The sequence below is a fragment of the Rosa chinensis genome, chromosome 5 (assembly GCF_002994745.2).
Source record: "Rosa chinensis cultivar Old Blush chromosome 5, RchiOBHm-V2, whole genome shotgun sequence".
Classification (NCBI taxonomy): Eukaryota; Viridiplantae; Streptophyta; class Magnoliopsida; order Rosales; family Rosaceae; genus Rosa; species Rosa chinensis.
In genome coordinates, this window is record NC_037092.1 from 23,232,356 (window position 1) to 23,376,534 (window position 144,179).

Genomic DNA, 144,179 nt, shown 5'->3' on the forward strand with positions numbered 1-144,179 from the left:
CGTTCATCAGTCGTTGATAGGTTGCGCCTGCGTTCTTCAGACCGAAAGGCATAACATTGTAGCAATATAGGCCTTTGTCGGTGGTGAAGGTCACTCCTGGTCGCCGGGATGCATCTTGATCTGATTATAGCTGAAGAAAGCGTCCATCATACTGAGGAGCTCATGTCCAGCAGTTGCATCAAGCAGTTGATCAATGCGGGGTAGTGGGAAACTATCTTTTGGGCATGCACTACTAGAATAATGTCATTAGACATCGCCACTATTAAATCGGTCAGGATTGCACCTGATGTTAAAAATCGTTCTAACATCAGTTTGTGAAAAAACCGATTTCTATGATTATTATAGACATCGGTTACTTTCGTAACCGATGAGAAAAGTTTCGTTCGAAAAATTTTAAAAAACGCGGAGGGACTAACTTTTAAACTTTGAGAAACGCGGGGACCAATTATTTCATTCCCCCGACACTTACTATTTTTTATCTCTTTCTCTCAAACATTCGAACCCTAGCTAGCTAATGACTGTGAGACTCAGCAGCTCATTCACCTTGCCGACCTCATCGTTCTCCAAGCTGACTTGCCTTGAGTTCCCGACATCCTTCTCCAACTTGACGTGCTCCAAGTCCCCGACTTCATTCTCCGACCTAAGCTGACTGGAGCCACCTTCGATCTGACCCAGAGTCCCCGACCTCGCTCTCTGACCCTGAGTTCCCGGCCTCGCTCTCTGACCCAACCTCCCTCTCCAGACCTCGAGCTTGAGATCCGTGGCTACTGTCTCTCCCTCATTAACCTCCTCCGTCCCCTCACCGGCGCCATCGCCTCTGCCGGCAAGCTCTCTTCAGCCGCAAGCCGATGCTTCTTGTCCAACGACAGCACATCCTTGCTCTGAGATCCGAACCCCAACTAGTCCAAATGGCCTCCACACTTTGTTCTTTGTTTCTGGGTTTGCAGATTTCGGGTTCTTCCTGCTCTCTCTCTCTCTCTCTCTTGATTTTTATTTCTTTTTAGTCTCTGAAAGATTTTGTTCAAGATCTAAGAATTCACTTGTTTGTGATTGTTAGTGACACTGATATTGTTCTTTGTTTGATTTGACTGGGTTTACTTAGGTCTCTTTGCTTTGGAGAAATGAAGGCCACGATGCCCATTTGCAAGACTGATACTCCAACTCCGGTGAGTGCCTATATTTCCGAAGCTTATTTTGGTTTGGGTCTGGGTTTTGAATGTACGGTTGTGTTCAGATTCGTTGGAATTTGATGTGTATATAGAAGTTCACTATAGTTCTGTTAGCCTAACATTGGGAAAGCTTTCAACGGGTAGAGCAGTAACCCGTTGAAAAGTGAAACCCAGTTTGGCCCCCTCTGATAATTCTGCGCCGCTCGTCGTCTGTAGCTCTCTCTCTATCTCTCTCTATCTCTGTGTGAAGCTTCGGAATTTAGCTAAAGATGAAGAAGCGGGGGACTCTGGGGTTCGAAGATTCCAAGGCCGTGTTTGGACGGCTCAGAGCAGAGCAACGACCACTCGAAGAGATCGTCTCCGACTTCACCTCTATTTTCTCTCACGCCTTCCATTTCATTCCTTGCTTCTCCCTCTCCCTCCTCTTATAGGTACCTCTCTCTCTCTCTCTCTCTGATTCCTCTCTCTCTGCTTCATCTTTCTTGCTTATTCGAAGCATTGAAATTCGAGTCTATCTATTTCTTTACACAATTAAAGTAGAACCCTAGATCCCTTACTTGCAGAAAATTTGTGTAATTTACAAGGGAAAAGAACTAATTGATTTCCTTGATCTGTATCATCTATCAATACATAAGAGCAAAGACAGTCAATTTTGGATAGTAACTTTCTTGGTATTTGGATTATTTATTTATTTTTTGTATTTTTTTTTTGTATTAGCTGTTGGATTCTGACTAGAGCTTTTGAATTTTTGATTTGATGTGATGTTTTGGATATTGATCGTAGGTCGCTGGGTAGGAAAAAGAAGAGGATAGATCCAAGATTGTGGTCAACTTCCGGAGGAAGGTTTGGGTTTGTTTTATGAATTTGGATTTAGTTTCTTCTTTTCTGCTTATCATCTTCTCTGATTGTTTGTTTTCTCTGTAAACAATTTTCTGATGGGTGGGTTGTAGGTTGAAAAAGAGTGAGAGCGTTTCAGTTCGTGTATAGGTGAGGAAATCCAAATTCAAATCACAACCATTAACAAGGGTGAAAGTTTTGGTTGTGATTTTGGTTCTTAAACGTGAAATTTTTTCATTGAATTGTTCATAGATTGAATATGGTTTTATTTATTTATTATGTAGTGTGTGCTTAATCTAGAGGTTGTACATATTGAAGGGGCGGGGACTTGGACTGGAGACAAAGAAAAGAGTTTTGCTTCTGAAGAATAGTAAGCAGGTATTTCTTTGTTCATATCTAGATTCAGATGTTTGAAGGTAGGTTTGGGCCAATTGTTTTTATACCAATATGTTTGTAGTTAACTGTTATAATTGTCTATTGGATTATTGTATAGAATTGATCAAAGGCCTCTTGTTGTTATTGGTTGAGTTGATTGAATGAGTTGCCAGAAAAAGTTTGGTAGAATAGGATTAGTGTTTCTGTCTTATTTTGATGAGGCCAGGTTGGATATTCTCTGCTAAAAAGATAATTCCATTTGTTTTTCTCTGCTTTCGGTTATGCTTAGAGGTCCTAAGAATCTTTTTCTGCAAATATGGTTGGTTAAAGTTGCTACTGTGGGATTGGTATTGTGGGAAGTAGGTACACAGGGTCTTCCATGAACCCTGCTAATGCTTTTGGCTGGGCTTATGTTAATAACTAGCACAATTCTTGGGAGCTCTTCTTTATTTATTAGATTGGTCCTTTAATTCAAGTAGTTTGGCTGCTAGAGTCTTCAGTATTTTTTTTTGAAAGGAACTTCAATATTTTCTTACCTCAAGTGGAAACAAAGAACAAGAAAGTTTGAAAGGAGTTTGAATATGTGATTCAATAGTAGATAAGTGATGTTTAATTTCTGTATATGAGTGTTATCTTCCATCAAATCTGCAGTTTGGATGTTTAATTAATTGTGATTGAATGAATGCTTTGTCAATGTATTTGAAAATATATGTTAAAGTGTTAGGAATTAAAGAGAGTGAATGCTTAGTGCTTATTTTAAGTGTTGCTTTTGCAGCATTACATATTAGCATATAGAGAGAACTTGGACAATAACGTACTTCGACGTCAGCTGTTACTTGGTAAGTTTTATGAATCGTTTTCTTTTGTATTTTTTGTTTTGAGTTGGATGTTTGATAAGCTGTCCATATGTTGTTTTAATTGAAGTCAATTTTAACTGAATTTAGAACTATTTACTTTTAGGTCTGCCACTCAAAACCTACTGTAAACAACATTTTCACTAAGGTTGTTAGATGGTCTAAAGAAGCTTTCGGCTTCGTTTTGGTGAACAAGCAAATTGACATGTAATAAGACTATCTTTTGGATATTTTGGCTACTTGGGGAATTTGGATTCTTAATGGTTTATGTTAGATTCTTAATGGAATTCTGGAATGGAATTTGGAATTTGTATGCTTTATAGTTGGAGTTTGTATTATTGCTCTTGGCTCATGATTAGTTTCATCAGGATCATTTATTTAAACTTAGATAGTCATAGTGATACCAATTCTGCTAAAAGTAACATTGTGAAGGAAGCCTACCAACACGTATGATAGAAATTTTAATGACCTATAATAAAACCCAAATCTATTTTTTTTTTAATTCCGGAACATTTTGTTCTCTGTTTATCATGAACTTATGACAATCTTGCTTTTGTTGTTTATCATGAACAGTTGATACACTTAGTACCATTGGTAATGGATTATGTATGCCTCTACTAATCCTAGGCTTCGAAGGTCTAATTCATCCTTTTGGAAAAATTGGGAATAGCAAGAGGGTGGCTAACGCAGTTTGTAAGGTGAGTCTTCTAGGACAAACCAAATATATAGTCATCATTGATGTTGCAACATCTATATCATATGCGGTACCAAAAAATAGATTTTCACTTCATCATTTCTTTTGTGATGTCATTAAAAGTTGCCTCTTCATTTGTCTAGCTACACATATGTCAATCTACTTGCTAGAACAATGTAATTTCTGCAATAAGCGATTTCAATTTTCAATATCATCAAAGCTAATGCTTTATAGAATTTATAGGTGCCATTGCTAGTAAGAATTTATAGGTGATGTTCATGGGTTTTGGATTGAATAGCTGGTAATGCTTTATAGAATTAAGAAATTATGTAGATTGCTGAGAATTTTATTATTAACGTTAGTGAGCTTTTGAATCATTTGGAACCTGCTTGTGGTTGAGAAGTTGAGAATTTGAACTGGGGGTAGATTTGCTATGTGGGTTATTTTTGTTATCTGATCGTATTAGTTAGAAGTTTAGGTTGAAAGTGATAGAATGTATTTGTTATATGTATTTGTAGGTTGTTATCTGTTTAGGTTGAAAGTTTAGGTTGTTATCTGACATACATTGTTATATGTATTTGTAGTGGGCGGTAAAGGATCGGAAAGGGTATACCCAACAACAACTTGACGAGGTCCGCATTGAAGTGGCCGACTACTTACAGACTCTGCTGTAGGTTCTGACCAGTTTCTTGATTTTGAGTTAGAGTAGCTTTTAATTAACTTTTTTGTAGCAATTATGAACAAACAAGAATACTAATTGCTAGGCTAGCCTTGTAGTATATAGGTGCATGAATTGGGGTTTTATTTTGCCCATTTTGTAAACTGTTAAGGATGATGAATGTCGGATATAATACCCCAATTTGCAATTTATAATCACAGTTCTATTTTGTGGACAGAATCCTCTTTATAGAATGTGATGTTTAGATATAAAGTTGAAATCAGTTTTAGCCATAAAAACTGATGTCCAGTAATACAGATACATCAGTTCCAAAATGAAAATCGATGTTACTAATATATCCAGACATCGGTTCATTGTTAAAAACGATATACTATCGAGTGCCAGACATCAGTTCTGAAATGAAAACCGATGTTACTAAAATATCCAGACATCGGTTCATTATCAGAAACGATATACTACCGAGTGCCAGACATCAGTTCCGAAAGGAAAACCGATGTTACTAAACTATCCAGACATCGGTTCATTGTCAGAAACGATATACTACCGAGTGCTAGACATCAGTTCCGAAATGAACACCGATGTTACTAACATATCCACACATCGGTTCATTGTCGGAAACGATATACTACCGAGTGCCAGACATCAGTTTCAAAATGAAAACCGATGTCTGTAACAGTATTACTCATCGGTTCTTAAATCAATAACGATGTTAAAACTCAAACTTGTGTTATATAATCTATATTTCTTTAAGCTTTAAATACAATAAAATGTGGGTTTAACAATAGTAAAGCATGCAAGTTTGTTATCATTTAAACCTCTTTACATCGGTTTATTATAAGGAACCGATGTCTACCCAAATATTAGACATCGGCTAAAAACCGATGTCTGCATTTTCCGGATCTTTCTCATCACCCACAAAGACATCGGTTGGGTTTTTGTTTCTCATCGGTTTTTGACCGATGTCTGGGGCTATAATTCTAGTAGTGATGCCTTGTTAAGATTTTTGAAGTCGACACACGCCACTTGCCGCTAGGCTTCTTGACCATAACCAGGTTGGAAATCCACTGAGGATAGGTGACTTGGCGGATGAACCTAATACCCTGGAGCTTGGCAACTTCATCTCCTATTGCATGGTATTTCTCTTCGTCGAAAGCTCTCCGCTTCTGTTTGATAGGATAGAAGGATGGTTTGATGCTCAACTTGTGCGTGATGATTTCAGGGGAGATACCCGACATGTCTGCATATGACCAGGCGAAGACTGCAGCGTTGTCACGTAGGAATTGAATGAGTTCCGCCGCCACCTCTGGGTCTAATTGAGCGCTTATGCGGACTGTCCACTCAGGGTGCTCGTCAGAGATGCTGACAACCTGTAATGAAGTTTCTGGATTGACTGGCTCCTTCTTTACATACTTCTTCTTGTCATCCCTAGGATCCTCAAAGATATTTGGTGGCGGTGCCCGACTGCCCACCTCTAGGATCTCATGGTGGCGGGTTGATCGCGCTATAGTAGTTGAATAGCATTCTCGTGCCAACTGCTGACTTCCCCTGACACAGCCTGTGCCGTTAGGTGTGGGGAACTTCATGAGGAGCATGTACCCGGCGATGATGCATTTGAGCTTGTTGAGTGCTGGCCGGCCAATGATGGCGTTATATGAGCTGAAACAATCAACAATTATGAACTCTGTATGTACCTCCGCCATATATGGACTAGTGCCGATAACTAGCCACATATAGTCAGAACCCAGCGGTTGCGTGACGTCACCGGAGAAGCTAAGTAGTGGCTCATGATCTTGGAGTAGTTTTCTATTCCGCTTAAAGTTGTTGTAACAACCGCTGAATATGACATTGACAGCGGACCCGCTATCCACCAGGATTCTTCCCACTGACCATTTGTCGAGAATGGCGTCGATCAAGAACGGGTCGTCATGGGGCAGATGTACTCCACGTTCCTCCTCCTCTGAGAAGGTAATGGGCTTCCAACCAGACTTTGGGAGTTTTGCGGATCTTTCGTAGCGGATGTTGCAGACTTCCTTTGGGTGATTAGCTCGTGCATAACGCTTTCTTGCCCTGTGAGACATGTTGGTGATTAGAGCCCCGTCGTCGACGGTGTTGATGCGGCCCAAGGGCTCGATGTTGGAGATCACAGGTGGCGGTTGGCGAACCTTGAATTGCTCCATCTTGGCATCTCGGTACAAGGTCTCAATGGCCGTTTTGAGAGCATTGCAGCTGTTGGTATTGTGACCGCTGTCCTCGTGGTATTTGCACCACTTGCCGGTGTTTCTTGGTTTGCTCATTTTTGGGTATCTTCCTGGGGGTGGCTTTGAGATCTGATCCTTGCACTGATTGTATATTTCCTCATACGAGGCTGTGAGGACTGTAAATACTGCATACCGCTGAGATGACTCCATTTCTTTGTTGCGGTTGTCCCCATGGGATGGGCGGTTTCCCTTGTAGTGTTGGTCCTTCTGCCGCTTGTTCTGGTAATGGCCCTGTTGCCACTCCCTCTTCTTGTAAGTTGGCGGTGTGGCGGGAGTTTTGCTAGCGGTCTCCTGATGACTGGAGGAGGGTTGTGCTGATTTTGTTGGTGTTGCTGGTGGCGGTGAGGTTGCTCCATATGTGATGAATTCTGCTTAGGCATGAATGACGCTTCACTCATGAGGTGGTCGTACACCGCATTTGGATGATTGTAGTTGAGGTGATAAAGGAATGGCCCCTTGAGGAGTCCCTGCTTGAAAGCCGCCGAAGCCATTGTTTTATCAAGATCACGGCATTGAGATGCTGCCGCCCACCACCTTCTGACGAATGCTTTTAGTGTTTCTTCCGTACCCTGCTTGACGTTGAACAGCTGGCTTGTATTGTGGTGTCCGGCGGACAGTAGCATGAACCGAGAAAGGAAAGTGTGTGATAACGCCTAGAATGAGTCAATGGATCCCGGTGGGCACTCGAAGAACCAGTTCATTGCCTCATTGTCCAGCGTTTCGCTGAACAAGTGGCACAGGGTGGCGTCATCGAATCCTTTGTTGTTGGTGACCTTCTTGAAGGTGTCCATATGGACGAAGGGATCAGTCTTACCGCTATAATGTGACATTTTTGGAGTCTTTGCGTACGCCGGCCTGATAGCCTGCAGGATTGCAGCGGTGAATGGTCCTGGCCTGGACGAGAAAAGCGGATTTGAAATTGGCGCTGGGGCGCCTGATTCCGCCCGGATTAACCTTTGTTCGAACTGCTGCATCCTTTCTAGTATTTGAGCAGTTGCGTCGCCAGCAGGGCCTGGCCGGGCATTCCGCTGGACTGACCCTCGCCTGGGGGCAGGTGGGTTTCCCTCGGTTCTTGCCCTAGCCCTCGAGCGGTGGGTGTGCCGCGATGATTCTGCCTCCTGCTCCAACATTAGTTGGGGCACGGGGGCGGCCCCGTTCCCAATAGCTCTGGTGGGTTCAGCGGGACCTACATATGCATGACTGGTGCTGGTACCAATGCGCCGGTACTAGGCCGGCTGTGCCTGGTGCTCCGTGATTGTTCGCTCCGTGCCTAGTTGGCGGTTGCCGCCAGCGTTCTTTTTAGTTCATCAAAACGTGACACCAGCGTGGCCACCTGCTTTTGGGCCCCGGCCTTTTCTTTGAGCTCTTGTTCACGCTCTCTGTTTGCCTTGTGAAGATCCGCCAGTGCCAGCTCATATAGAGAGGTGAGGTCTTGGCCTGGTGGGCGGCTGCTACTTGAGTTTGTCTCACCGCCGGGGTATACCGTGGTGCTGAATAGTGCGCGGTTGATGCTTACCGCCGGGTTGGTGGGTTGGGGAATGACTGACTGGTCTGCCTGCTCATCAGTATTTCCCCCGCTATCGTTAGTCATGGTGATTGTGGTGGGATGACTTTTTGTTCAAGGTTTCCCACAGACGGCGCCAATGTTCATGCTCAAAGTCCGGCGGTAGCCGATCTTTCATTTAACGTGGGTCCGGTGGGCGGATAGCTACTCTGAGGACTTGATGGCCTTCGCTAGCTGTCACACGAGAGACAGGGCGTCAGAGGGAGACCGCGTTGGGCGGTCTTCACTTCTCCGATACCTAAGTCAGTCAATGCATATAGGCAGCATAACAATATATGAGTAGTAAAATGAGTAATTAATGAGGAGAGAGGAGAGAACCTTTTGTAGATGAGGAGAAGGTTGATCTTCTTCTTGTTTTTGATGTGGGACTGATGTGCTTCGACTCCCAACGTTTGGAGCTTCTGGTGCTATCTTGTCGTGGCGCGTGATGGCGCGTCAGAGGTGATCTGGGGGCGATCCGGGGCTCAGGCGGTGGCCCGCCTGGATGTGTTTCGGTAGGTCACTCCTTTGGTGGGAGTTGGTACCTCTGGCGGTACAATGAGCGTGACTCATTATAGCTAATTATGCTTGCAAATGCACATGTAGGTACATCTACTTTTCTAGACTCCAGCAGAGAATGTGAAAGAGATTGTACTTTTTTTTAAAATGAGTTTTGTTAACCCTCAGTGCTATAATTTTGCTTAGTTTTGCAATAAAAGTTTATTTTTGTTGCAGAAATTTACAGTAGAGTTTGACACTTCGATTGATATATATATATATATATATATATATATATATACATACATACACATATATTCTTTTTCAAGAAAGAAATTAAATTTTATTTAAGTGTAGCTATGTTAATCCTCAATACATTTTAGAAAAAGAGATGTTCATAGAACTTTGTTGCATTCTTGGCAAATTTAGAAACAATGATTTTTTGTAAAACTTGTTCGAGTTTATCGATAGAAAAATAGGGGGCCTAAGGATGATTCTTACCCAGGGCCTTGCAAGACTCAGGGCCGGCCCTGAATGAAAAAGAGAAAGTTGAAGAGTAAAGAAATGAGAGCAGTAGAAAAGACACTATTTGTCTCAAGAGTTTATTATTTATAGATTTCTTCATAACCCTTTTAAAAAACATGACTCTTGAATTTAAATAAAAAACCAACAATCTCTCACAAGATTCAAAACCTCATAAACTCAAAAAATATGGGAAGCTTTAGAGAGAAGGAAATTTAGACAACTTTTATACCATGCAATAGGTGTAGGTGTCTTCCAGACTTGAACCTACACCTAGTATAAACAATTTTTATTTGAAGGAGAGTTTTGATCGTACTAGTAAACAATTCATTTCACACTATAGCATTACTATGCTGTAGAAACTGATTATTCCAACTATATTTTCAAACAAACCAAAGAGAAAAACTTATAGAAGTAGCAACGGTTAATAGAAGTATAACGATAAAAGGACACTTTACTCAAATTCTCTAATTTCTATTCTCAAAATAATATGAATTAGGGCGGACCGGATAGAGGTCTTGAGCTGATGTAGATGAAGTAGTCCACGACCCTTCAATTGACATAGTTTGTCTCTGACTCTCAGGGTCACCATTGTTTTCTTCAATAGTGGATTGAAAATGTTTCCTCATCGCATTGATTTCATTAATTGAGGCATTTGGATCAAAGACCACCTCCTGAACAGAAGCTCTACCTTCAAGCATGCTCACCACTGAAGACATGGCGGGCCTAACTGCTGAAGAAGCATTAGCACAAAGGAGAGCAATATTGATAGTAGTAATCATCTCTTCTTTGTTAAACTCTGAGCCCAACCTTGGATCCACCAGGTCCAACAAACTTGCTCTCTCTTTTAGAAGAAGTGCCTAGAAACATCAAGTACAAAAGCCAATATGATTTGTTTATCTTCAAATTAATGTCAATGAGAGGCTCATATTGACTACCACCAAGAAAACCAGTGAAACTTTTTAGTGTTGTTCAGAAAAAGTCATGCAAAACTGATGTTATAAGAGAAAAGATAATGAGCCAGAGTATGCTTTAATAGAGATAAATGGTGTCAACAAAACTCAAGATTAAATAAGGAAGCCACTAGATTCAGGTTACCCAATCTAGAAGATAAAAACATTCTTCCTTTGAGCGGTAAGTTGTATTGCACCTTCCACTGACCATTTCCAATACAAGAATTCCGAAACTATAAACATCTGCTTTATCAGTCAGATAACCCCGCATTGCATATTCAGGTGCCATATAACCACTGCCAAATCATGAAATCAACCATCATCAGGGCTAACAACTAGTAAAGATACTATTATTCCAAAAATCATAGGGTTTTTCTTTTCTTAATTGAATGTTTAAAATGTGATAGGGATGACATAAAAAAGCTGCATTGGAAGACCAAATCTGCATCTTAAGATTTCTTGAATAGTAAAGAATTAGTAGTTAAAACTTCTATTAGAGTAGAGAAACCTTCCATTTGTCCATTTTTCTTTTTCCTTTCTCTTATATGGATTATGGACCCATCCGGGTGAAATGAAGATAGACAGAAAAGCGTAGGAAAATAAGGTAAAACATAGGGCTCACAAAGTTCCAGCAATCCGAGTGCTTATGTGGGTATTATCGTCTTCATCAAGCTTGGCCAATCCAAAGTCAGATATCTTTGGGAAAAGATTTTTATCAAGTAGCACATTAGTAGCTTTGATGTCTCTATGAACGATCTTCAACCTTGATTCCTCATGGAGGTAAGCCAAACCTCTGGCTATACCAACACAAATACTATGCCTTGTTGGCCAGTCCAACTTCACCTGACTTTCCTTTGGGCCTTACATTGATAAAAAGTAGTTTGAAGAAATGAATTCTCTGTTTCTTTCTTTTGAGTATAATTAATATCTTTGCATACCTTGTAGCATATACCAAAACAAGGTAAATTATATAAAAATTATGAGAGAGAAACACTTACCAAATAGAGCACGTGCGAGACTATTGTTCTCCATGTACTCATAGACAAGCAACAAGTTATTTCCTTCAATACAGCATCCATAAAGCTTGACAAGGTGAGGGTGTTGCAGAGCAGAAATCATGCCTATCTCATTCACAAATTCACGATTCCCTTGCTTCGATTTGGCTGAAAGCTTCTTAACAGCAATTGCAGTGTTGTCTGATAGAAGGCCCTGCATTCAACAAATATACTTAAACTCAACCTCTTCTGTAAACAGTAAAGAGGTTTAACAAGAAATATGATGCATTTAAATTAGCCCAAAAGCAGTAAATAAATATTATCGGAATGATTGGTTATGAAGAATACCCAGTAAACAGGACCAAAACCACCTTCTCCAATCTTGTTCGCTATGTCAAAGTTGTTCGTGGCAGTTTTGATTTGCCTCAAGGTAAATTTGCCAGTCTGCAGGTCCACACCCTTCAAATCTATGTATGAAGCAAACTTAGATAAGAAATTATATTATCGCCCATAACTTCAGAATGATTTATGGCATTCTTAATTTTTAATATCTTGACATTGGTTTAAGGCCTACGACTTAAACAAAGTCAATGAAGCCATAACTTTAACAGCATAATTAGATCATCTCATCTTACATGTGTGGCAGTGCATATGTTATGGAATGACAGTAATTTACATGAAACAGACGTAGAAAAACAACATAGATAGTCATCTTAGCAACGAAAGAAACAACTGGAAATACCTTGTTCCAAAGTATTTGGTGGTCCTATGAAGCCTTTCCACCAGAGAATACATAAAATCACTAATATTATGGACACTCCTCCAGCCACAATTCCAACGACTTCACCTGCCGATATACCACTTCCTAGCGAGGGTTTTTTCGGGGGTATAAAATCTGCCATAGGAAGAATATGTTTAGTATATTATTATTATTATTATTATTATTATTTTTAAACTCTTGTACATGCATATATTTTTCATGGTGAGAATGGACTTTTTCCGCTTGAAAGCATACTCCATGTAGTATTTCAAAGCAATTAAGAACACATACTCATTACAGACAATAGCATAAATCAGTTTTATGTGAGAGCCTACGAGGGTACTTTAATGAAGATGATATCTTAACTCTCAAGTCAAGAAATAAGTAGGTAGATGCAATTTTGTGGCAATTCAAAGTAAAAGAAACTGAAGAATCCAAGCAAAAGCTCAAGACATTGTTATACGAGAGAGCTGAAGTAGAGTAAATATCAGACTCCTAACAAGAACCTTTACATATGAGAAACTCCCCATTCTCTACAAATAATTACTAGAAGAAGCTCACAACAGTGCAAAACTTACCAAATGGGTCTACAAAAATGCCAGATATAAGAGGACCATAGACTCCTCTAGTAGGGATAACCTGTGTTCCTTTCCCGTTCCAAAAGAAACGAATCTCCAAGGTATGATTTGTTACAGAAGCGGTATAGTTTCTTATGACTAATTTACCATTCCCACCTGCTACATCCGCAATATTAAAATCCTTCTGCACTCGTTTCCCCTGCAATATACTACTTTAATTACTTACCGTTTCATTCTCACAATAAAAATTATATTTCAGTCTTGATTTCAATATATTACATGTCATTACTCGAAAATCGAAATTCATAAACAGAAAACTCATTTTTCAATTGGCCAAAACCTAATCATCATTTGTTGAATACTAGAACCGTGGAAATGTATGTAATTAGCTACCTGAATGTAGACATCAAATATACGTCTTCCCAAGCTACGATATGTTTTGCCATCTGTAAACATTATCTCTGCAAAATGGAGCTTTACTGTGTAGTTTCCATTCATCAGGCAGAACCCAACATAAGTAAGAGAGATGGGTGAAACGCGTGCGGTCATGTACAGCTGAGGATCGGTCATAGGATCGGGTATAGAGAGTGCAGATTCATTAGACACAATAAAGATATCTTGAGGACGGTTATCATCAGGGTAGTAACCAGTACTGCTAAACCCCCAATTGCTTCCGACTTTGTAAAATGATGAAGGACCACCTGAATTGTCATCTGCTTCATATGTTATGGACTCGGTGATATTTTCTGTAACAGTTATTTTTTTTCCACCACAATTTATACGGAGAGAGTACGACTCTGGAATGAAGGCAAAAAAAGATTTGTAACCATTAAACAGAACAACTAAAAGGAGTAAACCCCAAAACAAAAGAGTAAAATTAATTATAGCTCCCTAACATGTTTTTTTTTTTTTTAACAAAAGCATTTAGCCTAAATTTTTGTTTTTGTTACCGTAAAGTCCCTTTTAATTGAACTTCGTGGCAGTTACACAATTAAGCTTCTTTCGAACTAAATTAGTGACAATTACATGCTGAATAACAGAACACCAACGTACCCCTCACCCTAGATCCTAAATCTCCAATCCCATACTAAACCCTACCACAGTATAATATTGAATAACCCATTAATAAGACCCAAACAGCTCAAAGAAACCCAAAAACCTTAACATAACAAAATAACAATGTATGAATTGCATCATTGGAATATCTCTCTCACGTGCTTCAGACACAAAAAAGAAAAGAAAAGGGAGTTGGCCTCCGTGAAGGAAAGAAAAGGCAAGCACAATTTTTCCTTTCATAGAATGGTTCAGATGAGTTAATGAGTGACTACAAGTCAAGGTTGATGAAATTACTAATTTATCAAAAATGATTACCTCTAAACCTTCCATTTGTCCATTTTTCTTTTTCCTTTATAGGATGTACCTCTAAAGTTTTATGATCTTGCAAAAATGACTCTTTATAACTAACAGTAACTATTACTATCCTTTTATTTTCGTTAGTTGGGAACATGATAATGGCTTTTGTTTTTTCTTTTCAGAAATTTTTTTTTTTCATTATAATTTCAATTTATTTCGTGTCATTCAAACCTTTGAGAGATATCATCTTTCAAATATTTCGAAGGCTACAAAATTATGTGCTTTTAAATTGTACTTTCACCTAGCATGTCTGAAGTTAGAAACCTTTTGTTGCAAAACAATAATTTTTTGTCACCTAGAGGAACTTATGTATGCGGAAATCAAATTAAGTTACCTTCCGGACATGTTTCAATATTCAAACATGAAATAATTCTGCAAATAGAAGGCCGGAAAAATGTCAGAAAAATAACATCACAACTAAAAATTAACTATTAATTAAAATAAGAGATACACAGTTGGACACTTGGAGTGCCAACTAGATCTATAGTGCATGCTTTCAGAAAATTAATTTGAAACTTACGACTTATTTCCCTTTGACGAGCTTGCAAATAAGTTCCTGTAGACATTAGCAAAAAAGGAAAAGTTAAGATTGCTCTACAAAAGACAAAGAAATTAAGGGGGGTGTATTGTATATGGAATTAGTGGAACTTTCAAAGAAATCTATGGAATTTAAAAGTTTGGCTGTATTCAATATAGACTTTTAACAGTCCATGAAAGTCTTGAGGTATTCAATTAGGATTTTTAAAGACTTCATGAATTCCACCAAAATTTAGGGGTATTCAATTAGGATTTTTAAAAATGAATAAAAGTACAGAGGTATTCAAAATATCATTCATACTTATAGAATTAGAAAATCATGGATAATCATGGACTTTGTAGTGTTAACTATACATACCAAACTCCAATAATTTTCCAGCCTCCAGACCAAATATTTCAAAAAGTCTATCAAAGTTTCCTCTTCAAAAAAAAAAAAAAAAAAAAGTCTATCAAAGTTCTTCTCTTTACCCACGAAAAAGTTTGTCATTCATCATCTCTCTTTCTTAATTTTTTGTCTTTTCTCTAATCTTTTATAATATCAACCTTTTTTGATACCCAACATGTTCATTGTAGTTGTTGAATGCGATTTTTGTTTTGTTTTGTTTTTTTTTTTCAATTGTGATACTTCGAACCATAATAGCAATAAAAATGATTTATGAAACCCTAAAACTCAAATATTGTGGTCTAACCCTAAGACCTTGAACCATACTAAATTTTATCTTATTAATTAATTATTCTCATTAATTTGAATTTATATTATGGTTCAAAAAAAGGTTGAACAATTGAATTTCAATTGATTGATTATAGATCAAGACATTGACCAATATTGCTACAATATATGTTAATCGGCGAAAACAAAATTGATGAGAATAATTAACCATAAACATCAAGTGATCTATATTGTATATTTATGTTGTTGGGAGATTAGGAATGAGAACAAACTCACTAGACACACTAACAATCATTTATTTGAATCAATTTCTATTAGAAGATACTGGAGCATTGAAGATACAATAAGTTATTATTTTGTTTTGTGTTTGGGCTGCATTTGTTTTTTTTTTTTTTAAATATTTTGTACATCCTAGGAAATCTGTAGAAGTCATTCATAATAAAGTATATAGATTTTCATGAATCAATAAAAGTTTGTTGCTAAAATCAATGGTTTGAAAAAATCCATAACAGTCTATCAACTTTTTAAAGAATCTGTGCACTTTTAAAAAAGTCTGTCATTTAAAAAAAGTCTGCACAAATCCAAATACAATACACCCCCCTAAATTTGGGCTACTAAATACATTCTTACCTGCCGCCACCTCCACAACCGTCGGTCTCACTAGTGGTCATGTTGTTGTATGAAAGATCACTGCACATAAAGCATCTGACATGAATTTTTATTTTTAAAGTTTTATTAGAAAATGAATTGTGTTCATTCTCCATGTCGCCAAGTAGTTTGATTTGTGTTGAGGCCTGAGGGATGGAGCATGTTGAGGATATAAAATCCCACGGATGTTCAAAGTACTCGGCATATGATATCGTAAGTCTCTTCACTCATAAAAAATTGGTTTTGGGTATAAACATTAACAAATTAAGCAACAAAAGAGCTCTATCACAATACGTACTTGAGATTGGCTTCATAAACATTGATCTTTCATTAGCTCTATTAAAATGCCATATTTTCGTTTAAATTGGAATCATATGATCTTTCCTGATAACCTCGACCCATACCGGCCCTTTATTTTTATATATATGCATCGAGACTTCAGCATTTCTGATAACCATCTCATGAACATGCTATTTTCCAACTGCCCAGAATGCTGTCCTATATAGCATGGCTGGTCTAGCAATATATTTCAAAATATTTATAGGAAATCTTGAACTGTAGGAATCATAAAACTTTGGGAATTTTTTAGGATGCTCTCAAAACTAAGGAGCTAGTACTATCTAAGAATGCTATCATAGATTGAATACCAGTAATCACCAGCAAAATAAAGGTACACAGTTAATGCTATGTTGATGGTATAATTGCAAACCAAGCTCCAAAGTTCTACTTCACACCATAATGGATGTACCATGCTTCATGTAATAGATAACGTAGTTTTCCTTATCAATTAGCGAAATTTTAAAATTTGGGAGAAAGCCTTACATGCTGCTTCCTTTCAGCGATTCGGGCACTGGTCCATTCAGCAAGTTTCCAGTTAAGAATCTAAACATATTAAATCCAAAAACAAATGAGTGAAAAATGCAGTGTTCATTATATAAAATTGGCTTATGTGTGATCAGTTCTAAGTGCCTTGGATCATACTTTTATCTGCAAAAACACATACAAGAGATAATTTATATTTTTGGCCGAATTTCCAAGGGATATATATTCACAGAAATAAATTACTACAAATTGTACATAAACTAACAAAGTTCTGCAATAGATTTTAAACTATTCCAGTGCTTTTGATTAAAATGAACAAATTCCAAAATGATCATAGAAAGATTAATAGGTTAGTAATTTAGCCTGAGCTTCCACAATAAAATGCCCTGGCCAGGCCTGGTTTGTAAAGTTTCTTGGAGATCGATTCGATAGTTACCTTAATAAGCTATTGCTTTTTGTTATGACCGTGTTCTAACAGTTATTGCAGTTTAAGAATACACCAGCTGTGAGTCATTAATCATTATAGTCCCCAAGAAAATTGATAATTTGATCTTGTTGAACTACTGAAGAATATTTGTCTGAATGTTAAGAGAGTCAAAATCTGTTATTTGAATTGCTTACATGTAATCCGAATCATCTTTATAAACAAAGGGGCTAGGAATTTTCCCAGTAAGCTTGTTAAAGCTGAGGTCTCTGCAAACAAAACAATATCAAAAGCATGTCACAGTAGGATCAAAATCCCAGAAATGATTAAGAATCATATATATTGTACTAATCGGCCATTGTAAAGAATAATTTGAAGCATCTGACCTGAAATTGTTGCAGTAAAAGTACAGAGTACAGACAATATAAAACAGTTTTATATTTGTTAGTCAGATATGAATTAAGCACTTCATTAATTGATAATTGATATGCGTTATGGAATGAGATACACAACAAACATGTGCATAATAGCAGGATCATATGTTGTTTATAAATGATCATCAGTCAGAAATTAAGTAAAAGAGTGCAAAATTGGCAGCATACCAGCACTCGGTGGATAAGGATGGAATACAAAGATACTAAAGTTGCAGACCGCTTGAAGGAAAATGGTAGCAGTGAAGGTAATTAAATATAAAGTACAGGAGACTTGATCAAAATGTTCTTAACTTGTAGATTTAGGGTGTTCAGAGGAACTGAAGGTGGCACTTCAAGTAGGTTTTGCTCTAGCTCTTCCCCTCACTTTTTCCCTCTTACATTTCTATTTCTTGGAACAGTTTAAATTGTTTTCTTATGATCCTATCTAATTGAATCCTCTGAACGATGATAAAATATGGACAGAGTAAGGCAAGTGTCCAATAAAAGTCTGAGTCTGCTAAAATATAAGCTCTGTGTATGCCTGAACGCGCATGATTACATTGATTAAAGATTAAGAAACGGACATGTGATTTGATCACTACATAAAACACTCAAAATGTAATTCACCGGAAGAGACTCATAGTTCTCTATGTTTCTACCACCTAGACTACATACTTTGTATAATTGGACTTCATTAGATATTATCAAATCAATACTTACAGCACACAGGCATCTACGAACCACCTCTAACATTTTCTAAAAGTCATGCAATTATGCCAGAATGATTCGTTAATATAATAACATCTAGAAAAAAAAAATTATTTATCTGAATACAGGAGACACAAGAAGAAAAACATTTATACTAACAAGTTGTCCAACTTTTCCAGTTTCACAAGCGTAGGTAGCTCTCCAATAAGATTGCAATTCCTCAACATCCTGTAACATAAAAGCTAAAACTTTGATTTTGCAAAGACTTTTGGTACAGCAAGATATACATATGTGTAATTTGAGCATTAACTCACAGTGTTTTCAGTTTTGTCATATTATCAAGTCGAGGAAAAGGTGCTTCAGGTCCATCCAAGTTAGTAATTCTCCTGCAAGTTAAAATCGATCATGAATAGCAGTTAGATAATTCCAAATCTGTTCTGAATTTATAAATAGCTATTAACTCAAATGCTATACTAACAGGTCACTTAATTCCTTCAAAAGAGAGATGCTGGATGGAATTGGCCCTGTCAAACCACTAGCCTGAATTACTCTGTTTCAACAAGTTATAATTTAAGTCAGTGTTATAAAATGTCCAGAATCAGCTATCAGTAAAAATAACACACGTATAAGACACTAACAGTTTTGTAAGATTTGTCCAGTTCTGAATGAAATCAGGTATCTTCCCAGAAAAGCGATTGTCATCAACCCGACTGCAATGATGGTAGGAAAAAGAAAATTGTTACAAATTAATCTCAGACTGCAATTTATACGGACTAAGTTGGATGCTAAGGAAACATAATAAGGAAAAAAAAATGATAAAAAAGCTTACAAGTCTGTTAATGTGGTAAGCCTTGCAAATGTTTCGGGCAACTTCCCAGTAAAATTGTTTGAGGAAAGAAGCCTAAAAGAGAAAATAAAGGGGAGATAATAATTCTAAACAAAGATCAAACAGATAGCTGATTTACTGGCGATAATAACCTCCGTTTACAACTCAGAGAATCAAATAAACCATTTATTTATTATCTGCGGAAATTTCCAGTAGGCCAGATGTCATACATTCTGTCTATGCTGGTTAAATACCCAAGCTCCAGAGGAAGTCCTGAAAAATTATTGGAAGTGATGTCCCTGCACACAAAACAAAATAGATATCAATTCTGTTCAGCAACTTCATATATTAAGCAAGGGAAAAAGGAAAGAAAGGGGAATCACTCACAAACTTTGCAGGGTGCTAATGTTTCCTATCTCAATGGGGATAGAACCTGTCAAACGGTTTCCAACAAGGGAACTGCAACAATACTCATAGTTGGAATCATTTTTATAAGGAGAATGGTTCCATAACACTAATTGGCCGTACATATGAAATGAAACAAAACCATATGTAAGATTCAATATTTATGATTCAAATGATTCGTCAACACCAAAGGGCCATCAATCAATAAAGCTGTCTCAGATTCTTCATTTGTGAAAGAAATTTGATGTGATAATATGAACATGAGATGAATATTAATTGCATTGCACACTCGCGCGAGCGCACACACATATGTATACAGAGAGAGAAGTTAATTTAGTACATGTTAACTAGCGGCAGCGAGCCCCATTCTCGAGGGATGGTGCCATTCAAATAATTGCGGGTGAGATCACTAAAGAAGAAAAGAAGAAAGAAAAATGAGTCGTGGTTATAGATACTAGAAATTTGGAACAAAACATTCAATATGACCAAAAGTGCTCTTTTGCTTGCTTTGCACGACTCAAACATGGAGTGGTGAGATTGTGCTTACATATTTTGGAGATAGGGAAGCCTCGCCAACTCTGGTGGGAGTGTTCCTACCAAATCCTGAGCTTTCAGAGATCTGCGCTTCATCAGAAAATAACAAACACCTGTTATATATCCTGCCTAAATTGCAAAAAGCAGCCACACAGTACTGAGACTATGAAAGCAGGTCAAATGTTATCGAGTTAAAGAAATTGCTTTCTTTTTCTTCTTTTATTGAAGGCCAAGGAACAAAACCCAACTCGAACAGGCAGTGGCCAGTTCTTATAGGCATACTGACAAGCAGGTGGAGTGCATGTTTCACAAGTACATTGTTCTAATGGAATGATCATTGCCTATCAACCCAATACAGCTATCATGTAGAAAATATGCAGCTAAACTATTTTTGGCTTTCTCCTTTTCTCTGGTTTGAACTCTGAATCCACGTTACACCTAAACCCAACCTACAACTGTCTTAGGCCTTCCCGCGATCCCGCTATCCGTGCCGCTGGTATTTTTTTTTTTAATATCTTTTTGGAAAGATGTTTCATTTATCAATAAAGATATTTTCTTTTCTATCACATAACTTTTTTTTTTTTCTTTTTGTTTTTGAATGAAGGCATCGCGATTATATTAATCTCAAACCAGAATGACCATTACATATCCGCCACTGCCAATGACTTGATAGACAAGAGGTTGTAGAGGTATTGCGGTAATATATAGGTATAGACCACTCATTATACATTCATTGCTCACTCAATAAAAGCCAACCTATGAGTTATTAAAACAAAACAATACTCATTAGCGCTCATTAAGAATTAACAAGCATAGGTCCCTAGAAAAGTAGGAAATTATTAGAAGAAAAACAATAAAAACTAAAATAAAGCCCACAGCCCAATAGCCCAAAGTTTGCCTAAGCCCGAAGCCAACAGCAAACTGCCTAACCGACAACAAGTTTTGTTGCACTGTGCAAAGCCACCGACAACAAGAACGACAACCCCGCTACCACCACGAGGAACACCACCTCCACCACTCGAAGCCATTACCTGAGCCCTCGCGAAATTGGTGCAGGAGAGGACCCTACTCAAAAATGGACACATATCCCTAGTGCACCAAGCCACCACCTGAAACTCACGCTGCCGACACCACCGCCACTGTCATTACTCTAATTGCTGCTTCCATCGCCGCCACATCGTGTGAGATCCCGAATTTTGAAGTTAGTCAAATTTTATTTTTGAGGTTGGAAATGGAAAGTAGACATCGCCACGAGTTCGCAGCATTTTTCGGTGAATTTTCAGGGTTCCCGAGCTATTTTTAACGAATTTTTGATTTTGAAGTTTAGTTGGAAATCAAATTAAGTGGCGACGTGGCGTGTCACTATTGGTCGATAGGATGCCTTGGAGACCCAGTAGCAGCAGCCAAACGTGTCTTGCATGTGCAAGATCAGTCTGACACATGTCAAGTGGTGGCACTTATGTTCATAAGCATGATGATGGATGGTTTTGGTTTGGACAAGTGACCTATTCCTATTGGTGTTCTTTCCCTATATATAGGACTCAGCCCATTTCTTCTTCTGTTCCCATTTTTTCGGCTTCTCTCTCTGACTTCTCTCTCCTCATTTCCTCTCTCTAACTCTCTCTCTAGCTTCTCTCTATAGAACTTGTTTTTGTCATATCTTTTAAACCGTAAGTCCAATTTAGGATCCATTTTCGCCTACGGATTCGTCTTGACGAGCTCTTTCTATTAGTGTAAAGAAAAGTCTGATTTGAAGAAATTATTTTTGTCGATCTAGGAGGTTTGATTTTATTTCATATCATCCACGATTGTCGGAAATAAGGTAGGGGGATCTCGGGGAAACTTTTTATGATTGGATATTGATTTTACGTGCTTCGTGTTTATATTATTCTGGTTAATATTATTTTGAATGATTTCTTTGATGATATTTGAATTATATGTACTAAATGTACGTTGATCGATGTAAGTGCATGTTTTCATGGAGGTGATTATTCATCAACTGTAAAGGAGTTGGGGGAAAATTATGGTTATTTGGTGATTGTGGGAATTATCTTTTGTGTAGTTGAGTCTGAACATTGTAGGGATCAAGCTCAGGTGAGCCCATGTGCACAATTAGGTTTAGAATATCGGCAGTATAATTGTAGATATATTTGGGTGATTTGGGCTTGGAGATCAATGTTTCGGACAAGATGACTAGCAAAAGGGGTTTTGGAGGGATTTGATTGAGTCAAGGGATTAATTTATATGTTTGGATATTCAAGTCACAGTTGCAAAACTGTAAAGTACACGGTATGGGACATGTAGGCTTGCATATTCTGGTATATGAATTAACAGGTATATAAATGGAGTTGGATTGCATCATTGTTTGATATGCATGTTATAATTGAAATACATGATGGTATTATCTTTGGTCAATTATCCATGAGGAAGTTTTATGTCCCTACTGAGCCGCTGGTTGGGCTCACCCCTTAACAGATTTTGCAAGTATGAAATCAAGATACTAGAGCAAGAAGTTCTTATATGTATATATATATAATATCAAATGGGTTGTGAAATTTGTGTTTTCTTTATGTTTGTTTGGAATAAAGAATGAGTACTAGTGTACTGTGTGATAAAGACTACGTAATATATGCTTCCGTTGGAATTGTGAGATCTTGTTATCTAGTTGTTAGTCCACAATTTATTTAATTTTTTTTTTGTCACATTTTGATTATAGAGATTTTAGTTCTATAATTAAGATGTGATTCACACCTTAACTCGAGATTATAAGATTAGCTCCAGTCAGGGCGTGACACACCGCCACCAATCTCACATGCCTCAATGCAGCATTGAGCCAAAATCTAGAGCTGATGTTGTCAACCTCCAAGCCAAAAAACAAACTGAACAACCACAATTGTTAGGCCTTAGAAACCCGTTCGGCAGCAGCACCAACATCAAGTGACCAAGGACGGCATAAATGTTGGGCCACCACCGGACAAGCGCCGCTCGCCGGAAGACTCGCTAAGGTCCTTGGGAGAAAAAAGTACGGTAGGGAAGACGCATAATTTTTTTTTATCACATATAACTACTTTAAAAAAATTATTTTTATGAGTCGAACTTGAGATCTTCCATTTACAAAATGAAGACTAAAGTTTGTTTGTTTGTTGTTTGTTTTTTTTTTTTTTTTTCATATAACACGTAAAAATATACAATAACTAGTTCATGAATCAAGCTTAGGACCTCCTACTCTTACGATCACCATAAACAAGGCCAATACTATATTTGCACCCTCCTTTTAAATGGCTCTCGGTTTTTTAGAACCCAAGCGGCACCTTCATTAGCATTGAGCACTATGGGCATAGTCTAAGCTGTTCTCAATCCTTCTTTACCCAAAACGATTGAGCAAGTCACCCTTTTTTATGGCGTATCATAGAAGGCCTTGTAGAGTCTTCGTCATCTTCGGATTTCTTAGTTTGTCAGTTGAAGCATGCAGATCTAGTCATAGGGATCCAAGGTACTAATTCTGGCATCACAGACGCAACTAGGTTTTGTCTGATATGGTAGCATGGGCTTTGGCTAGGTATGTGGTATTGGTGCTGTTTGGTAGCTTCCTTCATGCTTTGGTCCTGGGCTGTAGATTGGCCTAGCCTTCTGTAGAGGTGTTGCTTAGAGGCTTTGGGTGCAATGGCGATTCGCTTAATGGCCTAGTGAATGATGTCATTAATTTTTGGGCTTTAATTCCGGTTTGGCCTTTGATCAGGCGTCACAATCATGGGTTGTAGTTTCGAGTCAAATTTGTGCTCGAGGTGGTGGGGTGTCTACAGGTTCGTTGCTTGTAGTGTTGGGTGATGGTGGCAGTGGCGGATTGGATGCCAGAAGATGTCTCTCTTGGGTTAGGTTTCATCCGTTTTAGGTTATGGTGATTTAGTGTGTGCTGTGCACTTTGGGCCGGGACATTTTCAATTCCGTATATGGGATCCATGGGGTATTGAGATTTAGGATTCTGAACCTGTAGGCACAAAAACGATTACTCCTTGAATTTATTTTCTTTAACCATATTATTGATAATAAAGTCAGGTTATGAGATGCTTGGAGCTTATTTTTAATACTAACATTCTCTTAGACTATTTTAGAATAGCTTAGGCGATGGCTCAATATTGACGTAGCTTACTGAAGTTGAGTCATTATGTAATGTTGCTTACATCTTCATTTTAATGGATTAACACCCAATCCCTTCAAAAAAAAAAAAAAAAGGACCTTCCACTTCTACTACTTACAAAAAGAGACCAAAATTACTAGACCAAATAACAGTGAGCACAAATGAGGTAGGAAGGACATGGATGTGGAGAGTAATTTTTTAATTAATTAGTCCGTCTTTCTTTAATTGTTCCCATTTGGTAATTTTAAGGGGAAATGATCATTTACCCAATTTTGGAGTTAATTAACCCCACCCCAAACACTCTAAAAGATTGCCCACTTACCCAAACATTCTAAGAGATTATTTCTCTAATACCCAATTTATTCTTTTTTATTTATTTTGGGGACTTTTTTGCCCTCTCCTTCTTTCTCACTTAGAGGGAGAAGTCATCGGAGACCTTGCCGTACTCCAATGACTAGTGGCTGGCCGCCAACTCAGGTGACTGGAATCCGGTGACCGGAATCTGGCGGCCGTTCACCGGAATCTAGAATTCGGTGACCGGACTAATGACTGTATTCCGGCGTCTGAATTTATTGCCCCCTAATAATACCCAGTATCCATATTATTGTCTCCCAATAACCATATTATTGCCCCCTAATAATCATATTATTGCCTCACAGTAATCATATTATTGCTTCCCAGTAATTATATTATTGCCTCCCAGTAATCATATTATTGCCTCACAGTAATCATATTATTGCTTCCCAGTAATCATATTATTGCCTCCCAGTAATCATATTATTGCCTCCAATAATCATATTATTGCCCCCAATAATCATATTATTACCCTCCAATAATCATATTATTGTCCTCAAGTGAATTGCGTAAACACCCAAAACCAAAATGAACACACTACAGATACAATTGATCAATTTATATGTTCAATTGTACACGTTCACTTTTTTTTCTTTCTCTTTTTTCCTTCCCCATGCATTCTCAGAGCTCATAGTATACAAAAAAAAAAGGTACTCTGGGCACCCAGAAATTGCTCTGGGCACTCACCTCCATCTCTACCGCCAGACCTCAACACCTTACTCTCTCCCACACTCGAACATTCCTCAAACTCCCGGCCAATCACAGCGATCGTTCCGCCATCGCGGTTAACCCATCATCATTGACACCATTCTCAGATCCACCACTGGAGAGCTGAAAGATGAGGAGCCATTCTTGAAACCACAAGTCGGAGTGTTCTTCGCCGCCCTGACGATTCGCGCCAATTGTTTCCCGGAGGCGGCGCAATGGAGCGAAGGTGAGACCCGAGCGATGGACAAGTATTGGCCTCTTTTGGTCCAGGCGCTGCAGCTGGACGTGGTTTTCATCGCCGATCTGGAGGGGTCGTTGATGGGGATAGGAAGCTCGATCGGGCTGCCATTCGTTGGGAACGGGACGAGTGATATGAGATTGGTCAGTGCTCTCCGGGAGATTTTGGCCGGCGACCACCGGGGGTATGAGGAAGTGCAAGGTGTTTTGAAAGACGTTTTGCCGTTGAAATGGGTGGAGGATGGGACGTCCGAGAGAGAGAGAGAGAGAGAGAGAGAGAGAGAGAGAGAGAGAGAGAGAGAGAGAGAGAGAGAGAGAGAGAGAGAGAGAGTATGAGGGCTATTCTATCAATAGAAGTTAGATTGGGTAAATGTGGTTAAAAAACTCTTAGTGGAGCAAGTGGACAATTTTTAGACTAAAATTGGGTAAGTGGTCACGGGGTCAGATGAAAGAAATGACCACAATAAGTTCTTTTCTTTAATTACTGACTCATAAAAAGTTTTCCCAACCTGTAATAAATTCGTGTTATTAACTAAATGGTAGGGGAGGGGGTTGGAAATTGGATTAGGACTATATTAAAGAGTTAAAGACAAATGTTCGTCTTATTAAAGACAGTTTGGGCCGGCACATATTACTTTGTACTTACTAGGTCTAGCCAGTTTCTGGGCCACATCTGTCGATTTGTCCAAAAACCAACCAAAACCCAAAAATTGCTAGGTTAATTGGGCCAACTATGTTGATTGACCTGTGAAAATTGAACCATATATAGCAAGAAGTTCCAAACCCGCAAATAAATAGAAGACGATGAGACGCAGAAAGGAGGATCACCATCCTTTCCAAGCAGAGAGGCTGAAGATACCGAGATAAAATTTAATTAGCGCCTACACCACCCTCAAGATGCTCGACATCACACGGAGGTGACGTTGCAGTCGAAAATGTAAATGCCACCCTAGCTAGATTGAAAACTTAAAGATGGCCACGAAATGAGACTCAAGAAAAGAGTGCTATGTAGCTCTCTCTTCTCTCTCCAGGTTTATTCGACCGTGGGAAAGTGAGATCCAAAGCTCTCAACCATTCTCATGAGAATATGGAATGGAGACAAAGTGCCCATAGGCATTAATTTCCCAACGTGCTTGTACGACCTTCAACTAATTAATATGGACTCCCGTGCATGTACCAAGCTGGAAAATACTTAAAACCAAACGACCACGCCAGTTTGAACCCGTGTATTAAAACTCTGTATATTGTACGCAGTCTAAATTTATGTTTTAACCGTTCAATAGTTAAATCAACATTTAAAAATCATCTCTGAATGTTGATCTTTAAATGTTGATTTAATTTTTGAACAGTTAAATATTAAATTTAGACTGTCCAATGTATATAAATAAAAGAAATTTTGGATACATAGGGTGCATGTCAATTTAGATGTAAGTATTTTCTTTATTCAAAATTTTAAAAGATGCAAGGCCACAAGAGAGAGAAAAATACATCGGCAACTTGCATGTCACGACACAGTGACACTAATTAGTTCCTATATATGTTGTCATCACAACCCTACATAATTAAGCCAATGCGTGCCCGTACATATATACAGCCCTCACTCATGTAAATATCATGTATGCATTAATGGTAACGGGACCCTCGCTAATAATCGAACACAATGAAGACGACTCGGAAACTAAGGCTGTGTTTGTTTCACAGATTTTGGGCATTGAGAAAGGAATGACATTCCTTTCCTGTGTTTGGGAGTGACAATAGAAGGGAAAATGCTTCCCAGTGGAAAGGAAAAAGAGGTGGAAAATGATTCCCCCCAATCCACCCAGGATCCACTTTCCCAATGGAAAAGAAAATGATTCATTTCCTTTCCACAAACCAAACAAAGCCTAAAAGTCTTCAAGCATGAGTCTTAGGCTCTTAGCCTTCCAGCGTTCATGATTCAATATATAAATGCCGGGGCGGATTCAAATTTGCTCACTACTTTTATTTCATGGTGATATCACAATCCTATTAAAATTTAACACATCATGTATAATTAATTTAACACTTAAATTTTTTTTTTTTAATAAAACATCATGATTAACTATATTAAGCCCGGGGAAGGTAGACAATCCAAATAGTCTAAAGTCTAAACAATTTGCTAAAGAGAACCCAGTCGAAAAAAACAATTTGCTAAAGAGAATAGTCAAGTACTCAACAGTAACTGAGAGAGAGAGAGAGAGAGAGTTTTACATACATGCTTGTAACATGGCAGATCTGATCATCGCCAGCAGTAATACAATTGCCGCAGGTGACGTTATTCTTAGCTTCGGGGTCTGTTGAGGTAGTATCAATCCATCCAGATGCTTCGCTGCTACAAGGATCTGCAATGAAATTCCGGTCCTTCCCCAATGTCTTTCCAATGATCTTTAAAGCTTGTACTGCGTACATAAACATTGTTAAAATGGCACAAGTTAATTATTAATAAACACCATCGTCACAAATAATATATACATATATCACAGATATATGACTTAAGAGTACAGAAACCTAAACAAGATCAAACTATATATCATATGAATCTCTGCCATCGAAAAAAAATATCATATGAATCTCTGTCTCTGTCTCTCTCGCTCGCTCTCATATATACTTACCTTCATGTTCTGATAATCGAGTAGCTCCGAGAGCAAAGCTTGCAAAGATAACCAGCAAGATAGAATAAACAAGAAGCCTAGGGAAGAAGAATCTGTAACTCATATTTTGGCCGGTGGCCAAAACGTTTAACATTTGAAGGGAATTTCTAGTGCCCGGCCAGGACGAGATAAAATGCTGAGTTATATAAGTTGAACTGATCGATAAGTCTAGATGAAAGAAGTAATGGGTTAAAAAAGAAATTGGTTACAGAGATTCAGAGAATGAGGTCGCTCACCAAAGTCAATTCTAGTGTTTCTGTGTATCCCGTGGGTAACCTACAGCGACTTTGCTACTTGTGAAGCTAGATTGAATAAACAATGAACACGTATCTGACTATCACTCATGTCTTTCTCATCAAGTCTATGCATGCCGGTTGCTCATTTGCTTTTAATACAATTAATTACCTTGGTTATTTTTTTGTTTGTTTGATGAAATCACACTTTTTTGAAACATATATGTAAAAATATAAATACAAAAGAACCTTTTTTTTTTTTTAATCAAATCAACGACTCATATGTTACAACTAGTATTCCGTGAATCAAACTCGCGATGTCTTACTTGCGAAGAGGAGACTTATGTCAGTGGACCAAATGATATTGAACAAATATAAAAGAATTTTAAATGAGTAAAACAGAACATTAATTTGCATAGTGACATGAGGAAAAGCCGAAAAGGTATCCAAATGAATCGATGAGTGACATGCATGGGAGTTTCCACACACGCAATTTTGATTAATTTGCAGTCTAAAATTACTCCGCTACTTTGAAAAGATGGAATCCAAGTCAATTATGAATATCAATTCCAGAAACTGTACTATAAACGGGCCTCTATGTGGGGCCTCTGTACTTTTAGGCAATTATTCATTTCTAGACACATTTGATTATCATTATTTGGAGTATGCTTTTGAGAAGCAAACTTCTTAGTCTCAACTCTCAACCAACCAAATTTCTGCTTACGTTTCTGCATGCACAAGTGGGAATCAATTAAATATGGATGGTAGACCGTAGACCACATAGAATTTCATATTGTCTTTAATTTTTTGTAAGTAAAGTTAAAGTGTATGGCATGGTGGATGAATATTTCATAAGAAAATAACGGGTTTTAACTCTCTCCAAACATGCATACACGTAACTTAAAGAGTTCATTTCAAAAAGAATACTTTGGTATTCAGTATTCTACGTGAAATATAGACTTCTTTTTTTTTTTTTTTAAGTCAGAAAGGTCAATCATTATATAAAATTCAGCAAGCAGTACAATAACACCACATTTCTGAGAGTTGATAATAAGAATTGTTACTTAGAGCAAAATCCACCCCTAATATAAAAGCAAACTACCTAGCACATTATTAGCACACCTACATTTTAAGATTAAGCTTAAAATAAGGAAAACTAGACCTCCGAAGAGGATTAAAAGAGACAATGAAGCTTCTAATTTCCTTGTGGATCTCTTCACTCAAATAAGAAGGAAAAATAAACATATTAGTTTAATTAGTAAATAAATTATAAAATAGAAAGTTATAATTGTAGATAGTAATATTAGTTTAATTAATACACTAGGAGCCACATAGCACCTATTTTTATCTATTTAAGTAATTTAACGATCAGTTTGCTAGTTTCCCTGATCCCACTCAGTGTTCCCTTTCATTTGGTTCGTGCACTTCAACCTATCTAGACTCTCTCTCCTTATATTTTAGAAGTGGGCGAGACATAGGGTGGTAATAATGGCTCTATATAATTTGCTTTGTTCACCCTTACTCTCCAATTAATGAGAAAAAGAAGAACAAGATATATTATAAAACCAAAGAAAGAATAAAAAGGAAAACAAGAAAACAAAATATTAAGATGCATTTATTTGATAAAAAAAGAAGAAGAAGAAGAAGATGCAGACGTTGTAGAGAACTCTCATATCACCACCGCACCACCATTCTAAACTCTTATGCCTCCAATGATCAAGTTCCTTGTCTCTGTAGGTACAATTCTTGTACAAGTCGTATTGGCATTCCCATACAAAGCTCCCAGACTCTTTACTGATCTCAGGAAAACAGGTAAATGCATTTGCATAAGCATGGGATTGCAACATGTGCATTTGCATAAGCATGGGATTGCAACATGTGTTGCAATCCCCGAGTCTGCAGTCAGTTTCTTGTGGAGTTCGTTTTTGGAAAGTAGTTTTTTGATTCTTTGTATTTACGTTTTTAAAAAGTCTTCTGATGGTTAAAATCATAGTATTGATGTCCTAGGGGTTTTTTTAGGACGTGCCTATTCCTAATTGATTTCCCTTAAGATTTGTGGAGTTCCTATAAGGGAAGTTTCTTTCCTAATTAATGTTTATTAGGGTAAAATCTTTTCATAGAGAGGGTGTTGCCGTCAGCTGCATATAGATTGACCATTATACACGGTCAAAGGCTGTTAATGTTTGGATCCGTTGGGGATCTAATTAACGATAAGTAAAGAGGGACAGAGGGCGACACAAGCGAAGTATAGTGGTTCACCTCCCGCCTTAGCGGGAGACTACATCCACTTGAAAGCTTATACTAGTGTGTCGAGCCTTGCGGCCCAAGTGCATTACAAAGTGTGTAATGGAGTGTGTTGGCTTGTGTTTAAGTGGGAGGAGGCATTCCTTTTATAGGTGAAGGAAGCCATCTCCTTTACATGGTTTTCAATGTGGGACAAGCAACAACTATTTCTAATCTAGAAAGCCTATTTGTGAGGGCATGTTGACAAGGCCGGAAAGGTGGGTTCCCGGCGACAGATTTGCGACTTCCGGATACCGTAGCGTAGCTTGAACATAAGGCTACAAGATGCATGTCTCGGTTGGGCCTCACCATGGCTTGTGGGTGTCCCAAAGAGGGTGTTACTTATGCTTGGTGATATAGTAAATACTCCATATTGTTGGAGGTATGTACAAGTCCCCGAAGTCCCCAAGTAAGAGGAGCTTCTTGGTTGGGGAGTTATAACCACGAAGTCATCAAGCATAAGTAACCGGGCGGCACGGAGCCCCTACAAGTCCCCGAACTCCGTAAGCAAGAAGGGACTCATTAACCTGCACAACAAAGACAAAAAACAGGCATATGTAGAATGCTCGTTGCATTGGGCAACAAATGTGAGTTGCAATGATATGCGTTGGGATATATGAACGTATGGGGTGCGTGATACATGTTGATGTATACATGCGAATGGCGCCGAGTACGATCAATTATGACGTACAAACTCGAGAGCGCGTATGGTCGTGTGAGCATATGGATTGCATATGATAAATGTAAGTTGTATGAGCGCTGCGAAGGTAAGCGTTTGTAATTCGTGAATGATGAATACGTGAACGCTTAAGTTTGTTTGGTTGTCGCTCGTGTTAATGGAACGCTAAAAGAATTCAATTTGTCACGGGCGACAGATGGTAGAAGAATTCAATGTTCCATTAACGTGTTGTGTGTCGAGTAGACATGAGTGTAAAGCTCGAGGATTGCCGGGCAGGCATGAGCGGAAAAGTCAGGGTTGCCGGGAAGGCATGAGCGGGAAGCTCGGGGGTTGCCGGGAAGGCATGAGCGGAAACTCGTGAGCGGAAGCTCGTGGGTGCCGGGAAGGCATGAGCGGGAAGCTCGTGGGTGCCGGGAAGGCATGAGCGGGAAGCTCGGGGTGCCGGGAAGGCATGAGCGGAAAGCTCGTGAGCGGAAGCTCAAGGGTTGCCGGGAAGGCATGAGCGGAAGCTCGGGGTGCCGGGAAGGCATGAGCGGAAGCTCATGGGTGCCGGGAAGGCATGAGCGGAAAGCTCGTGAGCGGAAGCTCAAGGGTTGCCGGGAAGGCATGAGCGGAAGCTCGGGGTGCCGGGAAGGCATGAGCGGAAAGCTCGTGAGCGGAAGCTCAAGGGTTGCCGGGAAGGCATGAGCGGAAGCTCGGGGTGCCGGGAAGGCATGAGCGGAAGCTCGTGGGTGCCGGGAAGGCATGAGCGGAAGCTCGGGGTGCCGGGAAGGCATGAGCGGAAGCTCGGGGTGCCGGGAAGGCATGAGCGGAAGCTCGGGGTGCCGGGAAGGCATGAGCGGAAGCTCGGGGTGCCGGGAAGGCATGAGCGGAAGCTCGGGGGTGCCGGGAAGGCATGAGCGGAAAGCTCGTGAGCGAAAGCTCAAGGGTTGCCGGGAAGGCATGAGCGGAAGCTCGGGGTGCCGAGAAGGCATGAGCGGAAGCTCGGCGGTGCCGCTGAGGCACTAACGGGTAGCTCGATGGTGATGCCCTGAGGCATGAGCGTTGCCGTTGCTAATTATGCTGGGCTGTATGTATAAGTCCCCGAAGTCCCCAGTCAAGGAGGGTGTTCTTGCGGGTTGATACCAAAGCGTAGCTTTGTGCCGTATATGAAGCATAATTAGTGCGAGTGCGTCGTCCATCTAGAATTGGTTGGAGCGAACGCTTTTGCCCTTTCGGGTGGGCCCCTGCTAGGCCCAGCGAGGAGTCCCCACTCCTGGTTATAGACCTCCGGATGGTCGGAAAGTTGTTTGATGAGGGGAGCTGCGCGGAGCAGAGGGTGTTGGGTAGCGAGCCCAATCTTAGATACCTACGCGTCGGGGTTAACTGCCGGATCAATGGCTGCCGTGGGCCGTGTTAACTAGTCCCTTGCTGTTTTCTCGAAGGAGAAAAGCTTGACTGCAATGCCGCGTAGCGGTCATTGTCATTATGAGGCGTTGCCTTACCGCTTGGCGGTTGAATGAAAAATGATAAACACATAGAGCAAGTAATAATATTTTGTTCGAGTGTCCCATACTTATTTAATTTTGCAATTAAAATAGAAGCATGGCATATGTGTATAGCATGTATTTGTAATGTGGATGCTAATATCATTTTTGCATTTTGTAAACATGCTTAGAGATCATTGAGATCAATATTTGAAGCATGGCATATCTAGCATGTGAGACCTAGAAAGTGTTGCCAAATCTACGAAATGTTGTAAGCATGCTTAAAAGTTTATGTAAGCATGTAAAAGCATATCAAGTGTGATAGATTGTAGGCATGCTTAGAAGTAGTAAAAGCATGGTATTGGCATGGCGGTAGCTCAAATTGAAAGAGCGTAAAATGTAAGATATAGTGACTTATCTTATGCCGATTTGGAGGTTAGCGGAGTTGGCCGAGCATGACGGTCTATTGCTTGTGGCGGATAAAGTACTCCGATAATACCCGTCAACTCGTAGTTGAGGTATGCATGGTTGATGGAAATAGTTGAATTTCCTTGAAACAAAATAGATGATTAGGACATGAGTACGTAAAATCAACACAAATAATTTGCATATGTACGTTGATGAGATTTTAGGCAAAGTGTATATGTAGTAGCAGCTGACGGCAAAATGACATGAAATTTTTGATGGAGTTTAACATGTCAAATGTGCAAATATGTATTGGACAATGAGATATGGTCGCAGGAGCATACGTGTGAGATGCAATGGGCCTGATTTGAACATTCGCCACGCTAACAACAAAAAGGCCACAAATATAATTGCGTGCCTAGTATTGACGGGTGCACTAATGAAGCAAATGATAAAACCATGTAGTAGAATGACATTGATCATTTATGAATGTTAAATACTGACAAGTATTTTAAACAAACCATTTAAGCATGTGACCCAAGTATTCATGACAGTTTTGACTAATTCTTACTGGAAGAATGTGGTCATTAATGATGCCCTGTCAAATGCATAGAAAGTAGGTGATCCAAGTCTTTCATATATTGACATATGTATGGTGACACATGCAGCGTGATTACCAATATATAATTAACATGAAAAGCATGTGGTCGACACATGCACGTGTGTTGCAGGTGTGCAGAGAAGCATACTTTACGTGAATAACCAGAGAAAGAGACGAGAAGACTTATCTCGATGGGTGGCCTTGCTGCATATGAACCCAGTGAAGAGACCGGGTGCTCAAATCGGGAAGATTGAAAATGGACGCTCGGAAACGTGAAACTCTGCCAGAGATCGCAGGTTTGGGAGGACTAAAGCTCCGCTGGTCGCTGGGTTTTGGAGCTCCGCCTGTCCAGATTTCGATGCCGACGATGGAGCTTGGCGGTGCCGACGCGCTGCCAATCCTGGGCGGAGATGCTCAGCGGTGAAGATGCTCGGCGGAGGTTTTGCCGCTGAGGGTGCTCTGGCGGAGTAGCTGGCAGCGGTGCCTAGCTACTGTGGAGTTGTGCTGGCGGAGGGAGAAGTTCGGCGGGGGAAGAAGTCCGGCGGTGGCCTCCTGTGGTGTTTGGAACTCAGCGGAGGTTTGGAGCTCAGCGGAGACCCGGTTCGATGGTTGGCAGCCATGATTGGAGTTCGGAGGCCGCTTGATGGAAGGTTGGCGGTGCAAGGTCGGCGGTGATCTACCGCCGGAGACGCTGAGGCGGGTCTAGAGCTCGGCGGATGATCCAAGTGCGGCGGAGACGCCGAGTAAAGCGGAGCACTTGGCCAGCGAGGGTGTTCGCCGGCGAAGGAGGTTGGGCGGTGGTTCCCTAGCGGAGCGGAGAGGAGATCTCGTTCAGCGGATAGTTTGCAACTATGACGCAGTGGCGGTAAGTGACCGCTGAATGGTGCACTGATCACCTTCAGGATACTCAACTAAAACCGCTGGCGGTGCCTCTTAACGTTGATAGCCAGCGGTGGCTCTTGGTCAGCGGCGTGTGTGGTCAGCGAGTATGCGCGCAGCGGTGACCAACCTTGCACCCAGTGGAGCATGCTCAGCGGGTATGGCGGAGCGGGGGAGTTTGGCGGGGTGTTAGCCGCTGATGGTAGCTGGCGGTTCCGCTCATGGCAAGTAGCTGGAGGACTGATGCAAACTGATCTGCAAATGGGTGTCCATAGTTGCAGGTTCTATGCTTTCTAGCCGGCGGCGCACTGGCGGGGCCGCTGAGGTTGGCTAGCGGAAGCTCGGAGTGTTGCTTATCAGCGGAAGTGGAGCTCTCGAGTGGTGGAGTTCCTGGCCGGCGGAGCGGGGCTATCGCTTGGGTCAGCGGTGGTGCTTGGCGGAGAAAGCCTTGCCGCTGAAGTTTGCCGCCGAAGTTTTTTGCCGCTGGGATTTGCTAGCGGGAGATGGCCGGTGGACTGCTGCAGATGGCGCGCCAAAGATTGGCGGAGGATCTCGGCGGCGCTGAAGCTGGCGGAAGAAGCTGCTCGGCGGAGCTCGGAAGAGGAGCTGCGGAGCGGCGATGAAATTGATCGAAGTTGCCAGCGGTGAAGTTGATCGGAGCTTGCAGCGAGATGTGCAGCGGAGCAAATCATCATCTTCATGCCTTGTTGTTGGGTGCCCAGAGAAGATTTCTGGGTGTCCAGCAAATTTTTTTTTTTTTGGTTGGCGTTGACCAAGTGTATAGTTCAGCGTTGACCTTTTTTGAGTTGGGCGTTGACCAAAAGTTGATCAAGCCTTGATGGGCGTTGACCGGCTCCGTCGGGCGTTGACCAGACGTTGACCGGACCCTATGGGCGTTGACCGACTCCGCCGGGCGTTGACCAGCCATGTTGGGCGTTGACCGGCCCTAATTTGATGTTGAATGAGCGTCGACTCGACATTTTCGGGTCAAAGTTCGTGGTAGGTGACGAAGCCTTTGTGTTGGCTTCCCACAGACGGCGCCAATGTTAATGTTTGGATCCGTTGGGGATCTAATTAACGATAAGTAAAGAGGGAGAGAGGGCGACACAAGCGAAGTATAGTGGTTCACCTCCCGCCTTAGCGGGAGACTACATCCACTTGAAAGCTTATACTAGTGTGTCGAGCCTTGCGGCCCAAGTGCATTACAAAGTGTGTAATGGAGTGTGTTGGCTTGTGTTTAAGTGGGAGGAGGCATTCCTTTTATAGGTGAAGGAAGCCATCTCCTTTACATGGTTTTCAATGTGGGACAAGCAACAACTATTTCTAGTCTAGAAAGCCTATTTGTGAGGGCATGTTGACAAGGCCGGGAAGGTGGGTTCCCGGCGACAGATTTGCGACTTCCAGATACCGTAGCGTAGCTTGAACATAAGGCTACAAGATGCATGTCTCGGTTGGGCCTCACCATGGCTTGTGGGTGTCCCAAAGAGGGTGTTACTTATGCTTGGTGATGTAGTAAATACTCCATATTGTTGGAGGTATGTACAAAGGCATATATTCCGGAACGCAAGTCTTGCTTGTTAGTTTGGTTTTGAACTTGAGTCTTCACAAAGAGTCATGCACTTGGTCCATGAATAAGTGTCATTGATTGTGTTCTCATATGCATAAAACTCTCTTGAGATCAGTAGAGAGACGGTGAAGAAAGAAGAGCGAGATTTGAAGATTGTTCAAGTGAAGGAGTTCAAGAACGAAGACAAACTTTGTATTAGATTTTGTGTGAATCTTATAGCCGAGCTAGTGCTATTCAAAGTTTGTAAAAAAACATATCCTTTTCAATATGATGATCTTTATTTTGGGTTCTCAAGAGTAAGAGCCCTGCAGTGTTTTTAATCTCATACTTGAGGTTTTCACTGCGTAACCAAAACCCGGTGTTTTATTTGTCATTTTGGTTTCTTTTTTCTCTGACAGATGGTCAGAACTTCATATGAGTTCGAACCCAATTGAGAGGTCCACTAGAGATCAGAAATTGTTGAAGAAAGAACAAGATGTTTCTTTTGTCCCTTCCAGGCGATCGGAAAATAACCTTTTAAAAGTTCATTGTTTTTTTTTTCCTTCTAATTTTAGAAGCGTAAAATGGAGCGTAATCGGAATATTTATTTAGCTTCATCATAAATTTTGTTTAATGAAAAAATAAGGAGCTCAACGTGGATACTCTTAACAGCACTGCTACGGTACTACAAACTTTATATTAAAAGAAAATCACTAAAGGCCAATAACAGATAAGGTCACAACTTGTCCACTCAATATTTGTATCTTCCATAAGACCACTCGTACTTAAAAAGCTATTGACTTGAACCTAAAAGTTACAGTCTCAAAAGAAAAGGCTATTGTCCCTAACCTGATTCTAAAAGTTACAAGGCCACTCGAACTTAAAAAGCTATTGACCTGAAACCTAAAAGTTACAGTCTCAAAAGGAAAGGCTATTGTCTCTGACCCGAACCTAAAAGCTATTGATCACCTAAACATTTTGAGGAAAAGATAATGGCCTAGTAAATAACAAGGTCACTAAAATGTTATAAAAGAAATCTAAAGTTAGATAGAGAGTCTAATGAGGACCATTATAATAAAGATTAATTAAAGACTTTTTGATTAATCGTTGTGAGATCTATTTTTCGATTACATTTCGGCAAATTAACCTTTAGATGTCTAGATATTCATGAGCACATCATTTTTACAAAATTTCAACCTAATTGGAAATCGTTAAAGTGTCAAACTAGATAAATAAATGGACAAACCAAATTTGTCAAATTTGAACCGTTCATATTCATAAATAATAATTCACTATTATAAATGCCCTAACGATTTCTAATTTGGTTGAAAATTTGCAGAAATGTTCTACTCATGATTTCATGAATATCTAAACATCTAACGGTTGATTTACCGAAATATAATTAAACAGTGAGTCTCACCAAAAAAATCTCAATTAGTCCTCATTATAACCTCTCCACCCAAAGTTATATTGCAAATATTCAATTCCATACTGATCATTATTAATATTATGTTTTCTAACAACTTTAATCAATGAGTCAAATACATTGAATCCTTCGTGGAAATTTCAAAATTTTTCTTCAAAGACTAATTTGATTCCATGGCTTTTAACTGGTTTGCATGGCATGGAATATGGCGTACCAGCAATTAATTAGTTCCCACGTGAAGTGAAGTTAATGTTGACTAACGGGAAACCCCAAAGAAAGGTACGTCCGTACTATAGGATGTTGACTGATCCTTCATCTACAGAGAACTTTATCGAAGCCAGTTGTAATGACTTGAACCCCAAGCGCCACAAAGTCACAGCGCTCAGGACGTGGGGTACTACATGATGGTTATTTTTGTGCTCCAATTTTTTTATAGGCCTTTTCTTTTTCTTTTCTTTTTTGAGAGGAAGGCCTTTTCTTTTTTTGATTACTACCTCCATAACTTTATGCTCTTGCTTTGTGACCAGCTGCTGACTGAGAAACAGACTTGATTGACCGGAGAAAGTTTCCAGCGACGATAGGGTAAGAGCCGCTTCTTTCTTGTGGTGGGACGCTTACGCTTGCGCTTGCGTAACCAATTTGGATTTCCTTGGCTCAGGCGATTCAACTCATCTTATGTGCTTTTGAAGGAACTCCAGTTCAAGGACTCCACTCCCGTCAAAGACAGAGAAGCAGCAATATTAGAAGTGGGATATTTAAAAAAAAAAAGAAAAAAAAAGACTTTTGAACTGAATAATATGTAGCTAGAGCGACATTCACAACCCCTATGAGATCAATGTGCATTTATAGGCCTATGTGCAAACCTAGTGTCACTAAAGTGAGCAAAACAGAAAAACCTTTGTAAGAGCAAGTTCACCCGTTGGGTCACCGGGTCACCTACTATTCACTACTTTTTAGTGTATATTTTCATTCTCTGGGTCACAAAATACACTGTGCCCGTGACCCAGGGCACGAAATATACTGTGCAGGTCATTCTCTGGAAAACACTATTATTTTCCAAGTACTCATATCCAAGCAACAAGTCATTTCCTTCAATACAACATCCATAAAGCTAGACAAGGTAAGGGTGTTGCAGAGCAGAAATCATGCCTATCTCATTCACAAATTCACGATTCCCTTGCTTTGATTTGCAGAAAGCTTCTTAACAGCAATTGCGGTGTCATCTGATAGAAGGCCTTGGATTTATCAAACATAGTTAAAGTTCAACCCCTTCGTAAGCCAACAAGAAAATTCTGCTTTTAAGTTTTAACAATAAACAGAAATTACTGGTCCTGAAGAATACCTTGTAAACAGGACCAAAACCACCTTCTCCAATTTTATTGGATATGTCAAAGTTGTTTGTGGCAGTTTTGATTTGTCTCTAGGTAAATCTGCTGGTTTGCAGGTCCACATCCTTCAAATCTATATTAAGTAAACTTACATGTAAGAAACTATTGTCCATACTTCAGACTAATAGCATTCTTATTTCTTAGTATCTTAAGACTAATTTGAGGCCTAACAGTTGACAACGTCAGTGTTTCCATAGCTTTAACCTCAAAAAATATCTTACCAGCATCAGTATTTAAAACTTCACTATATGTGTGTGTGTGCGTGTGTTACGGAACGAGAGTAATATACATGAAAATATGTACAAATACCTTGTTCTAAAGTATTTTCTGGTCCTATGAAGCCTTTCCACTAGAAAATACCTAAAACCAGTAATATAATGGAGACTCCTCCGGCCACGATTCCAACCACTGCACCTGCAGATATACCACTGCTTCCACCTCCTAGCCGGGTTTCTTGAGGGGGTGGAGAGTGTGTCAGAAGAAGAAAAGCTTTAGCATAGTAAATGTTAATGATAGGAGTGCGTCATCCAACCAGCTAACTAATGTACAAAGCAACAACTGATGCAACCCTTTACTGGAACTTCAGTATAAGTAGATGATATGAAACATACGTTGTTCTGTAAATTTTTGCTTTGGTGCGATACTTATTCTTACATTCTTTCTTGACAAAATGAAAGTTTTACATAGAAACAATAAACTACAACACATTTGCAGAAGAAGGTCAAAGCTTATAGCATCAAAAGACATACCAGAAACCATAGAGATAGCTGATATAAGAGGACCACAGTCTCCTTTGTAAGGGACACCTGTTGTCCCTCTCCCAGCCCAGAATTGGATCTCCAAAGTACTATCAGTTACGTTAGCAGTGAAATTTCTTTGTGACTGCCTTACCAAAGCCACCTGCTTCATTTGCAATATTGAAATCCTTGACCGCTAGTGACCCCTGCAAGGTAGTACAATTACATACCATTTCAGGTTCATAAGTACCTCTATCGACTGAGTCCTGACTAATTTTCTTTCTTCAACAACGTTTATTGAATTTCACAAACTTTTGTTGGTATATGTCGAAGGCTAGGTGTATAGCTACCTGAATGTATATATTAAATACACGTCTTCCCAGGCTACTATATGTTTTGTCATTTGTAAATATTCCCAGGCTACTATATGCATATGTCATTCTTTTTTCTAAAGCCGAAGACACCTCCCTATGTTGTTCATAGGATGTCTAATCCGCTTTGCATGATTGATGGTAAATAAGGTGCTAAGTGTTTATCGATTGCCCAAGGAATGGAAAGGAGAAATTTGAATAGTAAAGAAATGAGAGCAGTAGAAAAGACATTATTTGTCTCAAGAGTTTATTATTTCTAGATTTCTTCATAACCCTTTAAAAAAACATGACTCTTGAATTTAAATAAAAAACCAACAATCCCCCACAAGATTCAAAACTTCATAAACTCAAAAAATATGAGAAGGTTAAGAGAGAAGGAAATTTAGGCTACTTTTATACCATGCAATATGTGCAGGTGTCTTTCAGACTTGAACCTACATTTAGTATAAAAAAAATTTATCCGAAGGAGATCCCTTGAACTATGTCTTGAACTGGTAAACAGTTCATTCCACACTTTTCAATTACTATGCTGTAGAAGCTGATTATTCCAACTATATATATTTTCAAACAAACCAAAGAGAAAAACTTATAGAAGTAGCAACGGTTGATAGAAGTATAACGATAAAAGGACGCTTTGCTAATCCGGGCGGACTGGGTAGAGGTCTTGAGCAGATGTAGATGAAGCAGTCCACCACCCTTCAATTGACATAGTTCGTCTCTGACTCTCAGGGTCGCCATTGTTTTCTTCAATAATGGATTGAAAATGTTTCCTCATCTCATTGATTTCATTAATTGAAGCGTTTGGATCAAAGACCACCTCCGGAACAGAAGCCTTACCTTCAAGCATGCTCACCACTGAAGACATGGCGGGCCTAACTGCTGAAGAAGCATTAGAACAAAGGAGAGCAATATTGATCGTAGAAATCATCTCTTCTTTGTTGAACTCTGAGCCCAACCTAGGATCCACCAGGTCCAACAAGCTTGCTCTCTCTTTTAGAAGAAGTGCCTAAAAACATGAAAGGGTACACAAGCCAATATGATTTGTTTATCTTCAAATTAATGTCAATGAGAGGCTCATATTGACTACCACCAAGAAAACTAGTGAAACTTTTTAGTGTTGTTCAGAAAAAGTCATGCAGAACTGATATTATAAGAGAAAAGATAATGTGCCAGAGTATGCTTTAATAGAGATAAATGGTATCAACAAAACTCAAGATTAAATAAGGAAGCCAGTAGATTCACGTTACCCAATCTAGAAGATAAAAACATTCTTCCTTTGAGCGGTAAGTTGTATTGCACCTTCCATTGACCATTTCCAATACAAGAATTCCGAAACTATAAACATCTGCTTTATCAGTTAGATAACCCCGCATTGCATATTCAGGTGCCATATAACCACTGCCAAATCATTAAGAATCAGGGTTAAACAACTAGTAAAGATACTTCTATTTGTTTTAGAATGTAGGATGCAAGAGAGATTGTAGATGAAATTGGTGTGTTCTTTCAGGGATTACAAAGTACATAATCTTGAAATACAAAGATTCCTACTTTAATTACAAATAGGAATCTAGAACATTTTCTGCTATTACAACTATAAAAAGTAATCCTAGTTTGACAAGGCACACTAAAAGTTAATATTCTTCAACACTATTCCAAATATCATAGGGTTTGTCTTTTCTTAATTGAATGTTTAAAATGTGATAGGGATGACATGAAAAAGCTGCGTTGGAAGAACAAATCTGCATCTTAAGATTTGTTGAATAGTAAAGAACTAGTTAGTTAAAACTTTTATTCGGATAGAGAAACCTTCCATTTGTCCATTTTTCTTTTTCCTTTCACTTATATGGATTATGGACCCATCCGGGTGAAATGAAGATAGACAGAAAAGCATAGGAAAATAAAGTAAAACATAGGGGCTCACAAAGTTCCAGCAATCCGAGTGCTTATATGGGTATTATCGTCTTCATCAAGCTTGGCCAATCCAAAGTCAGATATCTTTGGGAAAAGATTTTTATCAAGTAGCACATTAGTGGCTTTGATGTCTCTATGAACGATCTTCAACCTTGATTCCTCATGGAGGTAAGCCAAACCTCTGGCTATACCAACACAAATCCTATGCCTTGTTGGCCAGTCCAACTTCACCTGACTTTCTTTTGGGCCTTACATTGATAAAAAGTAGTTTGAAGAAATGAATTCTCTGTTTCTTTCTTTTGAGTATAACTAATATCTTTGCATACCCTCTAGCATGAACCAAAACAAGGTAAATTATATGAAAATTATAAGAAAGAAACACTTACCAAATAGAGCACGTGCGAGATTATTGTTTTCCATGTACTCATAGACAAGCAACAAGTTATTTCCTTCAATACAGCATCCATAAAGCTTGACAAGGTGAGGGTGTTGCAGAGCAGAAATCATGCCTATCTCATTCACAAATTCACGATTTCCTTGCTTCGATTTGGCTGAAAGCTTCTTAACAGCAATTGCAGTGTTGTCTGATAGAAGGCCCTGTATTCAACAAACATACTTAAACTCAACCTCTTCTGTAAACATTAAAGAGGTTGAACAAGAAATATGATGCATTTAAATTAGCTCAAATGCAGTAAATAAATATTATCGGAAAATGATTGGTTATGAAGAATACCCTGTAAACAGGACCAAAACCACCTTCTCCAATCTTGTTTGCTACGTCAAAGTTGTTCGTGGCAGTTTTGACTTGCCTCAAGGTAAATTTGCCAGTCTGCAGGTCCACCCCTTTCAAATCTATGCATGAAGCAAACTTAGATAAGATTCTATTATTGCCCATAACTTCAGAAGATATATGGCATTCTTAATTTTTAATATCTTGAGACTGGTTTAAGGCCTACGACTTTAAAAAGTCAATGAAGCCACAGCAAACAAATTACAAAAAAAAGAAACCAGGATAACAAAAACAACTGGAAATACCTTGTGCCAAAGTATTTGCTGGTCCTATGAAACCTTTCCACCAGAGAATACATAAAATCACCAATATTATGAACACTCCTCCCCCCACAATTCCAACCACTTCACCTGCGGATATACCACTTCCACCTCCTGGCGAGGGTTCTTTCGGGGGTATAAAATCTGCCATAGGAAGAATATTATTATTTTACTCTTGTACGTACATGCATATATTTTTCATGGTGAAAATGGACTTTTTCATCTAATGCTTGAAAGCTACTCCATGTAGTATTTCAATGCGATTAAGACCGCATACCCATTACTGACAATAGCATAAATCAGTTTTATGTGAGAGCCTAAGAGGGTACTTTAATAAAGATGATATCTTAACTCTCGAGTCAAGAAATAAATAGGTAGATGCAATTTTATGGCAATTCAAAGTAAAAGAAACTGAAGAATCCAATCAAAAGCTCAAGACATTGTTATACGAGAGAGCGAAGTAGAGTTTAATGATATAGTAGACTCTTAACACGAACCTTTACATATGAGAAACTCCGCATTCTCTACAAATCATTACTAGAATAAGCTCATAACAGTGCAAAACTTACCAAATGGGTCTACAACAATGCCGGATATAAGAGGACCATAGACTCCTTCAGTAGGGATAACCTGTGTTCCTTTCCCGTTCCAAAAGAAACGAATCTCCAAGGTATGAGTTGTTACAGAAGCAATATAGTTTCTTATGACTAATATACCACTCCCACCTGCTGCATCCGCAATATTAAAATCCTTCTCCACTCGTTTCCCCTGCAATATATATACTACTTTAATTACTTGTCGTTTCATTCTCACAATGAAAATTATATTTCTCTGTCTTGATTTCAATCTATTACACGTCATTACTCTAAATTCATAAACGTAAAACTCATTTTTCAATTGGCCAAAACCTAATCATCATTTGTTGAATATTAAAACCGTGGAAATGTATGTAATTAGATACCTGAATGTAAACATCAAATATACGCCTTCCCAAGCTACGATATGTTTTGTCATTTGTAAACATTATCTCTGCAAAATGGAGCTTCACTGTGTAGTTTCCATTCATCAGGCAAAACCCAAAATAAGTTAGAGAGATGGGTGAAACGCGTGCCGTCATGTACAGTTGAGGATTGCGCATAGAGAGTGTAGATATATTAGACACAATAAAGGTGTCCGGTTCTCTGTCATCATCAGGGTAGTAACCAGTGCTGCTAAACCCCCAATTGCTTTTGCCTTTGTAAAATAATGAAGGACCACCTTGATTGTCATCTGCTTCATATGTTATGGAGGTGGTGATATTTTCAGGAACAGTTATTTCATTTCCACCACAATTTATACGGAGAGAGTGCGACTCTGGAATGAAAGCAAAAAAAGATTTGTAACCATTAAAGAGAACAACTAAAAGGAGTAAACCCCAAAACAAAAGAGTAAAATTCATTATAGCTCCCTAACATTTTTTATTTTATTATTATTTTCTTTTTTAAACAAAAGCATTTAGCCTAAATTTTGTTACCGTAAGTCCCTTTTAATTGAACTTTGTGGCAGTTACACAATTAAGCTTCTTTCGAACTAAGTTAGTGACAATTGCATGCTGAATAACAGAACCCCACCCTAGATCCTAAATCTCCAATCCCATACTAAACCCTACCACACTATAATATTGGATATTAATTAGACCCAAACAGCTCAAAGAAACTCAAAAACCTTAACATAACAAATTAACAATGTATGCATCATTGGAATATCTCTCTCTCGTGCTTCAGACACAAAAAAGAAAAGAAAAGGGAGCTGGCCTCCCTGAAGGAAAGAAAAGGCAAGCACAATTGTTCCTTTCATAGAATGGTAAAGATAAGCCAACGAGTGACTACAAGTCAAGGTTGATGAAATTACTAATTTATCATTCTTTTCCCTTTAAAGGATGTATATATCTCTAAAGTTTTATGATCTTGCAAAAGTAACTCATTAAAAGAAATATATAACTAACCAAAATAGTTCCTATATATTCTTTAATTTTCATTAGTTGAGAACATAATAATGGTTTTTTTTTTCCTGAAAAAAATAATTTCAATTTATTTCGTATCATTCAAACCCTTGAGAGATATCATCTTTCAAATATTTCCTAAGGCTATAAAATTATGTGCTTTTAAATTGTACTTTCACCTAGCATGTCTGGAGGTAGAAAACCTTTTGTCACAAAACAATAATTTTTTTGACACATAAAGGAACTTATGTATGCGGAAACCAAATTAAGTTACCTTTCGAACATGTTGCATTATTCAAACATGAAATAATTCTGCAGATAGAAGGCCGGAAAATGTCAGAAATATAACATCACAACTAAAAATGAAATGTAAATTAAAATAAGAGATACACAGGTGGTTTGGAGTGCCAATTAGACCTATGGTGCATGCTTTCAGAAAATTAATTTGAAACTTACGACTTATTTCCCTTTGACGAGCTTGCAAACAAGTTCCTGTAGACATTAAAAAGGAAAAGTTAAGATTACTCTACAAAACACAAAGAAATTAAATTTTGTGCTACTAAATACATTCTTACATGCCGCCACGGCCAACACAATTGTCGGTCCCACTAATGGTCATGTTGTTGTATGAAAGATCACTGCACATAAAGCATCTGATATGAATTTTTATTTTTAAAGTTTTATTAGAAAATGCATTATGTTCATGCTCCATGTCGCCAAGTAGTTTGATCTGTGCTGAGGCCTGAGGGATGGAGCATCTTGAGGATATAAAACCCCACGGATGTTCCAAGTCTAGCATCTCAATTACTCGGCATATAATATCGTAAGTCTCTTCACTCATAGAAGATTGGTTTTGGGTATAAACATTAACAAATACAGCAACAAAAGAGCTCTATCACAATACGTACTTGAGATTGGCTTCATAAATATTGATCTTTCATTAGTTCTGTTAAAATGCCATATATTCGTTTAAATTGGGATCATATGATCTTTCCTGATCACTGTAAAATAACCATATACATGCTCACAACATATGCACACAATCATAAAAGGGATTAAGGCTTACCTTCAGCAATTACTGGCATGGATTCCATCTTATGCAACTGCAAACACGAACACTGAATATAGCCTTCTGTTACTTACCAACTTGCTTCTCAATGGACAGAACAATATGCAAAACGTCGGTAGTAATCAGGGACCAATTCATCTGTATATATAGGTGACTTAAACCTCAAGAAGCTTCCCATTAAAGCTATCCATATCGGTTTAGGTTTCCTAGTTAGATTCTTAATGTATCACAACTTGTAGCCTTCCTTGTAGACTAAGCAATAGATTACTATCCTTAATGAATTGATACACTATTCATTAAGTCACTAGTATTGATTTACTGTTTGTATCCATGTTAAACTAGGATTGATATTAAGCTAATCATCAATTACTTTATGATGATATGTGTTATGTCCATATTTGATCTTACAATCTCCCCCTTGGACTCACACATATCATGCTCGATGATTTGCACCAGAGAACATCAAAACCTACTTAACTTACTGAAGTGCGCGCCAGATAACAAACTTAAATCGAAAATCCATTCCAACATGGTCAGATCACAGTTACTTATGCAGAGCAAGAAACAGTATACATTTTAACAAAAATGCAGAGTTTCAAAACCACAAACACAAGCTCCTGCAATCCACATATGTCAAACCAGAAGTGATACAATATATGTTAATGTGTATCAACAAGTAAACATATATTAGGTCCTACTTTATGTTTCTAAAACCAAAAACTCAAGCAAATTTACTGAACACTGATGGCTTAAAGATATTGCTTGAACCTTAACATCATGCTTCACATGATTTAAGCCATCTGATAGCAAGTATAACTTTAAACACAAAATCGATAATTTTCAGAACATTCAACAAAAACTGCAGTAATAACCAAAATCTGAAAATACCTCAAAATTTATTAATAATAAAATCTGTCATTACAAACAAGTTGTGATAAACAAAATAAAAGATCACAACTAAAACACAAGAACTCAAAAAACCTTATAATTTTAAATGCTCCAACTGGACTAACTCTCTACTGAACCTAAGCATCTAAATTAGCTAAAATTCCAATGCTTGCTGTATGTTTCTGGAATGCTGCTACTGACAATGCCTTGGTGAAAGGATCTGCTAGCTGTGAATTTGTGTCAATACTCAAAACAGCTATTTCACCATGCTTTACTCTTTCTCTAACACTGTAATACTTTAGATCAATATGCTTGGAATTATTTGACCTTTTACTGTTCTTGCTAAAGAAAACTGCAGCCTCATTGTCACAATAAATTACAAGTGTTCCAGCCACAATGTGACTCAATACTTTGGTCTGCATGAGAAAATTCCTAATCCAAAGTCCTTCACACACAGTTTCATATACTGCAATAAATTCAGCTTGCATAGTAGAAGTTGAAACAAGTGTTTGTTTCATGGTTTTCCAAGCAATAGCACCTCCTGCAAGCAAGAACACATATCCACAAGTGGACTTCTTGGAGTCTGGATAATTCCCTGCAAAATCAGAGTCTGAGAATCCAATGAGTTTCAGATCCTCCACTTGCCTATAAACTAGCATGTGGTTTTTAGTTCTCTGCAAGTATCTCAACACTTTCTTCCCAGCTACCCAATGTTCATGGCCTGGATTAGATTGGAATCTTGACAAAATCCCTACTGCAAAAGACAAATCCGGCCTAGTGCAGACTTGTGCATACATGAGACTTCCTACAAGTCTGGCATAAGGCTTTGACTCCATATTTTCTTTCTCAACATCACTATTGGGACTTTGCTTCTTGGTTAACTTATCTCCTTTGGACATGGGAACTTCTCCAGCTGCACACTTCTCCATACCAAATCTCTTTAAAATTTTGGTAACATAATTCTGTTGAGACAAACCAAGTAGTCTCTGTGCCCTATCTCTTTTAATCTCAATACCTAGTACATAGGATGCTTCTCCTAAGTCTTTCATGTCAAAATTCCTTGATAGAAAACTCTTGGTATCTTTAAGCAATTTAATGTTACTGCTAGCCAAAAGTATATCATCCACATAGAGTACCAGAAAAATAAAATTGTTCCCAACAGTCTTCAAATAAACACACTCATCAACAAGATTTTCTGTAAATCCAAAAGTAGAAATCACAGAATCAAATTTCTTGTACCACTGTCTAGAAGCTTGTTTTAGGCCATAAATTGATTTTCTTAACTTACACACTAAGTTTTCACTTCCAGCTCGCACAAACCCTTCTGGTTGCCTCATATAAATCACTTCATCTAGTTCACCATTCAAGAAAGCTGTTTTAACATCCATCTGGTGCAGCTCCATATCAAAATGAGCCACTAAAGCCATGATTATCCTAAACGAGTCTTTTGTAGAAACTGGAGAAAAAGTCTCAGTAAAATCAATGCCCTCCTTCTGTGTAAAACCCTTGGCAACTAATCTTGCTTTATGTCTCTCTACATTGCCATTTGCATCTCTTTTGGTTTTGAAAACCCATTTACAACCTATAGGCTTCTGGTTGGGGTCAGGTTCAACTAATTCCCAAACTGCATTTTGACTCATGGAATTAATTTCTGCTTCCATTGCTAGCTGCCATTGATGAGATTCACTACTTTCAATGGCCTGATTAAATGTAGTTGGATCATTGTCCTCTGCACAGTCCATTTCAATTTCTGCTTCTTGTAGATAAACAATGTAGTCACTCTCTTCCCCCCCATAAGTTGGTTTTCTTGCTCTCTGTGATCTTCTAGGTTGAGCTACTGGAGGATTTTGAGGTTCAGTTACTTGACCAGTTACGTGGTCAGTTACTTGGTCAGTGACATGGGCAGTGACTTGACCAGGTACAGTTACTTGGGTAGTTACATGGTCAGTGACATGGGCAGTGACTTGACCAGGTACAGTTACTTGGGTAGTTACATGGTCAGTGACATGGGCAGTGACATGGGCAGTGACTTGATCAGGTACAGTTACATGGTCAGTGACTTGGTCAGTTACTCGACCAGGGACAGTTACTTGGTCAGTGACATGGTCAGTCACTTGACCAGTTACTCGACCAGGGACAGTTACTTGGTCAGTGACATAGTCAGTTACGTGACCAGTGACATGATCAGTTACATCTTGTTCTAAAGGCAATGCTACACTTAAATTCTCATCTGACACAATTTCCTCAAAAACTGAGGTTAAATCCTCAAGGTTTGTATTGTGAACTTTTTCACTTAGAAACTTTACTTGATGTGTTTCAAAAATTCTAGGTGAATGATGAGCAGAATATAACTTATAGCCTTTAGATTTATCTGGATAACCTACAAAATAGCAACTAACAGTTTTGGGGTCAAGTTTATTCAAGCTTGGATTATAAATCCTAGCTTCTGCATGACATCCCCAAACATGACAGTGATGAAGACTAGGTTTCCTGCCACACCAAAGCTCAAAAGCAGTATTTTCTATGGCTTTGCTAGGTGTTCTATTGCAAATATAATTTGCAGTTTTTAAAGCCTCACCCCACAGAAATTTAGGCAAACCAGTTGTACACATCATGCATCTAACCATGTTCAAAAGAGTCCTATTCTTTCTCTCTGCAACACCATTCTGTTGTGGATTATAGGGTGTTGTGTATTGAGCTTTAATTCCATTGTCTTGCAAAAACAAGGCAAATGGACCCTTTTGTTGGCCGGATTCAGTGTACTTTCCATAGAACTCTCCCCCTCTATCTGACCTTACTGTTTTGATTTTCTTTTCTAGTTGATTTTCTACCTCAGACTTAAAGATTTGAAAGGCTTTCAATGCTTGTGCCTTTTCTGAAAGTAGATAAATATAACTGTATCTAGAAAAGTCATCAATGAATGTGATAAAATACACATTCCCACAGATAGTTTGATGCCTAAATGGTCCACATATATCAGTGTGTATGAGTTCTAATAAATTTTGGCTTCTATATGCAGTCTTCTTTCCAGTATTAGTTATTTTTCCCTTAAAGCATTCAACACAGTCTGTTAGATCAGAAAAATCAAGTTCATTTAGGATGTTGTTTTTCACCAAAATTTTCAGTCTCTCTTTTGAAACATGGCCGAGTCTTCTATGCCATAAAAATGCAGACTTTTCATTTAGTTTGGTTCTTTTAACACCTATTAAAGTGTTAGTACTGTTTGTGTTATTTTCAACAAGTAAAATTTCTTGTTGAGCCATTGAACAATTTAACTGTAAATAATCATTCATAATAACACCAGAACCAATTTGAACAGAATTTTTAGAAATAAGAATTCCATTACTATCCATAACAAGTCTACAACCAGATTTTACTAAAAGAGAAACCGAAACCAAATTCCTTCTCATGGAAGGTACATAAAAAACATTGTCCAAAACTAACAATTTTCCTAATCCTAAATCGAGCTTTAAGGTTCCAATAGCCTTGACTGCCACTCTCATGCCATTGCCTACACACAGGTTCACTTCATCACTTTTTGGGATTCTCCTCCTTATGAATCCCTGCAAAGAATTAGTAATATGAATAGGTGAGCCTGAATCTATCCACCAAGACTGTGGTTCAACATTTATAAGATTAATTTCTAAAGAAAAAACTGTATTAGAAAAAATCTTACCCTTTTTGGCTAACCAATTTTTATAGCCAGTGCAGTCCTTTTTCATGTGTCCTACTCTTTTGCAAAAGTAGCACTTGAACCTAAATGGCCTATTTTCCTTGGCCACTGCAGCTGTTGAACTCTTAGTTATGGCTTTGATAGGCTTGAGCTTATTTTGGGGCTTTTTCCTTTTAGGCTTCTCAATGAGGTTAATGGTTGTAGCAGGTTCCTTTTCTTCCTTGATCCTAGATTCTTCATCCACACAGATGGATATAAGTTCATCTAGAGTCCAGTTTCCCTTTTGAGAGTTGTAACTGGTCCTAAGATGACTAAAACTGTTAGGCAAGGAATGTAGTGCATAATGCACTACCTGCTCATCCCTAACCCCCATCAAGAGCTCCCTGAGTCTGCCATTTATATTGATCATCTTCATAATATGCTCTCTAACTCCCCCTGAACCCATGTACTTCAAAACATGAAACTCCTTGGTTAGCCTAGCAGCTTCTGCCTTTTCACTTTCTTTAAACTTAGCACCTATGAGTTCCAAAAAATCTGATGCTAGCTCAGGTTCTTCTATACTTCCTCTGACAGTCTTGGACATAGAGGTACGAATGAGGTTCTTAGCCATTCTATTGGATCTATGCCACTTCTTGTAAAGATCAGTTTCCTTCTTAGTGCTCTTTTCAGTTAACTCTTCAGGTTTATCCTCAGTGAAGCAATAGTCTATGTTCTCATGCATTCCCATATAGTTCTCTACAGAATCTAGCCAAGCTCTATAGTTGGTTCCAGTTAGCATCAAGACACTGTTCAAGTTCATGTAAGAGTTACCTAAGGAGCAAAACAAAAATTCGTGTGAGTTCTCAATTTGTAAAGAAAATAACTTTAAGTTTTCTGTGTTTTATTTAGCTTTAAGCAACCAAAACAAGAACATACAGAAAACCTAAACAATCCATACTTGCATTCATATCAGTCCATAACCAAAAATAATGTTAAGCAACACTTTTGAGCAGAAACATAACATCCTGGAGTTCTTTATCAATATACCATGTTCAATGAAAACAAGTTATCCAAAGAAATTTATCCACATCTTTAGACAGAAGAAAAATTTCTAAGTATCCGTATTTATTTTCATCAAGCACGCATATTGCTGTTTTGTATTCTAAAACCATACTTGACCACTTCTTTGGAAGATAAAACTGAAGCATAGTTTTAAAACACAAAACACAATTTCAGTTTTGTTATTCGATCAGTTACTTGATTAGTTACCTGACCAGTTACTTGGTCAGTGACCTGGCCAGTTACATGGTCAGTGACCTGGCCAGTTACATGGTCAGTGACCTGGCCAGTTACATGGTCAGTGACCTGGCCAGTTACATGGTCAGTGACCTGACCAGTTACTTGGTCAGTGACCCGACCAGTTACATGGTCAGTGACCTGACTAGTTGGTCAGTTACCTGATCATCGTTTTCTGCCAACATCAATGAAGAATGCTTTGTGCATCATAATCACTTATGCCAACAGAAAACCACAAAACCCATGAGCTTTTAACTTTATATTCTACCCAGATTCATCCTTGTAAGAAAATTAAGCTCTCGTATCTGTCAATTTTAATAATGTGTAAACAAAATCTGGGAGATTTTTGTTCTTCATGCAATTTTTACACAATCACAGATACAATACCATATCATCAATCAATTCATCATGCATATTCAAGCACAATCAAAATTGTTTCGATTCCAAGAAACCACAGAACAATCAAGAAATTGTAAATTTCATCCGGTCACCATCTACTCTAACCTAACGCACGCCGGGAATGCAACTAGTGTTCTTGAGCACAATCAATAATTCAATTATCATGCTATGAATCGAAATCAATTTCACAGAAAAACCTGTTTTTGCTTTTTCCCCAATTTGCTGCTAAAAATCACAGCGGAAGCGTGAACTTGATATTTAACCAGATGCAGCAATTGACTTAAGTAACTTACCTTGATCAGTTACATGACCAGTTACATGGTCAGTTACCTGATCAGTGACTTGGTCCGTAAAGCAAAAACCCCTTTTTTTTTTTTTTTTTTTTTTTTTTTTTTTTTTTGTGTGTTTGTTTTGCAAAACCCTAAAACGATTTTGATACTTGTGAGCCTATGCTCTGATACCAATTGTAAAATAACCATATACATGCTCACAACATATGCACACAATCATAAAAGGGATTAAGGCTTACCTTCAGCAATTACTGGCATGGATTCCATCTTATGCAACTGCAAACACGAACACTGAATATAGCCTTCTGTTACTTACCAACTTGCTTCTCAATGGACAGAACAATATGCAAAACGTCGGTAGTAATCAGGGACCAATTCATCTGTATATATAGGTGACTTAAACCTCAAGAAGCTTCCCATTAAAGCTATCCATATCGGTTTAGGTTTCCTAGTTAGATTCTTAATGTATCACAACTTGTAGCCTTCCTTGTAGACTAAGCAATAGATTACTATCCTTAATGAATTGATACACTATTCATTAAGTCACTAGTATTGATTTACTGTTTGTATCCATGTTAAACTAGGATTGATATTAAGCTAATCATCAATTACTTTATGATGATATGTGTTATGTCCATATTTGATCTTACAATCACTTCGATCCATACCCTTTATTTTTACATATATATGCATCTCGACTTCAGCATTGCTGATAACCATCTTATGAACATGCTATTTTCCAACTGCCCAGAATTCTGTCCTATATAGCATGACTGGTCTAAGTACGTCTAACAATATATTTCAAAATGTCTTCGGAGGATATATATATATATATATATATATATATATATATATATATATATATAGGAAGTCTTGAACTGTAGGAATCATAAAACTTTGGGAATTTTTTAGGATGCTCTCAAAACTAAGGAGCTAGTACTATCTATATATATATATATATATATATATATATATATATATATATATATAGGAAGTCTTGAACTGTAGGAATCATAAAACTTTGGGAATTTTTTAGGATGCTCTCAAAACTAAGGAGCTAGTACTATCTAAGAATGCTATCATAGATTGAATACCAGTAATCACCAGCAAAATAAAGGTACACAGTTAATGCTATGTTGATGGTATAATTGCAAACCAAGCTCCAAAGTTCTACTTCACACCATAATGGATGTACCATGCTTCATGTAATAGATAACGTAGTTTTCCTTATCAATTAGCTAAATTTTAAAATTTGGGAGAAAGCCTTACATGCTGCTTCCTTTCAGCGATTCGGGCACTGGTCCATTCAGCAAGTTTCCAGTTAAGAATCTATACATATTAAATCCAAAAACAAATGAGTGAAAAATGCAGTGTTCATTATATAAAATTGGCTTATGTTTGATCAGTTCTAAGCGCCTTGGATCATACTTTTATCTGAAAAATCACATACAAGAGATAATTTATATTTTTCGCGGAATGTCCAAGGGATATATATTCACAGAAATAAATTACAACAATTTGTACATAAACTAACAAAGGTCTGCAATAAATTTTAAACTATTCCATTGCTTTTGATTAAAATGAACAAATTCCAAAATGATCATAGAAAGATTAATAGGTTAGTAATTGAGCCTGGGCTTCCACAATAAAGTGCCCTGGCCAGGCCTGGTTTGTAAAGTTTCTTTGAGATCGATTCCACAGTTACCTTGAGAAATTATTGTTTTTTGTTATGACCATGTTCTAACAGTTATTGCAGTTTAGGAATACACCAGCTGTGAGTCATTAATCATTATAGTCCCCAAGAAAATTGATAATTTGAGCTTGTTGAACCACTGAAAGCTATTTGTCTGAATGTTGGTGTAAGAGAGTCAAAATCTGTTGTTTGAATTGCTTACATGTACTCCGAATTATCTTTATAAACAATGGGGATAGGAATTTTCCCAGTAAGCTTGTTAAAGCTGAGGTCTCTGCAAACAAAACAATACCAAAAGCATGTGACAGTAGGATCAAAATCCCAGAAATGATTAAGAATCATATATATTGTACTAATCGGCCATTGTAAAGAATAATTTGAAGCATCTGTCCTGAAATTGTTGCAGTAAAAGTACAGAGTACAGACTATATAAAGCAGTTCTATATTTGTTAATGAGATATGAATTAAGCACCTCATTAATTGATAATTGATATGCGTTATGGAATGAGATACACAACAAACATGTGCATAATAGTAGGATCATATGTTGTTTAGAAATGATCATCAGTCAGAAATTAAGTAAAAAAGTGCAAAATTGGCAGCATACCAACACCCGGTGGATAAGGATGGAACACAAGGATGCTAAAGTTGCCGACCGATTGAAGGAAAATGGTAGCAGTGAAGGTAATTAAACTTAAAGTACAAGAGACTTTATCAAAATGTTCTAACTTGTAGATTTAGGGTGTTCAGAGGAACTGAAGGTGGCAGTTTGAAGTAGGTTTTGCTCTAGCTCTTCCTCTCCCTTTTTCCCTCTTACATTTCTATTTCTTGTAACAGTTTAAATTGTTTTCTTATGATCTTATCTAATTGAATCCTCCGATCGATGATAAAATATGGACAGAGTAAGGCAAATGTCCAATAAAATCCTGAGTCTGCTAAATATAAGCTCAGTGTACGCCTGAACGCGCATGATTACATTGATTAAAGATTAAAAAACGGACATGTGACTTTTGATCACTACATAAAACACTCTCAATTTATTTCACTGGAAGAGACTCATAGTTCTCTATGTTTCTACCACCTAGACTACGTACTTTGTATTATTGGACTTCAGTAGATATTATCAGAACAATACTTACGGCCTTACGGGACACAGGCATCTACGAACCACCTCTAACATTTTCTAAAAGTCATGCAATTATGCCAAAATGATTTTTTTAATATAATAACATCTAGAAAGCAAATTATTTATCTGAACACAGGAGACACAAGACGAAAAACATTTATACTAACAATTTGTCCAACTCTGTCAGTTTCGCAAGATACGTAGGTAGCTCTCCAGTCAGATTGCAATTCCTCAACATCCTGTAACGTAAACATTAAAACTTTGATCTTCCAAAGACTTTTGGTACAGCAAGATATATATATTTTTTATTTGTCAAACACACGGTGTCCTCAAAAGCTTCCTAGGCCCAGAGACTAATCCGTGCTCAGGGGATCTTGTCAGAACGCTCCCTCCCCCCTGGCCACCAAGAATATATTGGGATTTGACTCCAATAAGCGTCGACGGGATTCGAACCCGGGTGTGGGGGTTCCACACCTGGAGGCTCTTACCAACTCTACCACCTATGGTGGTTTGGTACAGCAAGATATACATATGTATAATTAGAGCATTAACTCACAGTGCTTTCAGTTTTGTCATATTATCAAGTGGAGGAAAAGGTGCTTCAGGTCCATCCAAGTCAGTAATTCTCCTGCAAGTTAAAATCGACCATGAATAGCAGTTACATAATTCCAAATCTGTTCTGAATTTATAAATAGCTATTAACTCAAATGCTATACTAACAGGTTAGTTAATTCCTTCAAAAGAGAGATGTTGGATGGAATTGGCCCAGTCAAACCACTAGCCTGAATTACTCTGTTTCAACAAGTTATAATTTAAGTCAGTGTTATAAAATGTCCAGAATCAGCTATAAGCAAAGATAACACACGTATAAGACACCAACAGTTTTCTAAGATTTTTCCAGTTCTGAATGAAATCAGGTATCTTCCCAGAAAAGTGACTGTCACCAACCCGACTGCAATGATGGTAGGAAAAAGAAAATTGTTACCAATTAATCTGAGACTGCAATTTATACGGACTAAGTTGGATGCTAAGGAAACATAATAAGAAAGAAAGAAATGATAAAAAAGCTTACAAGTCCGTTAATGTGGTAAGCCTTGCAAATGTTTCGGGCAACTTCCCAGTAAAATTGTTCGAGGCAAGAAACCTAAAAGAGAAAATAAAAGGGAGATAATAATTCCTTAAACAAAGATCAAACAGATCGCTGATTTACTGGCGATAATAGCCTCTGAATACAACTCAGAGAATCAAATAAACCAATTATTTATTATCTGGGGAAATTTCCAATAGGCCAGATGTCATACATTTTGTCTATGCTGGTTAAATTCCCAAGCTCCAGAGGAAGTCCTGTAAAATAATTGGAAGTGATGTCCCTACACACAAAACAAAAAAGATATCAATTCTGTTAAGCAACTTCATATATTAAGCAAGGGAAAAAGGAAAGAAAGAGGAGTCACTCACAAACTTTGCAGGGTGCTAATGTTTCCGAGCTCAATGGGGATAGAACCTGTTAAACGGTTTCCCGCAAGGGAACTGCAACAATACTCATAGTTGTAATCATTTTTATAAGGAGAATGATTCCATAACACTAATTGGCCGTAAATATGAAATGAAACAAAACCATATGTAGGATTCAATATTTATGATTCAAATGACTCGTCAACACCAAAGGGCCATCAATTAATCAATAAAGCTGTCTTAGATTCTTCATTTGTGGAAGAAATTTGATATGATGATGTGAACATGAGATGAATATTAATTGCACGCTCGTGCGCGCGCGCACACACACTCACATATGTATACAGAGAGAGAAAAGTTAGTACATGTTAACCAGTGGCAGGGAGCCCCATTCTCGAGGGATGGTACCACTCAGATAGTTGCGGGAGAGGTCACTAAAGAAGAAAATAAGAAAGAAAAATGAGTCGTGGTTGTAGATACTAGAAATTTGGAACAAAACATACAATATGACAAAAAGTGCTCTTTTGCTTGCTTTGCACGACTCAAACATGGAGGGGTGCTTACATCATTTGTAGATAGGGGAGCCTCGCCAACTCTGGTGGGAGTGTTCCTACCAAATCCTGAGCTTTCAGAGATCTGCGCTTCATCAGAAAATAACAATTACACCTGTTATATATCCTGCCTAAATTGCAAAAACAGCCTCACAGTACTGAGACTATGAAAGCAGGTCAAATGTTATCGAGTTAAAGAAATTGCTTTCTTTTTCTTCTTTTATTGAAGGCCAACGAACAAAACCCAACTCGAACAGGCAGTGGCCACTGGCCAGTTCTTATAGGCATACTGACAAGCAGGTGGAGTGCATGTTTCACACGTACATTGTTCTAATGGAATGATCATTGCCTATCAACCCAATACAGCTATCATGTAGAAAATATGCAGCTAAACTATTTTTGGCTTTCTCTCTGGTTTGAACTCTGAAGCCATTCAAAATCCACTTTACATCTAAACCCAACCTACAACTGTCTTGGGCCTTCCCGCAAGAACGGCTGGTATTATTATTTTTTTGAATAAAGTTATAAATAGTCCATATGGTTTGATGATCAATATTAACCTTGTAGTTTCAAAATGTTTAATTTTACTTTTGTGATTTGCGAAGTTAATCAAAGTTGGTCCAAAAACTAATTTTGACAAAATCTTCTCATGTGTAAGGATAAGTTTATCATTTAAATCAAAAAATAAAACCAAAGAAAATTAATTTAAAAATTTTATGGAATGACTACCCTCCCAAGAAATTTTTTTCAGGAAGAAAAAACCCTAAACTCCAAGGTGCTACACGCGCACCCACTTTGGTCTAGTTTTCAGCCGAGGTCCTTTCGTCCGGTGGCTTTCTGCTTCGGTGGGGCTTGCCTCGTCGTCGTTGTGAGGCTGCCGGACGGGCGATGATGGTCTAGGGGTGCACTGTGGTTCATGGATCTGCAGTGGCTCGAAGTTTTCATCTGATCGAGCCTTGCTTGGGTCGAAGCTTCTATGTGGCTGGGGAAATTATGGATCTGATTCAAGGGACGATGCGGGCTGGTGTTCTAGCAACGGCGGCAGCGCAGCGGCATCACGGGATGCAGCCGATGCTCTAGGGGCACAGGGATCTTTTCTTTTTGGATCGAGTCTGGTGTCGTTCGGGTTATTTGTTGTCCTCGCGGTGGTGGTGCTGTGGTGTGGCAGTGGTCCTTGAATTGGGCGGCGACGGTATGGTGTAGGTATGGCAGTGGTTGGCTTGCGGTGTGCGGCGTCCTCAACACGGGAAGACGGAAGCGCAACAGGGCTGGGTCAGATTGGGCCTCGGGCTCTGCTCTTCTTTGGGCCATTAGATAGCTATTGTTTATTTTCTAGTTTCATTTAGGCCTTTTTTGAGGCAGTCTAGTGGATTTATTTCCTACCTAGTTTTAGTATTTGGTCTTGGTCTTTGTCAGTTTAATTCTCAGTGCTAGTTGTACACCAATTGAGGTCTCTAGGCAACTAGATTTACTGGTTTATGAGTTAGGTTAGGAGGACCGGGCCTTCTAGCGCCTCCGGCGTAGTACCAAAGGGGGATCCCGCTATGTCTACGATGTATTCAATGTCAAATGAGAGACCTAGTTTTATGTACCACTGTGGGTACTAACACATCTTCTTGTCTGTCTAGATGGCAGCGGAAGAGTATGTAAGGGCCATTCTAGCTTTTCATCAATATATTGGCTTTGCCTTCTTTCAAAAAATAAATTTATGGATGAGATTACCAAAAAAAAAAAAAATGGTGAGTCTGTTTTTTTTTAGTTTCATTTTTTAGATGCTATTTAATTTAATTTCCGTTACTTTTTTAATTTGAAATGACAAATGTATCCTTGCCATGAGGGAGTTTTTGTTAAAAATAGCATTTGGACTGAATTTGATTTATTTTGCAAACCACAAGGGTAGAATTAAATATTTTTAAACCATAAGGTTAATTTTGAGCATCACTCTAAACCACAAGGACTATTTGTAACTTTTATCCTTTTTATATATATATCTTTTTGGAAAGGTGTGTCATTTATCAATTAAGACATTTTCTTTTATCACATAACTTTTTTTTTTTGAATGAATGAATGCATACCAATATATTAATGGGAGCTTCTATTCATACCTCTAAATTTAGCATTTGGACCTCCCCACTTAATAAACCTCCAACTTACTTTTACCAATAACCATTTTGCTATCTACACCTCTCTAATCTTCCTATAATGCCCATCGTCCAATAAAATCAATAAAACCCCCCTTTTTTTTAGATTCTATTCATACTTTCAAAAATCATTAGTTGGACCTCCTTTAGTTTTTGAAGATTTGGAATTGTAGCAAATTTTTTTTTTTTGGAAGTTCATCCTCCATATACGAGTTACAGAGGTGCTAGCACTTTTTCAATGAATTGTCAACTCTTGGTTAGCGTAGGCAACAATACCATGTTTGCTCATCATCTCGTACAAATATGTTTTCCAAGTATTATTTTCATTGCATTTAGGTGTCATTGTCCCTAAACTGATTCAATAGCAACTTGAAATGAACATGGTTATTTTGTTTTAGATATGTATGGGATAGTGGAGGAAATTACAATAATCAAGCATAAGTCTAGTGCATTATATATAGATTTATATCATAGGGTTGAATTTTTCATCATATCGATCTATAGAATAGTTTCACATAAAATTGCTCTGACTGATGATGTACGGGAAGATCTTGTGGACAACTACCCATTGCTGCGTTTATCATATAAACGTGCTGGAGTACTGCTTTTTGTTGCCGCTCGTTCACATGTTTGTTTGCATTCAGAATGAGTAAGGCTTCATCAACTGAGGTGTCTTTGTATTTCCCATGTTCTCTCCTTTTATTTTTTATTTTTTTATAGCACAGTGATAGATCTTGTAAATTGTCAGCTATCTGAGTAAGGAAGTCTATCACTTTACGAGGACAAAGTCAAATTCTGAAAATTTTGATTACAACGTTAAATAACTTTTGGCGATATATATTTTAGTGTTTACATTAGAAGAGAAAGTTTTCCCCAAGTTGAAGAGTATTACTGTTCGTAGAGATAAGAAGAGATTTTTTTTCTTTCCTTATTTATGTCTTTATTGGTAATTTGACATAAGTTGACAAAGTCAACTATTATTTGGAAAAAGAGAGAGGTCCAAATACCAATATTGGAGGTATGAATAGAAGCTCCCTATATTAATCTCAAATCAAAATGGTCATTACATACCCAGCCGCTGTCATTAACTTGACAGACAAGAGCTTGTAGAGGTACCACGGCAATATGTAGGTATAGACCACTCATTATACATCCATTGCTCAGTTAATATAAGCAAGCCTTGCCTATAAGCTATGACAGCAAATAGGCAAAGTAAAAAATGATACTCATTAAGAACTAACAAGCATAGGTCCCCTAGAAAAGTAGGGAATTTTTAGAAGAAAAACAGTAAAAACTAAAATAAATACCACAAACCAGTAGCCCAAAGTTTGCCCTACCCCGAACCCAACAATAAACAGCCTAACCAATAGCAAGCTTTGCCGTACTATGCAAAGTCGCTGACAACAAGCACGATAGCCCCGCTACCGCCACGAGGAACACCACCCCGACCACTCGACGCCATCACCTAAGCCCTCGGCGAAACCGTGCAAGAGAGGACTCGACACAAAAACGGACACAGATCCCTAGTGCACCAAGCCACCACCTGAAACTCACGCTGCCGACGCCACTACCACTGTCAATTCTCTAATCACTACTTCCATCACTACCATACCGCCACCAACTCACATGCCTCAGTGCAGCATCAAGCCAAAATCCGGCGCTAATGTTGTCAACCTCCAAGCCAGAAAACAAACTGAACAGCCACACGCTAGGCCTTAGAAACCTGTTCGGTAGCAGCACCAACATCGAGTGACCAAGGCTGACATAGATGTTGGGCCACCACTGGACGAGTGCCGCTTGATTTCGTCGGAAGACGCACTAAGGTTCTTGGGAGAAAAATAGTGAGGCAGGGAAGACGCCTACTTTTTATTATTATTTTTATATATAACTAGTTTTAAAAAATTAAATTTGATAGTTTTTCTTTTTGGGGAAATTACTAGTCCCCCCTGTACTTTTTGAGATTCGACAGTTCAGTCCCTGCTATTCCAATTTTAACAGATAACTCCTCACACATTCAAATTTCACACAATTGGGTCCAAAATGACCATTTTACCCCTCACTTCCTTATATATATATATATATATATATATATATATATATAATATACACACACACACACACATATACATATATCTACATATACATACATACATACATACACACATACATACATATACATATACATATATACACACACACATACACTTTATACACACACACACACACACATATGTATAAAATTATACATATATTTATATATCTACACACACATATATATATATATATATACACACACACACACACACACACACACACATACACATTAGATATGTATGTATACATACATATACATATATCTAATGTGTATGTATATATCTATATATATATGTATATGTACACACACATATATACATATAAATATATATAAAAAGATAGAGAAGAATAAAAATATACACACACACATATACATATACATACATACATACATACATACACACACACAGATATATATTTATATAAAGAGAGAGAGAGAAGAATAAAATACATACACACACACACACACACACATATATATATACATACATATAAAAAAGAGAGAGAGAGAGAGAGAGAGAGAGAGAGAGAGAGAGAGAGAGAGAGAAGAATAAAAATAAAATAAAAAAAATAAGTGAGGGGTAAAATGGTCATTTTGGACCAAATTGTGTGAAATTTGAATGTTTTGGGGAGTTATCTGTTAAAATTGGAATAGCAGAGACTGAACTGTCGAATCCCAAAAAGTACAGGGGGACCAGTAATTTTCCTTTTTTTTTTTTTTTTTTTTTATCACATGACTACTTACTTAAAAAAAATAAAATTATGAGTCGTACTTGGGATCTTCCATTTATAAAACGAAGGCTGAAGTTTGTTTGTTTGTTTTTTTTTTTTTTCATATAACAATTAAAAATATACAATAACTGGTTTGTGAATCAAACTTAGGACCTCCCACTCTTACGGCCACCAGCCAATCCTATTTTTGCACACTTCTTTTAAATGGCTCTCATTTTTTAGAACCCTAGCGGCCCCTCCATTGGCATTGAGCACAATGAGCACAACCTAGGCTGTTCTCAATCCCTCTCCTTCGCCCAAAACGATCGAGCAAGTCGCCCTTTTTATGGCGTATCATTGAAGGCCTTGTAGATTCGGATTTCTTTGTTTGTCAATTGAAGCATGCAGATATGGTCATAGGGATCCAAGATACTGGTTTTGGAATGGCAGACAGAGGCGCACCACAGAGGCGACTAGGTTTTGTCTGATGTGATGTCATGGGCTCTGGCTGGGGATGTGGTATTGGTGTTGTTTGGGGCTTCCTTCATGCTTTGATCTTGGGCTGTAGATTGGCCTAGTCTTTTGTGGAGGTGCTGCTTAGTGGTTTTGGGTGCAGTGGTGATGCTGCTTGGTGGCCTACTGAACGATGTCATTAGTTTTTGGGCTCTATTTCCGGGTTAGCCTTTGATCAGGTCATCACAATCATGGGTTGTAGTTTCGAGTCAGATTGTGCTCGACATGGTGGTGGGTTTACAGCTTCGTTGGTTGCAATTTTAGGTGTTGGCGGGAGTGGCGGATTGGATACTAGGAGATCTCTCTTGGTTTGGGTTTCATTCATTTCAGGTTATGGTGATTCAGTGTGGGATGTGCACTTTGGGCCCGAACATTTTCGGTTCCGTATATGGGATCCAAGGGTCATTGAGATTCAGGATTCTAAGCATATATGCACAAATAAATTAGGGTTACTCCTTGGCTTTGTTGGCTTTAACCCTAATAATGTCAGGTTACTAGTTGATTGAGCTTATTTTTAATACTAAAATTCTCTAGGTCTAGTTTAGAATAGTGTAGGTGATGGCTCAATATTGACGTAGCTTGCTAAAGGTGAGACATTGTGTAATGTTGCTTACATCTTCATTTTAATGGATAAACAGTTTAACACCCGGCCACTTCCTTAAAAAAAAAAAAAACTTCCCACTTCTGCTACTTACAACAAGAGACTAAAGTTTTAGATCAAATGACAGTGAGCACCAATAAGGTAGGAAGGGTGTGGAGAGAAATGTTTTAATTAATTAGACTGTCTTTTTTTAATTGTTCCCATCTAGTAATTTTTATTGATCAGATGAAAAAAATGACTACAATAAGTTCTTTTATTTAATTAATGACTCATAAAAAAGTTTTCCTAACCTGTAACAAGTTTGTATTATTAACCAAGTGGTTAGGGAGGGGTTGGAAATTGGATTAGGACTATACTAAATCAGATGTTCAATCTCCCTCCAATATATATATATATATATATATATATATATATATATATGGATCCCTTTTTTTGTTCATTTTAAGGGATCTCTTGTGGGACTCACTTTTCAATCGCATTTCGGCATCTCAACCGTTCAATTTTTAGGTCATAATATATATATATATATATATATATATATATATCACAATGAATGAACCGAATCTGTCAAACTTGAACCGTTCATGTTTATAATTGTAAATCGCTGTTATGAATGTCTTAATGATTATCAATTTGACTGAAAATTTGCAGAGATGATCTACTCATATAGACCTAAAAATTGACTGGTAGAGATGTGGATATGCGATCGAAAAGTGAGTCTATCAAAGGATTCCTTAAAATAATAATAAAAAAAAAAGATCCCTCACTAGAAGGGTCATGTGTGTGTACGTATGCACACTCATGTAAATATCATGTATGCATTATTGGCAACAGGACCCTCGCGAATAATCGAATACGATGAAGATGACTCGGAAACTAAAAGTCTTCAAGCTGAGTCTTAGGCTCTTAGCCTTCCAGCGTTCACGTCTATAAAAGTCTAAAGCAATTCAAATATGTAAACCCAGGTGCATGCAGGTAGATCATTCAAATAGCTAGTCTATAGTCTGAAACAATTCAAATATATAATCCCAGGGGTAGGTAGACAATCCAAATAGTTTAAACAATTTGCTAATTAAAGAGAATAGTCAAGTACTCAACAGTAACTGTACGGACATAGGCAGAGAGAGAGAGAGAGAGAGTTTTACACACATGCTTGTAACATGGCAGATCTGATCATCGCCAGCGGTACTGCAATTGCCGCAGGTGACGTTGTTCGTAACTGCGCTGTCTGGTGAGGTAGTATTAATCCATCTAGATGCTTCGCTGCTACAAGGATCTGCAATGAAATTCCGGTCCTTCCCCAATATATTTCCAATGATCTTTAAAGCTTGTACTGCGTACATATACATATATTGTTAAAATGGCATAAGTTGGTTATTAATAAACACCATCGTGACAAATAATATATACATATTTCATAGATATATATATATGATCGACTGGAGTACAGAAACCTAAACTAGATCAAACTATATATCATATGAAAATCTCTCTCTCTCTCTCTCATATATATATATATATATATATATATATATGTCATAGATATTACCTTCATCTTCTGATAATCGAGTAGCTCCGAAAGCAAAGCTTGCATAGATAACCAGCAAGATAGAATGAACAAGAAGCCTAGGGAAGAAGAATGTGTAATTCATATTTTGGCTGGCTCAAGTGTATATGGCCAAAACGTTTTACAATTGAAGGAATCGATCTCTAATGCCCGGCCAGGATGAGATAAAATGCTGAGTTATATAACTTGAACTGATAAGTCTATATGAAAGAAGTAATGGGTTAAAATCAGGAAGACTTAGAATGAGGTCGGCTGACCAAAGTCAATTCTAGAGTTCCTGTGTAACTTGTGAAGCAAGATTGAATAAACAAACAACGCGTACCCCACAACAATTATGGGCTACAGCCAGCCACAGACTTAAAAAGAGACGTGCAAAATTGAGTGAGCTGGTGAGTCGCATTGTTCACATCTATTGTTCTATAGTCCAAGTCCAGTTCAAAGTTCCACAGTCTGCACAGGTCACTCCACACTTCTATAGTCCAAGTCCAGGTCCAAGTGCAAATATAGGTCAGTCCATACTCCATCGCACAGGTGTCCTGTATCCTGTAGGGCACATCTCCCACGCATTTTCCAAAAAGAAAGAAAGTGTGGATGTGTAATATTACTTTTTATATATATCTATACTATTATTAAGAGAAGAATTTTTGTTAGTCAAAACTGAAAATTTTGACAGATTTAACTCTGAAAGATTAATTTTTTTTTAAAAAATAAATTAAATTATAAGGATAAATAGAACAATTATAAAATAAATTTTTATTAAGAAAATTAAAAAGAAATGATTCCACAACCCTACTTTTCTCTCCGTAACAACTACCATTTTTTTTTTTTTAGAATAATAGTCAACCACTTTATTGATAATAAAAATAAGAAATATTACAACTTATAGATGTAGAACTACATCAAAATATAAAATAACAAGAATAAAATTAGATGCAACAAGACATCGAAAATAAAACCTAGCTAGCAAGGAGATGAAGGGATGCAATTAAACATTTGATGAAGCACCGGACATAATCCGGCTTATGTAAAACAGTACCAATAGTATGGTCGACCATACTTCCACGCAAATATATACGTTGAATAAAGGGTAACCTTCTATTAAGGTAACCGGCGGTAGTGTGACCGATCTTGCCTACTCCATGTAAAAAAATATGTCGAATAGAGAGCAATCTTCTACCGAAGTAGCCAAGAGATCTAAGACCCATAAAAAATCTCCTGGATCCCATATGCGAACCCTAACAGCACTGGACTCATACACTAATTGCAAAGCCCAAAGAGGGAAGGCCCAACCAAAACTTGAGCAATCTAACAAAGAATAGGCCCAAGCCCACAAAAACTTCTTCTCGGCACCCAAACTGTCCCTGACTTTGACTCCGACAGTTGCTCCATCGCCTTTGGACGGAGAAAGATCATCTCAGCCCCCCCAACACGACGCCATCTGCCACCAATGTCATTGACCGAAAAGTAGAACCCGCCTAGACGCCAATCACGGCTTCTCTCACAGTCTGCTGCCAGAGCAACCCCTCGATTTGGGTCGCAGCGAAACCAAGCTATTCCAGACAAACGCAGCTCCATCGCACCGAGAAAAGGGTTGAATCACAGTTCCTCACAAACCCCTCACTTATCCACCCCGCCACCAACCCAAAATCGCACGCCGATGATTTCAAGCGCGCTCGGATTGGTCGAAGACTCCGGACTCTCGGTGCTGACCTGATCTAAGAACGCAGCGTAGCATCTGCGTCTCTCCATTGAATAGAGGCACCGTTAGAGAGGATCTGAGAAGAAGAAATTGCCACAGGCCAAGATGTAAACCCAAGCCTGATACAGAGCAACAGAAGCCGTGCGCGAAATAGCCGACACCGAAAATGATACCGGAATATTTCTCCATTGAGGATGGGGACATATACGGAGAGGCCGAAGGCGGCGCTCTCCCAACCCTAGCAGAGCAAGCCCTCTAGGTATTTTCATAGTATATTTGGAAATTTTTAATGTTTAAGATTGAGCGGTGGCCCAAGTCTTTGTTAACGCTGGTCCGTTGGGCGGACCGCTACTTGCAATATTCTCAGAGCTTCCGCTATCTGTGAAGTGAAATACAAAGCGGCGCCAGAGGGAGACCGCGTAAGTAGTGAATGAGTAATTAATGAGTAGAGAGGAGAGAACCTTTTATAGGTGAGGAAGAGGCCGAGCTCTTCCATGTTTTCGATGTGGGACTGATATGCTTCAGTTCCCAGCTTCTAGAGCTTCTGATGTTATCTTGGCTCGCGTGTGGCAGCGGGTCAGCGGTGATCTAGGGGTAAGCCAGGGCTCAGGCGGTAGCCTGCTTGGCTGTGTTTCAGTAGGTCACACCGTTGGCGGTAGTTGGTACAGTTGGCGGTATCATGAGCGTGGCTCATTATAGCTAATTATGCTTGCAAATGCTCATGTAAGTATAAGTCCCCCAAGTCCCCAGTCAAGGAGGGCAATCTTGGTTGGTGAGTTGCCTAGTGGTTCGAAGCGTTACTTCCGCTAGACTTGCAAAATCATAATTAGTGTCACTGCGTTGTCAACTATGGACTTACTGAGCAAACGCTTTGTACCCTTTCGGGTGGGCCCCTGCTAGGCCCCCCAGGGAGTCCCCCACTCCCTGGCTAAGATAGACCTCCGTTTGGTAGGTATATTGTTTGTTAAGGGGAGCTGCGCTGAGCAGAGGGTGTTGGGTAGCAAGTCCAATCTTTGGTACCCGAGTGGCTGGGGTCAACGTGCCTAATCAGGGCCGTCATAGAGTGTTGACGTGTCCCCGTGTCCCGGATGGACGTAGCCTGACTGTAACGCCTCGTGGTGGTATAGTCAGGATGAGGCATTGCCTCGGGAAATCACCGTTGGCGGAAATCCCTCCGCTGATTGTAAGCGGTAAGCGGTGTCGCGGGGACCTGCTTGGTGGTAGACCAGTGAGCGGTGTTGCTCTCAGCGGACATTGCCTTGCCTGTAAGGTGGAGGGTGAGGTTCTGCTAGTGGTGTGACGCTTATGGGAGACTTGCAAGATGAAGGGCGAAGTTCCGCTAGCCGTGTGGCGCTTAGCAGAGACTTGCAAGATGAAGGGCGAAGTTCCGCTAGCGGTTTGGCGCTTAGCAGAGACTTGCAAGATGAAGGGCGAAGTTCCGCTAGCGGTTTGGCGCTTAGAGGAGACTGCTTGCAAGATGAGTTGAGAAGTTCCGCTAGCGGTGTGGCGCTTAGCCGAGACTTGCAAGATGAAGGGCGAAGTTCCGCTAGTGGTGTGGTGCTTAGCGGAGACTGCTTGCAAGATGAGTTGAGAAGTTCCACTAGCAGTGTGGCCCTTAGCGGAGACCTTCGAGGATTGGTGACCCTTGATGGTTACTTCGGCTAGACGCTTCGTCTGACGGCGTCCGACACGTGGCCAACATGTATTGGGATAGCTTGTGGAATATTGTCTCTGCAGCACGCCCGCGTCTTCGTCATTAATGCGAGTAATTATTGATTTTGTAACCGAGGCGACTCCTCGGTTAATCCGAAGAGTAAGTGCGATCGTGGGGCACGAGTACGGCTGTCCCGCGATGTCCTTTTTCAGTGGACGGCCTGGATTAGTTTGATGTTGACATAAAAGAGAGGGAAACCACAGTGATTTTGACATCTTCTTCACTTCAAACTCTAAGTCGTCATGTTCAAGCTTTGTTTCTGAGAGTCGAGAAGAAGATTCTGCAATTCTGTGAAGTTATCGATCTTTGGAGGATGAAGACCTTTTGAAGCAGAGACGAGCATCCCTAAGGGCATCAGAGTTCCCATCTTTGAGGTTGGTAACCTGAATCTCGTCCCTGCTTTATTTGGTTTTTGTTTGTTTCTGCCAGTTTCTGTTTTTTGGTATTTGGAGCGAGTTCTGTTATTCCCCAGTATGCTTGAGGGTATAGAATGGGTTCTAGGGATGGGTGTAATTGTTTGACAGGGGGTTGGGGTTTATGGATTAGCAAGGCTGTCGAATCTGTGTTTTGGATATATATGCGATGTGTTCTTGTTTTGGCACTTTTTGGGTTTTCTGGGTTTGGTTGTTCTTTATGTTCTTGGCTGAAATCTGACATAGGGATAGTATAGATCGGTTTTGGAACTAACTGACCTGGGTTTTAGGGTTTGTGATGGCTAGCTTCATAGAGATCTCGAGCAGTGAGGATTCCGGGTCTGACGTGTTGCTCAGCGTGGCAGATAGGATGTTTATTGACTCGTTGTGTCCGTCTGCCCCTGCAGGAACCTCACTGTCCGAACCGCTATACATCGAGCCCCTACAGACCATACCTTGAGAAGTTGCAATGGGTCGTGCCGGTCGTCCAGAAAGTTCTAGGGCAAGGGAGGACATTGCCGCCCGCAAAAGGCGTGAGGAGAGGCTAGCGAGCAACAGCGCCGTTAGCGGTTCTGCTGGCGGGGCCGAGGTTGGAGGCGAAGAAATAGAGTCCGCCTGGTTTTTAAGTGACGATACCTCAGTTGATGAGGCGGGGGGCACGATGATTGTGGCCGCCGTCAACCGTCTGAAGCGGGTGTTCCGCCTGCCCGGAGTGGTGAAGTTGCGTCCGCCAACTGCTGATGAGAAGGCTTCCATTCTGCCTGCTGGGTACGCTGCCGTTCACGAGGCCATCTTCCGCCAATGTGTCACCTTTCCGCTACTCCCTAATCTCCAGATCCTAGTGTGCGAGTTTGGCCTCGCCTTTGGGCAGATTTGCCCCAACATGTGCCGGTTGCTAATGGCGTTGAACTCGCTCTGGCACCTATCGGGATGTGAAGGGCCTACCGTGGCGGAAGTACTTCACTTCTACAAGCTGGTGTATGTGAAGCGTCAAGGTTGCAGTGGGAAAGTGAACTTGAGCCGCCGCCAGGAGGCGCCAAAGCTGATCGAGAATCTGAAGGACTCCATGTCCCCCTGGCGGGGAACCTTCTGTATTGCTACCTCGAGGTGGGAATATCAAGCGGGGACAAATGATCGAGGGGGAGCCAACATTTAGGATTAAGTCGGAGTTCTAACCGATCCGAGGTTGTTGCTTGCCTCCGCTGCACAAAGTTGGCTGTTTTGCTTGTACGATAATTCCTCCATTTTGTTCTAATGAGTACTTCATTTTTTTTTTGTAGCGGGCTTGCGTTATAACCTAATGCGCGAGGAAGAGTGTCGCTTGGCAAGGATTAGAGGTTGTAGGCAGAATCGTAACCTGCTTGATCTCCGTCTTCTCACCTGTTGGGAGCTGTTGGTCTATCAACAGTTGACTCGCGCCCTTGGTAAGTAACTTCTGCTGTTTTGTGCCCTAGTTCAGTTTTTATCAGGCTAACATGTTGCCTTTTATGTAGATTCTCCGTCGGGTAACAAAATGAGCCGCGACGTGTTTGCCAAAGCCATGGACCGCTCAGAGATGAACAATTTTTTGGAGAGTATGTACGCCGCTGGGATGGCGGCCCAACAAATCGTCGTTGACCCTCAGACACTGGCGGTGAGCCAGTCTGAGACTCCATTGGTGCTGCCGATGCCGCATCACTCTCATCTTGGCGCCTATGGTTCGCCCGTGGTTCAGGCGGGTACTAGCGGAGATCACGGTGCTGCCGGCGGGAGCAGGGTACAGGCAGTTCCTGAGAAGGTAAGGGAGAGAGCGCCCGCCAACAGCCGTGGGCCCCAGAGGGACCGAGGGGTAGCGGAGAGGGAACCCGTTATCGCTGCGATCTTGGAGCCGCAGGTGTCCTCGAGGCCTATTGCCGCCTGTGCCACACGGCCGGTTCTGCAGAGGAAGCGGCGACATAATGACGCCGATGAAGACGAGGAGGAAGACGACGCGGAGACCATCGGGGCCCATCAGCAAAAGAGAGCAAAATAGGCCCCACCGAAGGGGACAGTGGCTACTGTCGGGGAGGTGCAGGCGAGCGGTCTAGACTCCTTCGTGTCCTATGCTGAGTTTGAGTACCAAAACGTGGACATTTCATTATTATGGGGGCTGCCATAAAGCCATAAAGTTTTACAATGGAAGCCATCAGAAACAGAACTTACAACACTATTTATATGGTTCTTGCAACTAGGAAGGATGTCAACCTTGACTGTATCTTTCCACAAAAGGGCAAGACCGCCACTACAGCCGATGGGGGAAACAACGAAATGATCAGCACATTTGAGATCTTTTTGCCATTTGGAGATGATGGCGGTAGAATGCTTTGTCTCCATGAGGAAGATCATATCGGGGTCATATTTTCTTTGGAGTGTCCTTAGAGCTTTACCTGTCAGTTTAGACGCCAGTCCCTGATAGTTCCATGAGAGTAGTCTCATAAGGAACCCGTAGCTGCATCAGGCCAACTGCTAGGATCATTTTTAGTTTGCTGCAGAGTTGCAAGTATTGGATCTTCCATCTGGATTTGATGAACTACAGGGTCCTCGGCAGAAGGAGGGAAAGAGTGACGCAGTTGAAGAGACTCTAAAACTTGTATCTGGACCTCATAGAGATCTCCAGAGTCTAGGACAGCACTACTAACCTGAGTTGTAACAAGACTGGAAACCGAGCTTGTAACTCTTCTTCCTCGACCAGCTCGACCTCGGTGGCCACAGGCTCTACTACGGGTAGCTACCAGATTGTTTCGAGAGCGACTTCTTCAAACTGATGGGGCCAGATTGGTTAGAGGATTTGCAAGACTGTCTTGATTTTCGATGATAGATTCCAACATTAGAGCCCATGTGTTATTGCTGACAATCCCATAATCGAACCTGTAGGTTGGGGCATCAACAATACAAGGTTTCTTTTGAGCTGAGCTGGTTTCTCCTTCCTCCAAACATTGCCATTTGTGGAGCTGTAGTTGTTGAAATTGGTACGAAAGGATTCGAAGTGGGCCTTTGAGAGGAGGAGTGTTTTCCACTGAGGGAGGGGAGCTCAAAGGTGTGGGATTGGGTGGTGTAAGATTAACATGATTTTGTGGAGAAGGTGGGTCAAAGGGTTTAGATGGATGAAGAGTGTGGGATTCAGAAGAGTTTTCCAGAAATTCAGAATGCTGTGAGAATGGTTGATAAAGATGGATGGAGAATTTGTCGAAAATTGGGGGTTGCTAAGGAGGGATTGTGGAGGGATTGAAATTGAGGGGATGGGGAATAGAGGGTTAAAATGGGTGGATAGAGATCTCGGGTTGGAATGGACTTAGGATATGGATAGTGGGTTGTAGCAAGAGTGGATCTGCGTAAGGCAAGATGGGCTCAGCTTGATCGTTTGGGATAGGCAGGCCCAACTCTATAAGGGAAATAGCAATAGTCAGGTCAAGGTCTTCAACATCCACTTCCGCTTCAGAGGGTGACATGATTAGTGGGGAGATCGGCAAACTCACACCCATTGGGTGGTCAATGCACAGGTCGATTCTGTCGATAGCATGTGTTGAGGGGTTGCTGCTTTGTCCTACCTCCAAAATACGAGGAGAGTGGAGATCAAAAGAAAGGATGGGGATCATTTGGAGATGCGGTGTTAGGATAGACTCCAAGGAATGGTCCTATAGGTTTCTTTGGCTTTCTTGTCCAGCACGATAGCGACATAACTAGTCCGCCTCATGTTGCCTATCATCCCACCGTCTACGTCTGCTGTCAAAGCATTGATTCTCAAATCACTCCCAGCTTCTTTAGCTCTACGTCAGTGCTGGAACAACTCTCCGAGCAATTGGAGTAGCTATCCAAGGTCTGAGACAATGAGCCGAAGGGTGTCTGTCAAAAGTGCAAGAATTTTTGTACATACCGCCTATATTACATACCGCCAAGCATAAGCAACGACCTCGTAGGTGGTCTCCGTGACATGACTAGACCCGCTTATGGCATGCATTCAGTAGAGCGACACCCGAGCTACCTCGCCATGGTAGAGGTCACCCTCCCATGCTCTCCAAAAGGCTTCAAGAGAAGCAATATGTGCATTGCGTCCCACATCAGAAATGTAGAATAGAATGAGACCTCCTTTAGCTATAAAAGAGAGTCCTCCCCTACTTAGAAGAGGATGGGACTCATGGTCTCCACCTTTGTATTATTACAAAAGGCTACTTGGCCTCACTCATTGAAAGCTCTAAGTGGACGTAGCCTTACCTCTTAGGCAAGGTGAACCACTATACACCCTCTCTCTCTCTCTCTCTCTCTCTCTCTCCCCATCATGCTTCTTACTTAATTCCCGTATTCTCACATATAAACATTTGCACCATGGCCAAGATGGCTGCATAGATAGCAAAAATCAGAGAGTCTTTCATACCTAACTTCCACCCATATCTCTTCTGGGATCATCGATGTGTCACCTGTTATGATATCAATACGTGGTTTCTGGAAGGTGCCAGAACCGAGGAAGCAGAGGGTGACGAGAGTTGAAATGAACTTGCATTCTGACAAAGCCTCGCCATCCTTCAAGGGTAAGAGGGTCTTTAACATCAAGCACCATTCCTACTTGAGATCCAATGAAGCGAGCTATAGGGACTGTCATCTCAATCGGGGATAGCCCATGGATTTGGATCTAGTAGCTGATGAGGTGGAGTGGAATCTGGTCGAGACGGTGTGCAATAGGCCATTGGTAGAGGCTGAGAGTGGCGCCATTGATGCACCAAGGGACTGAGGAGAGAACTCGCTGAGCTACAGCCGCAGGGGGCCATTATGGCATACATCGGGCGATCACCAAAAGGTTCTATGGTGAAAGCCCCAATGTTGCTCCTCTCTCAGCTGAGGACACCGATGGTTGATAAAGGGTGCATGGTTCTATCTGAGATTATGAGGCCCACTAGAAGTGTGTCGTTACCTGCTACATCTCCATTAGTAGGGAGGGTGAGATGGAGTTGTCCATTGCTTTGTTGGGCCATGTGTGCGGTGGATTTGGAATGCTGGTGGTATGTGTAGCAAATTAGAATATCTTGGACAGGGGGGGCATGTGGATGGCTCAGTATGATAGGGGAATTAGAGTAGATCTGCTTATCAGGAATGGATAACAGGGGAGAGGGAGTAAAACCAATTAATGGAGATTGCTGAGATGGCTGGGGTGATGAATTACCTTGAAGAGCAGGTTTTTTATGCTGTAGGGGAAGTGCTTGGGAGAAGGCATGTACGAACATAGGGGCAGTGATAGGGCGGTGAAACTATGATCAGATGACATTTGTTCCTATGAAACAGTGAAAGAAGTGATAAGCGGATGAATCTGGGGAGGGCAGTGGAGGGATTTTCCCTTTCTATGTTGAGAATCAGAGCCCCATTTACTAGTGATGTTGACTGAATTAGGGTGTGTTTGGTATGACTGTGCTTTTAAGAAAAGCTAGCTTTTGCTTATTTCTGAGAATAAGTAGCTAAAAAGCAAAGCAGCTGAGTGTTTGGTAAACTGGTTTTTTATAATTGATGTCAGTAGCAAAAGCAATGGCAAAGTGTTTGGGTAAACTTAAAACTGGCTTGTGCTTTTTGTTTGTGGAATGACCAATTTGGACATGAAAGATTATTTTGCCTTGATTGTTTGGTAATACAATGTTGTTCAATTGCTCTTGTTATCATTTTTAATCTTTATTATGTCCTTATAAATTTTTGTTAACTTTCAATTTTTATAAATCATGGTGGTCATATGATTAATATTGGATAATTTTAAAAATAAGTCTTATAAATATATTAGTAACATTAATAAAATTGATTTCTGATTGGCATCAAGCCATCAAGTAACCACAAAAAATATTATAATGACTAATTTGGACATGAAAGCATTTTTTACCTTGAAACAAAACCAAGAATGTGGTTGAATATTTCTGATACCAAAATGAAGTTGTTGTCTCATTATCTAATTGCTTTCAAGAGTTCTGTAAATGTCATATGCTTTGAGTAATGGCAAAGTAATCATTAACTTTCTAAATTCTAATTATTCCCCTGATTCAACTGTCTCAAAGTATGAAGCTTTACAGTTAATCATGTTTGTATTTAAGGCGAACTGATAAAATAGGAAAAATTGTGTTCATCAAGAAAATACCAAGAACAAGAAGTTACATTTTGAATTTATGGATGTAATATACAACAAAGAATGGTGTGGGATCACTCAGTAGAGTCAGTACAATATATCAAACATATTGAAACAACACTTAATTCAAACTGCCAGCATTTCTAATAGTGCAGCTTGACAGATAAAAATACAGCTTACACCACTATAGCCTAGAATATAAACAAGGTCTTGTAAACTGCTACCTCCTCTTGTAAACGTCATGGAGCTTCTCATCAATCACAAAAACAAGGTCTGCATGTAACTAGCCAGGCTGTTCAATACCTTTAACCAGAAATGTATTATTTCCTAACAACTCATTGTCCACAGAACAAGATATCCCTATCACCAGTACAGAACAAGCAATAATGATCAAAGGACACTACTTGCTATTTGCCTTTATCTCAAGGACATTACTATGTTAATGATCAAAGCTACTTCATACAAAAATCACTCATTCACATTCACAAAGATTCAATTATTCAATCCTTCACTACAATATGGTAACCATCTCAGGTTGATTAGTAGCTAGCTAGGTTTTCTTTAATAAACATTAATGACATCTTAAGTAGCATCAGATAAAGAAACAGAAAAAGAGATGGTAATTATACCACTTACTTCAATGTAGTAATCCTTTGTGAAAAGTCTGTAGAAGAACCACATGATAGCACAAAGTGTTAGGAATAAAGACAAAGTAAATGGCATGTATTCAATACTTTTGGTTCTTATTACTTGCCTCTGCAGTGAATGCAATATTATCAAGAGAACTACATAATGAAGGAACAAGCATAACCAGAGGCATGTATCTATAGTGCCAAAAATGGTATCCACATTCTCGCATAATGTTCATAAACTTCATAAGAATGTGACACTAAATCCTTACAAAACTTCTCTGAGATTGTAAACTTAATTGAATTCTAGTGAAAGTCCACCCCCACCACCATCATACAAAAAAATAGAAAACTCCTCAGAACGATATCTATTACTGATGGCACTAACTATGATCTCTGGATGGGAAAATTCCTCACTAGTGGAACTTGATAAGAACTCAAAAGTTTGGAGTTCTTAAAGATGCTTCCTGGGAAAAGAATGAACCAAAAGAACGATATTGTTTCGAGCTTACGATCCACATTTCTAGTCTTTTCACTCATCTCATATACATGGTCTCTTCAATGATCCACAAGTTAACCATCACATCACATATCTGTGTGTATAAATCATATTACACACTATGTCTTAATCTTTTCTCATTCACTCTCGCAGCAAATTAGTAATCTGGTCCTAAACCCAAATAACAGTCTTTAACTCAAATAAGCATACATTACATATAAATATTGCTGCAGAGAGTGAGAACAGAGAGTAAATTCCAATCTATAATTCTGAATCTAAACTTGCAGCACAAAGAGAAACATAATTCCAATCTATAACTGTTGCATAACCATCATGTTGAGATCAGTACCCAAAACGTAGAGAAAGCAGAGTGAGCCATATCCCTTTTCCCATGATCATTGTGAATGAACCAAAATCACAGTCCCAAATCAACCTAAACCCCTATCGATTCAGTACCCAATTACAAGAATTGAAACTGTAATAGATACAAAACTGAAATTGAAACCCAAATCAACCTATAATACCCCTTTTCGAAGAAATTGAAACTGAAATAGATACTAACCGTGAATCAAATTGCCCAGCACCCAGCAATCAAGGATTAAGGCTTCAATTTCGAACACGGATGAGAGGAGAGGTGAAGGCAGTCAGCGAGAGTAATACCTAGAACCAGGCATTGCGTTACCGGCCGTTATTGGAAGACAATGAAGACAATATCAAACCACATTTATGGGGAATAAAAGCATTTGATATATAATTCAATGAATCCCAAATAGTACAAGTCCTAGAGCTAAATGAAGAGGAAAAACCCCAAGTATAGGTATTTTAGTTGCATATCAGCCCATAGTAGCCTACGAAATAAAAAAGTTATACTCATCAGTGATTTGGTGTTCGCGATTTCCTTACCCGAGTAGTTGACCATAACTGAGTTCATCAGTTCCTTAGTCACACGTTCTCAACCTGATTAGCTCGAGGCATCCAAAATCGGGTGCTCTTTGAACTCTCCAACCCGATTAGCTCCAGATCACCCACAGAGGTACTTCGAATTTCATCTCTCCCAAGTCCCATTGATGGGTTTTGCTTGCAATTGACTGTCAGTTTTAAATTTTAAAGGCTTCCATTGAAGTATTCGGAAGACCAGAACTCCGTAAGACATCGTTGAATGGGGGAAGTTTGAAATCTTCGCGAATCGGCTCCAAATCATGTGATCGAGTTTTCTGTTTGTTTGCTATCTGAATTTGTTGACTGCTTGTGTAGTTGTGTCTGTTGCGTAATACGTGATGATTGAAATACTAGAAGGTTTGAAATATGGAATGGGCTGTTGATAATTGGACTATTGGATAAGTTGTTGATTTAGCCGGTAGATATAGCTCTGTTAAGTAAATACTTGATTGGTAGATGCCCATTCAGCAGGTAATTTCTCTTGTAGATATAGCCTTATTTAGCAAATCAAGATGACATTCTGATAGTACGGAAAAAAGAAAGAAAAAAAAGGTTCTGTGACAGAACTTGGAATGTGCCTAGTTCTTGCTTAGTTTGTGTAGTATGGTATGTAAAAAGAGTAGTTTGCTTCGTATGTCCTTCAAAGTTCTAACGACTCAATTAGTTTTTATTATTGTAATATTGTTGTCTTGTGGTTTTATGAACCCCCCCCCCCCCCCAAATTGTATGTTTTGAATGATAATAGTAAAGGTGTGAGAATCAGCTTCCCACTGAGTTCCAAATCTCAAAAAAAAAAAAAAAAAAACTCTGAGTCCGCAAATTTTTTATTCATTTAGATCCAGCTCACCCTATATTCGGATCCTGAATCTGCCACTGGTCAAGCTTATGAGTACAAGAGATGCACAACATTTATTGTTCTAAAGCCGTAGACGCCTCCCTACGTTGTTCATAAGATGTCTAGTCCGCTTTGCATGACTAGCAATAGATGGGGTGCTAAGTGTTTATCGATTGCCCAAGAAATGGAAGGGAGAAAGTTGAAGAGTAAAGAAATGAGAGCAGTAGAAAAGACGTCCATTATTTGTCTTGAGAGTTTATTATTTATAGATTTCTTCATAACCCTTTAAAAAGACATGACTCTTGAATTTAAATAAAAAAACCAACAATCTCCCACAATATTCAAATCTGCAAAAACTCAAAAAATATGTGAAGATTGAGAGAGAAGGAAATTTATACAACTTTTATACCATGCAATAGGTGTAAGTGTCTTTCAGACTTGAACCTACACTTGGTATAAACAACTAACTTTTATTCGAATGAGAGTCTTCAACTATGTCTTGAACTAGTAAACAATTCATTTCACACTTTAGAATTACAATGCTGTAGTCCTGTAGAAGCTGATTATTCCAACTATATTTTCAAACAAACCAAAGAGAAAACTTATAAAAGTAGCAACGGTTTATATAAGTATAACGATAAAAGGACACTTTGCTCAAATTCTCTAATTTCTATTTTCCCAATAATATGAATCAGGGCGGACTGGATAGAGGTCTTGAGCAGATGTAGTTGAAGCGGTCCACGACCCTTCAATTGACATAGTTCGTCTCTGACTCTCAGGGTCACCATTGTTTTCTTCAATATTGGATTGAAAATGTCTCCTCATCGCATTGATTTCATTAATTGAGGCGTTTGGATCAAAGACCACCTCCTGAACGGAAGCTCTACCTTCAAGCATGCTCACCACTGAAGACATAGCGGGCCTAACTGCTGAAGAAGCATTAGCACAAAGGAGAGCAATATTGATCGTATTAATCATCTCTGCTTTGTTAAACTCTGAGTCCAACCTTGGATCCACCATGTCCAACAAACTTGCTCTCTCTTTTAGAAGAAGTGCCTAGAAACATGAAGATACAAAAGCCAATATGATTTGTCAATGAGATGCTCATATTGACTATCACCAAGAAAACCAGTGAAACCTTTTAGTGTTGTTCAGAAAAAGTCGTGCAGAACTGATATTATATTATTATTATAGAAAACATAATGAGCCAGAGTATGCTTTAATAGAGATAAACGGTATCAACAAAACTCAATATTAAATAAGGAAAGCCGGTAGATTAACATTACCCAATCTAGAAGATAAAAACATTCTTCCTTTGAGCGGTAAGTTGTATTGCACCTTCCACTGACCATTTCCAATACAAGAATTCCGAAACTATAAACATCTGCTTTATCAGTTAGATAACCCCGCATTGCATATTCAGGTGCCATATAACCACTGCAAATTGTGATATCAACCATCATCAAGGTTAACAACTAGTAAAAATACTACTATTCCAAAAATCATAGGGTTTTTTTTTTTTTTCCTCAATTGAATGTTAAAATTTTGATAGGGATGACATAAAAAGGCTACATTGGAAGAACAAATATGCATCTTAAAATTTCTTGAATAGTAGAGAAACCTTACATTTATCCATCTTTTCTTTTTTCCTTTCTCTGAATTATGGACCCATGCATCCGGGTGAAATGAAGATAGACAAAAAAGCATAGGAAAATAAGGTAAAACATAGGGGCTCACAAAGTTCCAGCAATCCGAGTGCTTATGTGGGTATTATCGTCTTCATCAAGCTTGGCCAATCCAAAGTCAGATATCTTTGGGAAAAGATTTTTATCAAGTAGCACATTAGTAGCTTTGATGTCTCTATGAACGATCTTCCACCTTGATTCCTCATGGAGGTAAGCCAAACCTCTGGCTATACCAACACAAATCCTATGCCTTGTTGGCCAGTCCAACTTCACCTGATTTTCTTTTGGGCCTTACATTGATAAAAAGTAGTTTGAAGAAATGAATTCTATGTTTCTTTCTTTTGAGTATAACTAATATCTTTGCATACCCTCTAGCATGAACCAAAACAAGGTAAATAATATGAAAATTATAAGAGAGAAACACTTACCAAATAGAGCACGTGCGAGACTATTGTTTTCCATGTACTCATAGACAAGCAACAAGTTATTTCCTTCAATACAGCATCCATAAAGCTTGACAAGGTGAGGGTGTTGCAAAGCAGAAATCATGCCTATCTCATTCACAAATTCACGATTCCCTTGCTTCGATTTGGCTGAAAGCTTCTTAACAGCAATTGCAGTGTTGTCTGATAGAAGGCCCTGCATTCAACAAACATACTTAACCTCTTCTGTAAACCGTAAACAGGTTTAACAAGAAACATGATGCATTTAAATTAGCCCAAATGCAGTAAATAAATAATTATTGGTTATGAAGAATACCCTGTAAACAGGACCAAAACCACCTTCTCCAATCTTGTTCGCTATGTCAAAGTTGTTTGTGGCAGTTTTGATTTGCCTCAAGGTAAATTTGCCAGTCTGCAGGTCCACACCCTTCAAATCTATGTATGAAGCAAACTTAGATAAGAAATTATATTATTGCCCATAACTTCAGAATGATATATGGCATTCTTAATTTTTAATATCTTGAGACTGGTTTAAGGCCTACTACTTAACAGAGTCAATGAAGCCATAGCTTTAACAGCAAAATTATTTCATATCATCTTACATGTGTGGCAGTGCATATGTTATGGAATGAGAGTAATTTACATGAAACAGATGTAGAAAAACAACATAGATAGTCATCTTAGCTACAAAAATAACATAACAAATATAAAAGAAATAAAAAAAAAAAAAAACCAAGATAACAGAAACAACTAGAAATACCTTGTTCCAAAGTATTTGGTGGTCCTATGAAGCCTTTCCACCAAAGAATACATAAAATCACTAATATTATGAACACTCCTCCAGCCACAATTCCAACCACTTCACCTGCGGATATACCACTTCCACCTCCTTGCGAGGGTTCTTTCGGGGGTATAAAATCTACCAGAGGAAGAATATGTTTAGTATATTATTATTATTATTATTTTTTCACTCTTGTACATGCATATTATTTTTCCACTCTTGTAATTCAAGGTGAAAATGGACTTTTTCATCTAATGCTTGAAAGCATACTCCATGTAGTATTTCAATGCAATTACAATAGCATAAATCAGTTTTATATGAGAGCCTAAGAGGGAACTTAATGAAGATGATATCTTAACTCTCAAGTCAAGAAATAAGTAGGTAGATGTAATTTTGTGGCGATTCAAAGTAAAAGAAACTGAAGAATTCAATCAGAATCTCAAGCCATTGTACGTTATACGAGAGAGCTGAAGTAGAGTTTAATGAAATATCAGACTCCTAACACGAACCTTTACACATGAGAAACTCCCCATTCTCTACAAATAGTTATTAGAAGAAGCTCATAACAGTGCAAAACTTACTTGGGTCTACAGAAATGGCTGATATAAGAGGACCATAGACTCCTCTTCTAGGGATAGCCTGTGTTCCTTTCCCATTCCAAAAGAAACGAATCTCCAAGGTACGAGTTGTTACAGAAGCAGTATAGTTTCTTATGACTAATATACCATTCCCACCTGCTACATCCGCAATATTAAAATCCTTCTCCACTCGTTTCCCCTGCAATATACTACTTTAATTACTTGTCGTTTCATTCTCACATTGAAAATTATATTTCTCGGTTTTGATTTCAATCTATTACATGTCATTAATCGAAATTCATAAACGTAAAACTCATTTTTCAATTGGCCAAAACCTAATCATCATTTGTTGAATTACCACCTGAATGTAAACATCAAATATACGCCTTCCCAAGCTACGATATGTTTTGTCATTTGTAAACATTATCTCTGCAAAATGGAGCCTCACTGTGTAGTTTCCATTCATCAGGCAAAACCCAAAATAAGTTAGAGAGATGGGTGAAACGCGTGCCGTCATGTACAGTTGAGGATTGCGCATAGAGAGTGTAGATATATTAGACACAATAAAGGTGTCTTGAGAACTGTCATCATCAGGGTAGTAACCAGTGCTGCTAAACCCCCAGTTGCTATTGCTTTCATAAAATGATGAAGGTCCACCTTGATTGATATCTGCTTCATATTGTATGGATGTGCTGATATCTTTATGAGCATTTCCACCACAATTTGTACGGAGAAAGTACGAGTCTGGAATGAAAGCAAAGAAAGCTTTGTAGCTATTAAAGAGAACAACTAAAAGGAATAAACCCCAAAACAAAAGGAGTTGGTTTATTATAGCTCCCTAACAGAGTTTTCTTTTCCAGAAGCAGTTAGCCTAAATTTTGTTACCATAAGTCCCTTTTGTTACACAACCAAGCTTCTTTCGAACTAACTTAGTGACAATTACATGCTGAATAACAGAACACCAATGGACCTCTAACCCTAGATCCTAAATCTCCAATCCCTACCATGGTATACTAAACCCTACCGTGGTATAATATTGAATAATCCATTAAAAGACCCAAACAGCTCAAAGAAACTCAAAAACCTTAACATAACAAAAGATGGAAATTATTCTATGCACCGACGGTGTAAGTAACCCAACCCTTATAAAATAATCTCAACCCTTGATATTTATTATCAACTTTATTTTTAATAAACAAAAAGTGTATTTAATGCAATCTAACCATTCATTTATGTTGGTGCAAGTGCACGGCGGTGCTCTGAATAATCTCTCAACAAAAGAACAACGTATGAATTGCATCATTGGAATTTGGAATATCTCTCTCACGTGCTTCAAACACCGGGAAAAAAAAAAAAGGAGTGGGCCTCGGTGAAGGGAAAGAAAACGCAAGCACAATCGTTCCTTTCATAGAATATATGGTTCAGATGAGCTGATGAGTGACTACAAGTCAAGGTTGATGAAATTACTAATTTATCATTCTTTTCCGTTCTTTTCCCTTTATATCTTGCCAAAATGACTCGTTAGCAGTTGGAAATATCAAATATATAACTAACCAAAATAGTTACTATTCTTTAATTTTCATATGGAAAATCATCCAAACAGTATCTAAATTTTTTCAGATTATTAATTCTCATACTTATATTTTAAAAGATATCAAAATAGTATCTGAGGACTTGAGCCTGACCCAATATTCGTACCTAGTAACAGTACAACTATTAACTCCGTTAACTTCTCAAGGGTATTTTCATATGTTCAGTATTCATCCCAATACTGCACACCAAATCCGTTGTAGCACAATTTAGTTAGCTATCAACCTAGGTTTGACTCCCGGCAGCGAAGCTAATTTTCTTGTTTTTGTTCTTTTCCTTCCCTTCCAATTTCCTGTCCTGGTTGAAATCAACATTATCACCAATCCTCCAAACCCATTAATGGCGATGGCGGTGATGGCGCCCAAAACCCTCTCCTCCTTCCTTTCTCCTTTCACTTTCATACTCCCAAACACCAACCTCCACAGCAAACCAGGCAATAACAAACAAGGACAGACCGATAAATAAAAACACTGTCAAATCCACACGAGGAGAGGTGAATAAGCCAGAAGAAGGAAGGCTTGAGGTGACTAGCCCAACACTGCACTAGTTTAGTTGCTTAGACATGGATGATTTATTACTCCAAACAATTGTGAGTTTATCACCTTGTAGGCTTCACCAATTGTGCGTTCAAATTGTGATAATTAAAGTACTGTAGTCTTCAGCCAATATACATGCTCAAAGAAATCCTTCATTTCTGTTGAAGAAAGGCCGTGATTGAGAGCCTGTTGTATATGGTTATACAACACAACCTTAGACAAGCCCTTGAAGCTTTCCACTGCCGTGGTTCCGACGACCCGCTTTGGCGATCAATTGGTTCAAGACACTCGGAGGAAGTTTAACATCTTTTACATGCTTTAAAATCCTTCATGGTGATTAAGCCAAAAACTCAACAAGGAAAGAGGAGGCCCGACCAAGAATTTGGGGATGGAAGACAGAGAACCTTGAAATTGCAGCTAACCCAGAAGAAGAAGCCAACACCACCCCAATCAAACCCACTGAGAAAGATCATTCTGGTGGCCTCAATTGCTGCCGGATTAATCCAATTCAGATGGGACCGCTGCACCTCCCGCTTCGGCCGACGCCTCCCTTCATCGTCGTTGGCTCCTTTCTCGTCACTATCGCCGTCTTTCTCGCTCGGTCAATTCTTCAGTGAGTCCCTCGACAAACCCACCAAACCACATAACACCGCCGTCTTCGTCATCGGGTTCTAAATCCTAGCAGACATCTCCGGCTCCGACACCAAGAAGGGACGAAATTAAGGTTATGGAGTTTGATTTGGGGGAAAACGATTAGGGTTCAAGTGAACGGTTGAAAATACCCATGAAAAGTTTACCGAGTTAACGGTTTTACTGTTGCTAGGTACAAATATAGGGTTGGTCTCAAATCCTCAGGTACCATTTTGAAATTTTTTAAAATATAGGTATGAAAATTAATAGTTTTGAAAAGTTTAAACACTGTTTGAACGATTTTCCCATTTTCATAAGTTGAGAACATGTTTTTCTTTTTCCTTTCCCCCTTAAAAAATTGATTTCATAGTAATTTCAATTTATTTTGTGTCCCTCAAACTCTTGAGAGATATCGCTTTCAAATAATTAGTAAGGCTACAAAATTATGTGTTTAAAGTTGTACTTTCACTTACCATGTCTGGAGGTAGAAAACCTTTTGTCGCAAAACAATAATTTTTTGTCACCTAAAGGAACTTATGTCTGCGGAAACCAAATTAAGTTACCTCTCGGACATGTTGCATTATTCAAACATGAAATAATTCTGCAAATAGAAGGCCGGAAAATGTCAGAAATATAACATCGCAGCTAAAAATGAACTGTAAATTAAAATAAGGGATACACAATTGGTTTGGAGTGCCAATTAGTCCTATGGTGCATGCTTTTTCAGAAACTTAATTTGAAACTTACGACTTATTTCCTTTTGACGAGCTTGCAAACAAGTTCCTGTAGACATTAGCAAAAATTGAAAAGTTAAGTTTGCTGTACAAAACACAAAGAAATTAAATTTGGGCTACTGAATACATTCTTACATGCCGCCACGGCCACAATTGTCGGTCCCACTAGTGGTCATGTTGTTGTATGACAGATCACTGCACATAAAGCAGTCTGATATGAACTTTTTTTTTTTTTTTTTTTTTTTTTTACGGGAATAGAATCAGGTTCTATTAGTAAAGCGACCTCACTTAGTCAAATAGAGGAATTCTCGAATTCCTCATATTACATCTCAATGCACAAATTAGATTGCATATAGCAGAGCAACCAAACTCTTAATTAGAGCCACTGACTTGACAAGCGGTTACGCCTAAAACGTTCAAGGTGTACATTGCTGCTTAGCAAACTACTACAATCGAGGGCAGAACAGGAGAGAATGCTTATTGAAAGCAAGAAAAAAAAACTTTTGTAATTTTTTAGGATATATGCTCTCAAAACTTAGAAGTGCTATCTAAGAATGCTATCATAGATTGAATACCAGTAATCACCAGACAAAATAAAGGTATACAGTTAATGCTATGTTGATGGTATAATTGCAAATCAAGCTCCAAAGTTCTACTTCACACCATAATGGATGTACCATGCATGCTTCATGTAATAGATAATGTAGTATTCCTTATTAATTAACTATATTTTATATTTGGAAGAGGGCCTTACATGCTGGTTCCTTTCAGCGATTCGGGCACTGGTCCATTCAGCAAGTTTCCAGTTAAGAATCTAAACATATTAAATCCAAAAAGACACGAGTGAAAAATGCAGTGGTCATTATATAAAATTGGCTTATGTTTGATCAGTTCTAAGTGCCTTGGATCATACTTTTATCTGAAAAGTCACATACAAGAGATAATTTATATTTTTGGCCGAATTTCACAGAAATAAATTACTACAAATTGTACATAAACTAACAAAGTTATGCAATAGATTTTAAACTATTTCGATCCAGTGCTTTTGATTAAAATGAACAAATTCCAAAATGATCATAGAAAGATTAATAGGTTAGTAATTTATCCTGGGCTTCCACAATAAAGTGCCCTGGCCAGGCCTGGTCTGTAAAGTTTCTTTGAGATCGATTCCACAGTTACCTTAATAATTATTGATTTTTGTTATGACCATGTTCTAACAGTTATTGAAGTTTAAGAATACACCAATTGATAGTTTGAGCTTGTTGAACCACTGAAGAATATTTGTCTGAATGTTGGTGTAAGAGAGTCAAAATCTGTTATTTGAATTGCTTACATGTATTGCAAGTCATCTTTACTAACAAAGGGGCTAGGAATTTTCCCAGTAAGCTTGTTAAAGCTGAGGTCTCTGCAAACAAAACAATATCAAAAGCATGTCACAGTAGGATCAAAATCCCAGAACATGATTAAGAATCATATATATATATATATATACGGAGGCGTTCCAAAGAGGACGTCCGCACTTTCGTTAAAGTGCGGACGGCGCTGCTGCAGCTCGGCTCGGGGCGCGACGGAGCGGCGAGGGTTGCCGGAAGGACGCCAGGGGTCGGGCGGAGCCGTCTGCAGCAGGTGGAGTCGCCGGCGACGTCGTTGGAGGGCTGCCCAGAAAACCTGCAGTTGCAGGTCGGGTTGCTGCCCAGAACCTGCAACCCCGACCTCCTCCGACCGTGAACACAGCCCAGAACAGTCCAAGATGCCTCCGGCCTCCCTCCTGCAAGCCGCCCTCCGCCGCCGCCGCCTGGAACGCCTCCGCTGCATCGCCGTCCGCACTTTAGTGAAGTGCGGACGTCCGCTTCAGAACGGGCCTCTATATATATATATATTGTACTAATGCGTCATTGTCAACACTACTAGCAAAACAACAATTACCCACAGATTAAAATCTGTGGGTAATAAGACTTTCTCACACGGATTTCAGTGTGTGATAGCTTTTACTCACGGTACGCGCACAGATTGAGTTACCGTGTGGTTTGGAGGGGGGGTAATACTCATCTCACACAGATTATTTTGTCCGTGTGAAATACTTACGTGGGCCCCACTATAATTCCACAAATATAAATTACCGGAATTAGCTGCAATCCGTGTGAACAACTCTATTTCACACGGATTTCTGTGCCAAATACGTACCTATCTCACACGGATTTCTGTGTCAAATACATACCTATCTCACACGGATTATTTTGTCCGTGTGAATATTAGAAGTGAGCCCCACTATCTTTCCGTAAATATAGATCACCGTAATGGAATGCATCCGTGTGAACAACTCTATTTCACACGGATTTCTGTACCAAATACGTACCAATCTCACACGGATTTCTGTGTCAAATACATACCTATCTCACACGGATTATTTTGTCCGTGTGAATATTAGAAGTGGGCCCCACTATCTTTCCGTAAATATAGATCACCGTAATGGAATGTATCCGTGTGAACAACTCTATTTCACACGGATTTCTGTACCAAATACGTATCAATCTCACACGGATTTCTGTGTCAAATACATACCTATCTCACACGGATTTCTGTGTCAAATCCTTTTACCCTAACTCTCACTGATTTCTGTGTGTAAAAGTAACAGCATGTTAAAAAAAAAATTTCTGCTAATTAATTTGCAACCTAAACATAATAATACTTTTATTTTTTATTCAAAAAAAAAAAACTTTTTTTTTTCTACAATTTAAATATATTACAAATATTTACAATAAAATGAACAAATCCACAACTCAATCGAAAATATTCAAACTTTACATTCATAGCAAGATATTTTTTTACATTTCATACCAATGCTAATTAGAATAAAAATTAGTACATGATCATCAACAATGCAAGTACTACTAATTTCATTGTCTGCCCAAGCTGCAACATTCCAAGTGAAATGTGAAAAGTTTGGATGAGAGCTTGACATAACCGAACTTTGTCTTCGATTACCGGTATTCGACTGATGGCAACCAAGATAATGTCATAGAGTAACACGTCTCAAGCAAATTGAAAATCAATATAGGTAGGTAGTTTCTGCAAGACCCACATTTGTGACAGTCCTACGATCATCATATCAAAATTACAAGTCTAACGGATGGTTCGATCTTCACATATCACAAATCGAACTATCAAAATCAATCGAAATTGTAAAATTCACAACTAAATCATACGATATCCAAAATTCACATGCTATATATCAAAATGATCGTATCGACATGTAGAATCTAAAAATGAGCAGAAACTGCTCTTGGGACCCCCGGAACTGGCCGAAAAAGGTCGCCGGAGTTAGGGGCAGAGCCGCCGCCGACCACCTCCAATGGTGTTGGGGCTGGGCTACTCCGCTTCGTTTCCTCATTTTGAGAAACATTTATAACTAGCACGAAGTCAGAAAATGAGTACAAGTGATCGAAAATTACCAAAACAGTCCGGTTTGGCCGGAAAAACTGCAGTTTCCGATAGCTGCTCCGTTCAACGTAAAAACGGTTGCTTCGGGTCCAGTCCTTCTTTCTGCGTGTTCTACTCCTTGATACTAGTTCAACAAACTAAAGAACTCGAGTTTTGGTGGCCGGAGATAGGAGAAATCTCGGTTTGAACCAAAACGGCCGAAAATGGAAACGTGGTTACCGCCGCCGATACAGGCCGTGCCGCCGCTCAAGGCTACCACAGGCAGCTGCACAAGGAAGATACGAAGCTGTAGGATGTGGTTTGGCATCAAACGGTGGCCGGAGGAGGGAGAACGGAGCCGGAGACTCCATGCTCTGTTTTCAGCTCAGGGAGAGGAGAGAGAGAAATAGGGATCGATATGCTTCAGATTTGGATCAATTTGCTGGTTATAAGCGGAATTTCCACGGATATCCGTGTGAAATACATTTACCCTTGCTACTGATATCCGTGTATATGGCTCAGTAATCCACAGAAATCCGTGTGTAGTACTACTAGGGGAGGAAAATTGAATTTATTCCAAAAAAATGAGCGGGAAAAAAATTTACCACGAAAATCAGTGTGAGCTACATATCTGTTAGTATTTCACACGGATTTCTGTTAGTATTTCTATTTCACACGGATTTCTGTGGCTTTTAAGTACAGTAAATCCGTGTGTGTTGTTATTTTGTGGAAAATTTTCTGGTTTTAAGCAGCATTATGCACGGAAATCTGTGTGTTTATAGTATTTCACACGGAAATCCGTGTGAAATACATTTGCATTTACTACAGATATCCGTGTGAATTTACCTCGGTAACCCAATAGCTATCATCTATTGTTATTTAAATATTTACAACAGCACCCACAGTAATCCGTGGGAATATCCAAATATTGAGCGGGAATAAATTGATTGGCCCGCCCTTGTTTTTTGAAACTAAATAATTGTCATTCAATTGTAATTTGCTGGGTATAAGCGGAATTTCCACGTCAATCCGTGTGAAATACATTTACCTTTGCTACGGATATCCGTGTATATGTATTTAAGAAATCCACGGAAATCCGTGTGTAATACTACTACGGGAGGGAAATTGAATTTGTTCCAAAAAAGTGAGCGGGAAAAAATTTACCACGAAAATCCGTGTGACATACATATATATTTACCACTGATTTTCGTGTGTATTTATCTCGGTAATATATAACTATCATGTTAATTATTGTTTACACTGAATTCTGTCTCTATTCTATTTTTTTCCCACGGAATTTAGTAGCTAATTTTTCTTTTCACACAGATATCCGTGTCTACATTTCACACAGATATTCGTGTGTTGCTCATTTCACAGATAATTCTGTATTAAACACTTGTTGTAACGGAATTCTGTAGCTAATAGAGTTTTTCACACATAATTCTGTAGCGAATGGTTCTTTTCACACGGATTTCCGTGTTAACATTTCACACAGATATCCGTGTGTGTTACTTATTTCACACAGATGTCTGTACCAAAAACCGGTCAACCCTTTAAACGCTTCTACTTCCCTAAGGGGAGCCGACCCTTGAGGAGATAAAATTTCAGAAATTTTTACATTAGTTGATATAGCTTCTACCCATGAGAGCATGAGAGTTTACAGATCAAAAAAATAAGTTACGAGTGAGCGGTTATGAGCATATTAGTTTTATGTAGTCTTTAAAATTTAGGGTTGACCTACTAGATCGAAACCCAAACGACAACGAAAATAGCTAAAATTTTGAACACAACCATTTATTCTTATCATGATAACATCCTACGGTCGATTTTGATAAAGTCTATTTCCTACGCATTGTTGCTTATGGAAGGTATACTTTTCATTATAACTAATAAACTAGTTATACCACATTAGTAGACATATAAGAATTTTGTGCAATCCAAAAAATAAAAATAAAAAATTGATAAATTTGACATTACTCGTCTATTTATAGCGTATTAATAGGTACGGTGTAAAAAAATTAACCCAATCCGCCGTTCTTTCAATATCAAATAAGTGGTTAACTTTATATACACATATACTTTTTCACACGGAATTCTGTAGCTAATTGTTCTTTTCACACGGATATCTGTGTGAATAGGTTTTAGTTTTTACACAGACATCAGTTACTGTTGTTTATTCACACGGATTTCAGTGTGTAGTCTCCTTTTTCACACGGAATTTTGTAGCTCATTGTTCTTTTCACACGGATTTCTGTGTTAACATTTCACACAGATATCCGTGTGTATTACTAATTTCACACAGATGTCTGTACCAAAAACCGGTCAACCCTTTAAACGCTTCTACTTCCCTAAGGGGAGCTGACCCTTGAGGAGATAAAATTTCAGAAATTTTTACATTAGTTGATATAGCTTCTACCCATGAGAGCATAAGAGTTTACAGATCAAAAAAATAAGTTACGAGTGTGCGGTTATGAGCATATTAGTTTTATGTAGTATTTAAAGTTTAGGGTTGACCTCCTAGATCGAAACCCAAACGACGACAAAAATAGCTGAAATTTTGAACACAACCATTTATTCTTATCATGATAACATCCTACGGTCGATTTTGATAAAGTCTATTTCCTACGCATTGTTGCTTATGGAAGGTATACTTTTCATTATAACTAATAAACTAGTTATACCACATTAGTAGACATATAAGAATTTTGTGCAATCCAAAAAATAAAAATAAAAAATTGATAAATTTGACATTATTCATCTATTTATAGCGTATTAATAGGTACGGTGTAAAAAAATTAACTCAATCCGCCGTTCTTTCAATATCAAATAAGTGGTTAACTTTATATACACATATACTTTTTCACACGGAATTCTGTAGCTAATTGTTCTTTTCACACAGATATCCGTGTGAATAGATTTTAGTTTTTACACAGACATCAGTTACTGTTGTTTATTCACACGGATTTCTGTGTGTAGTCTCCTTTTTCACACGGAATTTTGTAGTTCATTGTTCTTTTCACACGGATATCTGTGTCAACATTTTCACACGGAAATCCGTGTGTATTACTCATTGCACACAGAAATCTGTATCAAATACTTATTATAACGGAAATCTGTCCCTCCGTAATTCACATAACAAACAAAATTAATGATCCCGAAATAAACTAATTTCGGATTTTCACACAGAAATCAGTGTGAATTGATCTGCACACAGATATCCGTGTAAAAATATTTTATCATTTACACAGACATCTGTTACTATTGTTTATTCACACGGATTTCCATCGATATTATTATTGTATAAATCACTGTAGGGCTCAATTATGTTCTTTTCACACAGATATCTGTATCAAATGCTTATTGTAACGGAAATCCGTCCCTCCATAATTCACATAAAAAAAAAATTAATTATTTCGAAATAAACTAATTTATAATACGTACAAAAATCAGTGTGAATTGATTTTCACACAGATATCCGTGTGAAATGTTTTAGTTTGTACACAGATATCTGTGACTGTTGTTTATGCACACGGATTTCCGTTGATATTGTTATTGTATAAATTATTGTGGGCTCGATTATACTCATTTCACACGGATTTCTGTTAATATTTCTATTTCACACGGATTTCTGTGGCTTTTAACTACAGTAAATCCGTGTGTATTGTTATTTTGCTAGTAGTGCAAGAATAATTTGAAGCACCTGATCTGAAATTGTTGCAATAAAAGTACAGAGTACAGACTTAAAAAAGCAGTTCTATATTTGTTAATGAGATATGACTTAAGCACTTCATTAATTGATAATTAATATGCATTATGGAATGAGATACACAACAAACAAGTGCATAATAGTACGATCATATGTTGTTTAGAAATGATCATCAGTCAGAAATTAAGTAAAAAAGTGCAAAATTGGCTGCATACCAACACTCGGTGGATAAGGATGGAATACAAGGATACTAAAGTTGCCGAGCGATTGAAGGAAAATGGTAGCAGTGAAGGTAATTAAACTTAAAGTACAAGAGACTTGATCAAAATGTTCTAAACTTGTACATTTAGGGTGTTCATGCAGAGGAACTGAAGGTGGCACTTCAAGTAGGTTTTGCTCTAGCTCTTCCTCTCCCTTTATCCCTCTTATATTTCTATTTATTGGAACAGTTTAAATTGTTTTCTTATGATCTTATCTAATTGAATCCTCCGAATGATGACAGAGTAAGGCAAGTTTCCAATAAAAGCCTGAGTCTGCTAAAATATAAGCTCAGTGTATGCCTGAACGCGCATGATTACATTGATTAAAGATTAAAAAATGGACATATGATTTGATCACTACATAAAACACTCTCAATTTAATTCACTGGAAGAGACTCATAGTTCTCTATGTTTCTACCACCTAGAGTACATATTTGTATAATTGGACTTCAGTAGATATTATCAAAACAATACTTACAGGACACTGGCATCTAGAAACTTCTAACATTTCCTAAAAGTCATGCAATTATGCCAAAATGACTCTTTAATATAATAAGATCTAGAAAGAAAATGATTTATCTGTACACAGGAGACACAAGAAGAAAAACATTTATACTAACAATCTTTTCAAGTCTGTAAGTTTTGCAAGATGCGTAGGTAGCTCTCCAGTAAGATTGCAATTCCTCAACATCCTGTAACATAAACGCTAAAACTTTGATTTTGCAAAGACTTTTGGTACATCAATATATACATATCTGTAATTAGAGCATTAACTCACAGTGTTTCCAGTTTTATCATATTATCAAGTGCAGGAAAAGGTGCTTCAGGTCCATCCAAGTCAGTAATTCTCCTGCAAGTTAAAATCGACCATGAATAGCAATTAGATAATTCCAAATCTGTTTATAAATAGCTATTAACTCGAATGCTATACTAACAGGTCAATTAATTCCTTCAAAAGAGAGATGTTGGATGGAATTGGCCCAGTCAAACCACTAGCCTGAATTACTCTGTTTAACAAGTTATAATTTAAATCAGTGTTATAAAATGTCCAGAATCGGCTATCATTAAAGATAACACACGTATAAGACACTAACAGTTTTGTAAGATTTTTCCAGTTCTGAATGAAATCAGGTATCTTCCCAGAAAAGTGATTGTCATCAACCCGACTGCAATGATGGTAGGAAAAAGAAAATTGTTACAAATTAATCAGGGACTGCAATTTATACGGACTAAGTTGGATGCTAAGGAAACAAAATAAGAAAGAAAAAATGATAAAAAAGCTTACGAGTCCGTTAATGTGGTAAGCCTTGCAAATGTTTCGGGCAACTTCCCAGTAAAATTGTTTGAGGAAAGAAGCCTAAAAGAGAAAATAAAGGGGAGATAATAATTCTAAACAAAGATCAAACAGATAGCTGATTTACTGGCGATAATAACCTCTGTTTACAACTCAGAGAATCAAATAAACCATTTATATATTATCTGGGGAAATTTCCAATAGGCCAGATGTCGTACATTTTGTCTAGGCTGGTTAAATTCCCAAGCTCCAGAGGCAGTCCTGAAAATTTATTGGAAGTGATGTCCCTACACACAAAACAAAAAAGATATCAGTTCTGTTAAGCAACTTCATATATTAAGCAAGGGAAAAAGGAAAGAAAGGGGAATCACTCACAAACTTTGCAGGGTGCTAATGTTTCCGATTTCAATGGGGATGGAACCTGTCAAACGGTTTCCAACAAGGGAACTGCAACAATACTCATAGTTGGAATCATTTTTATAAGGAGAATGGTTCCATCACACTAATTGGCCGTAAATATGAAATCAAACAAAACCATATGCAAGATTCAATATTTATGATTCAAATGACTCGTCAACACCAAACGGCCATCAATCAATAAAGCTGTCTTAGATTCTTCATTTATGAAAGAAATTTGATGTGATAATATGAACATGAGATGAATATTAATTGCACACTCTTGCGCGTGCGCTCACACACACATGTAAACACAGAGAGAGAGAGAGAAGTTAATTTAGTACATGGTAATTAGCGGCAGGAAGCCCCATTCTCGAGGGATGGTACCACTCAGATAGTTGCGGGAGAGGTCACTAAAGAAGAAAAGAAGAAAGAAAAATGAGTCGTGGTTATAGATACTAGAAATTTGGAACAGAACATTCAATATGTATTATCAAAAGTCCTCTTTTGCTTGCTTTGCATGACTCAAACATGGAGTGGTGAGCGTGTGCTTACATTATTTGTAGATAGGGAAGCCTCGCCAACTCTGGTGGGAGTGTTCCTGCCAAATTCTGAGCTTTCAGAGATCTGCGCTTCATCAGAAAATAACAAACACCTGTTAAATAGCCTACCTAAATTCCAAACACAGCCACAAAGTACTGAGACAAAACAGGTCAAATATTATCGAGTTACAGAAATTGCTTACTTTTTCTTCTTTTATTGAAGGCCAAGGAACAAAACCCAACTCGAACGGGCAATGGCCAGTTCTTAATTATAGGCATACTGACAAACAGGTGGAGTGCATTTTTCACAAGTACATTGTTCTAATGGGATGATCATTGGCTTCATTGCCTATCAACCTAATACAGCTACGATGCATGTGAAAAGTATGCAGCTAAACTATTTTTGGCTTTCTCCTTTTCTCTGGTTTGAACTCTGAAGCCATTCAAAATCCACGTTACACCTAAACCCTAAACCTACAATTTCTTCCCGCTATCCAGTGCGGCAGAACCACTAAAAGCAGAAAATGTGTAACTGCCGAAATTTTATTGACTACTTCTAATTTGGTATTTAATTTTTTTGTTTTGGAAAGATGTGTCATATACCCTAGTAAAGACATTTTTTTTTTATTATCACATAATAATGTATAATACATGTTACCCAATTTGCCAATCCAACCTGATGATATTCCACTTATATAAGGGAGACTAAACTTTATATTTGTCTTTATTTATTATTATTTTTTTATCACATAATTCACAATTACGAGTTCGTGAATTGAACCGAGGACTGGGAGAGACTTACAAAAGAGACTAAAGTTACTAGACCAAATAAGGCAATAAGCACAAATAAGGCAGTAAGAACATGCGAAAAGAACCTTTTTTTTTTTAAAGTTCTGCGTCGTCTTCTTTAATGAGAAATTTTATTAACACATTCCTAACACTACTAGCAAAAAGAGCAATCCACACAGATTTTAAACACACTGACTCTCACACTGATAAAAAATCAGTGAGTTTTAAATTGTAGATACAGATATCCGTGTGAATTGAATGACTGGGTCCTATATAAGAATATGCTCACACTATTACTCACTGAAATCAGTGTGGTTAGACTTTCTCACAAATGTCTGTATGTACCAAATATTTAACTTATACTGATATCTATGTGAACTATTTATACACAGATATTTGTTACTAATACCAAAATTATAATTTGCAAAATAATTTTATTTTCCACAAACATCTGTAGCAATGAATGTTCACACTGTCGTCCATGTGAATGTCGAAATGACACTAATATCTGTATGTATGTTGTTTAATATCTATAACAATTGCTACTTTTCCACTGGTATCTGTGTCAATATTTGTCAGAAGAGACATGTTTGCATCTCACATAGACACCATTTGTATTATTGTTGTTAATACTTAATACACATAGATATCAGTGTGGATTAATGATTAAAATGATCAGAAATAAATCCTAGTGATCTTCTCCCTCATCTTTGCAAGTTTATTTCATATTAGGGACTAAAAAAAAATTTATCCAAAAATTTACGGATCTTTTTTAATCATGTGAAAAGGATAATTCTGGTTGATTTGATTTATATGCATGGTAAAGACTTAAAAGTCCATTAATAAGTGATTAATGTAATTAATCTTATTCGACTTATATAATAAAGGAAATTACTTGTCATGTGGAAAGGATAATTACGGTTGATTTGATTTATACGGTAGAAATTGTAAACATTTAAAAGTCCATTAATAAATGATTAATGTAATTAGTTTTTTTATTTTTTCCCTTTGTGACAAAAACCTAATATTCTTGTATCGTCATCAAAGTTTCATGTAGGTACTGATAAAGTAATCTGGGGTTCACATCCAAAACCAATTGGCAATGGATGGAGTGGCCTAAACCCTTATAAACCATTAAACCCATAGGCAAGGTCCCATTTTTCTCATCTGGGATGTATATATTCTCAACACGCCCCCGCACGTGTGGCGAATTTTCAAGCCATACACGTAGACAACTTTGGGTGACGTGGAGCCTGTGTGGCCGCGAGGCATGCACACGTGGGATAACCCGCTCTGATACCATGATAAAGTAATTTGGGGTTCACATCCAAAACCAATTACCATGATAAAGTGATCTGGGGTTCACATCCAAAACCAATTGGCAATGGATGGAGTGGCCCAAACCCTTATAAACCCATAGGCAAGGTCTCATTTTTTCCATGTGGGATGTATATATTCTCAACAGGTACTCCATAATTAGCAAGGAAAAGATACATTTTTCAGATAATAAGGGCAAAAGAGATAATAATATCAAATAAAAAAAGCAGAACTTGAAAAGAGAAAAAAAAAAAAAAAAAAGTGGCAGGCATACAGACTTCAGTTGCGATTTATTAAAAATTATTATTATTGTTAATTTTCTTAAAGCTGGTCAATTGGGTTTACTTTTTTTTTTTTTTTTGGTCAATTAGGTTACTTCACAATTCACTTGCAAATCTTATATTATTCTCAAAAAAAAAAAATTATATAATTAAGCCAATTCTTCATGGAATGGTTAAATTTTTGAACTACCATATATGCCCTCACATAATATAAATATTAATAAATAAATTATTTTATATGAGGATAAGATAGTCAATATACTATATCATATTTGAAAAACTTGCAATACCTCCCATGAAAAAAGGAGAAGCTTCCCTAAAATTAGGAGAGAAATTGCTGTAACTTTTTTTAATTTAAAAAAATAAAAGCCAATTCGCACATGTTAAGGGGCTAGTTGTAAATAAAAAGCTTAGTCATTCCCCGTGTCTCTCTCTTCTCTCTAAAAGCTAGAGAGAGAGAAAGTAGATCTCGCCCAACACCGCTTCCTCCATATGAATTCATTTCATATGTTGAAGCCCATGGATTTCCTTCTTCACTCCTACGTGGTTTGTTCTAAATATTGGGTGGTTTTGGTATTTCTAGATCTTTGATGATTCTGTCAGGCCATCTTCAGATCTTCAACTGCGTCTTAAGAGTTCGCAATAACAACAGGTAATTGTCATTAATCTATCGTTGATAAATTAGTTTAACATTCTTGATCTGGGTCTTCGTTTGTATCTTTTCAAGATCTGATCTTTTATTTTATTTTATTTTCTTGCAAGGTTCTCCTGATGTTTCATTTACAATGATCGCCAGTTATTTAGGAGTCACTTTTTCCTATTGATTTGAGATTTGATGATAATGAAGCAGAAGATGCTTGCTGATGAACAAATCTGGAGATTATGACTAAAAGTGAATATTGTCGCATGGGATTAGAACTCATAACATTATCACTAAATGTGATTATATTAATTAATATTAATCTTTAAAACGTACTGCATCATGTAAATTAAGAAAAACAAAAATACTAAAAATATCTCTTTAAAGTTTAAACACAAATGGTGAAATAGAATATTTTACTTTTTAAAATTTAATTAGTTCATACAGATTTTAAATACTAAGTAATTTAATGGCATATTGGGTGCAGAGATGGGTCCCCCTAAAAAGTTCACACTAATTTTTTTATCAGTAGGGACTGGGGAGAGACCAAAGGCCATTCTCCTTAAATGAGACATAAATAAAATGTGTGAATGTAAAATAGCTATAGGCTTCCCACTTAAGATATCAGTGACTATTAGCATTTATTTACACACACTGATTGATTGAAATTAGTGTGTATAGTTAATTTTTCTAGTAGTGTAAATGCATAATACACATCCTGTTCAAGTAAATCCAAAATACGTGTCTGGCCCAAATTCGAGGTTACTTGCTCTAGTTGAAATAGGGTTTATATTAGAAATATTCTCGGAGAATCTTAGGAGATATCCAATCAATGTACGATTATGTTTTCATATACAACTCTATCTCTATGCTTGTAATCCTCTATATAAAGAGGCCCCTATTATCAATGAAAGCACGACTCAATTCTCTCCCAATTCAGTTTTCCTTTAACACGTTTTCAGCACAAAGCCCTAACCCTGAAATCCCAAAACTAAAAACCAAAAACCCGGAAAAATCCCAACCTTTCCACCAACACTCATAGCCCGTGCTAGTCTTGCTACCACAGTTGCACCAGCACCAACAGCCTCCTGCGACTGCCCAGCGTCTCCACTTCACCCATCAATTAGCCGGTTAGCCTCTGCCAGCGAAACGAAAAAGAAAAAAAAAACTAGAAAACAGAAAGAGGAAGAAGAAGACGCGTAGAAGAAGAAAGGAAAGAGAAGAAAAAGAAGGAGAAAAAGAGAGTGGGCCCAGAAGAAGAAGAAAAGAATGAAGAAAAAAAAGGAGGGGAACGGCCCCACTGCCAGAAGAAGAAAAGGGAAACGGCCAAGAAGAAAAGAAAGAAGAAAGAAAAGGAAGAAAAGAAAGAAGCAGCCTAGAGGAGAGACGCGGGCCCAAGTCAGAAGAAACAAAAAAAAAAGGGAGGGCAGCCTACTGGACCACAGACACAATCACGCGGCCCACTGTGCAAGACACGTCAGCAAGCCAAATCATCCTGCCACGTAAGCATCAGTGCCACGTCATCTAGGCACGTCAGCACCGGTCAACAGCAGTCAACCCTCCGGTCAACAATAGTCAACGACTTTCCGGCACCTTTTCCGGCCACTTTTTCCTGCCAAATTTTCCGGCGACCTATTTCAAGGTATTTTTTACTAAACGTTCCAGTTTTTAGAGTTTTTAAATTCAATTTCTCTTCTTTTTCGGGGACTTGCAACCTCCCTTCTTCTACCCCCCTTTATTCATCATAGGGGAGACCAAATTAAGCCGAACTATGGGGGTTCGTGCTCACTCCAAGCTTAGAGCTTGTTGAGATCTCCAAACTTAGAGTTTGTAGAGAATTTATGATCGACCACTTACGTCATTGTTTCGATCTAATCCAATACCTCTTGGAATTTAATTTCTTGGAAGCGATTACGCTTAGAAATTTTATATGTTTTCGTGGTATCCTTTTACGCTCCGAAACTAACCCTAATTTCTTGTTCTCTTTCAGGATGAGTAACCTGAACATATTGGACTTTGCTCCATTGGGAATAACTGGCTTTAGATATCACAGGTGGGTTTGTGATGTCCACCAGCATCTCAAGGCCGATGGAATCCAAGATACGATTCTCGAGCCTAGTTAGGACGTGCTAACTGTTGAGCAAGCTCAAGCTTTGGAAGCCAATAGAGCAGCCTTAGAGGCAAATAAGGCGAAAGCCATCATCCTAATGACTCGTCATATGGATGATTCGCTCCAGTATGAGTGTATGAATGAAGAAGACCCCAGAAGGCTGTGGGTCTCACTCGAAGAAAGATTTGGCAACGTCCTTGACTCCCTGCTTCCTGACCTAGAAGTGAGATGGCATAGCCTCCACTTCTGTGATTTCAAGTCAGTTCTTGATTACAACTCGAAAGCACTTCGCATTAAATCCTTAATAGAATTTTGTGGTAAAGAGATCACAAATGCGATGTTGATTGAGAAGAATCTCTCTACCTTCCCCGTCTCTGCATTGATGGTTACTAAGAACTATTGAATCGATGTTGCTGCAGGACGGATCACAAGGTTTCATAAGCTCATTGGAGCTATGAATGTCGCTGAAAAGCATGACAACATCCTTGTGAAGAACTATAATTCGAGATCCGTGGGAATAGAGCATATTCCGGAATCCAATTATAGTCGCGCCCCAAAGAGAGGGCGCCAAGAACGAAACCCTAATCTTAGGAATACATTTGGACGTTCTGGTCCATATAATCGCTTTACTTGGGAAGGTAATCGCCAAAATAGGCGAACACGGAACCGAAGAGGTCAACGTGGAAAGAGAGAGAGGGAGGCAACGCCTCTGGCCATGTTGGTGGCGCCACCAACACTAAGAGCCATCTAAATGACGCTTTCAAAGCGCCTCAATCAATGGAGTTTGAGCAAAGAGATGTATGTTCTCGATATGGAGTGTCTGATCATTGGGCACACATTTGTAGAGCTCGTGAAAAAATTGTCACCGCCTACAAAGCATATTGTGAAGCAAGAGAATCTCACTATGTGGAACAAGAAGATGAAGAAGATGATCTAGAGTGAAGGGTTGAAGACTACAAATCTGGTTGGGATCAATAGATCGCCAATTCTGTTTAAGTCTTTATTTTTCCAAGAGGTATAATAAGCAATTGCCATATACTTTGTAGTAAATGCCAATGGTTTAAGTCTTTCTTCAAAGTAGGCTCACCCAAAATAAGTGTGATGTCTAGAAAGGTTCTGAGATTAGTGGTACTTAAACGAGCCTTGCTCCACTGACATCTCTTTACTCACCTGGTCACATTCATTTTGGAATTACCAAAAGAAGTTAGACAACTACCGTTGTTTTGCATTAGCTATCATTTTGGATTAGATTTTCTTTGGTCAAAGAGACAATGATGTGACTCCGTTGGCTTATGAATAAAATTTCGAGTTCTTTTCATTATGACTCAATTTTGATTCTGAGCATATTACTTTGTGACTACGATGGCTGGGTCATCAGTATTAATTCAAGGACATGGAATAGCCCAAGTTCCACTTGCCAAATGGCACCTTGATTACTGTCACAGAAACTCTCTACGCTTCTAGGGCGAATCGCACCTATGAATAGCCAACGGATTCCATGCGAAAAGGCATGTAGAGAACGGAAATGAGTTCCTTTGCAATACCTCTAATGATTGTGAACAAAGGCGCATCTTAGAGAAGTTTATGTGTCTCTCTAGTGAACTTTATGTCATTATTCGAGCTATTAAATCTAATAAAGTTACGAGAGAAAATCTCTTGGATTTAGACACATACTGGCTTTGTCACAACAGCATAGGTTATCCTGGTCATGATATGATTATCCGTCTACTAAAAACTTCACATGGACATCTTTTCTTTCGAGCAAAACGAAGCATGAATCAAAAGTTGATATCTGGACTAAGTTTGACCGACGCAGCTGCCTAGGGCACCGCCTCCGTCCACCACCAGCCTAGGGCTGGCGCAGTCCCTATCCATGACGCCATGGATGGCGTCCATCATGGTGATGGCACCCGAGGTGATGCTGCAATCACCAACTTGCTTCAAATAGCGTTTCAGACGCTCAGGCCCAACCAAAATTCTCATTGGTTGCTTCTAAAGACTCTCGCTTGTTTTACAAAGCCCGTTCCTTAGGGAAATTAGGACTGAGACAGTCCTATGCAAAGGATATGAAAATACTCATTATGTTCTTACATAGAATCCATGGACTGATTCAACCAACTTGCGGACGTTTAAATATCTCATTGGTTGATACGCAAACACGCTGGTCACGTGTTGTGCCACTGTCCACTTATAATGCTACTTATGCTACACTCCTAGCAAACATCATATGACAACAGACTCACTCCCCGGATCATCCTATTCAGTCAATTGGATTTGACATTGCTAGAGAGTTTACATCGAAGACTTTCGATGGTTATTGCAATGAGACTGATGTTGGACATCATATTCCCATGTACACACCCAAATGGTCTCGCGGAAACGACTACGATGGTAGTCCGGACATTGGTAACGCGCACCAATCTCTTTATATCCGCTTAGGGTAATGCAATATCGCATGTAGCTATGCTAATTCGTCTACGACCCACTGCTACTCAATGTACCTCTGCGTTACAGCTAGTGACTGGGTACAAGTATTGTACTTACGCATATTTGAGTGTGCCATTTATGTGCCAGTTGCGCAGCCATAGCACTCTATGATGGGTCCTTACAGACGAATGGGTAACTACGTTGGATTTGAGATTCCAACAATCGTCCACCACTTATTGCCCTTGCTAGGCGATCTCCTTACCGCTAGATTTGCAGATGTCACTTTGATGAGACAGTCTTCCCGTCGTTAGGGGGAGATAAGAACACAAATATTCAGCAGGAACAACATGAATTGTCGTAGTCTGTCCCCACTATGTCTCATCTCGATCCCCGTTAAAGTGACGAGATCACACAAATATGCTGCAAACATGCCTGCAAGGATAAACGTCTCTACAAGAGGACGTAGCGCCAACACCAAACAGAGTGGCACTCTGGCGTTATAAGCTATGGCCCCAGCTAGGATGCGTGGGAGGCCCGTGAGTTTGAAGGATACTTTGGCACATTCCAATTCTTTGATCATCGACACTCAAAATCAGTCTCATGAGTATCTTCCGGGTTATGGTTATCGTTGGGAGACGCCTCAACGTCAGAACCTATTCCTGAGAATATAGAGCTCTATGAAACTTACACTAGTGTACATGAGACTTGGGATAGAAACTCCTTCATAATTGATGATGTAGTTGCGCATTTCGTTGCGCATGAGTTTGTTGAGTCTGATGATATCGAACCACGCTTCGTTGATGAATGAATGCCAACATAGAGAGATTTGGCCTAAATGGAAAGATGTGATCCATGTTAAGATGGATTCTCTAACGAAGAGGAAGGTTTTCGAGCTAGTGATGCCAACACCTCCTAACATAAAACATGTTGACTAATGGGTATTCGTTAGAAAGCGTGATGAGAAAAAGAGATGGCAATCTCTCCTTATGGCGCAAGGCTTCTCACAAAACGCCCTGGAATCGACTACGATGAGACATATTCTCTCGTAATGGATGTCATTGCACTCAACTACCTTGTCAGTTTGGTAGTTTCCGAATAATTGAACATGCAGCTCACAAATGTGGTCACTACGTATCTATATGGGGATCTAGATACAGAATATACATGAAGGTTCATGGTGAACTTCATCTACCCAAGTCAAGTGGCTCTAGATCACGGAGCACGTTTACAATAAGATTGAAACGCTCACTAAAGTGACTACTTGATTGGGAAGGGATATGCCCATGCGTTTCTATAACAAGTTTCAGATTCTATCGCGGTTCATGTTGGACATGATCTTCATTGGAAGCCCTTGAAGAGTTAAGGGAAACCGCTGAACATTTGAAATCCGAGTTTGAGATGAAGGATTTTGGGAGAACATGATTATGTCTCTGTTTGGAACTTGAGCATCGTGTCGATAGATGCTTAGGCATTTTGACAAGGTCAAGCCTTCAAGCACCCCCATGATCGTCCGTAGTCTTGATCCTGAAAAGGATTCTCTTCGTCGAATGGATTATGACGAAGATGTGCTAGAGGCAGAAGTGCCTTACTTAGTACAATAGGCCCATTATTGTATTTAGCTAAATGCACAAGAACAGACATCTCATTTTCCATGAACTTGTTAGCTAGATATAGCTCTGCGCCAACGTGACACCATTGGTTTGGTGTAAAAGATATCTTTCGATACTTGAGAAATATGATTGATATGGGCTTGTTCTATCCCTACAAAGAGATGATGGATTCAGACCCATCACACACCAGGAACGCCGCCAACAGTGGCCTGCGTCCACTATCCCCATCCCAAAACTACATGTGTTTTGGAAGGTTTTGCTGATGTTGGGTATCTCTCTGACCCATACAAAGGTCATTCCCAAACTGGTTAAGTGTTCACCATGGGTAAAGACCGTGATATCTTGGAGGTCTACATAACAGACCCTAGTCGCTATATCTTCGAACAATGCAGAGATTATTGCTCTTCACAAAGTGGTTCGTGAATGTATATGGATTGGATCCATAATTATGAATGTTTGAAACAATTGTGGTTTGAAGTCTACCACAGATGAGCCTACGAGCATATAGGATAATGCTGCTTGTTTTGAAGCAAGGCTACATCAAAAGTGACAACACCAAGCATAATCAGCAACAACAGACTCTTCTCAAGATCAAAGTGAACTAGGTTCGATCTGAGGACAATGTGGCAGATTTGCTCACTAAGTCATTGCCTAAATTCCACTTTCGAGAAACATGTTGGTAGCATCGTTTATGGAAGTTATCCAAACTCCAATGACCGTAGTCGTCAGGGGGAGATGCACACATTAGGGGGAGGTGTCTACATGTATGGTCTCGAAAAGTGAAGGGTGTGTTGTGCTGTTTTTCCCCTTCGACCGAGGTTATTTTTGTCCCACTGGGTTTTTGTTACTCGGCAAGGTTTTTAATGAGGCAACGAGATGAGCACCACGTTTGGGCGACACAAGGGGGAGTGTTCAAGTAAATCCAGAATATGTGTCTGGCCCAAACTCGAGGTTACTTGCTATAGTTGAAATATGGTTTATATTAGAGATATTCTCGGAGAATCTTAGGAGATATCCAATCAATGTACGATTATGTTTCCATGTACAACTCTATCTCTATGCTTGTAATCCTCTATATAAAGAGGCCCCTATTATCAATGAAAGCACGACTCAATTCTCTCCCAATTCAGTTTTCCTTTAACACATCCCAACTCAGATTTTATGAGTCGATGACAGGACGAAAAAGACAACCATATTATAAAAGGAAAATAGAGTTGGAATATGTTTAATAGCTTTTAATTTTGTGATAGATTCAAGTTCAGGGTGGTACTGCTCGGTACCTTCAAGGCTTCAACTTCTCTCCTCGGAAGGGATTGTGTTGTCTCATCTTCTTCTTCTTTTTCGTGACTTCTATGATTCTGTTCTCACGTCCCGACTTTTTGGGTCAATCAACATATCTGTTAAAGAACTATTTACTAGCCCAAACTGAAAGAACTATTTACTAGCCCAAACTGCGCCCACCCCTTATTAGAAATTATTTTTGTATAAACTTGAATGCCACCGGAGATCTAAACTTGAATTATACATGTACGGAAGTGAAATCGCAGTTGAAATATACATGCCACCCTAGCTAGAACTAGAACTTCAAAGATGGACCTTGTAGGACCTTGAACTAATATGAACCTCCGTCCACCAAACTAGAGAAAATGCTTGCATTCAAATTGGTTTGGACTATCGTCTTCAAACTGTCTCTTATTTGCATATATTTAGCAAATTCAAATTTACGATTTATCAATTTAAAAGTTATAAATCAAATTTCAAAGATCATATCTTAATTAATGTTGATCTTAAAATGTTGATTATGTTCAAGGAAAACCTAATTTGTGTTTAGCCCAAACTCTAGATTACTTGACCTAGTGGTAATAGGATTTAATTAGAAGGATCTAGAATCCTAATCAATGTAGAATTACTTTCCTTGTATGATTGAGATTCTATGCATTGTAATCCTCTATATAAAGAGGCCCCTATTATCAATGAGAATACACAGTAAATTCCTCTCAAATTCAGTTTCTCTAAAACACGTTATCAGCACGAGCCCTAACCCTAGCCCTAAAAACAAAAAACCCGAAAACTCTTCTCACCAAAACTGCCACAAGCTCCTAGCCCTTGTTAGCTATGCCCTATGCTGCCCCTGCAGCCCTTGCGCACCATTGTGCCGCCTACTTCACCTGCAGCATTGCCGCATGCCTGCTGCCCCCTGCAACACAGCAGCACGCTCGTTTCTGTGCAGATCAGTCTGCTTTCACGCACCGAAACATCTTGTTCAGAACCTCTGATGAAAATTCTTCCTTCATCAAAGTTGTTCAAGTCTGTCTCTTCTATCTAACCTCCAAATTTAAGCCCTATTGGAGTCGTTTTGAGACCTGTACACCAATCAGAGTGGGAGCTGTTCAGAAGCAAATTTGCTCCGAATTTCAACAAGTTTGATTCGCCTAGGACTGAAGCTCGTCTGCAATCCTACAATAAGGATCGAATACGCTCTGCAATCCTAAGAGGTATGGTTTACTAAAAGTTCCCAGTTTGAAGTTTTTTTTATTCTTTTTCTCGGGGACTTGCAACCTCCCTTCTTCTACCCCTCTTTCTTCATTATAGGGGAGACCAAATTAAGCCGAACTGTGGGGGTTCGTGCTCACTCCAAGCTTAGAGCTTGTTGAGATCTCCAAACTTAGAGTTTGTAGAGAATTTATGATCGACCACTTACATCATTGTTTCGATCTAATCCAATATCTCTTGGAATCGAATTTCTTAGAAGCGACTACGCTCGGAAATTCCAAATTTCTTGGAAGCGATTACACTCAGAAATTTCATATGTTTTCGTGGTAGCCTATTTCGCTCCGAAACTAACCCTAATTTCTTGTTCTCTTTCAGGATGAGTAACCTGAACAAATTGGACTTTGCTCCATTGGGAACAACTGGATCTGGATATCACAGGTGGGTTCGTGATATCCGCCAGCATCTCAAGGTTGATGGACTCCTGGATATGATTCTCGAGCCTAGCCAGGACGTGATAACTGTTGAGCAAGCTCAAGCTTTGGAAGCAAATAGAGCAGCCTTAGAGGCAAATAAGGCGAAAGCCATCATCCTAATGACTCGTCATATGGATGATTCGCTCCAGTACGAGTGTATGAATGAAGAAGACCCCAAAAGGCTGTGGGTCTCACTCGAAGAAAGATTTGGCAACGTCCGTGACTCCTTGCTTCCTAACCTAGAAGTGAGATGGCATAGCCTCCACTTCTGTGATTTCAAGTCAGTTCTTGACTATAACTCGGAAGCACTTCGCATTAAATCCTTAATGGAATTCTGTGGTAAGGAGATGACAGATGCGATGTTGATTGAGAAGACTCTCTCTACCTTCCCCGTCTCTGTATTGATGGTTGCTAAGAACTATCGAATCGATGTTAATGCAAGATGGATCACAAGGTTTCATGAGCTCATTGGAGCTATGAATGTCGCTGAAAAGCATGACAATATCCTTGTGAAGAACCATAATTCGAGATCCGTGGAAACAGAGCATATTCTGGAATCCAATTATAGTCGCACCTCTAAGAGAGGGCGCCAAGAGCGAAACCCTAATATTAGGTATACTTTTGGACATTCTGATCCATATAATCGCTCTACTTGGGAAGGTAACCGCCAAAATAGGCGAACACGGAACCGAAGAGGTAAACGTGGAAAGAGAGAGGGAGGCAATGCCTCTGGTCATGTTGGTGGCGCCACCAACACTAAGAGCCATCTAAATGACGCTTTCAAAGCGCCTCAATCAATGGAGTTCGAGCAAAGAGATGTATGTTCTCGATGTGGAGTGTCTGATCATTGGGCACACATTTGTAGAGCTCGTGAAGAACTTGTCACTGCCTACAAAGCATATTGTGAAGCAAGAGAAGCTCACTATGTGGAACAAGAAAATCAAGAAGATGATCTAAAGTGAAGGGTTGGAGACTACAAATCTGGCTGGGATCAATAGATCGCCAATTCTGTTTAAGTCTTTATTTTTCCAAGAGATGTAATAGGCAATTGCCATATACTTTGTAGTAAATGCCAATGGTTTAGTCTTTCTTCAAAGTAGGCCCACCCACAGTAAGTGTGATGTCTAGGAAGGTTTTGAGATTAGTGGTACTTAAGTGAGCCTTACTCCACCGACATCTCTCGACTCACCTGGTCACATTTATTTTGGAATTACCGAAAGAAGTTAGACGACTACCATTGTTTTGCATTAGCTAGCATTTGGATTAGATTCTCCTAATGGTTAAGAGACAATGATGTACTCTGTTGGCTTATGAATAAAATTTCGAGTTCTTTTCATTATGACTCCATTTTGATTCTGAGCATATGACTTTGTGACTATGATGGTTGGGCCATCAGTATTAATTCAAGGACATGGAATAGCCCAAGTTCCACTTGCCAAATGGCACCTTGATTACAGCTGTCACAGAAACTCTCTACGCTCTTAGGGCAAATCGTACCCTATGAATAGCCAACGAATTCCATGCGAAAATGCATGTAGAGAACGGAAATGAGTTCCTTTGCAATACCTCTAATGATTGCGAACAAAGACGCATCTTAGAGAAGTTTATGTGTCTCTCTAGTGGACTCTATGTCACTATTCGAGCTATTAATCCAATAAAAGTTATGAGAGAAGATCTCTTGGATTTAGACACATATTGGCTTTGTCACGACAGGATAGGTTATCCTGGTCATGATATGATGATCTGTCTACTAAAGACTTCACATGGACATCTTTTCTCTCGAGCGAAATGAAGCATGAATCAAAAGTTGATTCCTGGACTAAGTGTGACCGACGCTGCAGCCTAGGGCTGGCGTAGTCCCTATCCATGACTCCATGGATGGCGTCCATCATGGTGATGGCGCCCTAGGTGATGCTGCAATCACCAACTTGCTTCAAAATAGCGTTTCAGACGCTCAGGCCTAACCAAAATTCTCATTGGTTGCTTCTAAAGCCTCTCGCTCGTTTTACTAAGCCCGTTCCTTAGGGAAATTAGGACTGAGACCGTCCTATGCAAAGGATATGACAATACTCATTCTGTTCTTACAAAGAATCCGTAGGGATTTTGTGGATTGATTCAACCAACTTGCGGACGCTTAAATATTTTATGATGTTGGTTGACACGCAAACACGCTGGTCATGTGTTGTGCCATTGTCCACCTATAAATGCTGCTTATGCTACACTCCTAGCACATATCATATGACAATGGGCTCACTCCCCAAATCATCCTATTTAGTCAATTGGATTTGACTATGCTAGTGAGTTTACATCGAAGACTTTCGATGGATATTGCAATGGGCTTGATGTTGGACATCACATTCCCATGTACACACCCAATTGGTCTCGCGGACACGATTACGATGGTAGTCTGAACATTGGTAATGCGCACCAATCTTCTTACATCCGCTTGGGGTGATGCAATATCGCATGCAGCTATGCTAATTCGTCTACGACCTACCACCACTCAATGTACCTCTGCGTTACAGCTAGTGACTGGGTACACGTATTTTGTACTTACGCACATTTGAGTGAGCCATTTATGTGCCAATTGCGCCGCCACAGCGCACTATGATAGGTCCTTACAGACGAATGGGCCACTCAGTTGGATTTGAGACTCCAACAATCGTCCGCCACTTAATGCCCTTGCAAGGCGATCTCATTACCGCTAGATTTGTGGGTTGTCACTTTGATGAGACAGTCTTCCTGTCGTTAGGGGGAGATAAGAACACTGATGTTCAGCAGGAACGACAGAAATTGTCGTGGCCTGTCCCCACTATGTCTCATCTCGATCCCTATTACAGTGAGGAGATCACACAAATATGCTGCAAACATGCCTGCAAGGAAGGACGTCCCTACGAGAGGACGTAGCGCCACCCTACACGGAGGTAGGCATGGCGCCAACGCCAAAGAGAGTGGCACTCTGGCGTTACAGGCCATGGCCCCAGCTAGGATGCGTGGGAGGCCCGTGGGTTCGAAGGATACTTTGGCACATTCCAATCCTTTGATCATCAAGACTCAAAATCCGTCTCATGAGTATCTTCCGGGTTATGGTTATCGTTGGGGGACGCCTCAACGTCCGAACCTATTCTTGAGAATATAATTGATGATGTAGTCACGCACTTCGTTGCACATGAGTTTGTTGAGTCAAATGATATCGAACCACGCTCCGTTGATGAATAAATACCAACGTAGAGAGTTTTTGGCCTAAATGGAAAGATGCGATCCAGGTTAAGATGGATTCTCTAATGAAGAGGAAGGTTTTCAAGCTAGTGATGCCAACACCTCCTAACATAAAACCTGTTGACTAATGGGTCTTCGTTAGAAAGCGTAGTGAGAAAAAGAGATGGTAATCTCACCTTATGGCGCAAGGCTTCTCACAAAACGCCCTGGAATCGACTACGATGAGACATATTCTCTCGTAATGGATGTCATTGCACTCCACTACCCTGTCAGTTTGGTAGTTTCCGAATAACTGAACATGCAGCTTACAAATATGGTCACTACGTATCCCTATAGGGATCTAGATACGGAATATACATGAAGGTTCATGGCGAACTTCATTTATCCAAGTCAAGTGGCTCTAGACCATGGAGCGCGTTTACAAAGAGGTTGAAACGCTCACTAAAGTGACTACTTGATTGGGGAAGGGATATGCCCACGCGTTTCTATGACAAGTTTCAGATTCTATGGAGGTTCATGTTGGACACGATCTTCATTAGAAGCCCTTAAAGAGTTAAGGGAAACCGCTGAACACTTGAAATCCGAGTTTGAGATGAAGGATTTTGGGAGAACATGATTATGTCTCTGTTTGGAACTTGAGCATCGTGTCGATAGATGCTTAGGCATTTTTGACAAGGTCAAGCCTTCAAGCACCCCCATGATCGTCCGTAGTCTTGATCCTGAAAATGATCCTCTTCGTCAAAAGGATGATGACGAAGATGTGCTAGAGGTAAAAGTGCCTTACTTAGTACAATAGGCGCATTATTGTACTTATCTCAATGCATAAGACCGGACATCTCATATGTTGTGAACTTGTTAGCTAGATATAGCCCTGCGCCAATGCGACGCCATTGGATTAGTGTAAAAGATATCTTTCGATACTTGAGATGTATGTATGATATGGGCTTGTTCTATCCCTATGGAGAGATGATGGATTCGGACCCATCACACACCAGAAATGCCGCCAACGCTGGCCTGCGTTCTCTATCCCCATCCCAAAACGACATGTGTTTTGGAAGGTTTTGCTGATGTTGGGTATCTCTCTGACCCACACAATGGTCATTCCCAATTCGGTTAAGTGTTCACCATGGGAAAGGACCGTGACATCTTGGAGGTCTACATAATAGACTCTAGTCACTATATCTTCGAACAATGCAGAGATCATTGCTCTTCACGAAGTGGTTCGTGAATGTATATGGATTGGATCCATAATTACGCATGTTCGAACAATTATGGTTTGAAGTCTACCACAGATGAGCCTACGAGCATTTAGGATAATGCTACTTGTTTTGAACAAATGAGGCAAGGCTACATCAAAAGCGACAACACCAAGCATAATCAGCAACAACAGACACTCCTCGAGATCAAAGTGAACTAGGTTCGATCTGAGGACAGTGAGGCAGACTTGTTTACTAAGTCATTGCCCAATTCCACGTTCGAGAAACATGTGGCAAGAATTGGCTTGCGGAAATTATCTGAACTCCCATGATCGTAGTCATCAGGGGGAGGTGTAGACATTAGGGGGAGATGTCTACATGTTCGTCTCGAATCGTGAATGGTGTGATGTGCTCTTTTTCCCCTTCGACCGAGGTTATTTTTGTCCCACTGGGTTTTTGTTACTCAGCAAGGTTTTTAACGAGGCAACGAGAGAAGCACCGCGTTTGGGCAACACAAGGGGGAGTGTTCAAGGAAAACCTAATTTGTGTTTAGCCCAAACTCTAGATTACTTGACCTAGTGGTAATAGGATTTAATTAGAAGGATCTAGAATCCTAATCAATGTAGAATTACTTTCCTTGTATGATTGAGATTCTATACATTGTAATCCTCTATATAAAGAGGCCCCTATTATCAATGAGAATACACAGCAAATTCCTCTCAAATTCAGTTTCTCTAAAACAGATTATTAATTTTTAAACGGTTACATTTTAAATTTAGATATGCTAAATATATGCAAATAAGAGAAAGTTTGAACAAACGGGTATAAATCGGTTTGGATGCAAATAGTTTTCCTTGTTAAAAATGTTGAGAGATGCAAGGCTACGATAAAGTGAAAAACACATCGCCACTTAGGGCTGGGCACCCAAAACTGAAGTCCCGGTCCCGTCTCGAAATTCGTCAGTACAAGCCGGGATCAAAATCTAAAATTTACTGTTGGGGCCCGTCCCATCCCGTCCCCCGGTACCGGTACTAGCCTAATCGATACCGGGTAGTCTCGTCCCGTCTCATTTAAATTAATTAAATTAAATCTTTAATTTTTGACTTGGATGTTATACTGCATTGCTACATAATCTGCATTACTGCATAATCTGCAATACTGCATTACTAAATTCTTGCATTACTGCATAATCTACAATACTGCATTATTAAATTCCTACATTCCAGACTTCCAGTTTTTGAGTTGGTTGTTTGCAGTTTGTACATATTGTCCATCTACATTAGTGTTAGGTCCATAATTACCTACTAATTATTCCCCTAATCTTGGACTTTTGCTTAACCTTTGTGTTTATTTATATATATTTATTATGTTTTCCTTGTCATGCTAGGAAATGATGGAGAAGCTTGGAAATGCACTAAAAAGTCAACTTTAGCACATTTTCCTACTCCGGGTAGGAGAAACCGAGCTAGGCAAAGAAGGAGAAGTGGCAGACTGACCAAATGAACTTCAAATGAGTTGAAACTTTCCAGATCCATTCTAGACATCCTAAGGATCATTTCTTATGAAGAGTTCAAGAGCTAGTTCGGAGTGGAAAGCCTTCAAAAGATCGGCACAATTTTCCAACTAAAAGACAAAAACTGCAAAACCGGACCTGTACGGATTCCGGCAGCATTTCCGGCCAAACCACGGCGAACTAAGCTCTGAAATTTTTCCTGGATGATCTACACTCATGGACGAACATTTTTTATGAATAAGTCAAAAGCCAATTCCGAACTCTCGGTGGAGATTCAATTGAAGGAAGAAAAGAGACGAAAGTGCGCAAACGGACAAAAAATGGGTCAACGGTGGTCAACGCCGGATTCCAGACATTTCCGGCCGAGTTGGCCGACCAAGAACAGTTGTGGAGGACAAGGAAGAGCTGACTAGGGCTAGAAACTTTGGGTGGGAAGACTTTAGGTTTAGGTTATTTTGAAATTCAAAATTTGCAAGATGACAAATGATCTCATTCTTACACCTTACACCTTTGTCTCATATTTATTACCTTGTTCCCTCACACAATTACCCTTCTACCCTTACTTTTTCTTCTCCACCAAAATATCTATGGGCTTCCTAGGTCATTTCTATGTAGAGTCAAAAATTAGATCCACATTTTGTGCTTACACATTTGTCAATCACATCTCACCATTGATTCCTTTTGATCTCCACCCTTGATTTGAATTGCCTTGGCCTTTAAATAGCCCATTCTCTCTCCCCAAAACCGTTCACCCTTTTACTCTCTCACTTTGCAACATCAAAATCTCTCTTTTCTCTAGTTCTAGCATAGTTTCTCTCTAGTTTTTCATAGGTAGTTCATAGTTCTTTGATTTTGTGTAAGAGAGAGGTGTGTAGCCACTTGGGTTTCACCAAAACCGAAGTTTCTACACACTTTGATCAATCACTTCTCTTGATTCTCACACATTCAAGCCTTGTTCTTACCTTGTTCTTGAGATTTTGTGGAATTGTATAGTGATTTGGGTTCTAGAAACCGAAATCCCTATACTTTGAAGCATTTCTCTTCTCATATAGCATCTAGGAGACAAGGGAGCCATCTTGTGCTTTTGGTTTGGCTCCAAAAAGAGTCAAACCCGTGGGTATATCACTTGTTCTCCACTCTTTGCTCTCTTTTATTTGTTATTTATGATGTTCATGGCTTGTAGTTGTGTAAATATGAGTTGTGAGTAGTTTAATTTGGGGCTAGGGCACAGCCTTAGCCAAACTTGTGCACAAAACAATGTAATCTTTATGCTATTTGATGTTTATGCATGTTTTGAATCTTTTGGCTACTATACTTTAATGTGTCCTAAGTGTGTTCATAGATTTATCACCTAGAAGCATGCTTTAGGAAGTTAATGAATCGGAAACATGAACTTGATAAACTCTTGATTCCGTGAGCATATGTAGCTAAATAGGTGGTGACTTAGCTTATTCCTACGGGAAGAACTAAGTTGCTTGAATTTCTTACCTTGAAATTAAAGCATGATGTTGTGAGTTTAGGTTCCGGAAGAATTTAGGCTCATGGCACCATAGGCCATTTATAATCCGGAAGATTTGAATGGTATAAAGGTTGTGTAATTTAGCTTTGCTTTGGAAGAGATTGTTAAATTGCATGACTAGTTGGTTTCTTGGTAGCTTCATCAAAGCACTAAGGGGGAATTTATCAAAACATGTTGTTACATTAAATTTGGGTTACATTGTGTGCATGAGTAAGGCTAGGTGTGATGCCTAAGCCTCTATTTCTCTCTTATATCAAAATCTCTATTTTTATTTGCATACTTTATTTTTGTGTACTTTTAATTTATTCGCATAAAAATTAAAATCAATCAAGCCGTTCACTACCATAATTGTTAATACCATCCTCATGATCTTTAGCTTCCAAAGGGCTAAGGTTGTGACTTTGTAAAAAGGTAGATTGCATAATTTTTCTAGGCTTTCTTGCGGTAATCTAGCTAGGGTGGAGTTTCCCTCAATCCCTTGGGTACGATACTCTACACTTTCCCTAACTAAAACTTGACCTTCTACACTTGGAAGTAAGGAACATCATACACAAATTTGCACACACTTTCATACTCAATGATGTCTCCAACAATTAGATCATTTCTTCTTGTCATTTTACATTGTTTGATTTGTTTTAAGGCAAAATTGAATGTGTAGACTTATAAGTTGTAGTTCTAGGAGGACATATGCATCCTGTAATGATTGAAATATGGAAAATTTGGATAAGTGTTAAGTACTTGTGAGTGTGTGTATAGGGGGAAAAAAAAAAGGTCTGGGATCCCGAAATGGGTCCGGGCCCGATCCGATCCGGATCGGTTTCGGTACCTTCGGTACCAACTTTGAAAAAACCAAGTCTCGTCCCAGCCCGTGCCCACCCCTATTGCCACTTGCATGTCACCGCAAAGTGATATTAATTAGTTCCTACATAGTCATCAGTCATCACAACCCTACATAATTAAGCCAATGACCGAGAGTATATAATATATACTGGCCGCTGGATGCATACGTACGCGTTATACAGCCCTCACTCATGTAACTATCATATATATATGAACTAATGGCAACAGGACCCTCGCGAATAATCTAACACGATGAAGACAACTGGGAAACTATAAGTCTTCAAGCATGAGTCTTAGGCTCTTAGCCTTCCAGTGTTCAACAGTAACTGTACGGACATAGGCACATAGAGAGAGAGAGTTTTACATACATGCTTGTAACATGGCAGATCTGGTCATCGCCAGCAGTAGTACAATTGCCGCAGGTGACGTTGCTCGCAACTGCGCTGTCTGTTAAGGGAGTAATCCATCCAGATGCTTCGCTACAAGGATCTGCAGTGAAATCCCAGCCCTTTCCCAATGTCTTTCCAATGATCTTTAAAGCTTGTACTGCGTGTTAATTATCAATAAACATCATCGTCAGAAATAATATATATGCATATACCATAGATATATGACTTGAGTACAGAAAGCAAAACAAGATCAAACTATAAATATATATATATATATATATATATATGTATATATATTCTTGGCTAAGGACGTCCTTACCTAAGCTTAGGTACGGATTTCCAGTTTTTGGCCACTTTTCGATCATATTCACATCTTAACCGTTAAGCTTTTAGGTCCTAATGTATAGATCATCTCTGCAAAATTTCAGCCAAATTGATGATCGTTAAGGTATTCAAAACTGCAATTCACAACAATGAACACGAACGGTTCCGGTTCGACAGATTCGGTTCGTTCGTGTAAATTGCAGTTTTGGATACCTTAACGATCATCAATTTGGCTGAAAATTTGCAGAAGTGATCTATACATTAGGACCTAATAACTGAACGGTTAAGATGTGAATATGTGATCGAAAAGTGGTCAAAAACTGGAATTCCGTTCCATAATCTTAGGTAATGATATCCTTACCTGAGAAAATCCTATATATATATATATATATATATATTACCTTCATCTTCTGATAATTGATTAGCTCCGAAAGCAAAGCTTGCATAGATAACCAGCAAGATAGATTGAACAAGAAGCCTTGGGAAGAAGAATGTGTACTTCATATTTTGGCCGGCTTAAGTGTATATGGCCAAAACGTTTGACAATTGAAGGGAATCTCTAGTTCCCGGCTAATGCTGAGAACTTGAACTGATAAGTCTATATGAAAGAAGTAATGGAGTAAAAAAGAAATTGGTTAGCGAGAACGAGGAAGACCTAGAATGAGGTCTCTCACCAAAGTCAATTCTAGAGTTTCTGTGTAAACTATAGCGATTGACCAAACAAACAACACGTATCTGACTATCACTCATGTCTTTCTCATCAACTCTCTAGGCATGCCGGTTGCTCATCTCCTTTTAATACAATTAATTACCTTGGTTTTAAAAAAAAAAAAATTGAAACATGTGTAGAACATATATTTACAAAGAACTTTGAATGAGTAAAATAGAACATTATTAAAGTTCAAACAGAAAGTGACTGAATTAGTATTTTACATTCAGAGTCTAAGTTTTTAATCAATATACCAATTGCAATCAAAAACCATTTGGTATTTACTATTTTTAAGGATGTGGTATATGTATATGTAGGACTACTGGCATATATTAATATACATTCATCAGTATCTCTGGGCAACCAGAGTTTACATCGTCAAATAACAAAGCCCTTGAGGCATTTGATGATTGTGATTAGTCTCTAAGGTGGAGTGATAATTTGTCTGTTATGTTAATCTAGTTGCCTAAGTTGACTACAGCAAACAATATATTGTGGCAGTAAAACACAAGCTTCATGATTACGTGCATTTCTATGTGCGTAATTACATTCTAAACAGTAGAATTAAGCTATTTTCAAATCAATTGTCATGTAATTAATTTATTTTTATTTATTTATAGTAAATAAGCGGAATTGCAGAAACAATGTAAAATGGTGCAAAAGTGAAGCAAATTGAAGTTTCGATAAAATGACAAATTCTCAACGTGGTCAACTATACCAATACCAAAAAAGAAAAAAAAAACATTGATTTCATTGGATATTGATTAATTAATCATTGAAGTGTAACATCAGTGCCATCATCACGTGAGATGTGCAGCAATTAAACATTATGTTTAATTAAATTAACCAATTAAGTGATGACACATGGAAATCCATTACCTTGCTACTCTTGCACGCCAGACCATTTCTCTGTTTCTTTGGCACCAATCAGGTGCTGACACGTTTCCCATCACCTTATCTCTTCTCTATCTCTTCCAACAGACACCGACCACAATTTAAAAAATAGCAAACTACATATACCCCCTCACTAACATTTCAAAACACAAATAACTCCTCAATATTTAGTTTTACACATTTAAGGACAAAAATTTACACTTAAGGACACTTTGTCTTTAGTGAGTCTTTTACTTTCCTTTAGCATTTATCTCTTCCTTCAGTAAAAATAAAATGACGGAGCGTAGTGGGCCCATACTATTGAATTTGTTTGTCTAAAACATATTGCAGGTATAAACTCATCCTCTACCCTCGAAGGTAAACAGTTATTTTTACTATTCATAATACCGATTGTCGACAGACTTGAATTACTTGCTATATGTAGAAATACCACCAAAGAATTAAAAATAGAGAGAGAAAAGTTCAAAAAGTTAAAACTCTTTAGAGATACTCTCAACAGAAATACTCCCAATTACTGGGAGACTATCTATAGAATTCAAGCAAGCATCTATAGAGTTGAACAAGGTATAGACAATCTTTTTTTTTTTTTTTTATGAGTACCAAGGTATAGACAATCCCGTGGTACTCATCTATAGGCCCTAAACCCTATAGACAATCTCTTATATGTTCTGGAAGAGGAACAAAAACCTCTTGATTATTTGAGCATTGGTTAGATCCGCAATTCACTGGTATCAGAGCTTATAAAATAGCTCAAAAGGGGAATCCCCAATGGGGACAATGTCAGATTTATTATTAGAGAAGTTGAATTCTCTACTGAAATCCTCTGATGAGAAACATCAGATCCTACTGAAGGAATTAACTAGATGTTATGATCATCTAGAAAAAATACCTGCTATAATCTACCAATTAGAAAAATTGGAAAATAAAATAGATTATATCAAGGAACTTCCAAAAACGGAAGAAGAAAAGCTAACAAGTGTTAGTAAAAAATCAATGAACAACAAAAAACACTGGATTCTATGAAGAATATACTGAAGGACAAGAAAGTGCCTACAATAAAATCAAAGAAGGCTAATGGATTTAAACCACTAGAAAAACCTGAGAAGAATCATGTTCCAAACATGATTTTTCTTGGACCATCTACTAGTCAAACTAGTATTCGGTATGAAGACCCGAAAGAAAAAAGAGATGTCAAAATGATGAGCATCTTCCCAAAAAAGAAAGGAGTACAACTCCTCAATGTTGAAGAATTCGAATTCAACGAAATTGAACAGGAGGTAAAAAACGCCTCAATTCCAAAATTAGATTTCAAGCAAATCTATAAAAGGGGAAAGTATATCAAATATCCACGGTAGAGCCTAAAACCAGGATATCAAATATCCCAGGTCTTACCACTGGTTTCCTCACCAGCCAGAAGAATCATTCACAGCAGATCCACAAGGTTACTTGGAATGAAATAACTTTTCCTATCGAATGGAAATTATCTGGTCCGAAAAAACCAGCAAAAAATGTCAAAGCGGCAATATATGAAAGCAGAAAGACTGGAGATATCAGTCTAAAATTTGACGATCACAGAAAAAGTGACGTCTGTCCTGAAAATATCAGGATAAGCAACAATCTTCTCAGAAGAAGTTACAGCACTAGGGAGGCTAGTGTTAGTGGTACCAAATACTCTGAAGAACCATCAGAGTCCATCACTGAAGAAGATTTAGAAACTGATCTGAACAAACCAGTAAATATGCTTAGAGCACAAAAGCTCTATGATCTCTATGATGAAGCAGAAAGCTGCGAAAATCCTGAACGATTAGAAAAACTAATCGAAGAAATGAAAAGGTTCAAATCAGGAAAGCAAAGAAAACTCTTTCCCTATCAGGATATTGAAATGGAAGAAGGAGAAAACTCCAATTCCAAAACAGTCATCACAAGAGAAAAAGGAAAAGTAAAACTTCCTTTTTAGAAAGCCCCTACGGGCAAAAATGGAGAAAGAAATTCTCAAAGATTTGTCCCAGAGGACAATATACCCAGAATACCAATTTCCACCCATGGAATTTGGCTAAATCTAGACAAAGCTCTAGACAAGAGAAAAACTCTTGACCAATGGGTTGATAGCCTGATGATTGCTTCTGCTCTAACCCTTGGAAAATTTGAAGCACCAGATCTTCAGAAGGTGTACTATGAAACTACTCTCACCGGAGTAGCAAAAAAATATTATTTCTCTTTCAAAGAGACTGCCAGAGGGAAAGACTGGCTTGAAGAGATAAAAAAATTCAAAATCTCCTTATGATTTTGTCGTACCCCTGTACGATCAGTTCTGTGGAAATCTTTCAAATATGAGTGAGAAAGCTAAAGAAACGGCCAAATCAAATATCTATGCTCTCAAAATTTGTGACATGAGATATTTTGAAGAATACTTGAATGAATTTCAAGAATATTACTGTACAATTGGTGAACTAGAAAATACTGATCTAGTCAACTTGTTGCACAGGAAACTCCCTGAACCATTGATAGGAGCATAAATGCGACGAATAACGTGTGAAATCCCTTACACTTTTCTTAGCTATTTCCTTTAAAAAGTCAGTTTTAACTTTGTTTTCTTTTTAGGTAGTTCGTGGAGTGATTCAAGAGAAATAAGAGCTGAAAGGGAGCAACGAAGCCATGGATCATGAAGTACTGATGCAGAGGACCAATTTTGATCAACCATTTGGCCAGAAATTACAAAGGAAACCCACGGAAATCGTTGTGCAAAACAGTTGCTGCAAAGCAGAAAACTGCAGTTTCAGAATCAGCTTTCTGGGAACGGTTTTGAGGAGCAATTCTTGCATCATTCCATATGCAAATTTGAAGAAAGGGCCAGCGATCCTTGAAGACATGATGTTATACTTCAACTACAGTCAAAGAACTGGTCAGAAGGGTCAACAAGGCAGTAGGAAATCAAAGTCGAAGTATGCTTCCCGATAAGGCAGAAACTGTCAGCTTTTCACGAAGCTTTTTGGGAGATCTTTTCCGGCGATTTTCTTGGAGTTTTTCCAGAAGGTTATTGATCATTATAGATGATATGATGTCATAGAGCACGTGGGAGTCAAGAACCATCCAGAAACTTGTCAAGACGAAGTCGTTCCTTGTCCAAGAAGGAAGCTTCAGAGTCAGAAATTGAATCCTAGTCAAAACAGGACGGTTTTGCAGAATTCTTCTTTGGACGGATTTCCAGGGCATTTTTGGGAGGTTATTGCTGCTGCAAATATGAAGGAGAGTCCTAGAATGGTTCCTCAAGATTTTGGGAAGATTATTAAGGCTTGAAAATCATTTAATTATGCACCAAGTAGAGTAATCCTCAAGCAACTAGGAGAGGCTTTCAAAGCGGAATTGGAAAAGGAAACTTGGGCTGTGTATTCTATATATATAGAGGCTCTGAACACGTTGAAGAACACAATCCTACAGCGCCATCTTCTGCTCCCAAACCCTAGCACACAAAGTCTCAAAAATTCCCAAGTCTTCAAGAAGGAAAACCGTGCAATTCACCATCCACTTCCATCAAGCTCCTGCCGTGCCCCATCTTGAAGGATTGCCTGCATCTAAGGCTGCCTAAAAGTGAATTCGTGGCTCTCATACTCTGCTCTTTACGGTTTTTATCATCTTGTAATCTAATACTTATGTCTTTAATTATTGAATTTAAGACGATGTGTGGCTAGTTAACTTTTGTTAGGGGCGAGGTTTGAAGCCCCAATTATGTAGAACATATGTTTGTTTAAATTTAGTTTCTTGATCTTTGGTGTGAGTTGGTTGTTTATTTCTGCTTGATTGAAAACTTTTACATGTGTTTGTTTTATGGTGGCCGACATAGGATTTATCCGTGTAATTGGAGCTAGGTTTAGAAAATAATTCACCTAATCGTCTTGTTTTCTAATCCACAAGTATGCAAGGCTTTGAACAAAAGTTGATGTTTTAAACAACTAGAAGAGCATGCTAGGTAGGCGTTCCACACTAGACTGCAACTCTATAATCAATCGTTTCCATGAGATCTTAATGCTTCAAATGTGTTGACACTATATGTGTTGTTGATAGGATAGCGTTCTATACCTTGATTGCATGTTTGATAGGCTTAGCTATTGTGCGTTCACGTAGACTAAGTAATTAGGGAAACATTAATAAGGGACATGATCTGCTCCGACTTGTTTCTTGGTTGATTTCTGTTCACACCTTAGTAATTGAAACTAGGTTAACTTAACATTGTTCGAAAGTAATTGGTGGTGGATTTCCAAGTCTCTAACATGTTCTCCATCTTATTTTCTCAAAACCTAAAATAAAAATCGTTTTTCTTTTATATTATCTTTTATTTTCGTTAAAAACCAAAAAACCCCAAAATATTGTTCTTGTTTAGGATTGCAGACCACCTTTCTATCCCCTTCTTTTCCTGCCATCTTTTTCTCTTTTTCTACTATTTGACGTTTTCATTAGTTTAATATTGTTATTTGTTTTGTACACTAGTTAGTTTAGTTTTGTTTTCTTTTTTGTGAATTATAAAGTTACCCTCAATCCCCGGCTTGAACGATCCCTGCTTACTCTATATTGCTAACGACTACATCTTTTGCAGGGTTAAGTTGAGCGTCTATTTTGGGCGTATCAACCATGGAGAACAGCTGTGTGAGAAAGCATAGTAGAAAAACCAATTGAACGATTTTCAGTTGGAGGAATTGCCGATAGAATTAGGCAATTATTAAAAGAACAATGTGAAGCCAATCTTAGAGCTAAGATGGACAAGAAACAACTCAAAGGAGTTGAAAATTTTTGTTACGGAATACTGGATATGCCAACCAACTGGGGATGTCATGAATCCAAGTTTCACAGAAAAAAAAAAATATATATATATTACTTGAAAAAATTCAAAAAGAGTAATAAGAAAAAAGATTAGGAATTCAAGAAGAGTTCCAATTACAAGAAACAACAGGATGAAGATCCTAAAAAGAAATTCTTCAAGAAAAAGAAGAATACTAGAGTCACCCATCAGAATACTCAACCAGGCAAGAAAGCTTGCAGATGTTGGTTATGTAAAACTAAAGGGCACTATGCCAATGAATGCCCGGAAAAGGGTAAAAGATCTACTAAAACTCTATTTGAAGAATATGAGTCTATAGTAGAAACAGCAAACATGAAGGGCTACGAAATAGCCTATTCTGATGATGAAAATGATGACAGGTCAGTATACTCTGCCTGGTCTGAAGAAGAAGAATCATCTGATTCTGAAATAGATTCTGAAGTAGAGTATTTGGAATCGAGACAGATGAATGTTCTACAGGTCAAAAACTGGGAAGAAAGTAAGACGGAAGCAATAACGTCTTCTTATCAGGTGAACCCTGGTACGTTCATTTGTGACTACTGCTTATGTCACGAAAAGAATGGACTTCCTATGTTCTGTGAAAGGTCGAAAATGACTTATCACAGAGAATGCTTCATAGCTGAAGCAAGAAGAAAAACCAAGAATGGCCTTGACAACCAATTGGTTGAACAAGAATATGAAGAATATTTCTCTGAGAAAAAAGAGAAAGAATTAGAAACTCAGTTCCAAGAAATTATGGAACCATCCTCTTCAAAAAAAGAAGAAAAAATCGAGGAAGAAAAACTCGATGATACAGTTATTGAACAAATCGAGGAAGAAAAACTCTATGCAACTATTGAACTGGTTGAAATACCAGAAAATGTTCTAGAAGAATGTAAACCATTCATACTTCAGGAACAAGCTCAAGAAAATGAGCTACAACAGTCGAAAGTCGTCTCTACTAGTAGATACAGCAACTATATAGAGATTGGACTCAAATTCCTTGTTCATAAAAAATATCATCTACATGCATTTGAAGATAATGGATCAGGATTTACTGTTGCAAAGAGATTTGCAATTCCAGAAGAACTCTGGAAAGAAGATAAGAAAAGAACAGCTACTAGCGTAACGTTTGATGGGAGCCATCTTACGATGAATAAAGTAGCAAAAAATGTTCATATCACCATTGGTGGAGGAACATTTATCATCCACAATGTCTGGCAATCTGAAGGCCAAGGCTCAGATTTCTTGTTGGGAAATGATTTTATTCTCCAACAGAGATTTATTCAGGATGAAGAAGCGATAGGCTTCAGAAAAGGAGAACGGGTGTTCTGGGCAGATAGGCTTACTCAAGCCAAAAGTGTAGTAGGACCAAAATTTACTACACAATATCAGAGATCACAACAGAATAGTGGTGATCTTACCCCTACAAACCCAAATTTGAACCCATACTCCAAATCAAACAACAAGAAGAATTACTTGTTGAAGAATCTTCTGAAGAAGAAGAAGAAGAAATTAGTGAAGAAGAAGAAGCTAGTTTCGTCCATGAGCATAACGTCAAGCACTTTCGGAATAAGCTTGAGTCTCAGACAATTTCCACTCTTGAGAAAATCAAGAAACTACTCGAGCAGAACATCGATGTAGACCCTCAGAAGTTTTGGGAAAAAGACCCAGTGGTCTGTGATTTAAGATTACATGATATGAAAGCTATCTGTCATGTTAAAGCCATTCCTTAATACAAAGAGGAAGATCAAAAGGAATTCAGAAAAGATATTGAAGATCTCCTGAACAAGAGATTAATTTAACCTTCCACTAGTCCTCATCATGCTCCAGCATTCTACTTGAGAAATCATGCAGAAAACCTCAGAGGAAAAGCTAGAATGGTAATTGACTATAGAGACGTCAACAAGAAGACTGTCAAAGACGGTTATCAAATTGCTCAAGTAAGAGTCTTGATCAACCAGCTCAGAGGAGTTAAAGTCTTTTCGAAATTCGATGTAAAGTTGGGTTTTTGGCAAGTCAAGATGCATCCTGAGAGTGTGCCTCTCACTGCATTTGGAACACCACAAGGACATTACGAATGGTTAGTAATGCCTTTTGGTCTAAAGCAAGATCCCTCAATCTTCCAGAGAAAGATGGACAACATCTTCAAACATGTTGCGGAGTTCTGCGTCGTCTACATTGATGACATCCTCGTCTTCTCCAAGAACAGAGAAGAACACATGAAACACCTCCATGAGGTTGTAAAGCTGATAGTTCAGCATGGAATTATCCTAGGAGAAAAGAAAATCTTCTTTATTCTCGATGAATTTGATTTCCTAGGAATAAATATCAAGGATGGAGTGATAAAACTCCAACCGCACATCCTTGAAAAGATCTGGAAATTCCCAGATAGAATTCCTGATGCTAAGAGTCTAGAGAGATTCCTTGGTGTCATAAATTATGGGAGAGATTTCATTCCCAAAATCTCAGGGTTAACAGCAATGTTATCTACTAAGACAAGTTCCAAAAGAAAATGGAACTTCACAGAAGATGATGAAAAAATTGTAAAGCAGATAAAAAATCTCTGCAAAAAACCTCCCTCCTCTACAACAACCAAAGGAAAATGATGAGATTATCTTCCAAACAGATGCGAGTGATAATTATTGGTCTGGTGTGGTTCTGGCAAAAGCGCCTGGAACTAACATTGAAAAGATCTGAAAATTTTGTAGTGGCAAGTTCAGCCCTGCAGAACTGAATTATCCCACAGGGGAAAAATAAATTTTGGCTGTTAAGAAAACAATTTTAAATTCTCCAGCTTTTCTTGGAAAATCCTTTACTGTCCGCACTGATTGTGCTCAAGTAAAAATTTCAAAAATTTTAAACTTGATAAAGCTGCTGATAGAGGAAGACTAGCAAATTGGTAATTATTTCTTAACCAATATGATTATAATGTTGAATTAATTGCAGGAAACAAGAACTATCTTCCAGACGCCTTAACCAGAGAACTGGCGATGTTCAGCCGAAAAGATGATGACGAAGATCGTAATCCCAGAAACAGAAGACCTGGGAAAGAACATGAACCTACTGAGGATCCTAAAGAAAAAATCCTCAAAAGATTCTTGCTAGGTCCAAAAGTACTAGCCACAACTGATCAATCCCAGGGTAAAGGATTGGCTAGCCGGTCTCAGATGGTAGACGGTAAAGGCTCATCAAGACCGTTGACGGCTGCTGCTTTGCCAAAAAGCATACCAACTCCAACTGGAGTTATAAATGTTTTTAATTATGAATTAAGAACCTTTGATGCTCCTGTATTCAGAACTGGCAGGAGACTAGCTTACCACCAGAAGGCAATCCTGGATAACCTTTTATTTACCTTGCAAGAAAGAAGCAGTGGTCTGATATTCCCAGCTCTCTTTGCACTAGCTGAAGAACTCTGAAAATCCTAGACCACAGTTTGAAGAAATACAGCAGAGTGTTGTTCGAAAAGAAAAAATTCATTTCCTAGAAGATCCAGAAAGTGCTAGAGTCCCTATCATAGCACTCAAAGAATCAGACTGGCATGAATTCCATAGTCTAATCGGAAGTTATAATTCTGAGGATCGTATTCCTCCAACCCTCTTTATTATTGCAGGACCATATGTTGGAAGATACTTAGTCAATGTTCAGAGTGAACATCCTCAAGAACACAAGCTTTGGCTTGTTGAAAATGGTTTTGTCCATAATCTACGGACCAAAACAAATGATGATCTCAAGGGCTTGGCCCCTATCATTGTCAACACAGTTAAAAATATTAGAAAAAATGACTGCATGCTTCGTCTAAAGTTCAGATCGACTCCTCCAGAATGGATCCAGAAGGCAAATGGTGAGGTTGAGTATATTTCTCCATATCATTATGTGAGAATAATTCAAAGGAAATATCTTCAGCCTGCCTGTGTTGGATACAATCGCCAGCCAAACTCAAGTATTCCATGGATGAAAGCCATGTCTCTAGAATATATCAAGAAGATCATCTCTGAAGATACCAAGAACACTTTCCTGGCAGCAGGAGAAAAAACAATTATCACTGCTTACGATCATCTTGACGTAGTCAGCAGTGACCTTTTCCTATCTCTCACAAGAAAAGAGATAGACTCGACACTGGCATGCTTACAGTGGATTGAAAGGCTGAAACAGACAACCACTATAAGATGTATGTTGATACAGATGTCGAAGACAATGCAACAACTGCTCGTATGGCCCAGGCAGACAACAACTCGTTTGTCCTTGGTCACAATTCAGAAACAGACGAGAACATGTGAAGCAGCAGGTGTAGAAAGCACCGAAAGTACTTTTGGACTTTTTCCAAAAGCTACTTTTGCTTTTCAGAAAAGAAAGGTGAGAAACATTTCACCTCGATGAATCTGCTTTTCCCCGTCCGACCTCCACCAGCAAGAGCACTCAGGAAAGCAGGAGTTCACGGAGTCGTTCTGTAGATAGAGTTGTTTTGAATTCTAGTTTGGAGTCTGCTCCCTATATAAGGAGCTTTAAGTTTCATTATAAGGCAAAAAAAAAAAAAATTCCTGATCAGTTTTAGATTCGAAAAATTGAGAAGAATCATATTCTCTCAAGAAATAAGAAAGCCATAATAGTAGCAGTAGCAGGTTTTCTATAAGTCTTTGGATGCAGTGTGCATCTTATTCCAAGTAAGTATTTGTAATCAGTTATGAGTAGCTAAACAGCTTTTAGCTGTTTGCCCAAGAATGAGGCTCTGGGTTCTGTATCTGTATTTATGTTTGAATAAATAAATTCAGTCAGTGCCCATTACTCTGTCACAAAAATATTTTGTTTCTGCATTCGAAAGTAGCAGTAGCAGTTTGTAGCAGTAGCAGTTGTTATGTTTTTGTTTAAAAACCTGAATCCTTTATCATCCTAAGACAGCAGTGATTCCGCCCTGTTAGTAGCCGCTTAGACAGGAAGTCGTTAGGCGAAGTTGTGGCATCTTGAAGGCTAGTCCTTAGACTGATACTGTGTGAAGACTTTTTTAGCAAGAAATATTGGCTGTTACTGTAAAAAATTGTGAAAGGGTAAAAAGGAATAGGATGGAATAGGATGTGTCCTTTATTGTATAAGGGGAAAGGTTGTGGAGTTTTGTGTAAAATGAAAGGTGGTCTGGTAGTCCTTTGTAGTTATCCCTTTAAAAAAAGGGAGAGACCTCTCTACCACCATTCTTCCGTTTATTTTTGTTTGTCTTTTCCTCACTTCTCCACCACAAAGCTTCATCAATTCTACAAATTCAAAGGGGAAGCCTAAACGTCAAGAGCTTTCATTCTAAAAAAAAGTAAAAAAGTAAAATAAAATAAATAAATAAATAATAATAATAATAATAAAAACATCAAGAGCTTCATCACTATTAAATTTAGATAACAATGGGGAGCCATAAATCAATGCTAGCCATAACTGCTCTATAGCAATTTGTGGTTTGTTCTTGTTACTCTCTACTTCTTTTCACCTTTTCCTCTTTAAGTTATGTATATTGATGTTAGTTTAATGATGGGTAGTGAATAGTTTTATTGTTGGGGGCTAGAGTTGTGTGCCCTAGTCCAAATCTTGTGTAAAATATGTTTAATTTAATGTAATGATGCAGTTTTCATATAATGGATGTTTATATCAATTTTTGTTGGGTTAAAATGCATGTCTAGGAGTCTCTTCAACTCTAAGGTGTGTATTTTGAGCATGTCTAGGATGGAGTTTCTAATTCCTAAGCTAGAAACTCTCAATTTCGTATTCGAGGGGTTATAAGCATGGTGATTTAGCTCCGTTGCGTGCTTGCGCGGATGGATCACTTAGTAGTCTAATTCCTCTATCTCTAGGCCTCTTGATGTGAGATAGTGATGCTTGAACCGGCTCTAATTCATATCAAGTGAGTTCCTACGACATTTGGACCTGAGTAGGAATACAATGGAGGGAATTTCGGTCCTTGAGCCTTGAACCGCCTTGGATACGACTACCGCCAAAGTAGGAAATTTGTATATACACTAAATTAGCTTCCGACACATGAAATTTGGGTGAAGGAACCTCCCTAGCACCCGACATTCTCATTTATATTGTTTACACTTTCTTTAGTTTCTTTGCATTTTTAATAATCACTTTACATTTTATTACTTTTTTGTTCAGTTCAAATCAACTCTCAACCATTGAATTCATCGAATCATTTATGTATATCCATCTTGAGGCTACAAGTTAGTGACTTTGAATGGGCTTGGTGTGAACTAAGCCGAGCATTGCCAAGGCTTGGTGCCTTGATTGTTTATTTTTTTTATATAATTTTATATTTTATTGTATGCATTCGAGTTGTCCTAGAGTCAATTACCTCGGTTAGGTCCAACACCTAATCCCCGAGGTGCGATAAACTAAGGTCCAAATATTTCCCATACTTGACACGATCCGTACGCTTGCGAGAGTTTATGAACCATGTCACTTCACCAAATAAACAAAAATATATTTATTCAATCATTTTTTTAGCGAAAGACTAACTTTTATTTCATTATACAAGTGAAGTTATACATAATAGTTCATCATATTGGGTACAACATAAAACAGCCACTACCTAAATAACCATGCATATTAATTAGCGAAAGAAGTCTTTTTCGAAATACATATTTCATTAGGGACACGGCCAGAAAAGCCCAAAGACAGAAACATTAAAACAGAAGGAAAGAAACAGAGCAAGATCTCCAAAATCAGACAAAAATAGGAACATGTGATAACCAAAAACTGGGGAAGAAATTAAACCCCAGACCACCAAACCCTCTTACATTACATGAGGGCAGGGGAGACTATCATTTCGGAGAACCAATGTCAAGAAAGGTGGTGGCTGTGTTTCTTAAACCCCAAATCCTAAATTGGCAATATAAGTCACAAAAAAGAAAGTACAAACCCTGGATTCGTATAATAAAATTTGTGAATTCAGAATTCATAATAATTGTAATGCTTCAACTTAAAAAAACGTAGAACGAAAAAACCCGAACAGACCTGGAGAGACGACAAATACAATTTAGAGCACTATAAACCACAATGTGAGGGTGCTAAAAAACCAAACTAAGGTGGTTTACTAGCCCAACCAACTCCAAAGCCCCTAGCACACCCCAAACGAGGCCCAATTGGCCCAACCAGCTCCAAATGAAACACCATCGCTCATACCACCACAAAAAGCCACCTCTGTAACACAGACCACCATTGAAAGGAGCAGTTCCCTACAACCAAGGTTGAAAAAGAGAAACTCAATAACCACCAACCCTAGACTACAAGACCAAAGGTAGTATGAAAAGGTGCCTTTTATTGCAAGTTATGTAGTTGCAATGCAAATATCTACTCCGAAATAGATTGAAACATATGACATTATGTTCCATATTCTAAGCCAAAGAAAGTTGACCCAAATGACTTATCCAATTTAGGTAATATAGCTATTGAAAAGAAAATCGGATCGACAAGGTCATGTAAACAATTGATTTGAAACTTTACACTGTAAGTCAATTTTGTTATTAATCGAATTCCAACAATATTGCTAAAAAATTATAGAAGTAGAAAAGATGTATGAACTGTTCAAGTAAATCCAGAATATGTGTTTGGTTCAAACTCTAGGTTGCTTGCTCTAGTTGTAATAGGGTTTATGTGAGAGATATTCTCAGAGATATTCGTAGATATCCAATCAATGTACGATTATGTTTCCATGTACAACTCTATCTCTATGCTTGTAATCCTCTATATAAAGAGGCCCCTATTATCAATGAAAGAACGACTCAATTCTCTCCCAATTTCAGTTTTCTTAAAACATGTTATCAGCACGAAGCCCTAACATTGAAACCCTAAAATCGTAGCTTTCAAACCTAGCAACCACCGACCCCCACCTTGAAGCTCTCGATCCTAGGAACTCAGAACCGGTGGAGGAACCACCAAAACCAGCCGAAAAAGTACCAAACTAGCCATCCAAGAAGGAAAAAAGGGATCCTTGCCCAGTTCACAAGCTTCCATACTGCCTTTCATCATCAAACTTGGCCACCATTGCCACCTTGACACCAGGCTCCAGGAACTGGAACCACCTCTCCAGAAACCGGCCAAAAAGTGACCGGACAGGCAAAAAATCTACCAGTGAAAGAAGAAAAAAAAACCAGAAAGAGAAAGAAAAAAAAAAGGACGCAGCCCACGTCCAAATAAAAAAAAAATATAGGAGGGCCAAAAGAAGAAGTCAAGGCCCTGCCATCCTTAGCAGGCCTGGGCCGAAGCAAGAAGAGAAAAAAAAAATGGGAAATAGGCCTGGGCCGCAAAAGAAAGACAAAAAACAAAAAAAAAAAGGAAAGGAGCGGCAGCCCACCGCCAAACAATTCCGGCCAACCACAGCCAAGCTCCAACCACCTCCGGCGACCAAATTTCGGCAAAATTTTGACACTTTTTGGAGGTATGTTTTAAAGGTTCTTTTAGTTCCCGTTTTTGAAATTTTTTTTATTGTTTTTCTCTTCTTTTTCCTCGGGGACTTGCAACCTCCCTTCTTCTACCCCCCCTTTTCTTCTTCATAAGGGAGACCAAAAGCCGAACTGTGGGGGTTTGTGCTCACTCCAAACTTGGAGCTTGTAGAGTCCTCCAAACTTAGAGTTTGTTGAGAAGTTATGATTGACCACAAACACATCATTGTTTCGATCTAATCTAATTCCTCTTGGAATCGGATTTCTTGGAAGCAATTATGCTCATAAATTTTATTATTTTCGTGGTAGCATTTTTTGCTCCGAAACTAACCCTTTTTCTTGTTCTCTTTCAGGATGAGTAACCTGAACAAATTAGACTTCGCTCCATTGGGAACAATTGGCTCTGGATATCACAAGTGGATTCATGATGTCCGCCAGCATCTTAAGGCCAATGGAATCCTGGATATATTCTCGATCCTAGCCAGGATATACTAATTGTTGAGCAAGCTCAAGCTTTAGAAGCAAATAGCTAGAGCAGCCTTAGAGGAAAATAAGGCGAAAGCCATCATCCTAATGACTCGTCATATGGATGATTCGCTCCAGTACAAGTATATGAACGAAGAAGACCCCTTAAGGTTGTGGGTCTCACTCAAAGAAAGATTTGGCAACGTCCATGACTCCCTACTTCCTGACCTTGAAATGAGATGACATAGACTCCACTTATGTGATTTCAAGTAAGTTCTTAACTATAACTCGGAAGCACTTCTCATTAAATCCTTAATGGAATTCTGTGGAAAAGATATCACAGATGTGATGTTGATTGAGAGGACTCTCTCTACCTTCCCCGTCTTTGCTTTGATGGTTGCAAAGAACTATCGAATAGATGTTACCGCAGGACCGATCACAAGGTTTCATGAGCTCACTGGAGCTATGAATGTTGCTGAAAAGCATGACAACATCCTTGTGAAGAATTATAATTCGAGACCCGTGGGAACAGAGCATATTCCGAAGTCCAATTATAGTTGCGCCCATAAGGGAGGGCGCTAAGAGCGAAACCCTAAATCTAGGGACAATTCTGGACGTTCTGGTCCATATTCTCGCTCTAATGAGGAAGGTAACTACCAAAATAGGCGGATATGGAACCAAAGAGGTCAACGTGGAAAGAGAGAGGGAGGCAACGCCTCTGGCCATGTTGGTGGCGCCACCAACACTAAGAGCCATCCAAATGACACTTTCAAAGATCCTCAATCAATGGAGTCTGAGCACAGAGATGAATGTTCCCGATGTGGAGTAACCGGTCATTGGGCACACATTTTTTGTCACCGCCTACAAAGCATATTGTGAAGCAAGAGAAGCTCACTATATGGAACAAGAAGATGATCTAGAGTGAAGGGTTGAAGACTTCAAATCTGGCTGGGATCAATAGAACGTCAATTCTGTTTAAGTTTTTATTTTTCCAAGAGATGTAATAGGCAATTGCCATATACTTTATAGTAAATGCCATTGGTTTAGTTTTTCCAGAGACCCATCGATCATCTCGCTGGAAGGTTAAGAGCCTAAGACTCAGCTTGAAGACTTTTAGTTTCCGAGTCGTCTTCATCGTATTCAATTATTCGCGAGGGTCTTGTTGCCATTAATGCATCCATGATATTCACATGAGTGTGTGCATAGCCCTTCTAGTGAGGGATATATATTTATTTTTTTTGTCATTTTAAGGAATCCTTTGATAGACTCATGTTTCAATCGCATATCCACATCTCTACCATCAACTCTGTAAATTTTCAACCAAATTGATAATTGTTAAGACATTCATAACAGCAATTTTAATTGAAATTGGAGTGTAAAGCTGTTGAATTTGTGAGTTTGGGTGTTAATGCAATAATTGGTTTGGACTTTGGTTGAATAGTTTAGGGTATTGATCTGGATTCGAGTTTTTTTTTATTTTATTTTATTTTTTACTTTTGTCAATTTGGGTATTTTGCTTATGAAAATTGGTTAGTCTTTAGGTGGAACCAAAGAGAAGGCCATTGCCTAATTACATAGAGAAGATTTAGAAGGAATGAATGATTCTATCAATTTGAATATGAGAGGTGTTCTTGTGAATTGGTAAGTGGAGGTTGCGGATGAATATGAGGTCCTTCCAGAGACCCTTCGATCATCTCGTTGTGTCTTATGTTGATGATTATCTTTTCCTTTGGAGTTTGAACTTTGAACTGGGTTGTTGCTTTCCTTTTTCAGTTGGGTCATGTTTCCTTTTTTTGGTCTTCTTCTGACCGTCTTTTCCTTCACACAGACTGAAAAACAGAGAGAACAGGAGAAGATGGCTCTGTTTTGCTCACTCTGTTCTTTCTCTCAGAACCCAGAAAACCCAAACTATTCTTCATACATTATCTGAAAAGATACATTAGATGAAAAAAAGTGTGTAAAATTGTATGCTTTTCTTCTTTACATGTACTATTTTTTAAGGGGAAAGTTAAAATACTCGGTGTTTGCGTCCAGTTCCTGTTGAGAATACAAACATCCCACATGGGAAAAGTGGGACCTTACCTATATGTTTATAAGGGTTTGGGTCACTCTATCCATTGCCAATTGGTTTTGGATGTGAACCCCAGATTACTTTATCAGTTCCTTGACCTGGTAAAGTTTGCACACAATGTATGAGGGAGAGGGAGGGTTGACAAGGTGACATGAGAAAGTACCTTAATCCACATGTCAATGACTGATCTGCAATAAAGCATCCTCTCATTATGGGTTTTTCGAAAATGAATTAGCGACTATGGTGAGGTTCATATAATATCTAATCTAGCTATGGAAGACTGAGTTGCACCATCATAGATAGAAACTAAACAGAGTGGTGGATAGAGGAGATATCGAGACAAATATTTTTTGGCAAAACGTCCGTGTTTTGTGGGATTAATTGTCTGATTGCAAGGGTACTAGTTCCAAAGGATTTCTCTTCTATTGTATCATTCATTCATTATTTAGAGAATTGGAGTTGCACAACTACATATAAACATATAGATAGGGCTAAATGATTTTTGTTGCCAGATTCTCATGCACATTACACAGAATCAGTTGGCACATATGACCCTTGACAGTGAACTTAATATACGCTCGGTTTTGATCACTAAACATGTCTGATGAGGTTAGTCACAATTTGCGAGTAATCTATCTCCTTGCTCAGAAATATATATGGATTTGGACTAAGTTGAAGCTTGTTAAAAGAGCGAGTAAAGAAAATTGTCAAAACTTCTGTGACAAGTTCCATGTTTGAGTGTCGTGTGCAAGAACAAGAAAAATAAGGGTGCAAGGCCGGCATGCGTTGAAATATACAAACCAAATTGAAAACCAGAGAGAATAGAAGAGAAAGTCATAGAAGACGATCATATTTTAGACTTGAGAAAAATTAAGTCACCGTCTCCAGACTATGCTGCCAAGGCCAATTTGATACCCGAACTCTCAAAAGTATCAATGTGATACCCAAAGACCTAAATTGGCATCAACGTGATACTTCCGTCAAAAATTTCTAACGGCTCCGTCTGTTTGCTGACGTGGCAAGCAAGTGGGCTCCAAATTTTTTTTTATCAAGGGCAGAATAGTCTTTCAATACTAACTAATTAAAAAAAAAAAACATGAACAAAACTCTCTCTCCCAACTCCAATTCGTCTTCTTCTTCCCAACACTACCTCCTCCCACTCCAACTCACAATAGATCTCGCCAGATGCATCATTTTGCTGCTAAAGATCAGTTTTTTATTGTGGTAAATTCTGGGTATGTGATATTGAGGATGGTTGATGTTCTGGTTATTGGGTTTGTGATTGTGATTTGGTGTGTTCACATTAAAGAGAAGCAGAACATCAAATGTCTTCGGGCTGATTGGGATTGGGGTCAAAATCAGAATTCTCGAAGAGGACGCCGGAGTGGAGGAGGCCAGGGCAGAAGATGGCGAGCTTGTGGAGGGAGGACTAGCCGCCGGGAAGCTCGGAGGAGGCGGCAGAGACAAGATCGAAGACGACGGAGCAAGGTTCTAATCGATCTGTTTGGGCTTTTACTTTCTGGGTTTTCAATCGAAGAGCCTCAAACTCTTGGTTTGGTTCATTGCCGTCATCCCTGTGGCTTTGATTTTCACAGACGAGCTCCGGTGATAGAGAATAGAAGCCCGAAAGCTTCTCGGGTTCTTCGACCTATTTTCCGACTCCGGCCACGGCTGCAAGCGAGACCGGTGGCAGTAGCTTCGTCTTGGCGAGGTGAAGAAGCCTGAGGTATCTTTGTGTCCATCCATCAACTTGAAAGAGAGAATCCAATGGGAGAAGTTTCTGAGTTTTCCGATCATGTTATGTGTTTTCCGGCAACTGTTGACGATAAATAAGGTATTGTTGTTCCTCTATTTGTCGAGCTCTACATGATTGTGCCATCAATTTTCAGTTTTGATTATGATTGGACGAATTGGAATTTTGGGGATTTTGAGGCTACTGTGTGTGTTCGAAGTTTGATGTGGTGTATTGATCAATTGATGTTCTTCAGTTAATTTCTTATCATAAAGAAACCTCTTAGTACGATTTTGGTTGTTGGTTAAACCTGAATTCAAAAATGATAAGAATTGGATGATCGGAAGGATAAACTCTGTTACTCAGGGGTCTAAGAACTATAGCTGCTTTGGATTGTTTTTTGTATTCATACTTGTTTGTTGGATTGAGAATTGGAACTATGGAGCTTTGATTTGAGAACTGTAGAAGTGGGATGATTCCTCCAGATTTGGGTCATTTCTGTTTCAGCATAGAAGATTAGTTTTGCTCTTATTGATATGAAGGACGAGGATAAGATGTTTGGTTTAATTGTTTATAACATGAAGTCGTAGGAACCAGAATGATGAGAATTTGCAGACTTGGATACTGAGAGATTACTCTCTATGGATTGTTAAATTAGTGGAATGGAATTGATACTTTATGTTGTAAAAAAAATTAATAATAATAAGAAGAAAAAGAAATGAAAAAAAAAAAATTAAAACAGAGGTAAATTGGTCATTTCACATTTTTTTTGGGGCCCACGTGCTTGTCACGTCAGCAAACAAACGGAGCTGTTAGAAATTTTTGACGGAAGTATCACGTTGATGCCAATTTAGGTTTTTGGGTATCACATTGATACTTTTGAGAGGTCGGGTATCAAATTGGCCTTGGCAGCATAGTCTGGGGACGGTGATTGAATTTTTCTCTTTAGACTTTCATTTCAACCCCAGACCAACTAGAAAGAGAAGATGTTTCTACCCAAACCCAACCTTCTTTTTACAAGTGATGCTTGGTCCACACTATTATCAATTTATCAACTTACTTCAACATACAGTAAAATTAATTTAAATTTAAAAAAATAAGAAGAAGAAGAAGAAGAAAAGAAAAGCACGGTTTTGAGCAATCTGTGCAATACTGGAATGGGCCATGTGGACAGTATTCAACGAAATAAGGGTTGAGAACAAAGATCAAACAAAGACACAATTTCACTACAAATCTGATTTTCCCTTCTTTTTTTTTCTTTTCTCATTGATTTTCTTGATTATGTGGTTTGAAATCTAACGCCCATTATAGGACTTTTAAATAGCCAATGTATTCACATGTATACAACCCCCTCTACGCCACGTCTACCAGAGATTAGAAACTAGGAATTGAAACTATAAATTGATAAATTTGACATTATTCATCTATTTATAGTGTACTAGTAGGTATTGTGTAAAAAAATTAACCCGATCTGCCATCATTTCGACATCAAACAAAGCGGTCAACCCTTTATACACTTATACTTCCCTCAAGGGAGTTGAACCACTAGGAGATAAACTTACCAAAATTTTTACATTAGTTGATATAGCTCATACCCACAAGAGTGTGAGAGCTGACAGGTCGAAAAAAGAAGTTGTGAATGAGCGGTTATGAGCATATTAGTTTTATTGGTATTGAAGGTTTAGGGTTGACCTAATAGATGAGACTCAAACGATGACAAAAATAGTTGAAATTTTGACCATAATCATTTCTTCTTATCATGATAACACCCAACAGTCGATTTTGGATTTTTGGTAAAATCTATTTCCTCCACCTTGTTGCTTGTCAAAGGTATATTTGTTTTAAACAACTAATAAACAAGTTAGACAACATTATTAGGCATATAAGGATTTTGTACGATCTAAAAAATAAAAATTGGAAATCGATAAATTTGACAATACCCATCTATTTATTGCGTATAAATAGGAACTGTGTAAAAAAATTAACCTGATCCACTGTTATTTCGACATCAAACAAAGCTGTCAACCCTTTATACACTTATACTACCCTAAGGGAAGCTGAACCGCAAGGATATAAACTTCCCGAAATGTTTACATTGGTTGATATAGCTCATACCCACAAGAATGTGAGAGCTGACAAATCAAAAAAAGAAGTTGCGAATGAGCGCTTATGACCATATTAATTTTGTGTTATTTAGGGTTTAGGATTGACCTAATAGATCGTGACCCAAACGTCGACAAAATTAGCTGAAATTTTGACCATAACCATTTCTTCTTATCATCATAACATCCAACGGTCGATTTTGATAAAATCTATTTCCTTCACCTTGTTGCTCAAAGAAGGTATATTTTTTTATACAACTAATAAATAAGTTATACCACATTAGTAGACATATAAGGATTTTGTGCGATCCAAAAAATAAAAATTTGAAATCGATAAATTTGACAATACCCATCTATTTATGGCGTATTAATTGGGACTGTGTAAAAAAACTAACCCGATTTGCCGTCATTTCGACATCAAACAAAGCGGTCAACCTTTTATACACTTACACTTCCATAAGGGGAGCTGAACCACGAGGATATAAACTTCACAAAATTTTTATATTAGTTGATATAGCTCATACCCACGAGAGTGTAAGAACTGACAGAATGAAAAATGAAGTTGCGAATGAGCGGTTATGAGTATATTAGTTTTATGTGGTATTTAGGGTTTATGAATGACCTAGTCGATCGAGACCCAAACGACGATAAAATTAGCAGAAATTTTGATCATAACCATTTCTTCTTATCATGATAACGTCCAACGGTGGATTTTGATAAAATCTATTTCCTCCGCCTTGTTGCTTATGGAAGGTATATTTTTTTTATGCCACGAATAAACAAATTTGACCATATTAGTAGACATATAATGATTTTGCGCGATCTAAAAAAGTGAAACTTGAATTTGACACCATCCATCTATTTGTAGAGTATTAATAGGTACTGTGTAAAATTATTAAACCCTCCGCCGTTATTTAGACATCAAACAAAGCAGTCAACCTTTTATGCACTTATACTTCCCTAAGGGGAATTGAACCATGAGGACATAAACTTCCCAAAATTTTTATATTGGTTGATATATCCCATACCCACGAGAGTGGGAGAGCTAACAGATCAAGAAAAAAAGGCTGCGGATGAAGGGTTATGAGCATATTAGTTTTATGTGGTATTTAAGATTTAGCGTTGACCAAGTAGATCAAGACCCAAACGATGAAAAAAATAGCTGAAATTTTGACCATAATCATTTCTTCTTATCATGATAACATCCAACGGTCGATTTTGATAAAATCTTGTTGCTCCACTTTGTTGCTTATGGAGGGCATATTTTTTTTTTATACGACTAATATACAAGTTAGACCACATCAGTAGCCATTTAAGAATTTTGTGCGATCCAAAAAATCAAAATTGGAATAAAAAAATTTGAAATTATGCATCTATTTATAGAGAATTAATAGGTACTATGTAAAAAAATTAACCCGATCCACCGTCATATCGATATCAAACAAAGCGGTCAACCCTTTATACACTTATACTACCCTAAGGAGAGCTGAACCATGAGGATATAAACTTCCTGAAATATTTACATTGGTTGATATAGCTCATACCCACGAGAGTGTGAGAGCTGACTTATCGAAAAAAGAAATTGTGAATGAGCGGTTATGAGCATATTAGTTTTATGTGGTACTTAGTAGATTGAGATCATAACCATTTTGATTGAAACGACGACAAAAATAGTTAAAATTTTGATCATAACCATTTTTTCTTATCATGATAACATCCAACAGTCGACTTTCATAAATTCAAGTTGGTTATGGAAGGTATACTTTCATATGTCTAATAAACAAGTTAGGTCACATTAGCAGGTATATAAGGATTTTGTATGATCCAAAAATTGAAATTGAAAATCGATAAATTTGACAATACCAATGTATTTACTACAGTCTTAGATACTGTGTAAAAATTAACCCGGTTTGCCGTTGTTTCGACATTGGTCAAAACGGTCAACCCTATATATGTAGATGCGCCCTTAATTTTTGGATTTGATGAAAAACTACGAGATGCGCCAAGTTTGTGAGAATTTTTCGAACAGTCCAGCTATTTATTATAATTTTTTTGAACTCAGGCAAGTATTATTGCGTTGTACTAAGAATATTTTGATACAAATAAGGCTCCTTTTGCGCCGTTTCAGGCTAAATGAACGCGCTGTTTTTACCCTTATGGCTGAGCTACTTGAACATATGTTTTGAGAATTTAAGCTGGAATGCGTAAAAGATTGCAATCTTTCATGTGAATGTTGAATTTTATTGTCATAATAGTCGGAACAAAAATTTTCAAATTTACAAAATGGTCATCTCTTTAAATCAAAAATGATTTAGCAATTAGTTGTTCCATGGTATCTCCATTTACAAAAGACCCTAGTTCCAGTTGTCTCGTCAAGTATCAATTTTTTAACCAATTGAAGATTTAGATTTATAATATAGATATAGAATTGGGCTAAATACTGATTATTATCCTGTAGTTTGAATCCAAAATCAATTCAGTCCTTAAACTTCTAATTTCATCAAAAACACCCCTGCACTTTCAATTTTGATCTAATAGGTCCAATCTGTTAGTTTTCCATTAATTGAGTCCGTTAACTTGCTGACGTGGCTCATATGGGGCCTATGTTTTATGATGTGGTGTTGAGATGGTATGCATAGTCAGTTTAGGAGTGGGTCCCACTATTAGAAATCTATCAAATAAAAAGTTTTTAAACAAAAAACTCAACTATAACTGGAACCTACATCAGAAAATTAACGAATTGGACCTATTAGATTAAAATTGAAAGTACATGGGTGTTTTTGATGAAATTGGAAGTCCAGGGACTGAATTGATTTTGGACCTAAGCCACAGGGTAGTAACTAGTATTTAGCCCTATAGAATTTGAATTTTGCAAACCATTCCATTTTATCAAACTGGATATAGAATTATTATAAATTTAATTTGACATGAGTTTGTTTTCAAGATCGTCTTATCTCTTGTAAACAAAGTTTTCTCTGATTTGCAATTGATTTTCTCTGCACTTCAATGTGATCTATATGTAAACAGAAACCTGGTGTTTGTGTTGGGGTTGAGCTATTACTCACCTCCTTTGATCCAAGCTTACTGCCCTGTTATGCAACTACTCTTCACAACTTCAATCAGATACGTTGCCTTGATTAGCTTCTTAGATCAGTTGATCTTTTTGTCCTGCACTTAATCACACACATACACCAATATATATTTGATATAGAAGTGATGTATAATCACAAAGATACAAGAAGAAGCTGATATTGTTGAGAAAGGGGCTGTAGTATTCTGATACTCAGTCCTCTGTTTCCTTTTGATATTTCTTTGTTCAGATTTTCCTCTCTCTTACTGACTCTAGCAGAGTAGCATGGCTCATATGACAAACCCATGCCATAGACACAAAAGTCAAAGACTCTTAAATAACTTACAACAACTTATTTAACTAGAGTTAAAGAAACTAACTAGCATAAGGTTAGGAAAGTAACTAAGCATTAACTTTAACACTCCCCCTTAATGCTTTGTTTCTTGACTCCCAGTAGCTCCCTGAAATACTGGAACTTTTCTTTTGGCAATGCCTTGGTGAAAATGTCAGCCACTTGATCTTCCGTCTTGCAATATACCACATCAATTTCATTGTCTTCAACAGCATCTCTGATGAAGTGATGTTTGCGAGCTATGTGCTTGGTTCGGTTGTGAAACACCGGATTCTTAGCCATCGCAATTGCAGATTTGTTGTCACAAAGTATAGGAGTAGGTTCTCCTTGCTTTTCACCAACATCTTCCATGATACTTCTCAGCCATATTTCTTGAGAGGTTGCCAATGATGCTGATACATACTCAGCTTCAGCAGTAGACAAAGCAACTGTCTTTTGCTTCTTGGACTGCCATGAGAACACACCTGTTCCAAGAGTGAAAGCATAGCCAGAAGTACTCTTTGAATCATCAACACTGCCTCCCCAATCACTATCACAAAATCCATATAGTTTTGGCACCAGATTTCTTTCAAACATAATACCAAAATCTATTGAACCTTGAATGTACCTTAGTAGCCTCTTTGCTGTCCCAAAATGAATTTGAGTAGGCTTGTGCATGAATCTTGATAGTAAACTTGCAGCATACATGATATCTGGCCTTGTTGCAGTCAAGTATAACAAGCTTCCAACTAAGCTTCTATAAATTGACGCATCCACTTCTTTGCTTCCATCTTCTTTTTGAAGTTTTTCATTAACCACCAATGGTGTAGGAACAGAATTGCATCCTTCCATCCCAAACTTTTTCAGGATAGTTTTTGCATACTTCTTTTGAGATATGAATATGCCATCTTCATTCTGACAAATCTCAATTCCAAGAAAATAATGCAGCAGACCCAAATCACTCATTTCATATTTTTTCATCATCTCTTCTTTGAACTTCTTAATCAAACTCTCATTACTTCCAGTAAAAACTAAATCATCAACATATAATGAGACAATGAGGATGTTAGATTTACCTTCAATCTTGATGTAGAGAGTAGGTTCATTGTGGCTTCTTTGAAAGCCTTTCCCAATGAAATAAGAGTCAATCTCCCCATACCATGCTCGAGGTGCTTGTTTCAAGCCATAAAGAGCTTTCTTCAACTTGTACACCTTTATCTCTTCTCCTTTAACAACAAAGCCCTCCGGTTGATCAACATAGACCTCTTCCTTTAGGACTCCATTTAGGAATGCAGATTTCACATCAAGTTGGTGTAGAGACCAACCTTTTTGAGCTGCTAAGGAGATCACACTCCTTATTGTATCAAGCCTTGCTACCAGTGCAAATGTTTCATTGTAATCAATTCCGGGTTGTTGTGCATACCCTTTTGCAACCAGCCTTGCTTTGTTCCTTTGAATGGAACCATCTGGATTCAACTTTGATTTGTAAATCCACTTCACTCCAATGACTTCTTTGTCACTTGGTCTGTCCACAAGCTCCCATGTGTTGTTCTTCTCAATCACATTTATCTCTTCCACCATTGCTTTCTTCCAAGCTTCATCTTGCATTGCTTCTTCAAAGTTTTCTGGTTCTATGACACAGAAATTGCAGCTTGCATAGACATCATTCAAATCCCTCATTCTTCTAGGAGTTGAACTTGGTGATGAAGATCCGGATGATTGTGATTGTGGACTGCCCATTGGAGTCACTTGTTGTGGAGTTCCTCTAACAACTTCAACTTCATTTTCTTGATTCTCTACCTCTTCTTCCATTTCAATGTTGGGACTTTGGACTGCATTTTGCTTCCAATCCCAAGAGGCTTTTTCATTGAAGATAACATCTCTACAGATTATCACCTTCTTTTTCTTCAAATTGTAGAGTCTATAGCCTTTGCTTTGTGTGCTATAACCCACAAAAATGCACTTCTCACTTGTATCATCAAGTTTTTGCCTTGTTTCTTTTGGAACATAAGCAAAACAAACAGAACCAAACACCTTGAAGTGATTCACTGATGGTTTCCTGCCACTCCATGCTTCAAATGGTGTTTTATCTTCCACTGCTTTAGTAGGACACCTATTCATTAGGTAAACAGCAGTATACACCTCTTCACCCCAAAATTCATGTGTCATCCCCTTCTCATGCAGCATAGACTTAGCCATTTCAACTATGGTTCTATTCTTCCTTTCTGCTACTCCATTTTGTTGTGGAGTATAGGCCACTGTGAGTTGCCTTTGGAGCCCAATGTCTCCACAGAATTTATCAAACTCCCTTGAGTTGTATTCACCACCTCTATCACTTCTCAAGACCTTGATAAGATGCCCACTTTGCCTTTCCACCATCACTTGGAACTTTTTAAACACAGTGAACACTTCTGATTTTTGTCTCAAGAAATACACCCAAGTCATTCTAGAGAAATCATCAATAAAGGTTATGAAGTACCTGTTGCCACCATGAGTTTTTGTCTTCATTGGACCACATACATCAGTATGGACAAGCTCTAATGGTGTAGATGCTCTCCAAGCTTTCCCTTTAGGAAATGATTCTCGATGATGCTTCCCAATGGCACAACCTTCACACACTTCATTGGCTTCTTGAATTGTTGGTAAACCATGCACCATATTCCTCTGTTGTAGTTGCTTCAAACTCTGAAAATTTAGATGCCCAAACCTCCTATGCCAAAGCCAAGAGTCATCTAGAACATCAACCTTCAAAGCCATGTTGCTTGGATATTTGAAAGAGATAGAAAAACTTCTGTTCTTCTCCATCTTGATGGTTGCCACAATCTGCATTTTCTTTTTCTTTTCATAGATTGTGCACAAATTATCATCAAAAAGTACCGGGTAACCATTCTCTTGCAGCTGCCCAACACTTAGAAGGTTTTGATCCAATTCTGGAACCAACAACACTTCTCTTATGAATCTTCTTCCTTTCTTTGTTTCAACAACAAGTGTTCCTCTTCCTTTTTCTTGTACTAGATCACCATTGCCCATCTTAACTCTTTTGATCACAGATTTATCAATATCCACAAGAATGGACTGATTTGCTGTCATATGATTGCTGCAGCCACTATCAACAAACCAAACATTTTCATTTTTCGGTATAGTTGTTGCTTGACAAGCAAAGAACATGTTGCCATCATTGTCTTGCTCTTCGGTGAAGTTTGCTTGATGCTTGCTCAGATCGCAATCCTTTTGCACATGTCCAAACCTGTTACAGTTTTGACATTTTGGCTTTCCTTTAAACCAACAAACACCAATGTGAAACTTTCCACAAGTTTTGCATTTCACCATAGCACTATAACTTGGACTACCCTTTTCTTCATTGCTGTTCTTCTTTTCCCACTTCTTGTTTTTTCCTTTCCAATTCTTCTTAGGCACATTGCTTTTGCCTTGAGAAGAACTAGGTTGATCAGAGTTCTTTGAACTAAGGCTAAGTGTTTGAAAGGCACTCTCCATTACACTTTCAGCACGCTTATTCAACCTTTGATTGTAGGCTTTTAGAGAACCAATGACTTTTTGAACCCCTAAGGTTTCAATATCTTTTGTCATATCAATAACAGAAACTATGGAATCAAACTTCTCCGATAAGCTAATAAGTATTTTCTGAACTACTCTCTTATCTTCTAGAGTTTCTCCATAAGCTTTCATTTGGTTCACTATATCTGTTAGCCTAGTGAGATAATCTTCAAGAGATTCACCATCTTTCATTCTAGTATATTCAAAATCTCTACGTAA

At 38.6% G+C, this 144,179-nt stretch overlaps 4 protein-coding genes and 4 long non-coding RNA genes across 11 annotated transcripts; 2 read left to right on the top strand and 6 right to left on the bottom strand.

Moving 5' to 3' along the window:
* The first annotated feature begins 1,957 nt into the window (after nucleotides 1-1,957).
* LOC112166488 lies at nucleotides 1,958-4,634 on the top strand. The gene is made up of 6 exons (XR_002923289.2): nucleotides 1,958-2,012; nucleotides 2,120-2,156; nucleotides 2,325-2,384; nucleotides 3,157-3,220; nucleotides 3,809-3,933; nucleotides 4,514-4,634. It is a non-coding gene; the product is annotated as an uncharacterized LOC112166488 (long non-coding RNA).
* A 5,024-nt stretch (nucleotides 4,635-9,658) lies between these two features.
* On the bottom strand, nucleotides 9,659-28,573 carry LOC112202407 (probable leucine-rich repeat receptor-like serine/threonine-protein kinase At3g14840). 4 transcript variants are annotated; one of them, XM_024343415.2, is made up of 25 exons: nucleotides 28,458-28,573; nucleotides 28,183-28,357; nucleotides 27,786-27,969; nucleotides 20,129-20,200; nucleotides 19,922-19,990; nucleotides 19,564-19,635; nucleotides 19,407-19,475; nucleotides 19,180-19,251; nucleotides 18,989-19,060; nucleotides 18,829-18,900; nucleotides 18,665-18,736; nucleotides 18,510-18,578; nucleotides 17,427-17,498; nucleotides 16,806-16,865; nucleotides 15,966-16,025; nucleotides 14,649-14,684; nucleotides 14,463-14,500; nucleotides 13,109-13,512; nucleotides 12,716-12,914; nucleotides 12,120-12,272; nucleotides 11,726-11,844; nucleotides 11,381-11,591; nucleotides 11,005-11,242; nucleotides 10,528-10,678; nucleotides 9,659-10,289 (listed from the first exon to the last, which is right to left on the bottom strand). In XM_024343415.2, exons 2-25 carry the CDS (start codon nucleotides 28,313-28,315, stop codon nucleotides 9,897-9,899), a joined length of 3,090 nt encoding a protein of 1,029 aa, XP_024199183.1. In that variant the 5' UTR covers nucleotides 28,316-28,357; nucleotides 28,458-28,573; the 3' UTR covers nucleotides 9,659-9,896. The 4 variants fall into 4 exon arrangements, with proteins under 4 accessions (XP_024199183.1, XP_024199184.1, XP_024199185.1 ...); XM_024343416.2 differs by lacking the exon at nucleotides 28,458-28,573 and having other exon boundaries at nucleotides 28,183-28,447; XM_024343417.2 differs by lacking the exons at nucleotides 19,922-19,990; nucleotides 28,458-28,573 and having other exon boundaries at nucleotides 28,183-28,447.
* Nucleotides 28,574-40,575: 12,002 nt separating this feature from the next.
* Nucleotides 40,576-65,381, bottom strand: LOC112202411 (probable leucine-rich repeat receptor-like serine/threonine-protein kinase At3g14840). The gene is made up of 24 exons (XM_024343421.2): nucleotides 65,206-65,381; nucleotides 64,806-64,989; nucleotides 57,610-57,681; nucleotides 57,411-57,479; nucleotides 57,049-57,120; nucleotides 56,892-56,960; nucleotides 56,663-56,734; nucleotides 56,471-56,542; nucleotides 56,311-56,382; nucleotides 56,147-56,218; nucleotides 55,758-55,829; nucleotides 54,667-54,738; nucleotides 54,041-54,100; nucleotides 45,753-45,815; nucleotides 45,634-45,669; nucleotides 45,452-45,489; nucleotides 44,158-44,549; nucleotides 43,766-43,964; nucleotides 43,182-43,340; nucleotides 42,880-42,998; nucleotides 42,533-42,743; nucleotides 42,157-42,394; nucleotides 41,483-41,633; nucleotides 40,576-41,241 (listed from the first exon to the last, which is right to left on the bottom strand). Exons 1-24 carry the CDS (start codon nucleotides 65,306-65,308, stop codon nucleotides 40,873-40,875), a joined length of 3,036 nt encoding a protein of 1,011 aa, XP_024199189.1. The 5' UTR covers nucleotides 65,309-65,381; the 3' UTR covers nucleotides 40,576-40,872.
* Nucleotides 65,382-75,170: 9,789 nt separating this feature from the next.
* On the bottom strand, nucleotides 75,171-77,604 carry LOC121049356. Its single transcript, XR_005799712.1, has 2 exons — nucleotides 77,193-77,604; nucleotides 75,171-76,949 (listed from the first exon to the last, which is right to left on the bottom strand). It is a non-coding gene; the product is annotated as an uncharacterized LOC121049356 (long non-coding RNA).
* Nucleotides 77,605-78,698: 1,094 nt separating this feature from the next.
* Nucleotides 78,699-82,557, bottom strand: LOC112202410 (probable leucine-rich repeat receptor-like serine/threonine-protein kinase At3g14840). Its single transcript, XM_040505773.1, has 9 exons — nucleotides 82,494-82,557; nucleotides 81,912-82,294; nucleotides 81,554-81,749; nucleotides 80,952-81,110; nucleotides 80,508-80,626; nucleotides 80,177-80,387; nucleotides 79,801-80,038; nucleotides 79,350-79,500; nucleotides 78,699-79,119 (listed from the first exon to the last, which is right to left on the bottom strand). Exons 1-9 carry the CDS (start codon nucleotides 82,555-82,557, stop codon nucleotides 78,727-78,729), a joined length of 1,914 nt encoding a protein of 637 aa, XP_040361707.1. The 3' UTR covers nucleotides 78,699-78,726.
* A 10,479-nt stretch (nucleotides 82,558-93,036) lies between these two features.
* Nucleotides 93,037-116,302, bottom strand: LOC121049172 (probable leucine-rich repeat receptor-like serine/threonine-protein kinase At3g14840). The gene is made up of 6 exons (XM_040505774.1): nucleotides 116,200-116,302; nucleotides 115,454-115,631; nucleotides 94,672-94,743; nucleotides 94,461-94,529; nucleotides 94,096-94,167; nucleotides 93,037-93,118 (listed from the first exon to the last, which is right to left on the bottom strand). Exons 1-6 carry the CDS (start codon nucleotides 116,300-116,302, stop codon nucleotides 93,037-93,039), a joined length of 576 nt encoding a protein of 191 aa, XP_040361708.1.
* LOC121049359 lies at nucleotides 93,550-93,975 on the bottom strand. The gene is made up of 3 exons (XR_005799715.1): nucleotides 93,939-93,975; nucleotides 93,712-93,783; nucleotides 93,550-93,592 (listed from the first exon to the last, which is right to left on the bottom strand). It is a non-coding gene; the product is annotated as an uncharacterized LOC121049359 (long non-coding RNA).
* Nucleotides 97,454-98,016, top strand: LOC121049357. The gene is made up of 2 exons (XR_005799713.1): nucleotides 97,454-97,697; nucleotides 97,808-98,016. It is a non-coding gene; the product is annotated as an uncharacterized LOC121049357 (long non-coding RNA).
* Nucleotides 116,303-144,179: the final 27,877 nt, after the last annotated feature.

Coding starts and splice junctions, on each gene's coding strand:
- LOC112202407 (XM_024343415.2), bottom strand. CDS start 28,315: ATGTTAAACGTTTTGGCCACCGGCCAAAATATGAGTTACAGATTCTTC. Junction 17,499..18,509: donor CTGGAAAAGTTGGACAACTT/GTTAGTATAAAT, acceptor TTTTGTTTGCAG/AGACCTCAGCTTTAACAAGC. Junction 14,685..15,965: donor GGTTGTGGAGGTGGCGGCAG/GTAAGAATGTAT, acceptor TAATGTCTACAG/GAACTTATTTGCAAGCTCGT.
- LOC112202411 (XM_024343421.2), bottom strand. CDS start 65,308: ATGAATTACACATTCTTCTTCCCTAGGCTTCTTGTTCATTCTATCTTG. Junction 56,735..56,891: donor TTAACCAGCATAGACAAAAT/GTATGACATCTG, acceptor TTTCTCTTTTAG/GTTTCTTGCCTCGAACAATT. Junction 45,490..45,633: donor TCGTCAAAGGGAAATAAGTC/GTAAGTTTCAAA, acceptor TTCTATCTGCAG/AATTATTTCATGTTTGAATA.
- LOC112202410 (XM_040505773.1), bottom strand. CDS start 82,557: ATGGTAGGGATTGGAGATTTAGGATCTAGGGTTAGAGGTCCATTGGTG. Junction 80,039..80,176: donor TCTCGCACGTGCTCTATTTG/GTAAGTGTTTCT, acceptor TATCAATGTAAG/GCCCAAAAGAAAATCAGGTG. Junction 79,120..79,349: donor GTTTTTATCTTCTAGATTGG/GTAATGTTAATC, acceptor TCATGTTTCTAG/GCACTTCTTCTAAAAGAGAG.
- LOC121049172 (XM_040505774.1), bottom strand. CDS start 116,302: ATGAAGTACACATTCTTCTTCCCAAGGCTTCTTGTTCAATCTATCTTG. Junction 94,168..94,460: donor TTCCTGCCGCTAATTACCAT/GTACTAAATTAA, acceptor GTATTGTTGCAG/TTCCCTTGTTGGAAACCGTT. Junction 93,119..94,095: donor ATTAGCACCCTGCAAAGTTT/GTGAGTGATTCC, acceptor TTTATGTTACAG/GATGTTGAGGAATTGCAATC.